Raw genomic sequence first — 144,179 nt, forward strand, 5'->3', positions numbered from 1 at the left:
TGCATGGACCACCGTGGGCTTCACAGCCAAAATGCTACTCGTGAACATTGTTTGTTCCTCTATACAGCTTCCTCTCGCTGCAACCAAGGAAGTATGGAGAAAGTATGCTGCAAATCTATGCTCCACCGCCCATGTGCATAGGGGGACTCTGAAGGGGAGATCACCTACGAGCATGAGAATTTCTTCTAGCAAATGAGAGCTGCAGTGTTTCTCCAGGCGAGTAAGGATTCCTTTTCAATATGGATTTGTGCCCGTTTGGATATCCAACAACACCAATATGGATCAAAAACAGCTGTAAAGCTGGTCCAACTCCCAAAAGGCAGCTGCACCGATTGCAGGCTCCCGACGCAGAGAATCTCAAAAATCAAGGGAATCTCAAAAGGATTCTTTCTCCTTTTCCTCATCCAAGGAAGTCTTCATTGGATAAGGAAAACCTCCTGAACAGTTTTGAGATTCCCTTGATGAAGAGGGTTTTCTTCTCTCAAAACAATTGGTGCAGTTGCCTTTTTTGGTTTAGCCCATTTGGAGTTCCCTTCATTCTCATGGCTAGTCCTAGGAAATTATTTAGGAATCAAATGTTTCGGCTGCAAATGATGCCTCTTTAACTCACATGGAGAGGCCACCTGTGTACATGGGCATCCATTGCGCATGTGCACCGGAACTCGCTACAGAACTGAATCGGGTAGCCCAGATATGCTTAGGAGGGGAATGTGTGCTCTGAATTGCATCATTGCTTTAATATTAGGAGTATTAGTCATCGGTTAGCCCGCAATTGGCATCCATTTGCTTGATCTTGGATTGGAAGTGGAAGTTGTGAAGAACTAAGATGCAGTATTCTTTAGAAACTTATACCTGGTTAAGTTTCTGAGGATATTCCCAGTCTTGTTTCTGAATCAAGGATAGACCCAGACACTATCAGCTCCTCTTGGGGAAGTTTTGCCTCTCGGACATTTCTGTGGCTATTTTGCTATGGTATTTTCAAAAGCTTAAAGAAACCCCCAAACAGAGTAAAATCTACTCATCTAAAAACAATGAATAATAATAATAATTAATAATAATAATTAATAATAATCTTTAGCGGTTCACATCCATCATCAGTCGTCTCATACCCATGGGAAATCCACATTGGGTTAAGCCATCACATTACCGGAAAGAAAGAAAGAAGGAAGGAAGGAAGGAAGGAAGGAAGGAAGGAAGGAAGAAAGAAAGAAAGAAAGAAAGAAAGAAAGAAAGAAAGAAAGAAAGAAAGAGAATTTCTACATGTCGGGCTACTGTAATCTCACTAATCAAATGGCACAACGTTTTCCCTTTTAATCAAAGGAAGCAGTGACAAATATTTGTTTACAATATCACAATAACATGATATTAAATTAAGAGCAGGTTCATACAGCCCTGGGGATTCGGAGCCGAAGCTAGTCTAAAAATCATGTATTTTGCTTTGGCAACAGTCCTTTATTTAAATCTGAGACTTCACATCACTTATGAAGAGAGACCCTATTAAAAACAAAACATCACGGCATGAGGACGCCCTGACAAAGATGCGCCCTATTGACGCCAGAACTGGACGTACAATCAAAATTAATGTACATTTTTCTCCTTTCCTTTCTCTTTTCTTTTTGTTTCTTTGCTATACAATGTAAACTAAGCAATAAACAGTCATGGGCAGGTGACAAGGGGGTTGAACATCCAAGACCCATTGGAACCTCGTTTTTGAGAGACGTCCACGCTCTCTTTTGAAAATGTGGGGCGCTTTAATGAGGTCACGGATTCCCCCACCACCTTCTGGATGTAGAAACTGGGCCTCCAGACAGTGGGAGAAGAGAGTGAAGTCAGCCATATTGGAAGGTGCTACTGACCCAAGTTACAGAGGAGGGAGGGCTGCCAAGAAACAGCCTTAACGTGGTTCAAGGGGCACGGCGTACTGTACTTCATTTCTGCAAGAGCACCGAGAGATTCTTATTTTCCATCCAAGGAATGTAGGGGGGCATATACAGATAGCCCACCCACATAAAAAGGGGTGGGCTATCTCACCAAGAAATGCTGATCAGACCAGGATCACGCAGCGACCTCCTTGGCTAAGCAAGGATTTTAACGTGGCTCGCCCTGGCCTATGCCCCACACTCTAGGCTCCAGTTACAGGAAGCCAGATTCCAGCTGGACATCAGGAAAACCTTCCTGACTGTTAGAGCAGTATGACAATGGAACCAGTTACCTAGGGAGGTTGTGGGCTCTCCCACCCTAGAGGCCTTCAAGAGGCAGCTGGACAGCCATCTCTCAGGGATGCCTTAGGGTGGATTCCTGCATTGAGCTGGGCCTTGGACTAGATGGCCTTGTAAGCCCCTTCCAACTCTGCTATTCTATGATTCTAGTCTAGCTTTCCCCAACCTCCAAATACGTTGGACTGCATCTCCCGCGGTTCCCAGCCAGTCCGACACACCTGGAGGTCTCTAAGTTGGAGACGGTTGCTCTCGTCTCAATGGGCCTGTTCAGACAACACGCTAAGCCATGATTAGGCTGCTAACCTTTTTGCAGTAAATGGCTAGTGAGCATGTTTAAACCATGCTTATATAGCCACCATGGTTAGAAATGGTTCACACGATGCGCTAAGACATGGTTCCCACGACATGCTGAGCCATAATGTTTAGCTCAAAAGGCTTAACCACTGTGGCTTAGTGTGTCATTTGAACAGGGTCCATGCCTCACTGGGGTGGGATCTCTGACAGCGAATTCCCAGCACACATCCCGCACTACAATTCCCAGGGTTCCTGAGGGGGGCATGGTACGACAGTTGGCATTAAAGATAAGCGGAAATAGGTGTCGGGGTATAGCTTCAGCACTGCAGTGGGCCTTGGAGTTTATAGCTAAGATTTAATTCAAAGTAGTCTGGAAGTAGGCCTAAAATGGGACTCCCCAAATGCGTGCCATTTCTTTGAATACAGCTTCCTTTCTTCTCTCTTTGCAGGGATACTTTTTACAGCTACTTCTGGCCTTGAGGCTAGACAGGCCCGCTGGGAGTTGAAAAAGGAAGAGCCCCCCGCCCAGGTTTTCCCACCCACCGCTGGCTCTCTCTCCTCACACAAGCTCCTGCCCCCACACCTAGTCGCCAATTGCCCCGCTCTGCTGCCACCGTCTTTTGGACGGCGGCCACGAAACAAGAGGTTTCTACATAGACTAACTTTTAACTTCCTCCTCTTCTTGCCGGGTGATATTTACACGCTGAATGTAGACACTCCACAAAACAAGCAAAATAGTTGACAAATAGGGAGGGGTCCACATCTCCTCATGCTGGTGCTGACGATGGAGAATTTAGGGAGCTTTTAATGAGCTTTCTTCAAAAAAGAAAGGAAGGAAGGAAGGAAGAAAGGCCATAATAGACTAGTTGACATTAAAAAAAAATTAAATTAGCTTCTCCCCCGCCCTCTTTGATTTCCCCCCCCCTTTGTCTTTTAACCAAAATTGAATTCATTTATTATTTTTAACCACCGTGTATAAAAATAGCTATTGGAATCCATCATTTTTTAAAAACAAACAAACAAACATGACCATGAAGCGCCCACGTTGCAGGCCGAGAAAGCAGTCCGCCTCGCTCCTACGTTCACGGGGAAGGGTCGGGGCACGTTTGCTCCTGCCATGGGCGAGACGCGGGGGAGCTCACCTAGCCCAGAGAGAGCGCCCCGTGCACATTTTGCAGAGTCCTTTTGCCTACATCAATGGAGGGGGAGAATCTTCTTTGTCTCCCGCCAGCGAACATGTCAGATAGGTGACTCATCCTTTTTCCGCTACCGTTCGGCTGCTTTGACTACTTGTACTGAGGTAGGTCACCAGCCTATCGAGAAAACACGCTACATTCTAAGGCTTCAAATATGAGGTCTATAACCAGCTGGGCTGCCACCGGTGACCTAAGGAGCAATGGCCACGGGGAACATCTCAACAGGGGGAGCGACCAAGTGTTGAGGCAGCTTCAAGTGCCACGAAATTCAAGTGTTTGGGAGATCTGCGGGAGGCACCGGCCCTTCGCAAACAGTTTTGTCTGCGGCCTCCTTCGCAGAGACCCGTGCCATCACTTTGATGGCCTAGATACTACAAGCTGGTCTGATACTGAGATGAGCCTGAGATGACCAAGGCTGACACGCAGCTTTGCATGGCATCCTGTACTTGGGGTGGGGAACGCCCAGTGGTAGAGCGCCAGCTTTGGATGCATCAAGCCCCACACCTGAGCACCTTCAGTTCAAAGACGTTCAGGCAAGAGGAATACAGAAGACACCTTCTTGGCCTGCTGCCCTAGCGAACTCCCACCAGATAGCACATGCAGCACTTGGTGAGATGGACCAACGTGCCCTCACCAGGGGAGAGGCTACGATTCGCCTTCAGGATGCTGAAGGGGGAGTAACCAAGAGGACCCTCTTCCGTATAAAATGGAGACGCCATCGCTCCGTTGCATGCAGGGGGTCCCAGGTTCAAGCCATGGCATTTCCTGTTAAAAAGGATCACTGGGATCAGAAATAGATCTTTCTGTGCCTGAGACCCTGGAGAGTCAAAGGAGATGAGCCTGGGCTAGACCAGAGGTCTGACCTGGTGGAAGGCATTTGATAACTGGAAGCTGAAATGCCCTGGGTGCAAAGTTCTATCGGGATGCCCATTCACACATGTGATTATCACTTGATACGGCAGTCATCAAGTAAACACGCATGTTGTGAAGCAGCTCTGAGTGATGTACTGGACAGAGAGCAGCTCTTCAGTAGTAACCCGTGACCAGTAGTAACCCATTACAGGCAAAAGTGATCTTTAGGTGACCGGTGGCCTGCCGTTTTGCTACAACCCTAACAGTCTTTAAAGTTTAAAAAAGACAAACATGATATAAAACAACTCTGGACACAGAAAAACGCTACACAAGTCAGCTAGCAACTTGCCTAAAAGTAAAGCTTATAACACTAGAGAGGAAAATGTCATCCACAATCACTACTGTACATGAATCCACGTTGCTCGTTGTCATTTCAATTTTGGAATACTGGAACCGAGCAGAAAACAGGGAGGTGAAGAGCAGGGGGCTCTGACGACATGACACAACGGTTCTTCTATAAAAAACGTCTTGAGGTAGAACATTGCTTTCAAGGTTTTGGAAGTGCTTTACATTGGAACGACGATGACAATAAAGGAATACTTAAGAGAGAGGGGGAAAATAAGAAACCGACAACCAACATGGTGGACATGGAGTGTGACTTCTGAGGTAGTACCAAAACATGTACTGACCAAGTGCTACGCTACTAGCTTTGAAAAGCGAAGGAAGACACAAGATATTTGCTTCTTCCCAGAAGACATTCAATTCCGGTTGAGGTAGGTTCTGGGTTTACTTGGGATATCGGTCCAAGTCTTTTCTTATTCTTTTATTTTTCCTTTTCTTTTTTTTTGACACGCTTGCTTTGCCTTTAAAATAGTTAATCGGCAACAAAACATCCTGAGAATTACAGAGAGCTGAATGCGAACGACGAAAACTTCAGTCAACCCATGGAAAAGTTTGGCCAACCAAGCACCTGAGCGGGTTTTTTTGGAGCCAAGTTGGAGGGATCCGTCGTACGTCAATTTCTCAGACAGGTTACAAAAGTGGATCCCCGGCGTAACTGTCCTAAAGCTGCCCACAAGGAAACACCATTGCATTTGGTATCCAGGTTGACTGAGGAGTCGGGCAAAGATCTCTTGAGAAGCCACCAACCCAGCGGCTGTAGAACGAACAGCTGAGATCCAGATGGGAAGGAATGTACTAAGAGCCCTGAGGCAGCTCAGAAAGACAAACTTCAGGAGATATATATATATATATACGAATCAGACTGTAGAAATCTTAAATTGACCTGAGATTGATGAGTCATTTTAAAGGCATCGCCAGACATGAAAAACGATGGCTGGTGCGTCCTCTAAGAAGCTTTAGAGTCTTGGCAATTATTCTTCATTGGCTGGAGCTGGCCCTTCTTGGCTGACGTTGAGCAGAAGTCTGCTGTGGGCGCCAGAGGGCAGGTTTTGAAACGGGGTGTCGCTTTGCTCTTCGATGATGCTGAATTCATCCGGCGGAAGCGTGGATATCTGCGTTTCATTCGGTGAGGTAGGAGGAATATGATCCAGCTGAGGAATGGAAGCGAAAAATGGCTCTTTCAATGCACAGGAGTCGTGAACTGCCCTCTTTAAAAAGTAGGTGCTGCCTGTCCTGGAACTAACAGACAACACCACAAATTCCCCTGGTCCCTTTGGCTGGAATTCCTCCTCAAAAGCCGCCTTTCCCACCAAACCTTTTGCTTAGACAGGGTGACCCTATGAAAAGGAGGACAGGGCTCCTTTATCTTTAACAGTTGTATTGAAAAGGGAATTTCAGCAGGTGTCATTTGTATATATGGGGATCCTGGGGAAATTCCCTCTTCATCACAACAGTTAAAGCTGCAGGTGCCCTGCCCTCTTTTAAATCTGGTCACTCTAGTAAAGCTCCTGCAGCTTTAACTGTTGTGATGAAGAGGGAATTTCACCAGGTTCTCCATATATACAAATGACACCTGCTGAAATTCCCTTTTCTATGCATTCTCCACTGGGAATGGAGACGCATAAACACACCTCCATGTAATTCGAAAATCACATGGGTTTCTAGTGAGGCCTGAGAGCTAAGCTAGGGTGACCATATGAAAAGGAGGACAGGGCTGTCACTACGTTCAACATCTAAGGTCGTCCTCCGGGTGCCTACTCCGAGAGAGGCTCGGAGTGTGGCAACGAGGGGCAGGGCCTTTTCGGTGGTGGCCCCCAGACTATGGAACGATCTCCCTGACGAGGCTCGCCCGGCGCCAACGCTGCTATCTTTCCTGCGCCAGGTTAAGACTTTCCTCTTTGCCCAGGCATATGGCGGCACATCCTAATTACCCACATGTTTAGTTTTTAATCGGTTTTTAATGCTTTATGTATGTATGTTCTGTGTTTTAGAGTTTTAAATTTTGTATACTTGTTTTTATCTCAATTTTAGAATTTCTGTAAACCGCTCAGAGAGCCCTGGCTATGGGAGCGGTATATAAGTGAAAGAAAGAAAGAAAGAAAGAAAGAAAGAAAGAAAGAAAGAAAGAAAGAAAGAAAGAAAGAAAGAAAGGCAGGCAGGCAGGCAGGCAGGCAGGCAGGCAGGCCTGGTCTAGCCATGGCCTGTGTCTCCCCCTTTCCTCCCCCTGCTGCCAAAATTCAGTCTGCCCATCTTTGTGGCCTCTCACAGGCCTGCCCTTCTTCTGTTTATGTTACTCTGAAAAGTGCCATGTGTACCTGAATCGTCATCAACATCGTCCTTGTCATCTTAGTCAGATGTCTTAACAGCCCAAAACTGATCCTTTCAAATGATAGGCAGTAAAGGGGACCCGTGCCAGACTAGACATGTTTGGACTTTGCAGAATTACAGTGCCACCCTGTACACATTTACTCAGAAGTAGATCCCACTTAGTTCAATGGGGCTTACGCCTAGTTAAGTGTGCATAGGACTGCTGTCTTAGTCTGATTCGTTGTTAGGAGCACAAGTAGTATTGCTGCTAGTACATTTCATGACCTTCTTATAGCACCATCAATGTCCACAGCGTTTTAGCGAGTAGTGCAAACTACAAAGATAGCTCCCTGCACCAAGGAGCTTACAGTTTGGACGACAGGAGGGGCAGGAGAAAGAAAGGGACAAAGCAACGGAACAAGCAAGCGAGAGGAATGAGGAATTGGAGGGGCGAAGGATGGCATCCCTCCCTATCCCAAAGATCCAAAACTGCTTTCTGGCTTAACCATCATGGTTAAAGCCATGGTTTAAGGTGTCTTCTGAACGGGCCCCTAGTGTTTACATTTTAAAACGAGAGAAACAAACAAAAGTCCCCATTCTCTTGCGCCATTTTCTTACCGCTATCCCCTTACTGCGTTGATCAGGAGGGGAAGCCGGCGCTGGGAACAGCCTTTCCAGTTCATTCATATCCCGCTGTTTCCCGTTTGTGCCTGGGTCGTCCCTGTCCCTCTGCGCGGATCCGTTCAGCGCCAGGCCCGTCATATTCCTCTGGCTTCTTGGGATCTGCGGAGTGGATAGCTGCTCCTGGACATTTTTACACATCAACAGTCTGTGGAAAGGAGAGACAGAACAAAAACCTCTCTGGCAGTGCACTTTCATGGGCATCGCAGGAATTACATACCCTGAAGTATATGAGAAGGTTGTGGCTCAGTGGCAGAGCACCTGTTTTGCACGCAGAAGGTCCCCGGTTGAACCTCCGGATTCTCCAGATAGGGTGAGGGAAGGATCCTGCTTGAAACGTTGGAGGGCCATCTCTGCCAGTCAGGCTCAAGTTACAGGAAGCCAGATTCTGGCTGGACGTCAGGAAAAACTTCCTTACTGTTTGACCATAGCTAGACCTAAGGTTTATCCCTGGATCGTCCAGGGGTCAAACCTGTTCATCTAGGTGACACACAGAGGATCCAGTGCTCAGGCAGGGGCGAACGCTGGATGATCCCAGGATAAACCTTAGGTCTAACTGTGGCCTAAGAGCAGTATGTCAATGGAACCCATGACCTAGGGAGGTGGTGGTCTCTCCCACACTAGAGGCCTTCAAGAGGCAGCTGGACAGCTCTCAGTCAGGGATGCTTTAAGGCGGATTCCTGCATTGAGCAGCGGGGTTGGACTTGATGGACTTCTATGAGTCAACACTACTGGGCTAGAGGGACCAAGGGCCTGGCTTAGTAGAAGGCAGCTTCCTATATTTCTAAGTCTATCAAAATGGCCCCATGATGGCTTAGAGAATGGGTATGGCTAATTCTCAGGGTCTAACTCACTGCCATGTTTGAGTTGGGAGGGAATCCACCAGTAGCAATCTGGCCAGTATCTCTGCTGGGTTTACATGACTTCATTTCCTAACATGAGTCCAGACCTGGTGCCATGGACACAAAGGTGCCCGCAGACCCCTGTCCCGATGCCCAAATGGCTCCCTTTATTTCTTAACATTCTTTTTTTAAAATGAATTGGGACACATCTTTATTTGGGTTTGAAAGTGTGTGTGTGTGTGTGTGTGTTTTGGAGCCTCCACTTGGTTCTAGCGGAGTGTGGGGAAGGCCAGAGGGATGGCAGGGGCTGCTACAGAGCTGTGACCCATCTCTCCCTTCAGACCTCATTTCTGAGGTTTCCTTCCAAATTTCTTGGCCCAAAAGCCAAGTACAGAAATGTAATACTTGGGAACTGGAAGCAACAGAAGCCTTGGCTATGGATTCTAAGGCAAGATACTCTATGCCTAGGGTGACCATATGGAAAGGAGGACCGGGCTCCTGTATCTTTAACAATTGTATAGAAAAGGGAATGTCAGCAGCTGTCATTATTATTATTATTATTATTATTGTTGTTGTTGTTGTTGTTGTTATATTTATTTGTATCTCGCCTTTTGCCCAATGCTGGGTCATTGGTATGCATGCAGCACCTGGTGAAATCCCCTCTTCATCACAACAGTTAAAGCTGCAGGATCCCTGCCCTCTTTTGTATCTGATCACTCTAGTATAGTTCCTGCAGCTTTAACTGTTGTGATGAAGAGGGGATTTCACCAGGTGCTGCCTGCGTACAAATGACCCCTGCTGAAATTCCCTTTTCTGTACGACTGTTAAAGTTGCAGGAGTCCTGTTCTGCTTTCCATAGGGTCACCCTATCTATGCCTAAAGCAGCCTCCCTGAACTATGTGCCCCCAAACCAGATGTGTTGGACTACAACTCCCGTTATCCCCAGCTATGTAGTCCGACGCGTTTGGAGGGCAGGCAGCTGGGGCAGCTGGGCCTAAAGTGTTCCTGATGAGGAGCCAGTCCAGCACCTCCTGAGAAATCTGAGGCAGAGCTTTCTGCCGCTGGCAGACGCGACGCACGCACGCCCCGCGAGCCGAGAGATCCGTACCGTCCTCTGTACCCAAACATGAGGAAGAGGACGCAGAAGATGATGCAGGTCACTCCGATGTGGATCCCGATGATGATCCCGGTAGCTGACGTCTTGTTCGTTTGTTCATCTTTCATGCAGTTGCACGGTGGGTTCAGCCCTGGTTAGGGGGGACGTAACGCGACACTGAGAGCCAGGCCAGAGCACCCTCATCTCTTTATTTCATGTGTGCCCTGCCTTTCAACGCAAAACACACACACACCCCGGCACTTGGGGCATAATTAAAATGGATTAAAACAATAACATACATCAAGATAATCATCAGAGAACAAAAAATCAACACCCCAAACTCACGCAGCGTGGCTTGTTAACCCACGCAGTGTGGCTTAGTTTTCTCGAACAAGCCACCTTGAGAAGCCATGGTTTGTTGTTGGGTTGTTCAGGGCGGTTCACAAGCCACACTGCGTGGTTATAACAAGCCAGCCTGCAGCCATTCAGACCATCTGCTAACTCACGGTTCCACAACCAATCCATGGTTCAACAACAACAGCCCACACCCGACCACTGAGAGTGGGTTAGCCCCAATAACTGTTACTGATGGATTGTAAAGACTCCAGGGGGCTTTTTGGGGGGCTGAGGAACAGCATTAACAATATTTTAAATGAACAAATACCATGCAATTATGTTGCCTTCTAGACCTGGAAACAGTACAGTTCCCTTTCTCTGTGGGTCAAGCAATGAGAAATGGAAGCTGGGCCCATTTCTCTACAGAGTTATGATAGCGCCACTAGGGATTCCCCAGGGGAATCTCCCTGTTATCAGTGATGGGAGTTAACAAGGGGATTCCCCTGTGCACAGCTCATGCGTTCAGTTGGGAAGGGGCCACGGGAGAGGGCTTTCTCCGTGGTGGCACCCCGGTTGTGGAATACCCTCCCCTTGGAGGCCCGACTGGCGCCGACGCTGGCTTCATTTTGGCGCCAAGTTAAGTCATGCCTCTTTATCAAAGCGTTTGAGGACTAAATTTTTCCTGGTTACACATCGTTTAAATTGTTTTTATTACTTTTTTTAAAAAAAAAAAATCTACTGGTTTTAATTTGTTAACGATTTAATACATTTTTAGCTGTGTATGTTATTTATGTTTCCATTGTTCCGATTTTATCTGTACGCTGCCGTGAGATCCCAGTGATCTAGGGCGGGGTACAAATGTTTTAATAAAATCAATCAATCCATCAATAAGGAGAGCGGCACGCAGGGGAATTCTTTTGTGAGTTAGGGGCCTGTAGACTGGGGAGGGTGACTATATGAAAAGGAGGACAGGGCTCCTGTATCTTTAACAGTTGTGCAAAATATAGGAAGTACGCATTGCGTCCGAAACGCATAGGCACTTGGCACTTTCATTAAACTTTTTTACAAATAATATTTTGCAGAAGATATCCTTGGTTCCGCCCCTGCCTTTGGCTTGTTTTTCACTCCCTCACGAGGTTTTCCTTCTTTTTCCGCACCTGTCTGTTGTATGCCTGCAGCACTTGGTGAAATTCCCTCTTCAAAGCTGCAGGAGCCCTGCCTAGTGTGACCAGATACAAAAGAGGACAGGGCTCCTGCAGCTTTAACTGTTGAGATGAAGAGGGGATTTCACCAGGTGCTGCATGCATACCAATGACCCCTGCTGAAATTTCCTTTTCTACGCAACTGTTAAAGACACAGGAGCCCTGTCCTCCTTTCCATATGGTCACCCTAAGACTGAGATCTCCCCGCCCTGAACTAAGCCAATTCAAAACGACAACAAAAGAGTGAAAAGATTTGCCAGGGATCTTCTGCAATTTCCAGCTCAGAGTAATATTTTAAAATTCTATTTCTTTAAAGCGTTTTTACCCTGCTCATCAACAGAAAAGTGTCTTAGGGTGGCTTACAGATCAATAAATAATAATAATAAAAAAAACAAGACCCTCCCTGCTTTTAGGATTACGCTTTGAAAAAAGGGGCGGGGGGAAAGATGCTGAGGAAGGCAGGGAGGGGAAACGCTATTTAAAAAACACACAAAAAGGAACACAACTGAAAGGGGATATTCTCACTCGGAGGATCGCGAGATCGATTCCTGAATATGCCTAGTTTTAAAAGATACATGCCTGTGCCAAAGCAAAGTTTGCTGGGGCAGAAAGTTTTTGCTTGGCCCGAAAGCAAGGCTTTGAGGGGGATCTGGAGGCTCCTTCAGTCCGCAACTTAAAGGGAAGCTTAAGGCGCAAACCTATACATGTTTAGACGGAAAGATGTCCTACAAACACCCAGCAATGCTGGGAGTTTGTAGGATGTTTTTCTGTCTAAACTTGCGTAGGATTGCGACCTTAATCTGTTGACAAGAGCAGCGACGTTTCCAAGGGACGTTCCAGATATACAGCTCCCTCATTTTTCTTTTCTTATCAATTTTCACGTCTAGTCACCCCCTATCCAATGCCTTGCCCCTGGCCCTCTCTGGTTTCCTCAGTTCGGGCCTTCACTCCCAAGGCTTGGATTACTGCAATGCGCTCTATGTGGGGCTGCCCTTGAAGCTGCTCCAGAAGCTGGAGCTAGTGCAGAACGCTGCAGCTCGGCTGTTGTCTGGAGCTGCCCCTTTCCAGCATGGAACTCCTCTGCTGAGGGAACTGCACTGGCTGCCTATTCGCTACCGGGCCAGGTTGAATCATAGAATCATAGAATCGTAGAGTTGGAAGGGGCCTAAACGGCCATCAAATCCAACCCCCTGCTCAATGCAGGAATCCACCCTACAGCATACTTGACAGATGGTTGTTCAGGTTGTTGTACTTGTGCACAAAGCCCTAAACAACTTGGGACCAGGACACCTGAGAGAGCGCCTTCTCCCCTACCAACCTGCCCGGTCACTGAGGTCATCCGAGGGCCTGCTCCCGGTGGTTCCACATAGATGCCCCTTACGCCTGGAACGCTCTTCCAGAACATCTGAGATCCACAAGTTCAATCGCAGCTTTTAAAGCTCAGCTAAAAACTTTTCTTTTTCCTAAAGCTTTTAAAACTTGATGTTGTTTGGACTTTACACTGTTAGTTTTACCCGACCCTGTGCCTGTTTACATTCTCTTCCCCTCCTTATTGCTTTACTATGATTTTATTAGATTGTAAGCCTATGCGGCAGGGTCTTGCGATTTACTGTTTTACTCTGTACAGCACCATGTACATCGATGGTGCTATATAAATAATAATAATAATAATAATAATAATAATAATAATAATAATCCATCCTCCGATTGGAATCCACCAGGGGAAGAGCCTTCAGCGTGGTGGCCCCCCCTCCGGTGGAATTCCCTGCCTCTGGAGGTCAGGTAGGCGCCAACTTCATATTCCTTTCGGCGCCTCCTGAAAACGTCATTATTCCAGGAAGCCTTTCCTTTATGACCAGCCATGGTTCACTCTACGTTTTGCTTCTTTTAAAACCTATTTAAAAGTGTGTTATTCTGTTTTAATTTTATCTGACCTTGTACACCGCTCTGAAATTTTGAATGGGGAGCGGTATATAAATACTGAAAATAAATAAATAAAATAAAGGCTTGCGCAGGAGAGCTTGTCCCCCTCACCCGTTCTTTCGACGTTCTCTCGGAGCGACACGAAACGGACGGTGGAGTTCCCGTCCCCATGCTGGTTGTACGCAAGCAACTTGACTTCATAGACGACTGATGGATCTGGAAGGAAGAGGGCAGGGGAGACGGCGGTGCCTTTTCAAATGCGGTTCATTCGTTTAAATCACTGGTTGCCGACCCTATCACCCAGGTGCTGCACTCTCTTGCATCTAAGGCAGAGGTGGGCAATGTACACTGCAGTCCCTTCCACCACCCGTAACCCACCCTCATTACCCCCCCCCCAAAAAAAACAGGTAAAAAAAAGAGAGAGAGAGAAACAGCAGTTTGCTGATGAAATTTGGCAGCAAACCGTTATGGAGACAACTAAGGACAAATTTAGCTGTTTTTGGCAGCTGCTACTGCTACAAGCCTGCTGTGGGAGGAGGCAGGGAGGAAAATTGCCCCCCAGACTGTCTGAAGTTGCCCACCCTTGATCTAAGGAAACACAGTAACAAGGGGTGTGCCATTGGCAGCCATGTGTGGGGGAGTGTGCAAACACAGTGCTGAGCAGGAGAGGAGGGGGGTGTAGGTGTGCACAAGGGGTGTGCCGGGTGTGCCCAGGCACACCCTAATGCCTCAAGCAATAAGCATCTCCTCAATTCTCCCCTCACCTGCAATGGCCCTCCCACAGTCAGACAAGCCGATCACGTAGAAGGGCATCGGTGTCTACAGTGTCTAATAAATAAATGAATTAAAAAATGTCCTTTATGATTGAGTATTCAATAAATGATCACCTTTGAAAAAAAAATCCCTGGGTGTACACCCTAATGAAATGTGCTGCACATTCCTGGGGGCGGGGGCGCATGGCCGCAATGGTGAGGCCAGTGGGCCTTCTGCTGATGAACAGGTCCTTCTCAATGGCACCAGGGACTAGCCACTTGTCCTCTGTTTTGTCTTTCCATGTTCTTCCTCCCTACTCACCAAGATGGGTAATATTGTAAGACGTGATGTTACTGGGCAAAAGCATGGGGCCGGTGAAGTGGGAGAGATGAACTTTGCGGTAGTAGAGCTTGAACCCTTCGTGCTGGCCCAGTTTGAGGGAGGGCTCCCACGTTGCCTGAATGGCGGTGCTGTTGAGAACCTTGATGAAGAGGGACGGCATTGCCGGCACTGGAACACAGCAGCGGAAAGAAAGAGAGAAGGGTTTTGCGGGCTGGGTTTCCTCCTGGTAATCTAGACTAGCCATTCCTGAAGACGCTCATACTTTGGTTCTAAACAGTGAGGGCTAGTGGGGCGGTGAATCCGCTCCAGGTTTTAGTCAGGACTCCAAAAGAGCTGTCCAAGGTGCTGACAGCTTCTTTAGAGTTGGAGAGCTCCTGTAACGTCCCGACTGGTTCTGCCTGAAATCCAGAGCGGGTTCACTGCCCCACTGACAACACAGTCAGGTATAAATCCATGGCTGTTATGATAAAACCGAGAAACACATTGATACTACATCTCTGAGTTCTTCCCATTTTAAGGAAGGTGGTCACCCAGTGGATGTTCACAACCAGCTGCCTGCAGTTAGAGTTCAGAGTGATCTGATGAAGAAACGAAACAGCTAAATATATACGGAGTCACTATCTTACGCCGTTTAGTACATCACTTGGACTGTTTGGCATTCATGATTGTATCTATATGTTCACAGTGATTGTTCAGTGTGTCATAAATAGTTGACGCTTACCACAACAGTTTTTTTCATGTATCATTGGTACCTTTTCATTCTTTTTTTCTGGTCAGTAACCCCTCTCTTTTTACATGTTATGATAAAATGCCACACTATAGTCAGTGCTTGTTTATTCTGGATAGCTGCAACTGGTATTTTGGATACACCATGAAGCCAAACATGTACAAATGCAGTGGTAGAGCCAAGAACAGAGATGAATCATAGAATAGTAGAGTTGGAAGGGACCCATGAGGGCATCAAGTCCAACCTACTGCTCAATGAAGGAATCCATCTTAAAAGCATCCCTAACAGATGGCTGTACAGCTGCCTCTTGAAGGCCTCCAGTGTGGGAGAGCCCACAACCCCCCTAGGTCATGGGTTCCATTGTCGTACTGCTCTAACAGTCAGGAAGTTTTTCCTGATGTCCAGCCAGAATCTGGCTTCCTGTAACTTGACCCCATTAGCCTGTGTCCTGCACTCTGAGATGATCAAGAAGAGGTTACAGTTAACCTACTCATGTATTATGGGATATGGAGCTTAATTTTTGTGAACCGCCCAGAGAGCTTCGGCTATTGGGCGGTATAAAAATGTAATAAATAAATAAATAAATCCGTAAACTTATGTTCTACAGGAACAGTTTTTCCAGAGCTTCAGGGACAGGGCGTGGGGGAGAGCTGCAAGCATCAAAGGCCTGTGTAATTTATTAGCATGTTACAAGATCTGCAGCCTTTAACGACGTCAGAAAAATGCAGTGCCCGGACTTCTCCAAGTTCACACAAAGAAAACACAGAATGTACAGGCTTTATGAGGCCGCTAGCTACTGCCCTGAACTCCGAGTCTTTGGGTCAAAGGTCTGAAGGGAGTTTTAAACCCTGTCAATCTCTCGGCCTCTATAATGGAAAAGAAAGAAGGCTGAGGAGGACAGAGGGTTCAATCCCAGAATGCTAAGCAAAGGGATCTAGGTTGTTGCCGACCCTGGATTCTCCTCGCCTCAAGGGCTGATGATTTGCCCTCTGTTTAAGCCAGGCACAGTAGGCACTGTGCACGGTCTGCATTAAAAAACAAATAAAGCCAAATTCTGTCAGCTAGTGTGGTGTAGTGCAAGGTTGGTCAAAATGTGGATTTGGATAGACAACTGAAATCTTGGGGAGTTGCAGATCAGCAAGGATTTCTGACTCCCAAGTGTTTCACAACAGCAGCAACAACACGATTTGACCCAGGCAAGGCAGAAATTGTACCTGTTGAAATGAAGGCTAACCAGGCATGGATTTTTGAGTGTGGAAGGACAGTGAGTTTGTGAACTTTTGAGGCCTACAGTAATAATGTCAGGCCTGGGGTTCTTCAGTTGGGAGGGGGTATTCGTGGGAGGGTGGAGTTTCATTTTTCCGGTTAATATTCATTTCCCTGGTTAAGTTTCATTTCTCCAGTTCAGTTTCTTTTCTTCAAGGTTGAAACAGTACTTTCTGTTTTGTGGGGAAAGGGTATAAAAAGAGAGGAGAGCGCCGGACCTCCAGAGAGAGCAGGAAAAGACCAGAGCATGGGGAAAGAGCAGGAAGAAGCAGCTTGAAGAAGTCTGGGTGCAGCTAGGGGAAAAGAATTCTCGTTTTTGCAACTTATATTTTATTTTAGTGCTTTTGTGTCACTCAGCTCTATTGACTAAATGCTGTTATTTGTAATGTAGCTGTTTTAATATACTAGTAAGCTGTTGTGTAAAACCTGAAGTGCCTGGTGTGCCAATCACTCCATGTCTTCACCCGAAACCCCATGTTACTGGGAAGGGGAAGGCAAAAGAAGGAAGGAGGGAGTCTTAAGGAGGCAAGAGATCCGTAAGGAGTTGCTCAGGTGGTCCAGGACACGGAAGGAATCTTGACGGAGCACCACTCAGTTCTGGTACTTAAAACAAATTCCTAGGCTCCGAATTACTTCTGCGTGCATGCCTTTTGCACAAGGTGGTTCTAGTAAAGAAGGAAGCGGATCTCTTAAGCCTGAAGACTGCCTACTCCTGGGGTAGTGCACTGAGGACTGAGCTTGGGCCAGGGTTTTGTTTAATTTTTGGAACTTTTAAGTCAGCCCCGAGAGCTTGGCAAACTGGCCATTGAGAAAGACCAAGGGTCGAAACGAGTCTGGCCAAATGGATCAAGTTTACTGAGCATTTTCTGTCTAGCATTCTGATTATCTTGTCGTATTACTGTACTTGTGAAATGCTCTGTGTATGTTATTTTTAATGTTATATTTTAGTATATAAAATTGCATTTTTTACCTGTTTCCTTCCTTGTTTTCATTTATACTGTGTTAGGTTAAGGTTATCACCTCTTTGTTGCATTTATTTCCTGTAACCTGAGCCCATTGTTCCGGGTCCTGCACTCTCGATCCTCTGGGAGGATCGAGAAGAGATCCTGGCCCTCCTCTGTGTGACAACCTTTCAAGTATTCGAAGAGTGCTACCATGTCTCCACCCAATCTTCTCTTCGAATGGACTTTACTTACAGACATATCTGGTGAAGACAAAGACCTGCTTGCCCAGACGGATAGGGTCAGAGAGACTAGTGTTTTTTTCTTTGTCTTCCCCTGTGAATGCTTGTGTGGTTTGGCTGACTTGCTTGAGCCACCTGGAGCTCTCCGCTCTGCACCTTGCTTTTCTCAGCAGTTCATGCCCCCCTGCTCTCTGTGGCTTTGTGCCTTCTGTGATTCCACGCAAACTCTGCATGTGGCGTCAGACAGAGCCTTTGTCAACCAGGGATTTGGGGCTATCGTTTGAAAGTCAACAGCAACTATCAGCAAACAAGTCCAGTATTTGAGGCAGTAAGCCTGTGAGCCCCAGTTGCTGGGGAACATGGGTGGGAGGGTGCTGTTGCACCATGTCCTGCTTGTTGGTCCTTGGTTGATGGCTGGTGGGCCTCTGTGTGAACAGAGTGCTGGACTAGATAGACCCTCGGTCTGATCCCACATCAGGGCTCTTCTGATGTTCTTAAGTCTCTAGGCCTTAATGGTTGCAAAGAGGGGCCAGAAAGTGTGTGTGTGTGAGCAAGGCTTGACGAAGTCCCCAAAGACGAGGAAGGAGCTGTGTACCGTTTCCAGGATCCGAGGGGCACAGCTTCAGCACCCTGGAGAGCTCTTTGCCTGCCAAGCACATGCAAGACATGCCCCTTTCAAGGTCCTTCCCTGCACATGTAAACGTCATGGAGAGAGGGGGGGGAGAATGACACAACACACTTACTGGCTCCGCCCATGACATCACAGGCCCTGCAGGCCCCACCCCCTCAACGTTTGTGCATTTGGTGGGTAGTCTTTAAAGGCGGACATATTGGCGTCCCGCTGTCCTTTCCAGATGTCCTACCAAACATGCAGGCGCTGGGGGAATCAGGTCTGCGGGGTGCACGATGGCGCGGTTTGGGCCAACTGGTACAGTCATGCTCCCCCTCTACGTTTTTAGTGTATGCTTGGAGGGGACCTTCTGGAAAGGGCTTATAGGATCTGCAAACCTAATTGACATAATAGATGTATATGGTTGCAGGATTATTCTTGGGGCGGAACATTCTTAGAGTAGTGAAGGAGACCCAGCAGGGCACTGGGGTGGGCAGGAGGGTTTGGTCTTGGATCATATAGGAATCCGCTTCATATCCAATGAGACCGATGAGAACATCAGAAGAGCCCTGCTGGATCAGACCAAAGGGTCCATCTAGTCCAGCACTCTGTTCACACAGTGGCCGGCCAGCTGTTGACAAGAACGACATGGTGCAACAGTACCCTCCCATCCATGTTCCCCAGCAACTGGTGCACACAGGCTTACTGTCTCAGATACTGGAGGTAGCACATAGACATCTGAGCTAGATAATCCACCGGTTCTTCTTGTCAATTATTGCCCAGCTCCTTGAGGACTCAGAGAGTTTCCCAGTCTGGTATCTCAGATGCTCAAGAGGAGATGCGTGCGATTAAACGTGGAACCTCGTAAGTAGCTGCTCTGCCTTTGAGCTGTACTCCCTCTTATAGTCCAGTAGAACACTGGAGGTGCCCTTTCTTCTCCTTACCTTCTCCCAGAGTGCTCACCAGCACGACTTCGGAGGACTTGCTGGCCCCTCGGGACGTATACGCCTTGATGTAGAAGCTGTAACTCGTGGAGGGCTCCAGGTCAGTCACCAGCTGCTGGAAGGTATTCTTGCTGACCGCTTCTTGGTACTCCATCTCCACAGGGTCTGAAATACGAGGGGAAACACATCGTCTCAAGATTCCCCTTAAGGAGAATGAAGCAAGATTCCAAGCGCAGCCTGCCATCCCAGGGCGTTGCAAGTTGGGGGGGGGGAATGGGTCGGGTGCCGCCCAGTTTGCACCCAAGAGTATGGGTGACCATACGGAAAAGAGGACAGGGCTCCTGTATCCTTAACAGTTGTATCGAAAAGGGCATTTCAGCAAGTGTCATTGGTATGCATGCAGCACCTGGTGAAATTTCCTCCATCACAACAGTAAAAGCTGCAGGAGCCCTGCCTTCTTGACCAGATACAAAAGAGGACAGGGCTCCTACAGCTTTTACTGTCCTCCTTTCCATACAGTCAACCTACCCAAGAGCCCTGTCAGTCTGGCTCTGATGCCCTACTTCCTGAGCCACCACGAAGGGCATCCCGGCAGTTCAGACGCAGAGACTTCCCAGCGACCCCTGTCAGTGCCAGGACCAGTGCCAGGAGCTGGGCAATTCACTGCAGAGGGGAGCTCTCCATCCCCACTCCCAGACTGCTCCTTCTACTTGGAGGGACTCGTTGTCTCACTAGCTGTGGGGCGCTGGACTTTGCCACTAGATGTCAGGACATGCCATCACTGCAACTTTCTGTCTTTCTTTCTTCTTACATTTATACCCCACTTTTCTTCCATCATGGAACTCAAGGCGGTTACACGGGATGCCCAGGTGGTCACTCCTCCAAGCACTGACCAGACCCAGACCTGCTTGAGCAAGATGGGTGCCTCTTGTGCCTTCAGACTATGCCCGGGGATACCTTCCTTCCTTCCTTCCTAGCTATCGATCGATCAATCATCAATGTCAACTCTCACTGTAGCTTACAAATGATCCAGAGTGATGTAATGGATTGTTTTAAGACTGGTGAGAGTCCCAAATCCCTACTTGTCCCCAAAGCTCAGCCAGATGTCCCAGGGCCAGTCATCCCTTGGCTTCCCATCCAAAAGCCCCACTCCTTGGCCTGGAGGCTATTGGGGTCCAGGGGAGAAGATGGGGAGAGGAATCCCCTTGTTATCTCCACTCGCAGATTGGCATTACCAAGGAGATCTCCCTTACCTAGTGTACCAACTGGGAAGGGGAGCAAAATGATGAGTGCTTTGCCCCCTCCCCATGTTGTTCCCCATGGACAACAGTGCTTCCGTTTGCATTGTTTGCACCGCCTCCATGGGGAAGCCTCCCAGCACCAGCTGAGGCTGTCGCGTTTCCCAAAACCTCCTGCCTTATTGGGAGACGATAAAGAGGTCTGCCTTGTAGTTCAGGCAGTAAACATCTCTTCCCACCTGAACAGAGTCTAACCCCATGGAACTTCCCTCTAGGCAAAACTAGGCAAACTAAGCGAGACCATTGTCCTTTCAAGAAAAGGGGGAAGCCTTTCCCCAGAACGCTTTAACTTCAAGGAGGCTGGTTCTGAAGGAGGCTTTGGCGAGAAGCTAGCCGGGCTGACTTTCTCTCGCCTTCCTTTAACTCCGCCTGTTTCGAGTCTGCGGCGGGCTCTAGGATCAGCTAGCCCTGAGGAGCCCTCCCCCTGTGAAGAATTGGGATTTCCCACAGACTGTGTGTTGTTAACATTTTCAGTGATAAGGTCTGGCGAAGGTTCATCCCCAGCTGGGGATGAACCCGTGAGAATCACCTCCCCCACTTCCCGTGTAGGCTGGTACATATCTGGTGCTGCCTCTTTTGCTTCAGAATCTGATTCTGATTAATCGCCTGAAACTCCTTCTCCCAGTCTAAGGGGAACAGGCCTAGTCACGACAGAGTCCCTTTCTCCGTGCTGAGAGAGACCAGGAACCCCATGCCTCTCTCTGCACAGGGAGAGGCAAAACAGGTGGGGCAATGATACCATGGAAGGCCCATTGGGGGAATTCAGCCCCCCAACTTAAACTCCTGCCTTAGAGGAAGAGTTAGTGGTACAGTGTAATAAATCAATCTAAACAGTCTAAAAGCAAGTCAGTACAAAACCACAGCCAACACCATAAGTAAGTGGTATACAGAGCTAACCAAATTACTCCCTCGTTGAAGCGGGGAAAGCCTTCTTTTCATTTTCTAAATAGCTGAAGCGCCTGCCGTCTCGTTCTGAGCACCACATTTTAAGAAGGGTATTGACAAACTGGAGCGTGTCCAGAGGAAGGTGACCGGGATAGTGAGGGACCCGTGACGAAAAGCTGAAAAAGCTGGGAATGTTTAGCCTGGAGAAGAGAAGGCTAAGGGGAGACACGATTGTGGTCTTTGACTATCGTGGTCTATGGATCTAGAGAAGAGTTGTCCTCTGTCGGGCTGGAGGGAAGGACTAGAACCAAAGGATGAGAATTGCAAGGAAGCATATTTTGACTAAACATTAGGAGAAATGTCAAGTCTGCCCAGCTGTGGGGCAGTCTTCCCTCGGGAGGTGATGAGCTCTCCTTTGCTGGAGGTATTTAAGCAGAGCTCAGGCATCCATCTGCCTGGGATACTGTAGCTGCATCCTGCACTACAGATCCTGCACTGAAAGGGCGTTGGACTACATGGCCACCAAAGTCCCTTCCAGCTCTTACGATTCTTTGAAGATCCATCTGGGCAGGGAGTTCCAGAGTTCCAGCGCCATTACAGAGAAAGGCCTAGCCCTAGCGTCCCCTGTCTGATGGCGATGCTAACCTTCAATTGGGCCTCCTCTGAAGATCCAAGGGCATGGGGGGATGTAGATCCAATTAACTGTTGAATCTATCCAAGAAGGAACCCAGCGAATGGCAATTCTGGGTAAGGGTAGAAATGTCTAAACAAAAGATTTGTGCCCCGCTCAGGCCTGGGTTCGTGGGTGATCAGCGTGGCTCGGTTGCTCTTCCCCCCCTGACAGGACGGCATGCTCTATCTCAACGGATTGGGCTCCTGGCCCCTGACTTCCACCGCCATTCTTACCTGCCGCCCGTCTGATGTGTAGGACGTAGCCAATGATCTCCTTGGTGTTCTGCAGCGGCTCGCTCCACAGCACTTGGATGGTTGTCGCCGAGACGGTGGCGGCTTTCACTTTCTGCGGCGGGCCGGGCAGCCCGTCAGCCCAGAGCACCGTCAGCCTGGCGCTGGCTTGGGTAGAGCCGGCGCTGTTCTCGGCGATGCACTGGTAGATGGCCTCGTCGGCTTGGCTGATGCTGTAGATCGTCAGCGTGCTGCAACGAAGTCGACGGCGCAGGGCAGGGTTAGCGCTTTCTAGCAATGAGCCTAGGAGTCACCGGCCGTTCCTCATGCCTCCCCCCCCCCCTGCTGCCGGCCACAACTAGGTTAATCCTCACGTGTCTGAAAAGCACGTCATGAGAGGCGGAGGCTGCCTAGCAGGGATTTCTCTACATCCCCCTCTGGCTTGGGCAGGGGCGGACAAAAAGCCTACGGGGCGGTCGCCTGGATCCCAATCGGGGAACAAGTCTGTGGATTATGTTAAAAGGCAAGAGAGAAAATGAGGAGGAGGAGGGAGGGAGGGAGGGAGGAAAGTGCTCGTGGTATTATCCTGGCTGATAATCAGACAGCTTAGCTCTGCCTTGTATTAAAGAGACTAGTCACCAGCAATTAAAATCACCAGGGGAAAAGGGCAAATTCCTAGAGAGACTGGGAAAATAAAGTCTAAGTGACTGTTCAGATGATTGGAAATGTAGGAATATTATATAACACACACACACACACACACACACACACACACACACACACACACACACACACGATAGCTACTGATGGTCAAATTACCCCAAGAGAATTTGTTATTTACTCAGAAAGAATGTGAGCTCGGATGAGAGATCTATACAAACTCTCATTTGGCGTATACCATTTTTTGTGCAAGCACAATATCACGGCGCATCTTGGGAGCTGCGGTTTGGAACTGCATAGATTCGTCTGGGCAGGGAGTTCCATAGTTCCAGCACCACTACAGAGAAAGGCCTATCCCTAGCCTCCCCTGTCGAAATACAGATGAATTTATTACGTACTCAGAAAGTGTGTGAACTCGGATGACAGATCTCCTTTAATACAAATGCTCATTCGGTGTATACCATTTTTTGTGCAAGCACAATATCACGGCGCATCTTGGGAGCTGCAGTTTGGACCTGCACGGCGTTTCGTACGTCACCACCTTATGCCCCCTTTCTGATTGGTTCTTTTCACAAGGCCCGCCGGCATGATAAGGTCATGTGGTGTTTACTCACCATTGGTATGAACAGAGACAGCACAGAATTGTCCGCCTCCACGTGGATCCTGAGCTACAGTTGTGGCGGCAATGAGGAAGCCGTGAAGAGACTACTTCAAGTAAGATTTGGGCAGGGTAGAGGTGGTAGGACAACTGAAAATGGGGAGGGGAAATCTGTGTACTACTTTACCGCGCGTGCTCTGAAGCTCACCATCAATTCCAAACTTAACAGATAATTCATAATCCATCGATCCAGGTTCATTACAAAGATGGGAATTACAAACAGATGAGTTCTGACCAACAAGTGGACGAATTCCGGAATTTGGCAGGTCCACTAAATGTAACATGTACATCGGGCATATCTACAAACACAGGTGATCCCCATGTTACATCGTTCAGGCACTGATGCGGTGAAGACCGCACCTCTCCGCACGTACAGAACGTACGCCGTCTCAGCCACGTGAGCTGATAATCACTGGAACAAGGACTGGAAAGGAATAAAACCTTCCATCCAACCCAACCCAACCTCTTGTGGCCCAGAAAGGACGTCCACATGACCTGGGGAAGACTTGAGGAGAAATTCCCGCCACCCACCCGCCTGAGGGAGGCATTCCAATGAGCAAATAAGGTGCAGGAGGGATCGTCAATCATAACGTTTTAGCACTGTCCTTAAGTGCTCAAAGCATTTTGCACAGATGACTTCGATAACCTTTTACGGCATCTCTGTAAGGGGCCGGGGGTGGTGGTGAGAGGACGGAGCGGGCAGGACAGCGAGCTCATGGCTGAGCTGGGCGTTCGGCGCCTTGCTGCTGCTCCCAAACACTCTGCTTTCACTCGTTGGGGAGGGTACACACCCCTCACGGAAGCTGGCCGCTCTTCTGCCGTTTAAATGGTAAAAATACCTTTTCGAGCACTGGTCCACTCTCGCGCATGGGAAGCGTGGCGCAGTTGAGAAGCTCCTGTGAGCTCTTATTCATTTCCCTCGGAAAATCAGGCTCTCAACGAAGAAGTTCAAACGATGATGATCAAACGCTTCGCAAGAAATCATAAGCGGCGGTCCAATACGTCGGGCCTCGAGGGCCGAGGGCCCACTATACTCAAACCACGATATTCCCTGTTTCTTGATTGCAAGGAGCAGACAGCTTTTGAAGCCAGAATTCAACAGTCTCAAGCTTGATCAAACATTACTGTGGCAGCTCACAAAACATTAGCTGCAATTAGGGATGTCGCAAGTGCCCGAATGAGTCCGAATGGGTCCAGAGGCTCCAGAAATTGTGCACTTCTGCAGGGTTAATGGCGGCCACTAATAACATAAGAACATCAGAAGAGCCCTGATGCTGGATCAGACCCAGGGTCCATCTAGTCCAGCACTCTGTTCACACAGTGGCCAACCAGCTGTCGGCCAGGGACCAACAATGCAGAACACGGTGCAACAGTACCCTCCCACCCATGTTCCCCAGCACACAGGCTTACTGCCTTTGCTACTGGAGGTAGCACATAGCCATCAGGGCTAGTAGCCATGGATAGCCTTCTCCTCCAGGAATTTTTCCAACCCCTTTTTAAAGCCATCCAAATTCGTGGCCATCACTACATCTTGTGGTAGTGAGTTCCATAGTTTAACTAACGCAGGGGGAAAGCGCGCGATTTCAGCAGCCAGGGCGGGCAGCTGCCCAGAGACTCATGTGGCTCGACGGGCAGGGGACAGAAAGTTAGAAAAATTCATGGCGAAGGCTCCCAACAGTGGTGATTATTAACCACAATAGCTGCATACAGCTTCCTTGTGAGGACTAGCACTTTCTCAAGTCCTGCTTGTGAGCTTTTGAGCATCCAGTGCAGGAAACAGAATGCTGGATGAGAAAAACATCGGGCCCAATACACTAGAGGGTCTTCTTCTGTTCCTATAGTCCTCCTTGTGTGGACAAAAGTAGGGAATAGGGGGAGGGGTGCGCGTGTGTGTGAACATTAAAAAAGAATCATCTCTCCCGAAAGAACCTGGCACCGTTAGCTTTGCTTCTGCAAAATGCCAGTGAAAGCCCCCTAGACGCAATTGCTTGACTACAGATTGTAAAACTAAAACAATCAATTGAATATAATTAGGGTTCGCTGAAAATGCAAACAGAATGTATACGGTGGGAAATATGGATTGCAAGAAAAGCACCACGTCCTGATCACACGCTTCCTTGTCACTGGGGTCAAATTCTGGACTTTTACGCCTGCCGCTAATTTCACGTCCGTGCTTTCCCGTTCCGCAAATGCCGGAATCATCGTGGCCGTTTTAACACATGCTTATTTTTTTTCTCGTCCCAGAGCCCACGTTTCCCTGGAAACATTGGCAAGAGGTACGGTGGGTCTTGGCTGACGGGGCGATTCCAGCAAACTGGCCATACGCTCTTCTTAGTGCTGCAAATTCAATATATCTGCTTAAATTACACCCCCGCCCCCAAGTCATCAAAGGTTGCGGGATGAATTTGAGGATGGCTGGGGGGGGGGGCGGGGGAATAGGCTCCTAAGCTGTGTCAATGCAGCCTTGAATTTAGCCAGAACAGATGGTAAAAAGGCAGGAATATGCAATTTTCCAAAGCTGCCCGTTCCATTTGGCATTAGCCTACTGGGAATGAGAGGACGGAGCACAGAGCCCTGGCAGCCGGAGAGCGTCATTAGGCATCTGGGGTCTGGCAAGAACCAGGTCACATCTGGGTCAGAAACCGAGGGCAGAATTGTTCAGTTTTCTGATCATGGACAAAGCGTCCCAGGAACAATGGGAGGTCTAGGGGAGAAGAGGCCATCTTGATCTGGAATACAGGCTCGATGATTCCATGCAGGGATTCCTGGCCAGGGAACATACACACACTCCAGTCATAGATTTGAGCATGGTCACCCATGGCCTGGCCCCGGAGTTCAAGTTCTCTCTGAGTTTTGTTGCTGCTACTCTTTAAAGCGCAGGTGCTCAGGTAGCTCTCTGGCGAGAAAAAAAGCCATCAAAATACATGCACAGGTATCAGAGCAGCCTCCCCCAACCCAGTGCCTTCAAGATGTTTGGGACGTCAGCTCCCATCAGCTCCAACCTGCAGGGCCATTGGCTGGGAATGATGGGAGTTACCATCCAGCACATCTGGAGGGCACCAGGTTGGGACAGGCTGGATCGGAGAAACCAAAGTTATGGGAGAAGAAATGCAAGTATTTTTGCCGCCGTGATCAGGCCAGCGGCCGCTGTGACTGCAAAACCCATGTGCTCAACACCCACATGCAGCTGGCAGCCGCAACACCAATTTACAGCCCGCCCTAGCCATAGGTCTCAGGGCAAGTACTAGCGACATTCTCCTTCCTCGATCATGTTGGAGAATAAATCTCAGCTTTGCGGGCAGCGCATTCCAGGGCTGGGTTTCCACCCCAGGAATAATATGAAGATTTTGTAGTGGGTGGGGGGTAGGGAATGAAGAGATCCCAGAGCTTTGAAGAGAAAACGAGGGGTCCGCTTGATCCCAGGGCACTTCCCAGACACAAGACGCTCTGCAAGGAACTGGTCTTGTCTTCCTATCCTTGTGGGGGTCTCCGGCCACTCCCCACAGCGGCAAATGCTCATTCTCTTCAGTGGGGGGGGGGAGCAGAATGCCCAAGGGGGAAGATGGAATTGCAGACATCACGCCAGGCCTTTTGCAATCAGTCAGGATCTAATTTATTCTCAGGCACCATCTGGCATGTGTGTGAAACTGTCTCCATGTAAAGACCACCAGCCTTCGCGGGGACCGGGCGGGCTAGGTGTGACAGACACCACAGAGCAACGAGGAGACCCTAAGGCTATGAGGGAAGGGGCCAGCCGTCCCTAGCACTGTCAGCTGTTGCCCTCCCCAAAGGACACCGGGCTGGCACTTAAAAGCCGCTTGACACGCTGCACGGAAGCAGATGCAAGGGCAGGACAAAGAGCTGGAAACTTGACACATTGCTCCCGCCCCGCCGGTCCGGAATCGCAGGATTCCGTCTTCCCAAAACTTGGGCTATGGACTCACGCCACTCCCGGCCAGCCTGGCCATTGGCCGGGGTTGATGGGAGTTGTAGTCTAGCATGCCAGGAGGTTGCGGAAAGCTTCGGAAAATGCTCAGAATGGCTTTGGGCCTCAAGCGTTGAAGGAGACCCATGAGCTGTAGGAGGGGCCCCTTCGTGGCTCTTGGCCAAGTGACGTCAAGTTATTGATCGACTGGATTCAGTTCACGCCCTGCCTTTCTACCAGGAAAATGGCACTCAAGGCCCCTTACAATCACAGGAACTAACGCGTTCTTTTAAAAAATAAAAACTTGATTAAAACAATAATAAATTCAAAACCCAAAGAGGTGGAAGCTATGTCATGGCCTGCTCAGAGAGGGTATACCTCTGAGTACCAGATATTGGGGTGGGGTGGGGTGGAGGGACAATATGGAAGGCTATTTATTATTTGTAAGATTTATATACCACTTAATAGCATAAGTTCCTTAAGCTGTTGTCTTAATGCCCGGCTCATGAATTTCCCAGAGGCTTTTGGCTTGCTGGTTGTTTCTTGAATGCTGGCCAAGACGGTTGTAACCCCCACAGCGAAACTTCGCTTGCCTTCTTATGCCCCATGAAGAGCCGCCGTGCCAGAAGGGCAAGGTGGCAACGTCCAGTAACCCACGTTTTCTGGATGCCTTCCAGGCCTTTCTGTAGGGTGACCCTATGGAAAGGGCTCCTGCAGCTTTAACTGTTGTCTAGAAAAGGGGATTTCAGCAGGTGTCATTTGCATGCATGCAGCTCTTGGTGAAATGCCCTCTTCGTCACAACAGTTAAAACTGCAGGAGCCCTGCCCTCTTTTGCATCTGGTCACTCAAGTATGGCTCCTGCAGCTTTAACTGTTGTGATGAAGAAGGAATTTCACCAGGTGCTGCATGCATACAAATGACACTTGCTGAAATCCCCTTTTCTAGACAACTGTTAAAAGATGCAGGAGGTCTGTCCTCCTTTTCATAGGGCCACCCTACCCTTGTGTGGAAGAAGGAGCCCTGACCATTGCGTGCCTCAGACCGGGGGCTCAGAAAAGGAAAGACAGCTGGATGCTGCGGGAAAAGTCACACACACCCTCGGCCCCCCCCCCCAAGCTTTTCATGTGGAAGAAAGATACGCGCCTCGTGTTACGGCCGTCCAAAATGAATCACTCTTTCCCTTTGAACGGAAATCCATCATGTTGGGACATCTGCTCTCTGGAAACTTTACTGCAATGGCCAGGCGGGTTGCGGCGTTCACAGCCAGCCGGTACAATACACCCTGGAGGATTCTCCCCTCCCCACAAGCCCACCGGTTCCTAAAGCTACATTCAGAAGGCCACGGTGAACTCAACCCAACCTTTGCACAATAATGCTGACAGGCACAGAATGGGGAGGGGAGGGAGGGTTTTTCTGAGGCTCTATGGAGTGCTTTTGTGAGGGTGGGGAACGGGGCATCGAGGGAGGGGGGCTTCAGCTATTCATTCATAGGGAGCCCCGTTCACATGCCGTCACTTTAGTCCATAGGCAATGAAGATGACCCATCTCAGCAAAGGACAGAGGTCAGGGCCACGGACTGGGGCTGAACTCTCCAAAGTGCCGTTAGGGAGAAAAATGAAAGGATGTCGGAAGCCGATCCCCTAACCCAAAGGGTTGCAGGATGGGGCAACAGGAGCACAGAGGAAGGGAAAGGGCCCAGCCGCCACACTGGGAAAGCGAAGGAAGGAAAAGTTGCCACAAACAGAGAGCCGGTGTACTAGAGAAGGCGGCCGGAGAGCAAATCGATCAAGCTGACTCAAGCAAGCCAGCCAAGTTACAGGCAAGGGGGAGTTGTGGATGGCACTGTGAGGATGCTGCCCCCTCCCCAAAAAAAGGAAAAGGAAAAAGATCTTCTGCATCCAAGAAAAGCTGACTTCTGCAACATGCGTGCATTATGCAAATTATTAACCACATTTGCATGGCCCCCTAATTTTGCATAACTGCGTCAGCTCTTCTGTTTGGCATAAATTATTTTGCAAGTCACGGAGAAGGGCAAGGAGTTGTGGGAGGCACCGTGGCCTCACCCCCCCCCCTGCCCCTGGAAACCCTATTCCCCCTCGCCCCCACTAGCATTTGAAAAGCCATGCCATGCCTTCAATCCTACCTTTGCAACCGATGAGGCCCGCCTGGAGCCAACATTGTTATCTTTCAGGCGCCAGGTCAAGACTTTCCTCTTCTCCCAGGCATTTAAAGGCATGGAACGCCGAGTTTGTTTTTTAACGGACCCCAGGATTGTTGTTTTAAATGGATGCTGCTGTTTTTAATACTGTTGTTTTTATGTCTCGGATGGTTTTTAAATTTTGTATATTTTTAGCGTTTACTGTTTTTAGCTTTTGTGAACTGCCCAGAGAGCTTCGGCTGTGGGGCGGTATATAAATGTAATTAAATAAAAATAATTAAATAAATAAATAAACCATAAGGACTAGAAATTTAATTTTTGTGAACTGCCCAGAGAGCTTCGGCTATTGGGCGGTATAAAGATGTAATAAAATAAATAAACAAATAAATAAATTCTGGTATTATTATTATTATTATTATTATTATTATTATTATTATTATTTTCAAAAGGAGATGCCAGATTTTCCGGGAGCTGCGTTCTGCAGCCCGCCGGCCAAATCCTAGAGCCTTTCTGCAGTCGTGTGCCTCTGCTTGCAAGGGAGCGTGGGCCTGACATGACCCAGGACGGCCTGGGGTACCCGAGATACCCCTCGTCACATAACGAGACGTGGGCTATGAAACAAAGGATTTGTAAGGCTGAATTCTCCAGGGAAGCTGCCTTGGAAAACGCACATTGCCATATCCGGCTGAGCCACAATGCCACGTCAGCAATGCGCTGAAAGCACAAAAAAGGAATCCTGGGACAAAACGGGTAACGATCCAGCGGCAGAATGAAAAGCATTGAGATGCTCCAGAAGGGATTGGGAAGCGGGGAAGCGAGGTGTATTTCAGCAGGTGTCCTTTGCCTAGGGTGACCCTATGGAAAGGAGGACAGGGCTCCTGTATCTTTAACAGTTGTATTGAAAAGGGAATTTCAGCAGGTGTCATTTGTATATATGGAGAACCTGGTGAAAGTTCCTCTTCATCACAACAGTTAAAGCTGCAGGTGCCCTGCCCTCTTTTGTATCTGGTCACTCTAGTATAGCTCCTGCACCTTTAACTGTTGTGATGAAGAGGGAATTTCACCAGGTTCTCCATATACACAAATGACACCTGCTGAAATTCCCTTTTCTATGCAACTGTTAAAGATACAGGAGCCCTGTCCTCCTTTCCATACGGTCACCCTATGCTGCTGCCAGTCATTGTGTCAATACTGGACTAGACAGATCACTATGTCTCAATGGGCCTGTTCAGACAACACGCTAAGCCACAGTTAGGCCACTAGCCCCTTTGCAGCAAATGATTAGTAAGCATGTTTAAACCATGGTTATGTTGCCACCATGGTTACGAATGGTTCACACAACACGCTAAGCCATGGGTCACATGATACATGAAGCCATAATATTTAGCTTAGATGCTTAACCACTGTGGCTTAGCGTGTCATCTGAACCGGCGGTCCGCCATGCCGCCATCCTTACAAGACTTTTAAGAAGGCCTTAAAAACATTCTATTTTCCTATGACCTCTGCATAAATGAATGTTGTTTTGCTGCTACTGCCCTTGTTGTTTTCATTGTTATTTTTTACCGTTAGCTTTTATTGTTTTTAACTGATTTTTTACTGTTTATGCTTTTATTGCTTTTAATGTTTATACTGTTTTATGGTTGCAAGCCGCCTTGGGGGGGGGGGTTCTGCCTTGAAAGGCGGCTAAGAAATGTTATAAATCAATCAATCAATCAATCAATCAATAAGTAAATAAAACGAAGTCTATATAAGGCAGTTTCTGATATTCCCAGTATGTTGTGTCCAGTACAAAGTGGTCCCACCGGAAGTAATTCAAGGAGCAATGACAGAATGGAAGAATTTGGGATACAGGGGATAAGCGGGCGGGGGGGGAATTAAGCGGGCGGGGGGCATATACACGAAACAAGGCGAGGGGTGTTCATAAGACGTAAGTGCATGGAGGAGAGGAAATGACACCTGAACCCTTGCCAAAGGCTCAGAACAGCTCTTTGGCAGAATTACTAAATGAAAACCCACTTCATTACCATTTTGTAAATACAATCTTCCTGCAAGAAACGGAAAAATCGATACGGGCGGCCTGCCTTCGCGCCTAGATGGCCGGCCTTTGCTACCTGCTGTTGCGGTAAATGCATTTCAGAAACACAAACCCTTTAACAAAATTTATTTTCTTGGCCTGCAAATGGCCTCCCCTGACACACACACGCACAGAGACACGGCCCCTGGTGCACCCAGAACAGGCCAGGGAAAGAGAAACGCTAAGCCTTTGTGGGTGGTAATTTTGTTGTTCCATTTTCTTGCCTGGTTCAAACCTCTGATACACAAACAAGCTTTTGTAGCCCTAGCCATGGGTTTGCGCCCAAAGGGAGAGGGGCGCTTAAGGATGTGGGGGTCTTCCTGATGAAGGGAAAGTCATGCTGCCGGAATATGGGATGGTCCAGGCTTTTAAATAGTAGCCATTCACCCGGAGCAACTACTGAACACACCCCAAGTAGGGAACTGGAAGGACGGGGATTTATGAGGAGAGACGGAAAGGACTGGGCATGTTTAGCCTGGAGAAGAGAAAATTGAGGGGCGACATGAGAGCACTCTTCAAATACTTAAAAGGTTGTCACACAGAGGAGGGCCAGGATCTCTTCTCGATCCTCCCAGAGTGCAGGACACGGAATAACGGGCTCAAGTTAAAGGAAGCCAGATTCCAGCTGGACATCAGGAAAAACTTCCTGTCTGTTAGAGCAGTACGACAATGGAACCAGTTACCTAGAGGGATTGTGGGCTCTCCCATACTAGAGGCCTTCAAGAGGCAGCTGGACAGCCATCTGTCAGGGATGCTTTAGGGTGGATTCCTGCACTGAGCAGGGGGTTGGTCTTGATGGCCTTAGAGGCCCCTTCCAACTCTACTATTCCATGATTCTATAATTCTATACTTCTTTTTAGGCTATGAATGACTCTCATTTGGCACCAGGGTGGCAGTCGCTAGGCTAGTAAATATTACTAGCCACCATTTTTAGCACTGCCATGTCTGGGTGGTCTAGGCTTCTGGATTTTACTCCCAAGAGATTCACACAGCCACTAATTTGGAACCTAGGCCTGCAAAGTGGGTGTCATAGAAACACAAGAGTGCCCTGCAAAGTATATCGCTGTTACTGCCCCCATGTTGGTGATGGGTGGGTGGGGGAAGTAAGGCAGAGACCAAGGCACTATGCCTCTAGTGGGATTTGAGCAGGGCCTTCCAGCTTTGAAATACCCCTGTCCACAGGCATGGATGTAGGAAGGCCAGCATTTTTTGCTGGATAATCCGTATCACACCAATCACGGAGACCTGGCACTTAGGGGAGGGGATGTAGCTCAGTGCCAGAGCCCTTGATTTGCGTGCAAAAGGCCTCCAGTTCAAGCCCCGTCTTCTCCAGGAAGGGCTAGGAAAGATTCCTGAAATCCTGGGCCCTTTCTACACCTAAGGATTATCCCTGGAAAATGGAGGGATTGTCCCTGCCTGCTCCCAGGATCCCCTGTGTGTCCTTTGCATGCACAGGGACGATCCCGGGACGATCCCTGGGGAAAAAGGCAGGTGTAGAAACGGCCTTGGAGAGCTGCTGCCGGTCAGAGTCGACAATGCTGAGCTAAATGGGCCAAGGGTCTGACTCAGTAGAAGGCAGTTTCCGACGTTCCTATTAGTGGTACTTGACCACTCCTGGGGTTTTGCAGTCCCAGACAAGCAGCAAAATTTGGAGTTTTGCCATGCCACCGTAGGTGGCTGCATCTGGCTTGGGAGGTCCGAAGTTGCACAGGGCTTAAAGCCAACCTAAAAAAGGAAGTCTTAGGGCTAAAGCACACACAGTATGGAGCTCAGGATCGGATTTCCTAACTTTGGGATATTAAAACAGCCACAGGACACTTTGGTTTTTTACCTGCATCATGCCTGTATTTCCCCCCCTCCTATGGTGCTAATAGTAACTTGGATGGGGCAGGCAATTTACATTGTTAAAATGGCACAGTGTGGGGTGGATGGGTGGGGGTGTTAAACACCCCCTCTATCGAAGCCACTGTTCTCAAAAGCACCAGAGTTCCTTCACTGCTGCATTACAGCAAAAACAAACCCGTTGGGAGATAAATCGGGGCTGGTCACGGCCGAGTCAAATGACGTACAGGGACTCCCAGGAGGAAGGAGGGACGAGAACGGGTTTTCCCAGGGATAAGCACACCCTGGGAAAACCCGATTCTTCCCGCGGTCTCGGGATCATCTCTCAGGAGGAGCAGTAGAGGGAAGGAACCGGGCCGGCAGGAATCGGGGATGGGGGAAGCAGGAATGGGTATTCTTTTTTTAAAAAAACCTGACATTTAGTTGGAGCGCACGTGCGCTCTGCTCCTTTTTTAAAAAAATAAATAAATGGCGGGCGCGGCACGCTCCTTCCTCCCGGGATGTCGTGCCCACAAGTGGACTAAGGGGAGGATCTCACAATCAGGATATTGCGAGATCCTCCTCTCTCCCTCCCTCTCCACCGGTATGGTATAGAAAGGGCCTCAGTCACGGATCTCCTGCATCAAGTGTAGTCAGCCATAATTGTGGGAAAAGCTCAGGCTGGGATTTTGGCAAACCTCCATGGAAAAAGAACTCTCTTGCTCCTGATCCTATGCTTTTTCTTTAGCTTCCCCCCACCCACCCTCTATAATGTGTCATTCCCAGAAAAATGATCACTGAGATAATATTGCAATCAATTAGCAAACGTTGTGACGTGGGATAGATCACTTTCTCCTCTTTCCTTTCCCTTTTTTTTTTTTTTTAATCAACAAAAAAGGCAAATCCTTTAGGGGCATTCAGTCTTTTTATTACTATATGATGAGTTTTAATCCAAATGAAATTTTCAGGGAGAAAAGCATGTAATCTAATTAAGAGGTTCACGCTGCAGTTTAGCTGGACTCATTACTGCAAGATAAGAGATCCCATCATTACATAGACAAATTTTTTTTTTTTCCCCAAGTGCAATTGGCAGATGCGTCCGAAGGCCACATTGCAAACCAATTCTGCCTGGAACTAAGTGGGTTACGGCATTTAGTCATGCAGGCAAGAATGAAACAAAGGGACGGGGAGAGCGTGAGGGAGCGAAAAGCACCTCAAAGGGAAACCCTGGCTTCATTTCTGCAACTCTTCCTTTCCAAGTTCATTCATTCTTCATCCCCAAAACTGTTAAAATGGCTTTGCTCGGTTTCATGGATTTAGAAATTACTGACAACATGGGATATATAGATTATAGGGAGCTTCGCAGCTCTGAATCACACGGTTCGTTCCTCTAGGACAGTTGTTTGAAAACAAGCGTGCGTTCTGCAAAACCCTGAGGTTCCCCGAAAGCTTATTAAAGGGTTCTTCATGAAAAGATCATTCATGGAGGACCAGCTTCCCTAGGGCTACTAAGCATTCCTGCAGGGGGATTCCTGGGTGGGTCCCAGGGTGTTCTCCCAGCTCAGCTCTGCGTGAACTTACTGGGTGTCCTAAGATGCCCTTCTCCAACCCGATGGTCTCTTTTAGGATGTATTGGAGTACAATTCCCATCATCCCCAGCCCTGCTGACTGGGGATGGGAGTTGTAGGCCAAAATTGTCTAACAGGGTCATCAGGTTGGGGAAAGCTGCTCTAGAACACGCTCTGGTGTTGTCTGTAAGAAAAAGAATGGCAGATGAGGTGTGGAAAACGTTCTTTCAAGGCTGAAAGTTCTAAAACAGAGCGGAGAGTAGTGGTTGGAAGTGTGGGATCAGAAGTGGGTAGGCGTGGGTTCAAATTCCCACCCACCCATGAAAGCCCAAAGTGTCCTTTCCAAGCCTAATCTACCTGGCAGGGCTGTTGTGAAGGCAAAATGGAGGGGGGGGGGTGTTGGGGTGGGGAGAGCAAAAACGCTGCCCTAAGCCCCTGGGAGGAACAATAGGATATAAATGAAATGAATAAACCACTGACTTAGCTCAATATTGTCTCCTCTGACTGGTGGCTGAAGATCTCAGGCCATGGAGTTTCTCTGGTCTCAATTATGGTCTCAGTTACACACACACACACACACACACACACACACACACACACACACACCAGCTCAGAGATAGACTCACAGGGGAGGGGGAGGGGGCAGGGTTAACAGCAGGTCCAAACCAACCAGCCTTCATAAGGCCTCTGCATATTGCTGAGACAACAGCTCTCCTTGGGTGAATTCCAGCCAGCGTGTGCTACAATGATCTGTCCAAGGTCCTGACAGGCCTAGCTGGCTTTGATCTGCAGAGTCCGATGTGATCTGCATAGCCTGCTCCATCAGATGTGACCCCAAGTGCAGCTACTTCACCTCAGCCTCCCCTGGGAAACTTGTGTTGAGCTAGGGCAGGACAGTGGGAGGCCTTTCTCAGCTATGCCGGCTGAGATCTTTCAGATAGGAGATGGCAAAGATTTGAGCCAACGCTTTTGTGCAGGCAGAGCGTGTCTTCCACCCCTGAGCTACGGCCCCTCCCCGACAATTCCTAGCATTTCCCCAAAGACAAGGAAGGCTGAATTAATTGAGAGAGCCGGTGTAGCCATAGTGACAAAGAGATGGAGCGACAAATCAAGGTTTGAATCTCGCCTCTGCCGTGAACTCACTAGCTGGCCTTAGGCGAGCTGCTCTCTCTCAGCCTCAGTATACCCCCCTCATCGCCACCTCGGCAATATGGGGGGGGGGATAATAAATGTCAGCTTCGTTCCAGAGACGTCTTGCATGGGTGGAAATGCACTCCACAAGACAGCCCAGCTGAATTCTCCTGATTTAAGTTTTGGTTTTAATGAATTTTACTGGCAATCATTAAATTGCTAATGAAATTGGTAGCGGGAGGGGGAAACGGATGTGGCCAGTGGGGGCGGGGGGGGGGGAAGGGGGAGACAAAGCCCTATGAAGAGAGACTGAAAGAACTGGGCATGTTGAGCCTGGAGAAGAGAAGATTGAGGGGAGACACAATAGCACTCTTCAAATACTAGAAAGGTTGTCACACAGAGGAGGGCCAGGATCTCTTCTCGATCCTCCCAGAGTGCAGGACACAGAATAATGGGCTTAAGTTAAAGGAAGCCAGATTCCAGCTGGACATCAGGAAAAACTTCCTGACTGTTAGAGCAGTACGACAATGGAATCAGTTACCTAGGGAGGTTGTGGGTTCTCCCACACTAGAGGCCTTCAAGAGGCAGCTGGACAAGCATCTGTCAGGGATGCTTTAGGGTGGATTCCTGCATTGAGCAGGGGGTTGGACTCGATGGCCTGGTAGGCCCCTTCCAACTCTGCTATTCTATGATTCTATGAAAAGCAGTGGTGACAATTGGTCAGGGGCAGTTCGGGGGCTCTCCTGCCTCAGGCCCTTTCCCCCCTAACGTCGTCTGTACTTCTGCAAACCTTCAGGCGCCTCCCAACCGACTGATACGTCCATCTTGTGTGTGAAGGGTGTCATTTTGGCTACAGAAAGATCCACTCAGAGAATGAATTTTCTATTAGCATGTAGGATACCGTTACTATTAATTCCAGGCAACACATTAATTGCACTATAAAACTTCCAGTCTTTACTCTGTTGCTTGATTAGTAATTTTACTTCTGGTTCCTCAATGTTTTCAATTTAAAAAAAAATGTTTTTAATGATTAATATTGTGGGGTTTTTTTGTTTGGCTTGCCTATGATTATAGTAAACTGTCCCAAAAGCATTTGCCAGTTGGGCAGTACACAGATACAATAAACAACTAAAATAAATGAATAATGGGGTGGTTAATATTTTAGAAAGAATGAGAGGCGCTTTGCCACTCCAACCTTACACCAGTGCTTTTCGGACTAAGATGCCCAACAAAGCCCTATGAAGAGAGACTGAAAGAACTGGGCATGTTTAGCCTGGAGAGGAGAAGATGGAGGGGAGACATGAGAGCACTCTTCAAATACTTAAAAGGTGGTCACACAGAGGAGGGCCAGGATCTCTTCTCGATCCTCCCAGAGTGCAGGACACGGAATAATGGGCTCAAGTTAAAGGAAGCCAGATTCCAGCTGGATATCAGGAAAAACCTCCTGACTGTACGACAATGGAACCCATGACCTAAGGAGGTTGTGGGCTCTCCCATACTAGAGGCCTTCAAGAGGCAGCCGGACAGCCACCTGTCAGGTATGCTTTAAAGTGGATTCCTGCATTGAGCAGGGGGTTGGACTTGATGGCCTTCTAGGCCCCTTCCAACTCTACCATTCTATGATTCGATGCCTTCTCTGCCAGTCCCATGGTGTGAGGGCTGGCTGTGGAGAAGCTGCAGGTGAGGGGAAGGAACACTACACATGCTCAAAAGCACTCTTATTCAGTGGCCTTTTGTCATACGGCCTGCAGAGGGTACACTTTCCAGCAATGGCTTCCCCATTCACCTCTACCCCCAGAGAAACCCCCACAGGCTGAAAAGCTTTGGTTGGTGACAAGGGGGGTGTTTATTTTCCGTTCACACCACACAGGCCCATTAATACACTTCACACCATTATATCACGTTAGGAGATTACATGGACCTACCGGCTCTGTTATTTCTCCCCATGTTGCCTGGTATTATTTCCATAGAAACCAAGCCCACTGGCCAGTAATTTTCACACTAGGCTTCCCCCAACTCCCCACTCTGCCAGTTCCACAACACAAATATTGCTCCTTTCTAGCATGAAAATGCGGTTGTTTGGTGAAAAACAGCATTATTCCCCGGCGAGATAAGAGGCCCAAGTTCAGAGAAAGTCAGCCACAAGGTCACTATTATCTCAGAGAGCACGGAGTGGAGGTCCATTTGCGCACAGCCGGGGGCCCAAGCAAATACTGGTGAAAACAGCAACCCCTGCTGGGAAATGACTAGTTCAAGTCAATGCCACTCACACGCCACCGTTGCGCCTCCAGCACGGGCTAACGTACAGGTGTTAAAAAAGAATAGCAGCACTGGGTCGGTCAGAACCACCCAAAATCCCAGTCTGGGCCCTGCTGCTTATTGCAGTAGAATCTGGATTCTCTGGTTTGTCGTGTCTTCTGCCTTCAGGAAATCTTTATATGAACATCAGAAGAGCCCTGCTGGATCAGACCAAGGGTCCGTCTAGTCCAGCACTCTGTTCACACAGTGGCCAACCAGCCGTCGGCCAGGGACCAACAAGCAGGACATGGTGCAAAAGCACCCTCCCACCCATGTTCCCCAGCAACTGGAGCACACAGCCTTACTGCCTCAAATACTGGAGGTAGCACACAACCATCTGGGTGAGTAGCCATGGAGAGCCTTCTCCTCCAGGAATTGATCCAACCCCCTTTTAAAGCCATCCAAATGGGTGGTCATCACTACATCTTGTGGTAGTGAGTTCCATAATTTAACTATGCGCTGTGTGAAGAAGTCCTTCCTTTTATTTGTCCTGGATCTCCCACCAATCAGCTTCATGGGATGACCCCGCTGGGTTCTTGTATTATGGGAGAGGGAGAAAAATGTCTCCCTCTCCATATTCTCCACCCCATGCATAATTTTGTACCCCTCTATCATGTCTCCCTTCAGCCTCCTCTTTTTCTTCTGCTGCCCCTTACGACTGGAACGCTCTTCCAGAACATTTGAGAACTACAAGTTCAATCGCAGCTTTTAAAGCTCAACTAAAAACTTTTCTTTTTCCTAAAGCTTTTAAAACTTGATGTTGTGCGGACTTTATACTGTTAGTTTTACCCTACCCAGTGCCTGTTTACCCTACCCTGTGCCTGTTTGCATTCTCTTCCCCTCCTTATTGTTTTACTATGATTTTATTAGATTGTAAGCCTATGCGGCAGGGCCTTGCTATTTACTGTTTTACTCTGTACAGCACCATGTACATTGATGGTGCTATATAAATAATTAATAATAATAATAATAATAATAATAATAATAATAATAATAATAATAATAATACAAGCTAAACAATCCCAGTTGATGTAACCTTCCCTCATAGGGGAGATGCTCCAGCCCCTTAATCGTTTTAATTGCCCTTTTATGCATCAACTTGGGTTGATGACCCCCTGGGAATCTTCCATGGAAACCCTGAATATTACAGAGGATTTGGGGGGGGGGGATTCTAGGGTGCACACGGTGCCCCTGAGGTATGACCTGTCAGGATCGCAACCTAGAACCACCACCACCCCCAAGACCTTCCTTCAGGCACATGCTACAAGGAGAGATGGTTAGTGCACTGGAAGTAACTTTCCACGGAAGCTCGTCCACCAATTGTCTCCTTGAAGAACCCCAGATGGCACCCTCAGAGCAGGTCCTAATGATGTGCCTTTGGTTCCTGTTGTAATGGATCCATTTCAACTTGTGGCAGCCGAAGGATGTGGCAGCCTACAATCCTTGGTGGGGTGTGATTGGTGGGGTTGCAATTGATTTGTGCCCTTCTTGGCTGATTAAGCCAGCCGTAAGAGGGGGTACAGAGAGTGGCAAAGGCTTCTTTAGGGGAAGGGGTAATGCTATCCAGCTGTAAGATGGTTGTTGTAAAACCTTTATTTGGGGTCGGGGAAACCCACTTCTCTGGATCCCATCATATTGGATAATTTCCAACCGGTCTCCAGTCTGCCATTTCTGGGCAAGATGCTTAAGATCTTAGCTCCAACAGGTTCTTGGATGAAGTGGACTATCCAGACACATTTTGTTGCAGCGTCAGGGCTGAGTTTAGGATTGAGACAGGTTTGGTTGCCTTGGTAGATGACCTGCATCGAGAGCAAGACAAGCAAAGTACATCCTTGTTGGTTCTGCTGGGCTTCTGTTCTGCTAGACCTTGGTAGGACTCTCATCATACCATTGACCACAGTATCCCTCTGGACCATCTGGAAGGGATAGGCTTAGGAGGCACCATCTTATGATGGTTCCAGCCATTCCTCAGGATCCATTTTAGAAGTTGGCGGACTCCTGTTTGATGCTTTGGCCATTGGCCCAACCTTGTCCCCTAGCCTGTTTAACATCTACGTAGAACCACCGGGAGAGATCATCTGTTTAGGGCGCAGTGCCATCAACGTGCAGGTCACACCAACTCTATTTCTTTTTTTCATGTGCTATCTGAGAAACTGTTGACCTTCTGAACTCATTTGTGGAGGTGGTAATGAAATATATACTCTTTAGGCAGATGTGCTCCTGATGGACTCCAGAATAGGGATTCAACGTGTTTTGGATGGGGCTGTTATCTTGAAAGAACAGGATGCTCCTGGTTTCAGCTTTGCCTGGTGGCCAGAAGTGCCTTTGCCCAGCATATATTGGTGTATCTGTGCCTAAAGAAGTCAGATCTGGCGACAGGAGTTATATCTAGGCTGTGTTATTATAACGTACATTATGTCTAGAATGTGGCTGCAAGGCTGTTAGTCGGATGACATTGCAGCTATCGTGTGACAGCTGAGCTGATTGCCAATTGCTTTCCAGGCACAATTAAAGAACCACCTCCTCCTGGACCGGACTGCCCACTGACTGAGATCAGGTGGAGAGGTCCTTCGCTGTGTACCATCTATGGTGGAAGCACAGATGTCTGTGACAAGAGACAGGGCCTTCTCAGTGGCTACACCCAGGAGACCTAGATCCACACACAGGGGATCTACACACAGGGGAACCAACTTCCTTCAGCTGGTAAAGACATTTTTGTTCTGGTAGGCTTTTGCCCTGCTAGGTTTTTATCTACAGGCAGCTAGTTCTCCACTGTATAAACAGAATGCTGGACTGGATGGACCCATGGCCCGATCCAGCAAGGCTCTTCTTATGTTCTCATCTGAACGTTACTGTTCTTCTCTGTTAAGCCATGGTTAACCCTTTTGCAGCAAGTGGCTAGTGAGTGTGTTTAAACCATGATTATGTAGTCACCGTGGTTAGGAATGGTTCACACGACACACTAAGCCATCATGTTTGGCTCAAAATGTTTAACTATCATGGTTTAGCGTGTTGTATGAACAGGGCTACAGAAAGGAGGAGGAGCCAAGTGGGAGCGATGGAACCACGTTAACAACAACCCAGGGTTTTCTAAAATCCTGGGTTGCTGTGAATGAGCCATTGTGCTGGTTCACACGGCTCCATCACTCCAACTTAGGTCCTCCTCCTGTCACTGAGAGTGACGAAACAAATCGAGGACGCTCATCCCTGGCTTAGTTAGGGTTATATGAGAACCCTGAACTCTGGCTTGTCTCTCTCCCGACAAAGCTTCCATTGGGTTCATGCCAGCACATTTGAACCTGCCGCGCTCAGTTTTTATGCCACACATTCTGTCCACGCCACCCTCCAGCTCCTCTTAACATCCACGTGGAACTGGGTGATTTACCTGTTGTTGTTCTTCAACTTAACGTGGTCCGTAGGTTCTAAAATTTGCCCATTCTTCAGCCACGTTATCTGTGGGGGAGGTTCCCCCTGTGCCAAGCAGGTAAAGATGGCGGTGGTCCCCACAGGCCTGGAAATGGACTGAGGGTGCTGTACAAATTCTGCAGGAGCTGCGAAAGAAAGTGGAAAGAATGAAAAAGTTGGTTCTGCTTCTTGGGGGAGGGGAGAAAGCAAACACAAGCCAAAGGGGACGTTTCCGGGGCAAAACCCAGTGAAATAAAGGGGAGCTGTCAGGCCCACCACCAGCGTGAGGCATGTTCGGGGAGATGTCAGGATCCTGGTGTCCTGGGAGGGCCCACAACTGATCCCTGCCCTGGGCCCACTTTTACAATAATTTTTAAAATAACATTCATGCCTTATTATTTATTATTGCATTTATATCCTGCCTTTTTTGCTCCAAGAAACCTGAGGCGGCGTACATAATCCTCCTCTGTGTCTGTGCCACGACACAGGCTCTTGACCACCGGCCTGTCCGCAGACACTCCCTGCTCAAGCTAAGCGCCACCATTTTATGAGCCTGAGGTGAGGGACAAACGCCCCCTTTCTACAAACTATGTGGAGAAAGGGGTTCAACAGGAATAATTTCAGGAATAAAATAATGCGCTGTGAATTTTATGTGCTGATGGTGAATTAAGGTCAGAACGGGTGTTCTATGTATATAGCTGCACATGATAAACGCCAAGGAGACACGTGGGATTTTGGTGGCAGTAAAACAAACTGAATAAAAATTTATTTCAATGTTCACAAACTTTGTTTCGTAATAAAACTTTTCAGACCCTTGTTAAGACCTCTCACCCAATCCTTTCTCTCTTCTCATACACGCTTTCCTTTCTCTCACACCTTCACTCTTGAACTTTCTTTATTATCAGGATTGTTCAATATACACCAACTATCTGCCCACTACACTCAAAAGACAACCCTCTTTACCCTGAGCCTCTAATTCTCCCTCGAACCCAAGTACTTTAAAAACACCCCTTTATCACCCTCAGTCATTCCCTTATATATCCTCCTCCCCACTCCTAAGATATTCAATCTCCACTAGGATGACCATGTGGAAAGGAGGACAGGGCTCCTGTATCTTTAACAGTTGCATTGAAAAGGGAATTTCAGCAGGTGTCATTTGTATATATGGAGAACCTGGTGAAATTTCCTCTTCATCACCACAGTTAAAGCTGCAGATGCCCTGCACTCTTTTAAATCTGGTCACAGTATAGCTCCTGCAGCTTTAATTGTTGTGATGAAGAAGAAATTTCACCAGGTTCCCCATATATACAAATGACACCTTCTGAAATTCCCTTTTCTATGCAACTGTTAAAGATACAGGAGCCCGGTCCTCCTTTTTATATGGTCACCCTGATCTCCACCCACTCAGTCAGCATTCTAAAACACAGTAGACTTACATTAGGGAACTGACTTGTGGAGTGTAACGCCACAGTGTCTTCTAAACAAACATTGCCTTCTCCTCTACCACCACCCAAAAAAGCTTCAGAATGATTCAATCTCTAAAGTACTGGGGGCCAAGACAGAAACAAGATGGAGGGTTGTTGTTTTTAAGGTACGAGATTTTTTTAGGGGCAAGTGTTAGCAGTAGGAGGGGTGCAACATCGAGTTGGGGCCCCTCAACCCTGGAGCCAGCCCAACGGGCCATTCCGGAGCAGAATACCTCCCTGCAGAATTGCATCCGTTGGAAACAGGCAGCCGAAATCTTTTCAACCTGTTCAGGCTTTTCATCCCGTTTTTGTAAACTGCCCTGGAAGCTGTACTGAAGGGATTGATTGATTGATTGCATTTCTATACCGCCCAACAGCCGAAGCTCCCTGGGCGGTTTACAAAATGCAATATAAAAGCACAACCAAGATAAAAACAGCAGCAATGCAAAAATACTAATTTAAAACACAAATTTAAAACAGCAAGTTCAAATTAATTTATAGACTGTTAAAATGCTGGGAGAAAGGTCTTCACCTGGCGTCTAAAAGCGTATAATGTAGGTGCCAAGCGAACCTCCTTAGGGAGATCATTCCACAGCTGGGGTGCCACAGCAGAGAAGGCCTTCCTTTGGCAGGGGCTCACAGAGAAGGACCACTGAGGATGACGTTAGGGTCCAGGCAGGTACATACAGGAGGAGGCGTTCCTTCAGATAGCCTGGCCCCAAGCCGTTTAGGGCTTTGAATGTTAATACCAGCACTTTGAATCGGGCCCGGACCTGGACATAACACTTTTAAACAAAATGTACACATTCAGGAGACACTCTGTTTACCTGCCATGGGGGGGGCCCTGAAATATATTATGCCAGAAACACTTCTGAGAAGGTTGGGCTCCGTTACGAACACTGCGTTCGGACAACACAATAGTCAATGGTGGGTTAATAGTCAACTCCATGGTGGGTTATCGAGGGGGCATTTCCCATATGACATGATTATGAACAACCATCATGTGGATTAAGACCAGCGTCGAGCTGACTATTAGTCAACGGTGTGTTCGACTGACACATGCCCTTTCTCCCCCCTGAGTCCTGCAGCTGGTATCCCATCAGCCATTGCTGAACTACACCGGCAGCCGCCACTTTGGTCACTCTTGCCAGGGGACTCTGTAGTTGCCAAAAATAACCAACTGTATGTGACAAAATAGTCAACGGTGCCCGACACACGACACGATAACCAACGGTCGCTCAAATAATCAACTCTGCACAGCGTTGGTTATTTACGTTAGTTATTTCGGTCGAAGAACCAAAGCGTGGTGTGAAAAAGTCCCAACGGACGACATAAATAAGCCACAGTTTAATATTTCACCCACTGTTGAGTATTTAACCCACCGTTGGTTATCATGTCATCCAAACCCAGTCAAAGTCTCTGCCAACCGGCAGTAAGAGCTGCAAAGCTACTGAACGTGTGTAGTCGGGCACAGCTGGTGCGTTACGTCCGAAAAAAGAAAGAGAGACACAACTCTGAAATTTATTTTTCTCCCTTAAGACTTGGGGAAATGATCTCTTTCTCTTAGGGTGCAATCCTGTCCTATGCAGAATGGGAGAAGGACAAGAGGCGAACGTGGTTTATATGTGGTTGAGTGCTGTGCACTCTTCGTGTCTTGTTGTTTCAACCACTGCCCCCCTTTTCTGTCTAAACATGCCTAGGGTTGCACCCTTTCAACCCCACAGTCTTCGCCATTCCCTAACTTGGTGCCCCCCCATGTGTAGAATTACAGGTCCCATCATCCCCAGACAGCATGACCAAAGGTGATGGGAGTTGTAGTCCACACACATCTGGAGGGCGCCAGGTTAGGGAAATCTGCCTTAGGCCTTACCTGCTATCTCAACCATATCCGAGGCAGCCTCTTCATCGGGGATAATTTTTTGCCCCGGGGAGGGCTGCACTCGCCTCCAGACGTCTCCCCTGCCTGCTCCTTAACGCAGTGGAATAAAAGGGAGGCGCGGAGGGGCGGGACTGTGAACAGAGAAGGAAACAGAAGCGGTTCCGCATCTAAAAAGCAAATTGGCGACTCCGGAATGAAGCACCGTTGACAGGGAAGGGAAGGAACGCCGCTGCCCCTTGTTTGGGCGCTGCGGCAAAAGCTTTCATTCTGAAGGATATAATGGGAAGAGGGAAGAGATGATAGGCCCCTAATGAACCTTGGAAGGCGTGACGCTCATCTCAAAAAGCTTAAAAGCCCTCTTCAGAAATATTTAAAATAAAATGCATCAATCATGGTTTCGAAAGAAACAACACAGACAAGGCTGTTGAGAGTGGAGGGGGCAAGGGGGCTGATTTGCATGAGGGCCAAGCGTTTGGGGGAGAGTAGTTCAAAGGGAGGCTGAATCTGGGAGTGGGGAGTGACACATCTAAACTAACGTGACCCGATGGAAAGGAGGACCGGGCTCCTGCACCTTTAACAGTTGTATTGAAAAGGGAATTTCAGCAGGCGTCCTTTGTAGGCATGCAACACCTGGCGGAATTCCCTCTTTATCGCAACAGTTACAGCTGCAGGAGCCCTGTCCTCTTTCGTATCTAGTCACTCGAGTATAGCTCCTGCAGCTTTAACAGCTGCGATGAAGAGGGAGTTTCAACAGGTGCTGCAGGCATACAAAGGACACCTGGCGGAATTCCCCTTTCAGTACAACTGTTAAAGATATAGGAGCCCTGTCCTCCTTTCCATATGGTCACCCTACTTTATATCAATGGCAGATGAGGACTAAGGGGTTAAACCAGGGGTGAGGGGTCAATGTTCAGGTTCCCCAGAAGGGCAAGTTCCCGTTCCCTGGCTCCAGCCCTTTTGCCGGAGAACTCCGGAGAACCCTTTAAGCCAAGAACTGCACAGAAATATTTTGAGGTGAGGTGTGAAAGGAGAGGGGTGAGTGAATGTTCGTGTAGAGTCCCAGGCACAAGGGGCAGGCCACGGGGAAGTGGCGGAACTGTTGAAGGTGGACTTGGAAAGCACCATTCAAAGAGTTGTGCCGCAAATGTACAGCTGGGATGACATTTCATCTGTTTTCCCCTGTATCTTTCAGAGTAAATAAGGTCAGAGAACGCCGACGCTCCTCTGGACCTTTGCAGCGCGTCCGTCGGTAATGACACTCAGGGTGCAATTCTCCGCATGTTTAGACAGAAAAAAGTCCTGTAACTCCTGGCATTCCCCGGTCAGCCATGTTTAGACAGGAAAAGTCCTACAAGTCCCAGAATTCCGCAGCCAGCATGGCTGGCTGGCAAATGCTGGGACTTATAAGACATTTTTCTGTCTAAACATGCATAGGATTGCGCCCCAAATGTATAATTTGAAGAAATAGGAAGACCAGAAGGAAGGGATGCGGGGTGGGGGTCGTTCTCTCTTTTTTGCCCTTGGAATCTCTTCTTCTTTCCTTCCTCCCCCAAAGAAACACCTTCTCCATTTTGCCTTCATAGGTCTTTGCCTGTTAATCACACACACACACACCCGGTCCTTCCCCCACTGGGAACTTTTGGGTTTACGACTGGGGCGATACGCCCAATGCCGGAGGTGATAAGACTCAAGCGGGGCCTAGGAAATGGTCTGCTGTGGGAATGAAACAAAGGAGATCAAAGGACCCTGCAAGGGTCGGAAAAGGCAGACAAAAGGGACAGCCATAAAATCTCAGCAAAGGGAGGAGGAAGGGGGACGGTCAGATGGTGTTAGTCGGCGTGAAAGTTCTCGATCGCTGGGATCGAATAAGCCTTCGGCTCCAGAGCGCAGATGTAAAAGGCAGCCTTCTTTGCACCCAAGCTCTAGACTATGCGACCGGGCAAGGGGGATGCAGCGTGGGAAGCGAAATACCTCCACGCTGCAATCACTCATTTAGCCAGGCCTGCTTTATGCTACCCTCCCCCACCCCCCCCACCCCCACCCCCAAAACCCTTTACGCTTCAGAAAAGGACGGCAGCTTTGCGAAAGGGAGCCCCTAAACTCCTTCAAAGCCTGGGAAGGGTCTGACATCATTTGACGTAGGAATGGGATGCATCTCGATCCTCCCAGAGTGCAGGACACGGAATAACGGGCTCAAGTTAAAGGAAGCCAGATTCCAGCTGGACATCAGGAAAAGCTTCCTGACGGTTAGAGCAGTACAACAATGGAATCAGTTACCTCACAACAGAAAAAATCCAGGCCTGAGTTTATAACCTTGCCTCTGCAGGCCTCAAACCGTCACATACTCCATGTTTGCAATCTCTGCAACCTCTAGGATGCTTTTGAGTAGTATTTAGAACATATCAGAGAAACTAATCAGAAATCGCAGAGGCAGAGGAAGCACACCACCATTTCGTTTCCCACCTTCGCCCACTTCCCTGCAGATCAGAGACTTTGCCTGGTGCAGCAGCACCTGGCCGCGTTCCAATCGCTTCCTGATTTACTGCTCCGAACCTTCAACCTGCTGGCTTGTGTTATGACTTATGAGCAAGCATTTTATTTAGCACCTTTTGCTTCCAAGATGTCATTTGTGTCTCTCTGACAGCGTGTGAGCTGAAGGAAACCAGCGTACAGATGTCTCAGACACGGTGGTGCCTCCAAATCAACACACGGCTAAAGAAATAAATTCTTCCGCACGTTTGGGGAGGGGGCGGTGTGGGGTGGAGGAGGAGGAGGAGGAAGGCGTCGTAACATCAGGGCTGCTGAATAGCTCATCCTCTGCACATGGCACAACAATGGAGAAACCGGGCCGGATAAACCACGATGCTATAGAAGGGCCAGACGGAACAGCTGCCCCACACGGGCCTGTAAACAGCCACTCACTCACTCACCTGGTCATCGTCAATGAGAAAGTTTTCCTAGGGTGACCCTATTGAAAGGAGGACAGGGCTTCTGTGTCTTTAACAGTTGTATAGAAAAGGGAATTTCAGCAGGAGTCATTCTTATGCATGCAGCCCCTGTTGAAATTCCCTCATCATCACAACACTTACAGCTGCAGGAGCCCTGCCTTTTTTAGCTAGATTGACCAGATACAAAAAATCCCTTTTCTACACAACTGTTAAAGATACAGGAGCCCTGTCCTCCTTTCCATATGGTCACCCTATTCATGCAGCACCTGGTTGAAATTCCTTCTTCATCACAACAGTTAAAGCTGCAGGAGCTATATTCGAGTGACCAGATACAAAAGAGAGCAGGGCTCCTGCAGCCTTAACTGTTGTGATGAAGATGGAATTTCGCCAGGTGCTGCATGCATACGAATGACACCTGCTGAAATTCCCTTTTCTGTGAAACAAAGACATAGGAGCCCGGTCCTCCTTTCTATATGGTCCCTATTAATTTGGGGAAATCAATTTGGGGGAATTAACATTCTTTTAAACAAAAACAGTTTTTTTAAACAAGAAAAATAAAGAATCCTTTCACCAGCACCAGAGCAGGACTCTCCCTCTTTTTGCTTACATTTTTGGTGCTCTTCCCTCCAACCTTCTTCCTCACACTCTATCATGGCCATTTTCTGACTCACTGCCATGACAACCATTTTGTGATGGTGCCCACAACAGTCTAAAAAATCCAGATGTGCCTGTCGGCCCAAAAATGTTGGCCATTGGTGGCAGCTTCCTGGATTTCGGACAGGATTTTCCCCCAACCCCCTTTGGAGATACCAGGGCCTTTTGCAAGCAATCCATGTGCTCAACCGGTAAGCTACTGCCCTTTTCCTAAGACAGGAAAGCTTGAAAAAAGTTTCAGCCACAACTGAGTAGGGATCAGGGCCGCCCCAAGTAATTTCATTGCCTGAGGCAAAGGACAAGATGGCACCCTCTCTATTCTATGGAACCAACCGGACTGGCACTTGAATCTTACCACAACACTGGTCATGGGGTAGCGTCTCCACCACACCCAAGGTCAGTAAGCTAGTTTAGTGAATGCAGGGTAGGCCGTGTGGCACACACAGCCCGGTACTCCAAGAGAAGGGAATGGCTGGATGGCTCAGGTCCAACTGCTGCCCCACGGTATCTGCTGCCAGAGGCTGTTGCCTCACTCTGCCTCATGGCATGGCCAGCCCTGGTAGGAACGAGTGGGCAGATGGGCCACTAACTTTGGTGAACTTATTTGCAAAGCTGAAGCAAAGAAAGAGGGGAAGAACCGGGCATGTTTAGCTTTGAGAGGAGAGGAGTGAGGGGAGACATGACAGCACTCCTCAAGGACTTGAAAGGTTGTCACACAGATTTGGGCCAGGATTTCTTCTCGATCCTCCCAGAGTACTGGGCACGGAAGAATGGACTCAAGTTACAGGAAGCCAGACTCCAGCTGGACAAACTTCCTGACTGTTAGAACAGTATGACAATGGCACCAGTTACCTGGGGAGGTTGTGGGCTCTCCCACCCTAGAGGCCTTCAAAAGGCAGCTGGACAGCCCTCTGTCAGCGATGCTTTAAGGTGGCTTCCTGCATGGAGCAGGGGGTTGGACTCGATGGCCTTATAGGCCTCTTCCAACTCTACTATTCTATGATTCTATGCATCTTTACCCCAGGAAGGGGACTTTCACACCAGCATTATCAGCTGGAAGAGAATCAAATAATGTCCCTTTTAGGAGGACGGTGGCAGAAAGGAGACATCTTCTACAGATCCCAGAGTAAATGGCAGGTAAGCCCAGCAAGTGAAATTAACTTCTTCTGTTGTCACCCCTGTGAAAATGTCCAATTAGGCTGCGCAGGTGGGAGAAATATAATTTTAGATTCAGGCGCTCATCAAGCCAGCAGTTAACGAGCCGAGCTGATGAGAATGTGAGGCTGCTTGAAATGGACTACTTCAAAGACAAAATGAGGGCTCGTAATCAGGAAAGGATTAGCACCATTCAGCTTGGTGCAGCTGGGTATGTCTCACACACACACACACACACACACACACACACACACACACACACACACTTTTTTTTTTTGCAAAAGGCATTCCCTTTGCAAAAACTTCACCATGGAGACTGGATGCTCAGCAAACATTTGAGAAACTCCTTTCTGGGTGTTGTTACCCAAGGTCATTAAAATTGGCTTTTCGGAACCGTTGTTAGGGGTTTGTGGGTGTGGAGGGGCGGGGGGGGGGGCGGCATTTTCCTGATGCACAGAACACACAAAGTTTCAAAGCACTTTCCTGGATGCCCAGCTCAGGGATTTAGTCCCACGGCTGTAGCTACGGGAGGGCACGGAGGGATTAATTTGAGCCCCCCACTACTACCACAAATTTGCAGCTCACTTTCCTTTCCTTTTCTTTTTTCAAAACAAAACCAAAAAAGTTAGCCCTCTGGCCCCTTTACTTCTGGAGAAAGAACCAAACAAGTACAGGACGAATCCCATCCAATGGACCAGTAAGAAGCCGACGGGCCCCCAGCGACCACCTCCATCTGGGATGGTTTTAGGCACGGTGAACGTTTCAGCCGCCATCTTGAAACAAAAAGTCAGCAAATCATTTACTGCTTCAATACTGAATTTGATAGATTTCAACCAAACTTCGCATCACAATCAGCACTGAAGCGAGCAGATTTTAACCCTATAACATTCATGTTTTTCATGTTTTGTAGACTTTTTTTTAAAAAAAATCAAGCTGCTAATATTGGGGGTGGGGAGGGGGGCACCATGTTAAAATAAGTTTCTTCTGTTCAATTTGCAGGTACAGGAAAAGCAAGACAACAGATCACCCGCCCCTTACCTTGCACTACCAGCCTTCCTTGCGCCGTCCTCCTCACTCTGGTGCCCGGCTTGTTGGCTGCACACACATATATCCCAGAATGCTGCACTGTGAGGTCAGAAATCATCAGGTTGCCCGTCCCAAGGACCTGAATTCCTTCAACGCCAATCGGTCGCCCATCTGGATTGTGGGGGAAAACAGAGTAAAATGATGCCCTGTGCCCAGCTTGCATGGTGAGGGTGAGTCTAGGACTTGCCAGCTCTTCATCCGGCATGGCTGTTTTCCTTGGTACAAGCAGCCCAAACAAGAAGAGGCGTGTCTCTCCCAGACCAAAGCCACGCCTCCTTTCGAGGCAGCCCTGCCTGGAGGTCAGTGGTGTAGTGGGGCTAGAGCTCTTGAGGAATGCATTGCCAGCACCATCTGCCACCGTCTCTGTGGCTTCCCTGTTCTCTTTGAGTTTGCAGAAATCCCCCTTGCGGGCAGAGGGAGATGAGTCCTCCCAGCAACAAGACATCGCTCTCGGATATAATGCAAAGTATTTCAGGATGGCTAGGTCTTGAGCGGGCAAATTAAGACCCATTGGCGTTACAAAAGACCTGCCTGCAACTTTGGAGGTGTGGCTAAGTGCACGGTTCTGATGGGTCCCTACACTTCAGAATTTACCACTACACCACTGGTGACCACTGTGACGAACCCCACCGCTACCACCAAGGGTAAGGCAGTGCCCCAATCCCACCCACCCCCAATTTCAAAGCTAGAAGTTTTCTTCAGAGAACTTTTGGCTAAGTGCTAGGGTGACCATATGGAAAGGAGGACAGGGCTCCTGTATCTTTAACCGTTGTATTGAGAAGGGAATTTCAGCAGGTGTCACTTGTAGGCACACAGCACCTGGCGAAATTCCCTCTTCATCAGAACAGTTAAAGCTGCAGGAGCCCTGCCCTCTTTTATATCTGGTCACTCTAGCTAAAGAGGACAGGCCTCCTGCAGCTTTAACTGTTGTGATGAAGAAGAAATTTCATCAGGTGTTGCATGCATACAAATGACACCGGCTGAAATTCCCTGTTCTACACAACTGTTAAAGATAAGAGTCCGGTCTTCCCTTCCATACAGTCACCCTATGCTAGGTTAGGGTGACCATATGAAAAGGAGGACAGGGCTCCTGTATCTTTAACAGTTGTATTGAAAAGGCAATTTCAGCAGGTGTCATTTGTATATATAGGAAATCTGGGGAAATTTCCTCTTCATCACAACAGTTACAGCTGCAGGTGCCCTGCCCTCTTTTAAATCTGGTCACTCTAGTATAGCTCCTGCAGCTTTAACTGTTGTGATGAAGAGGGAATTTCACCAGGTTCCCCATATATACAAATGACACCTGCTGAAATTCCCTTTTCTGTGCAACTGTTAAAGATACAGGAGCCCGGTCCTCCTTTTCATAGGGTCACCCTATGCTAGGTGGAACACAAGAAGAGCTTAAAAGTGTGATACTATGCATATTTAGACAAAAAAATGATCCTACAACTCCCAGCATTCCCCAGCTGGCTATGGAATTCTGGGAGTTGTGGGGCTATTTCTAAACATCGATACGATTGCAGCCGAAGTCTTTTAGATGGAGACAACCAGAGCCGTCAAATGGCTGGCTGTTGTTAACTAGCGGGCGAGGCTGCGCAGGGGGTTGAAAAAACAGCCGTGAAGCAAAAACCTCCCCGGCACTTAATGACCTAAGCTAGACCTTTATAAAAGAGAAAGGGACAAGTGAAAGAAACCAGATGATGGAGCAGGATGAAAATCCTGAAATTTACTCTCTTAGGCCATAGCTAGACGGGGCTTTATCCTGGGGTGAACCCCAGGATCGTCCCTGTGCGTCCACATGATGCACAGGGGATCCCAGTAACAGGGAGGGACGACCCCTTCCTTGCCCCAGGATCTCGCCCTCCACTTTGGCCCTGGTTTTTCCACGGGACCGCGGAACATGTGACCGGGTGCAGTGGGTTGACCCGGCTCCGTGCGATTCCTCGCGAGGAGCTGGGAGCTGCGCACGGGGCGTAGCGCTCCTCAGGTGGGTGGAGTGGGGAAAGTAATTTAAATTTTAAAAAATACTTACCTTTTGCGCACGAGCGTTCGTGCGCTGCTGCCCCTTTAATTAAAAAATAATGGTGGGCGCGACGCTTCTCCTTCTGAGGTCGTCGCGCGTAGACAGAGGAGGGATCTCACGTTAAACACAACACGAGATCTTCCCTCCTCTGCCGCGGGATAACAGGCAGGTCTAGCTAAGTAGTTTGAAAACATGCAAGGGAGCCATGTGCCTGTCAACTCAAAGCAGGCACTGTATGCTCCTGTGTCCAATAAGTTATCCAATTAATGGATTCTACCCCTGCCATGTAAGCTCTCACCACGAACGGCTCCTTCCATAGTTATTTACTTCTCGCTCTATCCCCCATTCTGACAGCTTTCCAATAATGCTGGGCTCTTTCTTTTTAGTCACACTTTCCTAACTCTCCAAATAATATACTTGTTCAGCCTCTGAGCCTTTTATGGAGTCCAGACTGAAAATGTGAGAGTTAAAGGGATGCATTTATATGCAATACTTCCAAATAAATAAACACAACCAGTTCCTATATATTCCAAACACTTTGGGGAAGGGGGCTGGTTGCTCATTAGAGTTTGAGTGTGTAATTCTAAAATGGAAAATTCTGGATTTATTTATTTATAGGGTGACCATATGGAGGGGAGGACAGGGCTCCTAAATCTTTAACAGCTGTATTGTATGCATGCAGCACCTGGTGAAATTCCCTCTTCATCACCGCAGTTAAAGCTGCAAGAGCTATACTGTAGTGACCAGATACAAAAGAGGGCAGGCGGAGACAGGCGGAGATGGAGTCTGCGTTACCTTTCCCTCGCCCAAAGTCAGAACGTGCATCCCGGCTTGGCTTCAGCTGGACGGGACGCTGGGGTGGACGGACGGCTCCACGTTCTGACGGCGTGCCGGAAGTCTGGCGCACTGGAAATCAGAACGTGGAGCTGTCCGCCCGCCCCCACCCCACCCCACCCCACCCCAGCGTCCCGTCCAGCTGAAGCCAAGCCGGGATGCACATTCTGACTTTGGGCAAGGGAAGGGTAACGCAACCTCCATCACCGCCTGTCTCCGCCTACCAGGGGTGGGGGTGGGGGGGGGCGGAAGGGCAGCTTCGGAACGGCGTGCCCGGAAGCTGCCCTCACTCACTCTGGGAGTGGGAGGGCGACTTCCAGGCGGGGCGTTCGGCGCCCCCCTTACCTTGGCGCTCTAGGATGCCGCCTGACTGGCCTCTATGGCAGCGCCAGCCCTGCCCTTATCCACTTACCGCACTAGCTCTTAGGAAGAAGAAACAACGCAATCCTCTGTACTCTACCCTCGCTGACACAATATCAAAACTCTCCTGCCTTAAGGGCAGGCCGTGGCGCTTTGGTTACTCACCAAGTCGACTCCAGGAGACGATGGGGCGAGGGTTTCCAGTTGCAATGCATTCCAGGACAGCGGTCTGGTGAACGGTTAAGGTCAGGTTCTCTGGCCCCACCAGGATCATGGGGTCCTTGTACACAGCAAAATGGGAACCTGTGCAGACAGACCAGTCGTCACCTGAGACGCACTGAAATTGAGAAGGCTCGTCTCGTATGCTTGATTCCACCCTGGGGCGGAGGCTCTTAGTAGAAGAATGGCCGTGTTTCCTCAAGGCCAGGCACCGTGTAAGCGGCCGTGCCAGAAACCTGGGCAGGATCTACACTACCGCTTTATAGTGAGACTGAAGTGCACTGACAACTGTCGGGACCCAGGACACATCTACACCAAGCAGGATAGAACGCCATGAAAGCGGCATATGGCATGTGTCAATGGGCCCCAACAGTTGTCAGAGCACTTCAATACCGCTATAAAGCAGTAGTGTAGATCCTGCCTCCATTTACCGCTTCCATACCACTTTCATAGTGCTATATCCTAGAATCATAGAATAGCAGAGTTGGAAGGGGCCTACAAGGCCATCGAGTCCAACCCCCTGCTCAATGCAGGAATCCACCCTAAAGCATCCCTGACAGATGGTTGTCCAGCGGCCTCTTGAATGCCTCTAGTGTGGGAGAGCCCACAACCTCCCTAGGTAACTGGTTCCATTGTCGTACTGCTCTAACAGTCAGGAAGTTTTTCCTGATGTCCAGCTGGAATCTTTAACTTGAGCCCGTTATTCCGTGTCCTGCACTCTGGGAGGATCGAGAAGAGATCCTGGCCCTCCTCTGTGTGGAAACCTTTGAAGTCCTTGAAGAGTACTATCATGTCTCCCCTCAATCTTCTCTTCTCCAGGCTAAACATGCCCAGTTCTTTCAGTCTCTCTTCATAGGGCTTTGTTTCCAGACCCCTGATCATCCTGGTTGCCCTCCTCTGAACACGCTCCAGCTTGTCTGCTTCCTGCTTGGTGTAGATCTGGTCCTGGCTGTCAGGATGTATCCTCCAACCTAGGGTCACTTAGTCCAGCGGTAGGGGACTGAAAAGCTGACCAGGCTACAGCAGAAGGACCAGTCTCCTTGTATTTATATCAGGCCCAGCCAATCAGGAGGCTTCATACTGCCAGCCAGTCACAAGAACCAATGCTAAACATCCCCATTCCTTTGTGCCACGGCAGCTCACCATGCTTGGCACCCATTCTCAGATCATGAATCTCCTAGTTCAAGCCACTGAACTCGTAACGCTTCTGCATCTTCTCCTTCGGACAACATTTTTGCTCTTTGATGCGAGCAATCTGAACTCTGCTAGCCACCCTATGCTAGGGGTGGGCAACCTCTTTATAGGCCAAGGGCCAAATTCAATTTCAGAGAAGCTCTCAGGGGATGCGATTGAGTGGTGGGTGGGACAAAAGGCAAAAGTAGGGCCGAAAATACAAAAAAGTACACACACAAAATACCAGCATATTGTAGTTTACAAGTTCTTACTGCCAGTAACTAAGCCTCAGGCCTTAGCTAGACCAGGCTATATCCCGGGGCGAACCCCGGGATCATAGAATCATAGAATAGTAGAGTTGGAAGGGGCCTACAAGGCCATCGAGTCCATCCCCCTGCTCAATGCAGGAATCCACCTTAAAGCATCCCTGACAGATGGCTGTCCAGTTGACACACAGGGGATCCCGGGATCATCCCTCCCTTGCCCCGGGATATAGCCCTCCCCTTTGGGCCCACTTTGAGCCCGAGACCGTGGAACGTCTGGCCTGTTTCTGCGGCTTGACCCCGCTCCACGCGAGTGTTGGTGCGCTACATCCTCTTTAAAAAAAAATTAAAATGGCGGGCGTGACGCCTCTCTTCCTGAGGTCGTCACGCCTTACGTGTAAACAGGGCAGAGATCTCCCCTCCTCTGCCCTGGAACAAAAGGTAGGTCTAGGAGAGGATTTTCAATCTTTTAAAAGACTGCATGAAAGCTAGGAAACTATGAAACGACTGGTGGATGGGAGAAAGGGGGCGGGGCCATCCGGGGAACCCAGAATGGCTGGATTTGGCCCAAGAGCTGGAGGTTCCCCACCCTTGTATCCTGCCATTCCCCTAAATTCCATGTCTTCATCCTTCTTTCCTGCCACCAGTTAGGCCATCCTGGAGAGCGCTGCCTGGGGTATCTCATCCCTCAGTTTCTCCATTTTGGGAACTGCCATCTCAGTCAATTTCTGCTCACCCCCAAAAGCCTCGGCCGCAAAGGCATGAAAGGAATGCAGTTTCGGCGGAAGGTCGGCATTGTGACGAACAAGAGATGAAGTCCAATTTATAAGCGGCCTAAGAGGCTGGTTTCCAGTTACACGCTGGTGAGCAGATGTGAGCTGTCATTTGCTAAGTGGGTGCCGGGGCTGGAGGAGGTGACACTAAAAAGGGGAATCAGCTATCAAGAAGTGGAGGAGGAGGAGGAGGAGGAGGAGGAGGAGGAGGAGGAGGAGAAGAAGAAGAAGAAGAAGAAGAAGAAGAAGAAGAAGAAGAAGAAGAAGAAGAAGAAGAAGAAAGAGGAGGAGGAGGAGGAGGAGGAGGAGGAGGAGGAGGAGGAGGAGAAGAAGAAGAAGAAGAAGAAGAAGAAGAAGAAGAAGAAGAAGAAGAAGAAGAAGAAGAAGAAGAAGAAGAAAGAGGAGGAGGAGGAGGAGGAGGAGGAGGAGGAGGAGGAGGAGGAGGAGGAGAAGAAGAAGAAGAAGAAGAAGAAGAAGAAGAAGAAGAAGAAGAAGAAGAAGAAAGAGGAGGAGGAGGAGGAGGAGGAGGAGGAGGAGGAGGAGGAGGAGGAGGAGGAGAAGAAGAAGAAGAAGAAGAAGAAGAAGAAGAAGAAGAAGAAGAAGAAGAAGAAGAAGAAGAAGAAGAAATAATAATGATGTTGCTCGAAGAAGGAGGAAAAGGAGAAGGAGAAATGATGTTGCTCTAAGAACACAGCATCTGCTTTGCTAGGTCAAGCTAAGCCTAGTGCAATTCAGTACCCCTTTCCTGGGAGCAGACAGACACGTGCCACCCTTGGGAGCTCCCTCTCTTTGGTCCAACCAATGAAGTCTTCCCCTACTTGGCCTAACCAGCCATTGCATGGCATTTATGAAGCACTGCAACCCCAAGGAGGTAATGGCCTGTCCCTATCCTTTAGCCACAGCGGGTGGTACTTAGTGGTACTCTGAACATGGACCTATCGTGATTACGAGACTGAACCTGTCACGAACCTGCCTAGTTCAAAGATGGTGGCCATCACCACAACCGGCGGCTGTGAGTCTGACTCAGAAGCCCGTAGGCACTTACAAAGGTGCCTGGTAGTGAGTCAGGCCGTCCGTCTAGCTCTATATTGCCAGCACTGACTGGCAGTGGCTCTCCAGGATTTCAGGCAGGAGTTCTTCCCACCCTACCTGGAGATGCTGGAGACAGCACCTGAAATCTTTTGAGTGCAAAGCTGGGACTCCAGCTCTGAGTTAACGCCCTTCCCTAAATTGGAAGCTGCCTCACGCCATGTCGGACCACAGGTACATCTGGCTCAATACTGTCTACACTGACTGGCAGCAATGGCGCTCCAGGGTTTCAGGCAGAAGATTAGACCTGGGGCCTTCTCCATGCAAAGCATCTACTCCACCACTGCACTATGGTCCTTCTCTTTATGAAGGCAAGAACGAAGAAAGGCAGGCAACACAAACACTTACTCCGGAAGCAATAAACCTTCTTCTTTGCTGGCCTGGGCACCGATGTTTTGCCGAAGCCCACATTTGCTGGCACGGATCTCCAGTGAGTCTGAAGCCCTACCAACATATGTCCCAGTAAGCTGGGTGGAAGGAAGGTTTCCGTTCCGGTGGTGCCTCCAGGTACCAGTTTAGGCAGTTTAGGTATGAGAAAAGATGCCTCTTCCCAGCCGTTATGCTGCCTTCTGCACTACGCTCTGCTCCTCTAAAGGAAAGGGGCTCTTAATTGCCCCACTGCACTGGGCGCAAACGCTGGGCCTGGTGTGCGCATACGTGGGGGGCTGCAGAACTCCAGAACCCCTGCTGAGAGGCAACCGGCAAAGCGGAGCAAAGTGTGTATGGAATTTCAACCATCTCCCACTTGCCCCTGGCAAAACAGTTCAGTGCACCTGCACGGATAGAGCCCGGATTGTCGTGGTTGTTTTAAACCTTTGATAGGTTGACACGGGCCGTGGGCACATAGGGCAGAGAAGGGAAGGGTCTTTGCAAAGATAAGCTGCAACCGATGAGCTCAGAGCTTCCAGAAATGTTATTATGGCGTCTTCCTGAGCCCTGTGAAGAAGGTGGCACGGTTTTCCCTTCTCTTTGTCCAGCTCAGCACCCGAATAGAAGGTAGGTGGTACAGCATGAGAGTAACGAAATCTCTAAAGCCAGCAGGAAGCTCGTTAGGATTTCCACTGATTAGGTGACGGAGTTTTATGTCCTCTGCAGCTCCTCGCCTTACCCCAGGACTTGATGCAGCAGAATCAATTAGACGTGATTTGTTTCATGCGCACAATTTACGCACGTCAGAGCATTCCCGTTCCTAGCTCACTCGAATTTCCACCGCTTGGAGAGCTGAGCTTCCGTGTCCTGCAGGACGGGCTTCCCCGTTTTTGCAGTAATTCGCATAAGCGGAGTAAATGATGCAGACGAAGGAAATGCATGTGAAACGATCTTGACTTGCATATTTTACGCAGGTCACAGGACTTGACTTTCCCCGGTGCAGAACACAGCACCAGAGTGCTCCCGCTGTGCTCGCCACGATGTCCCACAGGGAGAGGGAAAGAAAGAAAAGCCCAAACCTAAGTTATTTACACAGGCACTTGACGGAAACCTCTCTGTTCACGAGAAGGCCGCCTGTTTTATGGCGGGCGGAGATAAGCGAGCAAGATGGTTCTGGTGGCTCACCACGGCAATCGTTAATCCAGGCATATTATTTGTATATTTTGTACAGCACCAAGTACATTGTTAAATAAATAAATAAATAAATAAATAAATAAATAAATAATAAAATGCTTCTGTCCTCCTTGGTACCCAAAATGGGCGGAAATGGGATGGTCTGGCCAGACACAATGGGCGCTGTTCAGAAGACACCTTAAACCACAGTGGTTAAGGCCGTTTCATTAACAAAAAGAGCTACACCACTGTGGTTTGAGGTGTCTTCTGAACAGGAAGTGCGAGAAGAAGGAAAACCCCGTAGGGGAGTAAAAAATAAGCCAAAGGCAAGGGCGGAACTAAGGAATCTTCTACAATAATATTATTAGTAAAAGACTTATTAAAGTGCCAGGTGCCTACGTGTTTCGAACACGGTTGCGTTCTTCCTCAGGGCTTTAGAACGTTAGAAGCCTAGCAGCTTCCGCAGACATTTGCACTAACATTATAAAGCCCTGAGGAAGAATGCAACCGAGCTCGAAACGTGTAGGCGCCTGGCACTTTAATAAACCTTTTGCTAATAATGTTATTGTAGAAGATTCCTTGGTTCTGCCCTTGCCTTTGGCTTCTGAACAGGGCCATTGGTGTCTGCTTGAAAGGAAGTAGAATGGTGATAGGAGCATGTGAGAAGAAGCCAGAGGGCATCCGCCTGTCCCACCCAAGGAGCTCCATGAATAGTTTCGGCTGTCAGGAAATAGGTGGGATGAGCAGTGAGGAACAGGACAGGCCCAAGAGGATGGGATGTCAGGGATGCTGTAGGGTGGATTCCTGCATTGAGCAGGGGGTTGGACTCAATGGCCTTGTAGGCCCCTTCCAACTCTGCTATTCTATGATTCTATGATTCCATGAGGCCCAAGATATTTTGCTGCCTGAAGCAAAGCTCACAATGGCACCCACCCACTCCATGCACACATTCCACATACATGTGGCATAGCGGCTAGAGTATCGGACCGGGAGTCGGAAGATCTGGGTTCTAGTCCCCACTCGGCCACGAAGCTCACTGGGGGACCTTGGCCCAGTCGCAGACCCTCAGCCCAGCCTACCTCACTGGGTTGTTGTTGTGAGGATTAAATGGAAAGGAGGAGGATTATGTACATGGCCTTGGCTTCTTTGGAGGAAAAAAGGTGGGGTCTAAATGCAATAAATAAATAAGACGGAAGTTGACTGGACTGGCAACACAGGGCACGTGGCAAGGGGTTGCTGATGGCAGCAGGCTCACTTACGGGATGTGGGACAGGCCCTTTGGCAAACAGAGCTGTGTCTTCCAACGCCTTGCTGTGTTTCCCCACCTCCCAGCTGACTGCTGACTGAGATGGCTGTCTGACTGTACCTAATGGTAGGGCCAGCCCGGAGGACAACGTGTGGTCTCCCCGCCGCCACACATACCCCCGCACACCCCCTGTCCCTTTGACCAACCTGACACGGTGAGCCTGGCTCCCCTGCTGAACTTCACACTGGCAATGTTGGTGGCGACACAGTGGAAGATCCCGGCGTCTTCGGCGCGGAGTCCAGTGATCTGCAAGACTCCCTTGGGCAAGAGCGTGTACCTAAAGGAGCCAGGAAACACAACGGAAATGGGGAGGGGGAAACTCAGCAAAGTGTATGAATCAACATTTGAGGCCCTCCTCAGAGCCCCTCCTGAAGGATGGCAGCAGCAAGCGACAGGGCCTTCTCAGTGGTGTCCCCCCCCCCTGCGACGGATTGTGGAACACTCCATCTAGTGGGGTTCATCTGGCGCTGACATTGTCATTTTAAGGTTAAGACTTTCCTTTACTCCCAGGCCTTTGATGGCATATGATGGGGCTTCTCAGCTGTTTTGGCGGGTCTTGGCATTTTTGGGTTGTTTTTAGCTGTTTTAAATAGTTTTAACTATTGGTTGTTTAAACCTCCGATGCAAGACTCCTTCAGACTTTTTCTAGAGAAAGGAGTTTAATAAATATAATAATAATGATCCCCTTTACAACAGGGGTATTCAAAAAAGAGAGAGAGAGAGAGAGAAAAGGCCTGCACCAGAATGTAGTGGCAGAGTTTACAGCTTCAAATGGCACGGAGGGCATGACATTCTTGAATGCTCCCCGATGTAGAAAAAAAATGAAATAATGAAAAGCTCCCTGCGACAACAGTTAAAGCGGCAGGATACTAGAATGACCAGAAGAGGGCAGGGCTCCTGCAGCTGTAACTGTGGTGATGAAGAGGGGATTTGACCAGGTGCTGCATGCATACAAAGGACACCTGCCGAAATTCCTTTTTCTAGACAACTGTTAAAGATCCAGGAGCCCTGTCTTGCTTTTCATATGGTCACCCAAACCAGTGCAGCCCCTGGTGAAATTCTCTCTTCATCCCAACAGTTAAAGTTGCAGGAGTCCTGCCCTAGAGGGCAGGGCTCCTGCAACATTAACTGTTGGGATGAAGAGAGAATGGCATTTAACAACTGTTAAAGATCCAGGAGCCCTGTCCTCCTTTCCATATGGTCACCCTAGCGCTGTCGCACTCATGTCCTGCTTGTGGCTTCCTGGTCATCACCTCGTTGGCCACTGTGTGAACAGAGTACTGAACAAGATGGACTCTTGGGCCACAGCTAGACCTAAGGCTTATCCTGGGATCATCCAGGGTTCGCCCCTGCCTTGTGTGTCACCTAGATGAACAGGTTTGACCCCTGGACGATCCAGGGATAAACCTTAGGTCTAGCTATGGCCTTGGTCTGACCCAGCCTCGCTCTTCTGATGTTCTTACCAAGACAACAAATACCACCTGCGTTTTTAAATCTGTTTTGTCAATGGTCTGATGTGCATTGAATGACCATATCTGGTCCCAGCAAAAGTCCTGTGCAGAGACGTCCTTGGCATATTATGGGATGGCTCTTTTCGCTTGCCAGTTTAATTGCCTCTGTAATTGCTTGGGAGTCAAGTGCGTGGGTGGCTGGCTGGCTGTGTGCATGCAATTTTGAATGGCCACATTTTCTTGTTTAATATTAAGTCACGCTCAGTGCTGTTGTTATTATAGAGCAGTGGTTTTCAAACCCTGGAGTTCCTCAGACATTTAAGAGATTAGTAATATCAGACCAGATTCTCCAAAAGACAGCTTGCTGGCTGCTATGTCCTTTGGAAATGTGCACATGCAAGAGAACGCTGAGCATGATTCAGGGCGTGCATCTTAGTTCGTGTGGAGCAATGGCGAGGCTCAACAGCCAAGCATGATGACGCTCCCTTCCACACTTCCCAGAATCCTTTGCATCATGCATGGCACATGCACAGACATGTTGTTGCGAGAAGGGTTCCCAAAAGATGTAAGCTTTGAAAAGCACGGCTCTGCGGCACATAGAGCCCTGCTTATAGCTCCTCGGGGCCAGGGGCGTTACCTGTCGTTATCTGTATTGATGGGGAGGTGATTCTTCTGCCACATGATCATGGGCTCCGGCAAGCCATGGATTTGGCACTGGAACCTGGCGACGCCCCCTTCTTCCACCACTGCACTCTGGGGGTGAATGTGGAAGTCAGACATAGCTAAAGAAAGAAAGAAAATGAAAGAGTGTTGTAGGATTCATTCTGCATTGGGAAGGTGAGTGACTGACGAGAGGATCCCAGCCTCCCAAAAACCACTGGGTAAGCTAAGGAAAAAACCCCAAAGAGCTGTCCTTAGTCAGGACAGATAATACTGAGCTTGACGACCTAATTCAGTATAAGGCAGTTTCCTCTATGTCCCTCTTTGTCTAGACTGCACACCTCTGGAACTCCCTGCCCAGGGAGTTTTTTTTTTTTCTAACTGGACCAGGTTAATGCCAACTAAAACTGAAGATACCCTGGCGCCTCACCAAATCTTCACATGCTCTCATTCTGCAGCCTAAGGTAATAAATGTACACTCTGCCCTTCCTCTAAAGTGCTCAGAGGGGATTGCCCAGCATCAGTGCCATCTCCAGGTTTTGGCGGATCCTTGGGCGCCACCCCCGCCACTGACCCTTCCGTCCGTGAGCCTGCCTTCTCCCCGCCATCGTCTTCAGCTGTTCTTGCTCCTCATCCTCTCTCTCTCTCTCTCTCTCCATTGCTCCCGCTCGCTCGCTTGGTGAGCAGAGAGCCAGTGAGCGAGCAGGCAGCACCTGCTGCTTCTCTTCTCAGCACCACCGTGGTCTGATCCAGAGCAAGAGGCGGGCGAGCAAACAGGTTTGCAATGGCGAAGAGCAGAAGGCGCTCCAGGGGGGTTGTCAATGGGGCCCTGCTGGGCGGTGGACCCTCGACAAGGGCCTGGCCATACCTGCCCTTGACACAGGCCCTACCCGCTGTGATTGACAGGCAGCGGGACGTTGCCAGGTTGGCTGGGCCTGAATGGTGGCATCATCATCATCATCATCATCATCATCATCATCATCATCATCATTTTATTTCTTGCCCGCCTCTCCATGTTGTTGCCTGCAACAACAGCAAATAACAACTTGGCTGGATGTACGGCCAGCTCCAGCAATTGATTTCAGGGACCCTGGGTTGGAGCCATGCTTGGATTTGGGTATGGTTGTCCGCCGTCCAGTGGAGGCTGGTGGCTTCGATTTCATGGGGGTTGTGAATCCATTCTGGGTTTCAGTCCGAACCAGCCAGCGCTCTAAAGGAGCTCTCCAAGGCACCAAACTTAGTTTTTCTGCTACAGTTCAGCACCTTGGAGAGCTCCTTTAGAATGCCGACTGGTTCGGACTGCACCCCAGAATGGATTCACAGCCCCTTTGAAATGGGAGACGCCAACCTCCGCCGCCCCAGGCCCTGGCACTTCCTAAAGCGTACCACACTGCATTTAATCGCGTTGCATGTATTAAAAGGGTGCAGCTGGAGGAACTGACTAACGCAAACTAAAGAACAGCACCTCCCACCCAACCAGCCCCCAACTCAAGACGAAGGCATAATCGGCCCAACGTTCGAGAAATCATCCAAGCTTCAAACTCCCGGGGGGGGGGGGGAAGCATCTTTTAGCTGAGTCTCCCCCTCCCCCTCCCTCTCCCCCTCCCAAAATGCCTTCTGGCTGCACATTAACATACACACCCAGACTCACACACCTCAATCTCCTTCCTTCAACATACATCAAAGATAATACATGTGCATCTCTTTAAGGGAAGGAGCCCCGGACATGTCAGGAAGGGTCCATCATTCATCTTCAGTCTCCCATTGGGCCCCGACAGATGGGAGACTGCTTATGCTGTTTCATACATTAAACATGGGCCACGTCCCCCCTCCTCTCACGCCCCTCTGTCATAAGCTTCAGCTCACTAAATAGAGAGGGTTTAGGAAGTACAACGTGCCGATTGTGCTTTTGAGGGGTCCACTGCTGCTCCCCTTTCCTCTGCCTCCTTCAAAAAGAAAATCTGGTTTGAACCGGATTTTAATGTAATTTGAGAACATTTTATTAAATTATGTGAGCCGCTTGAGCACTAATTGCATTTTATTGTGTTAAGAAAAGTGCGCTGAGCACCAGCCCACTGGAGCGTAAGTGCAATAGAAATATAATGTTTATGGCTATAACATTGTCAAGTTTGATATAAACATTGTTACATTTTTAGTAGTTTGCATCATCATCATCATCATCATCATCATCATCATCATTATTATTATTATTATTATTATTATTATTATTATATGGCAGGACATTATCGAAGTTTTATCCTGAAGCTTAATTCCATTCAACTTTTGAGTAAGTATTTTAAGGGTCAGGGCCCTAGCTCTCATCTTTGAACCATGGGGTGGCTTGGATGATTAATAGGTGTCCTTCACTGAGAGGTTCTGTAATCGCCAACAGCTTATCCATCCACTATCCCATCTTCCCCTTCAATATGGAGCTTTAGGGCCAGGTATATTTTTGGTCACTCTCTCCAGTCAGAGTAACAGGAAGTCCTATCAAGATGCCCCATTTCGCAACTACAAGGATTCCTCGACAGACGGGTTGGTCTCAAAAGGGTATCCCAGAGGATGGAAATCTCCACGGCTTTGACCAAGAGACATGAATAACATCAGCTGGCCATTGAGATCACTGAGTTTAAGGACACTCAGCTTCTAACTGGAATGGCCCACAAAACAAGCAGGCGAGAAATGTGGGCCTCAAAACCAACAATTTACAGGGTCCAAATCGGGAAGAGAAACTCAGACTGAAGTGTGCAACACTGCTCTTTAGGGATCACCGGAATGGAGGCTCTCCAGGGTTAACTGGAAGGCGTGTTTGCCAATGAAAACAGCCCCAAGTGAAGAACTGCTTTGCCTGTCGCTTTATTTCAATAAGATCATCTCTTCCAGGTAAAATTGCAGCAATAACCTCTCCTCTTAAAGACACCGGTATTAATATTGATCATGAATAAAACATGGGGAAGGCATAAATAATTCAATGATGAGGAGTTAAGTAAAATATGGCTCTACAGTGACCCTATAACGTGGCTTTAAAGCGCAATTTGATGTCAGATGCCAGGGAAATGCCACAACCCTTGCCAAAGCAGCTGGTTTTTATAATTTGCATTAAACATTCATGTCCGGTGTTATAAAATGCCGCCGAGGTTTTTGCAAACGTTATTTACAGTTGCAAAAGCATCTGTTCTAAGCATCTATCCTAGGGTGACCACATGAAAAGGAGGACAGGGCTCCTGGATCTTTAACAGTTGCATAGAAAAGGGAATTTCAGCAGGTGTCATTTGTATATATGGAGAACCTGGTGAAATTCCCTCTTCATCACAACAGTTAAAGGTGCAGGAGCTATACTAGAGTGACCAGATTTAAAAGAGGGCAGGGCACCTGCAACTTTAACTGGTGTGATGAAGAGGGAATTTCACCAGGTTCCCCATATAAACAAATGACACCTGCTGAAATTCCCTTTTCTATGCAACTGTTAAAGATACAGGAGCCCTGTCCTCCTCTCCATAGGGTCACCCTAATCTAGCCTGCAAACAGCCCAGTGGTCCAGCAGCAAGCAGTCACCTGGCAGTGGGGGGGGGGGGGGTTCTCTAAAACCAGCCAGCAGCAGGTGTGAGACGGCTCGACAGTCACCGTTACGGCTAGTTTTCCAGGAGGGCGGCACCAGAACTGTACCAGATCCAAACCAAAATAAACAAGTATGCATATGATTCACATCTCTGCCCACTAACGGGGCAGAGATTAAATCTTTAGCTAAGATTAAATCGATTCAAGCTCACTGCTTGGGAAACACTACCTTGGGGGTCATCCTGTTTTAATGCTAGAATAGCCGCACACTGGAATAGTGTGCGACTGGCGAACTGGACAGAACTGATTGCTGTCAGTGCAAGGAAGTCCAGTGCTGCCTGATCACTAAGTGACTGGCCGGGTTCGGACGACACGATAATCAATGGTCGGGGTGGGTGGGTGAGGAAGTAGACAACTGTTGGTTGGTTTGATTATTGTGTTGTTTGTGGGGGAGAAACACAATGCACACACAAAGCACAATGTGTTTTTTTTTTTAGTTAAGCAGCACAGAAAAACACAGGCTGCTCCGTTGCTTATCAAATAACCAATCGATTAAAATGTTGGGGGGGGCTCTGCCCCTCCGTCGAGTGCACTATTTCAATGGCCATAGAGTTCTCCGGCAGGAGTGGCTGAAAACACACCGGCTGCTCCTATACAGACAGCAGAACTTGCAATGGCTGATGGGATGCAACCGGGAGGACTGAGGGAGGAGGGCGGGAGGAGTACCAGCAGCCCAGAAGGACGCTGGGAATTTCAGCCGCGCGACAGGGGGCGGGGGCAATATGTTGTGTGAGGAGTATCAGGAGAATAATGCACGGTGAGTGTGCTATTCCCCGCTCCGTTGCCTAATATGTCGTCCGAACTCAGCCACTGTGTTCAGACAACACAATAGTCAATGGTGGGTTAATAGTCACGGTTGATTATTGAAGGGGTACTCCCCACACAACGTGATTATAATCAACCAGGGTGTGGATTAAGGCCAGCATTGAGTTGACTATTAGTCAACGGTGTGTTTGATTGACACATCTCCCACCTTTTCTTCCCCCTGAGTTCTCCCGCTGGTATCCCATCAGCCATTGCTGGAATAGAGCGGCAGCTGCCACTTTGGTCACTCTTGCCAGGGGACTCTATAGTCGCCAAAAATAACCAACTGTATGTGAAAAAATAGTCAATGGTGCCCGACACACGACACGATAACCAACGGTTGTTCAAACAATCAACTCTGCATAGCGTTGGTTATTTACATTGGTTATTTCGGCCGAATAACCAACCGTGGTGTGAAAAAGTCCAGTCAGATGATGACACAATAACCAACTGATGACTATTTAACCCACCGTTGGTTATCGTGTCGTCTGAACCCAGTCAGTGTTTCACTGGTGCCCTCTGGTCTCCATCACCACCGAGGCAAAGTCTTACAAACAGAGCAAGGAGCATCCCTCCGTTCCCATCCAAGGGGCAGATCACAACCTCATCCATATTCATGAGAAGTTTATTATGGCAAACAGCTTGGTCGGATCTCCTCTAATCGAATGGCAAGCCAGCTCGCTAGCCTGACAGTAAGAGCAGCAAATCTGATGTAATAAAGATGAAAAGAGGTATTGAATAAAATTTTCTTTACTCCCTGAAAAACGAAATTGAAGCCATTAGCCGGCAATCCGTTTTCGTTCAGCGGAGCATTAGCGATAAGGAGGAGACTGACCTAGATTTGGTGTGGGAAGAGCGAAACATTAACTCAATATGTCACGGCAAATCCAAGGCCTGTTAGGGTCATTAAAGCTCAAACATTAGGATCAGCAGCATGTCAAGGCAAGTTGTGGGGGGGGGGAGGATGGAGAAGGAAGAGACACGGCAGGGAGGTCTTGCACCAGGTTTCAGGGGTCCCCATGGCAGTGGTCCCTCACCTCCAGAGGTTGGGAGCTCACTGGACAGTGCGGAGTGACCATGCGGAGTACCACCAGTGCGTGCACCATTTCAATTTCCCCACATATGCTTTGAGGGTGTTGCTTTGTGGGAAAATGTGGACAGCGCTGGCAAAACCAGCTACTCGGGTTCACTGCTCCGGTAAGCACCAGTCCCCCCCCCCATCACTGTTTTGTTGTTCCTGTTATTTATTAAACAAGAGACAGGGCCCCCAGGACTTGCATTGAGCAAGATCATCTTCTTGGCTCGCCGCTCCGACCATGTTACTCCGCTTCTGAAATCTCTTCATTGGCTTCCAATTCACTTCAGAATCCAATATAAACTTCTCCTGTTAACCTTCAAAGCTTTTCACGGTCTAGCTCCTTCCTATCTCTCCTCTCTCATCTCACACTATTGCCCCACTCGTGCTCTTCGCTCCTCTGATGCCATGTTTCTCGCCTGCCCAAGGGCCTCTACTTCCCTTGCTCGGCTCCGTCCATTTTCTTCTGCTGCCCCTTACGCCTGGAACGCTCTTCCAGAACATTTGAGAACTACAAGTTCAACCACAGCTTTTAAAGCTCAACTAAAAACTTTTCTTTTTCCTAAAGCTTTTAAAACTTGATGTTGTGCAGACTTCTACTGTTACTTTCTACTGTTAGTTTTACCCTACCCTGTGCCTGCTTACCCTACCCTGTGCCTGTTTGCATTCTCTTCCCCTTCTTATTGTTTTATTATGATTTTATTAGATTGTAAGCCTATGCGGCAGGGTCTTGCTATTTACTGTTTTACTCTGTACAGCACCATGTACATTGATGGTGCTATATAAATAAATAAATAATAATAATAATAATAATAATAATAATAATAATAATAATAATAATAATAATAAGGGCTTGGACTCGATGGCCTTGTAGGCCTCTTCCAACTCTGCTATTCTATGATTCTATGACTCTATGACTTGCCTATGGCTGTTGTGTGCTGTCTCCATATGAAAATATGGATTCCCATATTTCAAGGGTTTCCCCAAATACCACAGACTAAGAAGACCTCCATAGTTACACATTATTTCCAAATGCTGCAAAGGTGTTTGGGGCATGACCTGAGGTTCACAGTCAGTCCACACAGACCACTAACCCAGGGGTGTTGGCTGTCACTATTGCTTTGCCAGAATCGAGTCTGAAACCTGGGCCTCATCTACACCAAGCAGGATATTGCACTATGAAATCAGTATATAAAAGGCAGGAGCCACACCAAGTAGGATATAGCGGTATGAAAGCAGTACATGGTATGTGTCAATGGGACCCAACAGTGGTCAGTGCACTTCAATACTTCTATAAAAAAAGCAGTGTGGCACCTGCCTTTCATATTCCACTTTCATACTGGAATATCTTGCTTGGTGTAGATGAGGCCCTAGAGTTCTCCCTTGCAGCTGCCTAATGAAGAGCAATGGGTCTTTCAGGGAATCTGGTCCAATCCTTACTCAACTTCCTACCAAGGGACCCCAGGGTTCTCCGGGACACAGTTTGTAAACTATGGATATCAAATGTAAGAATTGCCTTACTGGCCCAGAACAAAGGTCTATCTAGTCTTATGCTTGAGTTCACTTAAATGTTTGTTTCAATTTAACAAACTCTTGACATACTTTGGCCTGCTTAGCACATAATGACAACCAAGAGTTGTTGCTTTCTAAACCTGGGTTGTCGTGAACAAGTGAGTTTGCACTCGATCACTCCCGCTCTGATTATCCTGCTGATGGGAGTGGCTAAACAACCAGGAATGGTTGTTTAGCATGACACCTAAGCCCCGAACTCTGGCTTGTCTCTCCTCTGAGAAGCCAGAGTTTAACCTCAGGTTCCAACCCTTGCTTGTCAGAGGAATGACAAGCCAGAATTCTGGGTTTGGATGTCACACTAAACAACTACGGAATAGAGTGTCCCTAGGGTAAAGCAGCAGTTTCTGCAGCCGAAACTCTCCCCACGGCCTGAGTTCGATCCCAGCGGAAGCTGGTTTCAGGCAGCCGGCTCGGGTCGACTCAGCCTTCCATCCTCCCGAGGTCGGTAAAATGAGTACCCAGCTAGCTGGGGGGAAGGGAATCACGGCCGGGGAAGGCAACGGCAAACCACCCCGCTATAAGGCCTGCCAAGAAAACGTCAGCGAAAGCTGGCGTCCCTCCAAGAGTCAGTAATGACTCAGTGCTTGCACGAGAGGTTCCTTTCTTTTTTATATATATATGCAAACGGGTCCTTTATCTCCTGTGTGGTGCTCACAAAAGGTCACTTAAACCATTACCATTGTGGACCTGCTCTGGGTCTCTTTCTACAGGTCACACATTGGCCCGACCGGTATGTTTCTTTCACATGAACTGGCCTACCCCGAATAAGCACCGCTTACCCAAGTGGCTAAGGACACTCAAGTGACCGGTTCCTCTCCAGGAAGCAGAGCATTCTGGGAAATTCCCGCATTATTTCCTCGAGTATGCTCCTCCTTGTGAGAAGACAAGCATCAAAGTTAAATCAAGTGTATGCGTGTATCTATATTCAAAGGCGCCGAAACAGTACAGGCTGAAATGCGTCGGGCTTCGTGAAAATACGTATTTTGCATCCTGAGGACCCTTTTCTCTTTTTTCTGACCTGTTTTGGATGTTCTCCTCATTTTGTTTTTGGAGTATCTATATATCAGCTTTTCCCAACCTTGTGTCCTCCAGATGTGCTAGACTAAGCTCCCATCATGCTGGCTGGGGATGATAGCAACTGTAGTCCAGCACCTCTGGAGGGCACCAGGTTGGGGAAGGCTGATATATATTTTGCCACAAAATATAGCTGTTATGAAGGTTTCACTATGAAGATGGGTTGGAAAACTAGCATTATTATGAACTTTGTAAGAATAACCGTACTTGTATGACTAGATGACTCTTGGGACTGAAGTCTGTAATGTCTAAGGTCCTCCTCCGGGTGCCTACTCCAAGAGAGGCTCGGAGTGTGGCAACGAGGGACAGGGCCTTTTCGGTGGTGGCCCCCAGACTATGGAATGATATCCCTGGCTATGGGAGCAGTATATAAGTGTTATTAATAAATAAATAAATAATGAACCATGAAATTTGTAACGAAGTAAATATAATGGATTGGATCCAGAGTTTGTCATACTTAGAATCATAGAATAGTAGAGTTGGAAGGGGCCTACAAGGCCATGGAGTCCAACCTCCCCCCCCCACACTCAATGCAGGAATCCACCCTAAAGTATCCCTGCCTCTTGAAGGCCTCTAGTGTAGGAAAGCCCACCACCTCCCTAGGTCATGGGTTCCATTGTCGTACTGCTCTAACAGTGAGGAAGTTTTTCCTGATGTCCAGCTGGAATCTGGCTTCCTGTAACTTGAACCCATTATTCCGTGTCCTGCACTCTGGCAAGATGCATTGAATCAATGAGTCTAGCTAGCTATGGCTAACTGAAGTCCCATTAATTTCAATGGATTTACTCTAAGAATGACTTAAGTCTGGATGCAACTTGGTGTTTAAGAAGTGTGTGTGTGTGTACAGCAGAGAAGAAAGGTACATCCGGCTGAATACTCTTGGAGGAATACCCATTGGCTATTGTTCATGAGAAGGCAGCCTTCTTGTTTGGAGTGAGGTTGGGTGAACAGAGCGAAACTTTGACTACAATTGTATTAAACGAGCAGCATTATAGATCCGAGGCTGATCAGTAGTCACTCTGGAATCCATCCAGATGGTGAAACTGGCTGGGGTGGGAAGGCTTTCTCTCTGTAAAAGGCATCATTCTACAGAGTGCCAATTAAACAGACATGGGCGTCTTTCAAACGGCTGCAAAAACGATCTTCCGCATCCATCGGGCTCTTTACATCAGTGGCATTCTCCCGCTCACTGACGCAGCTTCAGCTCGCCTGGGTTTCAATAGCAAAACACACCTCCTTGTTTTTTTAACAGCCTCGGGGACGCCACCCCGGACCGAGCTGGCCCACAAATGACGAGGTGAAGACTCAACCGAGTCCCACCAAGAACCTGCTCTCTGTGACAAAGAGAATTCCTTACGAGAAAGGAAGGCAGAAAGCGGTTTTATGTGGTTTCTTCTTCACACATTCAGCAACCCAAAAAATATGAAAGGAGCTCAGGGATGAAAGGCACAGAGAGAGAGACAGAGAGAGGGAGAGAGAATGAATTCCTCTGCTTTGTCCTCTTCTGTGACTCGCTGCTTTGACCATCCTAATGGTTTTATAAGGCTTTAAGGACATTCAGAAAAATACATTGTATCGTCCAGACCCTTCTGTCTCTCCCCCCACCCCACCCCACCCCACCCCACACCGCCAAAAGGGTCTCGTCCTGGAACAAGGGTCCGCCGGCTATTCACAGCACCTCAGCATCCTTGCCGTGAACGGGAGGTTCGCTCTCCATGTCTAATGATGCTATTGTCCAAAGCTGCCACAGACTGGCCCCGGAGCCCAGTTTTGAATACGCGCTTCTTTCTGCGTAGCCAAGTGTGAACGACAGCACCGCCCATTTATTCTCTGGGAGCACTGGGGGGGGGGCGAAGGAGGGGGGCACAGACCCGGCACGTATAGCTGAGTGAAGGGAAACGCTGGATTTAAACGTGATAAAATGGCGGGAAATATTAAAGCGCCTGGGTTCCTTTTCTTTCCTTTGTCCTCCCATGCGAGGAAAATCTGCTTCATCCAATAAATGGGTTGTAAAGCTAGCGTTCTTTTTATTATTATTCAGGCAAGACCTGAACAAAGCAGGCTCAAAGTCCCTTGAGCTGAGCATCAATCTCCCACCTCACCTTCTCTTTGCTTGTGCCATTTTGATCCTAATCACTTTCTAACATTTACTTGCATATTACTGTGGCAGGCTCTGGGAGAAGGCTTGGAACAGAGCAAAATATTTTGGAGAAACGGAACTTCATCTTTAAGAATAACACGATCACTGCGTATATTTCCGTCTTCCGTCGTTTGCCCGCACTAAACACCTGGCATGGTCTACGCTCTTGTCCTCTGGGAAGGGGGCACGGGTACGTCAGAGAAGCCCCACAGGAGAAAAGGACAGGAAAAAGAAAATGTTGTGTGTGAAGTAGCTCCTGGTGGCACACCTTCGGACGAAATGATGGGGGAGGTTGTTACTTTTTCCAGAGAGAGAGAGAGATGCAAGCATTCAAATGCTTCTCACTAGTCCCAGATCTTGGGTGGGTCAGGCTATGGTTACCAAATGGAGAAGGATGTGTGTTACCCTTCCCATATTGTCACATGGTAGATTCCACTCTTCCGTACCTTGGAAACGTCGAAATATCTTGGATTTCGACTCCCATCAACCTTCCTCGTGTCTTGTCTTGCTTATAGGCTTGGTGGGGGGCTGTCATTCCGTGGTATAGCACCCCTTTTACATGCCAAATGTCCCAGGTTCAGTCCTTGGTATCTCTAGGTAGGACTGCAAAGGACTGCGATTTGCCAGTTGGAGCCATTGCCAGTCAGAAGAGACCGTAATGGACTGGATGGGCCAATGGTCTAAAGCAGCTTTCCAGAGTTCCTGGGGCAGGAACTGCATCATTTTTTGACAGATGTGAACTACTTTGGGAGGCAATGAACAAAACAGGTGCCCTGCAGTGTGTGTCAGGCAGGATTTGAATATTCAGCACCTGGCTGTGGTTTGTCGTATCATCTGAACCCTGGCAGCTGGGGGGGGGGTTTGAGGCTTAAACAACCCTTGCATAACACATGATGTGTTGCTGGGTTGTGAGAGGGTTGTTTAACACTTGCACAAGACTCGCCGCCTGAGTTCACAAGATACGACAAGCCATGGCTGGGCAATGAATATTCAAAATGGCTGCCCCCCACATTATATAGTATCACAACCCACCGTGGCTTAAATAAGTCACGGTGGGCTGTTTGATCATGCAAACCAGCCCTATATCTCCCCCAAACTGCAGAATAAAAATAAGTTAAATAAAACAAATTAAGACAGAGGGCCAGGCCTGGCCTGGCGCAAGCCTGATATTGGTCGTCTCTTTATTGCCATAGAGTGGGCAGGAAGGAGATCTGGAGACGTTTGGGACTTCCACCTCTCAGCATTCCTGACCATTGGCCATGGCTGGGAACGGAAGTCTGAAACATCTGGAGATGTACCTTCTGCCCACCCTTGCCATAGAGGACTCGGACACCTGAGAACTCGACCACTCATATTCCTCATTCAAGCACTTAATGCCCTGACAGTCCCTCCACCACTCCTCATGAATTCATGTTCACAGGATAAGTGGACTTCATCCCACCACTACCAGTGTGGTGGGATGAAGGCCATGGTTCACTAAGTTTTGGGCATCACACGTCAGCAAGTCCCTTTCACCTCTGTAGATGGTTTGTGTGATCCTCATCAAGTTTAAGCTTCTCATCCTTTGTAGGATGTTTGGGGTGTTTATGTTTCTGAAAATGATGGTTGACATGATTCTACATACTGTTTGAACACCAAAAAGGCTACAAGGCTTCGCACCACGTGGGGAAAGGCCCATGTCATTTATTCCATGCCCAATAATAACCCACCAAACCCTTCCTGATTTCCAATCAAGGCTAATGAATTTTAAGTGAAAGTGAAACAACAACTTTACATCGTGGGTCTTCACGTTCTGTAAAGCCATCATCTTCCAACAACAGCCTATAAGCTTTTGGAAATGCGTTTTCAATGGCAGGCTTGCAATTAGCTCACTAAAATGTCTTCGAGCCCGGCTTTGTTATTTTCAGAGAACTACTTAATTCCCCCACTATCAGAGATAGCCGCGCGCTCTGGTCTATAAGGAATTCGCCCTTTGTTCTTTGGTGGTTATCTGCGAAAGAGGAAGATGACACAGAGATGAATGACAAGCCAGTCTATCACCACACACTCTGCATTTAATGTCTTCATACTGGCTCATTAATTACCACGGAAAGCTCCTTTCCAAATGGAACCCGTGATTTATAGAATGCTTGGGCAAGGCGCCACTTTCATCAGAGAAGCGGCCAATGGCATTGCCGGAGTTAATTGCCTCCTTCTTCCTTGACAATCACACACAGACGTCATCTTTGCTCCGTTCTGCCTCCATAAGAACTGAGGCTTGGTTGGACCGTATTTCCCAGGAGCTGTGTGCTGTCACATAGTGACAGGGTCATGTGGCAACCCATGGGGTCAGAGTCAATGAGCAAGAGGCTGTGGGTCAGGAACTTTTCAGGGGGCAGTATGGCTTTTGCAAAGAACTGGTCGGGCTGAAACATCTGACCAAGGGAAGGGCTGGAGCATCAGTAGGAGACACAAGCTGAAGTCCGTTCCGAAAGGGAAAGCCCGGGCAGATGTGGAGAGAAAATCAGGCAGAGGGCCTGGCAGGACTGAGGAACCAGAGAAAGACTTACAGGGTAAGGAGGCAGAGGGGGAACAGGCAGGGGCAGAGAGAGGAGGAAAATTTGTGAACTATGTGCAGGTAGGTACCGAGCTGCTCAAACAAATGGGTAAAGCAAAGGGCAACATCTAGTCAGTGGGGAGGTGCAGAGCTGAGATAGGCAAATTGTGCCCTCCAGATGTTTTGGACTACAACTCCCATAAGACCTAGCCAGCATGGCTAATGGTCAGGGATTTGGGGAATTGTAGTCCAAAATAACTAGAAGGAACTCGGTTGCCTGCTCTTGAGTAACATAACAAGAGCTCTATTGGATCAGACCAAAGGCCTATCTAGTCCGGCATTCTGTTCCCACAGAGGGCAACCAGCATCGTGAGGGCTCACACAATATGGCTGCCACAGTGGTCGGCTTGCTCATTCATAAAATGGCTGCCGCGGAGGGCACAGCCGGTCACAAAACACTCATCGCTCAGAAGGAAAACTGGTGAGACTTTTCCAAGAACTTGATCACAAGGCAGAGGTGGGGTCTGAGCCCCAAAACACAAAACGACTCTTTTGAGTCCAAATAAAGATGGCGCTGGGGTGGGTGGCCGGCACTTCGCTTTGCCTCCTGATCAAAATAAATACATAAATACATAAATCTGAAGAAATAAAATAAAAATTGGGTCTGGCAGAGAGGAGGCGGGTACCAAGAGAAGTTTCCCACTGGCATCCCATTGGAGACCCTAGCCCTACAATTATAGCTCTGGCCCAATCTATAAATTATATTAAAGGGATGCAGGGCTAACAGCTTGGTATGCAATCCAAATATCAGCGTATAACATCTCCTCTTCTTGCTATTCTCAATTGCACAGGTTTCTTCCTATACAAAGAGCTGCAATTTCTCTCTTGTAGCCAAGCTGTGCGCCTTCGCTCCATCGGCACCTGTAACAGTTTCTGTGTTTTGCTGGCAGGGACTCAGAAAAAGGCATGTTGAATCAGCTGTTTCTCAGAATATACGGCAAATCCCTGGAAATGGGTCACATGACTGCCTACACAGGGCCACCCCCGTTCTATTTATTCACTCGGAAAAGCCCTGTTGGCTGAAAATAGCTTATCACTGGAAGTTCCCTCTTCCGCCTCCGCCTTCTGCTCCTGTTGGCTGCCGTCCAAACTCCGGCTGCCTGAACGAGAAAGTTCGTAGCTATCTCGAGCATGCCGCCTCGGCTGTCGCACCTATTCTGATGCTTTCGCTGCACTGTCATTGTGAATCAGCAGGAATTGGCCCGTGTTCCTGCGAAATACGTCTTTGGGCACCCAACCATTTCTGCAGAAGTTACAAAGTTCGGAAGGAGATACGTAGAACGCTACTACTATTATTTTCTGTTACTTCCACTAACAACGACACTTTGGTGAAAGGCTAGTAAAAGCCAAGTTCAGCCAGACCGCGTATATTTTAAGCCCGCTATTAAATACCATAAACCTGCTGAAAGCGATAATAATTAGTGGTCTTCGAGCCAGGAACACGTCACATTTCCACCCTCTATTAATGTAGCAATCTCCTCCAAGCAAGACAGACTTCCCCAAAAAGTAGGCAGGTGAATTTCGCTGTAATTTCTATATGGGTGGGTTTACTGGGGGAAGCCAAGGTCGTTTGAGCCAATCTGAAGGGAACCTCTGAAACTAATTGTGCTCCTCCTTTGGCCTCATGCTTATGGAAACTGGCTACCTCATTGGGGGCTTAAACTTTAGGGTGACCATATGGAAAGGAGGACTGGGCTGCTGTATCTTTAACAGTTGTGTAAAGGGAATTTCAGCAGGTGTCATTTGCATACATGCAGCCCCTGGTGAAATTCCCTCTTCATCACAACAGTAAAAGCTGCAGGAGCCCTGCCCTCTTTTGTATCTGGTCACTCTCTAACATAGCTATATGAAAGAGGGCAGGGCTCCTGCAGCTTTAAATGTTGTGATGAGGAGGAAAATTCACCAGGTGCTGCATGCATACAAATGACACCTGCTGAAATTCTCTTTTCTGCACAACTGTTAAATATATCGGAGCCCTGTCCTCCTTTCCATATGGTCACCCTACTTAAACACATCTGTGTTGTTGGGGAGGGGTTCCTCCAGATTGGGTGGGTGGGGAACTACAGAGTTAACGAATGCATTGCCTGGGAAATCCATGCAGGCACCCAAAAATATCCAGTATTGTGATGGAGTCTATATTAAACAAAACCTACTTGCACATAATGACTCCCTCGGAGACCTGCTATGACACCTTAATGACTTGTTTATGCCACCACACTCATTGTGGGGGGTAGTCTATGTGTTTAAAGCAAGTCCGCGTCTAAGCCAGGAAAACAACTTCAGCTCCCATATCAGACACACACGGAGAAAACCCAACAGCATGGTTTCAGAGGAATTAAGACATTCCATCACCACAACTGTGCTCAAAACTAGAAAAAGGGGATGGAGCCGGGCGTCCCCTCTCTTCTTTGTAATGAAGCACAATGCTCGCATCAACAAAAGGCAAGCCAACTTTGCAATCCACCATCTGGCTGGCCAGCTAATGCACGTTCACGGCTATTCAGCTCGCTAAGGAAGTCACTGGGGAAATCAAGCCCAGCCAAGACCTAGGCTTTGAGCCATATATAAATTAATGCAGATTGATTAAATGCAGACGGATCGCTGCTTGGATGGGTCCAACTTTGGAGGCCTGCTTAACAAGAGGTCTCTAAAAGAGTGAGTAGAAGAGACAAGCAGGGTCATCGCAGCTTCCCACTAACAGCATTATAGCCCCAGTTGGGCAGTCTAGGGGGCGGGGAGGGCAAAAGGGGCTGTGTTCTTTTCTGGAGGAGGCATCTGGTAAAATAGGCTGACCATACGGAAAGGAGGACAAGGCTCCTGTATCTTTAACAGTTGTATTTAAAAGGGAATTTCTGCAGGTGTCATTTGTATATATGGAGAACCTGGTGAAATTCCCTCTTCATCGCCACAGTTAAAGCTGCAGGAGCCTTGCCCTCTTGACCAGATACAAAACAGGGCAGGGCTCCTGCAGCTTTAACTGTGGTGATGAAGAGGGAATTTCACCAGGTTCTCCATATATACAAATGACACCTGCTGAAATTCCCTTTTCAATACAACTGTTAAAGATACAGGAGCCCTGTCCTCCTTTTCATATGGTCAGCCTAGGTAAAAGGCAGCCCATTCCAAACAAGCATGGGAAAACTATTCATTTACTAGGGAACATCTAAAAATTCTGCAGCTACAGGGTCAGACACACACCTCCTTCCAAACATAGATCCACACTTAAACTTCTGGGGCTGTGGACTCCAACATGGAGACCTGGGGCCATCAATCTACCCACGGACACCTCCCTGGCCCTCTTGAATTTATTTTACTTACTTCATTTTAAAAAAAAAACTGCTCAGAGAGCTTTGGCTATGGGGTGATATATTAATGTAATAAATAATAAATAAATATAAATAAACTGGGAGGTTGGCATGCTACAAAATGCAGAGTCACCCTCCAGAAGGGTGACCCTATGGAAAGGAGGACAGGGCTCCCGTATCTTTTTTAACAGTTGTGTAGAAAAGTGAATTTCAACAGGTGTCATTCTTATGCATGCAGCCCGCGGTGGAATTCCCTCCTCATCACAACACTTACGGCTGCAGGAGCCCTGCCCTCTTTTGTATCTCCTCACTCTAGCTATACAAAAGACACCTGCTGAAATTCTCTTTTCTACACAACTGCTAAAGACACAGGAGCCCTGGTCACCCTACCCACCAGGGCTATTTTTCTTTGGGATGGAAAGAGTGGTTTTGTGTTGCACAGCTCAGACCCCATCTCCACTTTGGACAAGTAAAGCTTCTTTTTAGTCTCACGAGTTTGCCTTCTGGGAAATAAGTGTTTTGTCACCAGCCACGGCCACCATGGCAGCCATTTTATGAATGAGCATGCCCATCATGGTAGCCATTTTGTGAGAAGACCCACAATGCTCGCTCTAAATTCCAAATGTGCTCATTGACCCAAAAAGGTTGAGGCCCCTGCTCTGGGACACTAAATAGGTGAAGGAATGACTGAACCAAGGGACACAGAAGTTGGCTGCTGGTGGGGTGAGGTGGGGGAGAGAGAGATTTGTCCCACAAAACATGAAAGCTCATAATGCACATGAGGTGATACTTTTGAATTAGATCACAGGGCTATTCAGAAGAATACCATCACACACTGAGGGGGAAAGCTAAATTGTTCACGCAAGCCAAGTCCAACCGATGTGTCCACTGGCCATCCTCACCAGCAGCTGTGCACTGGGCAGCAGAGTATGGACAAACATACATTTGTCCTGCTGTGGAGTACCAGTGGGTGCTTCAGCAGTGGAAAGGCATGATCCCACTTCACACACACACCACACACACACACACACACACACACACACACACACACGTTCATTGAATGTTTGAGGGCATGTGTCTTAACAGTCTTCAGCTCATGTTCATAATGCTACACAACGCAAACATCCCGTGAGATCCTATGGTGCCAGAGATGGACAGATGGCTTTACAGGTTAAGATTTCCCAACTGAAAATTCTTGCTGAAAAAATGCAACTTTAATAAAACGATTGTTTCAACAAAAGCCAGATAATCTGTAACCCAATTAAGAATTTAGTTGTTCAACTTTCTTTCTCATTTCCACTGGACAAAACCTCAGCTTGATTCTATAACAGCGCAATATACTGCAGACACCTATGTTTGAAGAAAAGTTCTGTGTGACTCAAAAGCTCGCTTCCTGCATTTTAATCATTAGTTAATCCCATAATAACGTTTGCTCTGTGTGCGCACGTGCGTTATAAATTCCCTGTATGGTTTTCATTTCTCTTCGTTTCGCATGTTGAGTAATGGCAGGAACTCCGGAGGCTCATCCTTTTGAGCCTTAGCGAAACGGAGCCGTAAGATGGATGTTGTCCTATTCCCACAATTGCACACAATCACGTTTCAGTCTCCGCCACCATTCATGTTCCTAAAAGGCCCTGGCAGGAGAGCGCCCCCGCCACCGCCCACAGCAATCATCCTGCAAGTAAAGGAAGAAAGCAATCAGAGCGCAGGAAATGGCTACAGCTCCGAGCGCACAAAAATGAAAGAAAACAAAGAGCGAGAACGAGACCCATAAGTCAAATCCGAGGAGAGGAGGGGTAGGGGGTAGCGTTATGCCACAGGAAAGTGAGGCCTGAGTCAAAGGTACGCTCAGTCAGGAACTGCAGGAAGGAGAAGGCTTTCCTTTCTTTCGGCAGGATGCTTTTAAACGTCAGGCATGGTTTTCATTAGCAGGGCCGGGATGAGGATTGTAGCTGCCCTTGCCGGCTGGAGGAAAAGCTGAAACAAAGCTCCAATCCTCATGGGCCTTGGATGGAAAGTCCAGATTCCAAACTTCCACGTTCTGGGCGGCAACGTTAGCGCTTTCATCCTGAAACAGATGAATGGCTTTGCTCTCCGACATCCGTCGATGTATGAATTGCCCATGCGTCGGAGATGGGGCAGAAAGGGGCCGGTTTCAAGAGCGCCAGGCTCCAGAGTTACAGTGAGCAATTCCGATCCTCCGATCTGTTCACTGGAGAAAAAGAGCCTCTTCTGGCATTTCTCCATGTCGGAAACCTTGCTAAAGGTGAAGGCTGCATTCCCTCGGAGGAAAGTAGCTGGGGGCCACAAATTGGGTATGGTCACTCGCAAAGCCAGAAATGGACAGGGCCTAGAGCTAGGAGTGGGTAGGTCACACCCTTTTTTGCTTGCTCTCTCTCTCTCTCTCTCTCTGCCACCCCATTCTCTCTTTCTCTCTCACTCTTTCTCCCCTTCACCATCAACTGACCCATTTATTCTCTTTCTCATGCACAACCTTCACACACCTCCATCCATTCATTTGTCTTTTTCACACACACTCCTCCATCCACCCCCCCAACACCCACATATGCACACACCTCTCCAACATTTCTGCCTCTGTTCCTCTCCTGTTCACCCAGAAAGCCTTCCTGACTGGCGGGAGACAGGCAGGCACACACAAAAGCATGGGGGGCCGACTACGGAGCACAGCAGCTAGAGTGTCTTTCTGAAAAAAATGGTATACCTCTCTCTAGCCTCCACACTCCATGGCTATGCCTCTGGACTCTCTTGCACATGCGCCTGCCAGCTGCACCCCAATCTCTCTGTCATTCTCAAAACAGTAGTGACTGCTTTTGCTGAGGAGGGAGCGAGAAATTGGCAGGAAAACAAACATAGGCTGTCCCTATGGAAAGGAGGACCGGGCTCCTGTAGCTTTAACAGTTGTGTAGAAAAGGGAATTTTAGCAGGTGTCTTTTGTATGCATGCAGCACCTGGTGAAATTCCCTCTTCATTACAAGAGTAAAAGCTGCAGGAGCCCTGCCCTCTTTTGCATCTGGTCACTGTAGTATACCTCCTGCAACTTAACTGTTATGATGAAGAGGGAATTTCACCAGGTGCTGCATGCATACAAATGGCACCTGCTGAAATTCCCTTTTCTATACAACTGTTAAAAGATACAGGAGTCCTGTCCTCCTTTCCAGTTGGTCACCCTACTTCTACTTCCCTTGCTTATCATTGCTACCGCTGGCTTGCTTGAGAGGTACAGAGAGCAAGTAGGCTGTGGCCTCTTTTGTATCTGGTCACTCTAGCTAAAGAGGGCAGGGCTCCTGCAGCTTTCACTGTGGTGATGAAGAGGGAATTTCACCAGGCGCTGCATGCATACAAATGCCACCTGCTGAAATTCCCTTTTCTATGCAACTATTAAAAATACAGGAGCCCTGTCCTCCTTTTCATAGGGTCACCCTAACAAACATATTGCAAATATTGGTTTTCCATCGAAAAGGAAAGAGCGGTGGTGGAGAGGAACAGGCCAGAGCAAAGATCACAGGGCAGAACAGAAGGGTCCACAGATCGGGTCCATCCAGGAGGCTGACGGTTCTCCATCCCTGCTCTATACCCATCAAGTGGACTCCCTTCATATATACACTTATATATCAGCAGTAACACAAACAAACAAACCTTTGGTTTAAGAGAAGTGCTAAGCCACTTACAAGTCACATACGCATCAAAGAGCATAGAAATTGTAGGTACCCAATGTTATGCTATTCAAGTTACGCTACCTTGAAGGGTCCTACCCTTGAGAGGCAGCCTACAATCATTTTCAATAAATGAAATAAAGAACTCAAATGAAGTCAGGGGGGAGGGTCCAGTGTGCAGCTAAGGGGCTGCTACCCTCATAGGGTCCTGAGCTGGGGAACATGGATGGGGGTGTGTGTTTCTGTTGCACTCAAGTCCTGCTTGTGGGATTCCCGTGGTTGGCTATTGTGTGAACACAATTCTGGATTAGATGGACCCTTGGTCTGACCCAGCAGGTCAGCTCTTCTGATGCTCTTACATTCTTGTGTACCATTGACTACAAAGGCCCACAGTCTTAAAAAATTAGGAATGGGATGCCAACTACCTTTCACTGATGCACCTACGGCTACAGTAGCGGTAGTCCTTTGCAGATAACCAGACCCAAGCTGGTAAGAAATACACAAAAATTAACACAACAGAGATACAAATGCACATGGTTCAAAGAAACCCCTGACCTCAATAAAATCTAGAACAATTAACTTCCTAATGAGTCAACAAATTGTTGTTTCACCAAAGTATATATTATGTTGTTTGAGAAACTATTAGCAGTTCTAGTGCAATTTCACGCTTTGCTGATGATGGATAAAATGAGGCTGAGAAGGACCCGCTCACATCCCAATGGCGCTGCTGGATAGATCCACGACAACTAGCGGGGATCTTCATCAAAGGGGACAAATGCTGAGTTTTGGGCCCCAAGTTGTTCCATGAGGCCAGTAAAATGAAGCAAGGAAGCATAAGACTAAAGGTTTAAGATTTTGCGACTAGTGTACAAAGCCCTAAACAACTTGGGACCAGGATACATGAGAGAGCGCCTCCCTTACCAACCTACCCAGTCACTGAGGTCATTAGAGGGCATACTCCCAGTAGTTCCACATCGACCTATGGCCCAGCTGGGGACCACCAGGAGAAGAGCCTTTACTGTAGTGGCCCCATCTCTTTGGAACTCCCTGCCCCTGGAAGTCAGGCAGGCGCCGACACTAGGGGCCTTGCTAGACCTACCTTTGAATCCGGCCTTCAGGCACGGCGAGCCCGTGCTACAATTAGCACAGGCCGTCGTGCCTATCCAGATGTCAGACGCGATGGGGAAAGGAAAGCCCCGTCGCGTCCTCCATTTTTTTTAAAAAAGTTAAAGGGGCCATGTGCGCAGGAGCGCACCAACGAAAAGGTAGGTCTTTTTTTTTTATAAAAAAGGGGTTGTTGTTTTTATAAAAAAGGCACCTGGCACTTTAATAAACCTTTTACTAATAATATTATTGTAGAAGATTCCTTGGTTCCGCCCTTGCCTTTGGCTTATTTTTTACTCCCATATCAACCAACCAGTTCTAGAGGTTTTCATTTCCACCGGATAAGATCTTTCGTAAGTGACTGGGTCTTAATTCACGCCCAAGCCACCGCAGAAGACTTAGCATTACAACACAGAACAATATATGGTTGCTGAGGAAATTGGTTTCTTCCCTAGCTACTGTGAGGATTGCAGCTTGGCTGAGAGGGCGCGGGGATGTTTGAGATGACCGCAGCATCCCTGAAGATGAAAAAGTCCCTGAGAGCTTCGGCTCCATCACGCCATCGCGCCATCCAAGTGTCCATCTAGTCCAGCACTCTGTTCACGCAGCGGCCAACCCGGTCTTCTCCTCTTCGTCAAAATCGCTAAAAGCAAACCAGCAGCAAACAGAGATGGCTTCCTCTCTTTGCAAAGGGATCCTCCCGTGTTGTGTGGAGACACAGTCCAAACCTGACTGGACTATGACAGCGGCAGCGAGATGGGAGCCTTGCATTTTAACAGTCTATAAATAAATTTCAGTGTGGTGTTTTAAATTTGTAATTTTGCACTGCTGCTTTTATCTGATTGAGCTTTTGTATTGTATTTTATATCATGGCTTTATACTGTTGTTTTATACTTTGAATGGTTTTAATTTTTGTGAACCGCCCAGAGACCTCCAGCTATTGGGCGGTATAGAAATGTAATAAATAAATAAATAAATTTGGCCTCTTTTGTATCTGGTCACTCTAGTATAGCTCCTGCAGCTTTAACTGTTGTGATGAAGAGGGAATTTCATCAGGGGCTGCGTGCATAAAAATGACACCTGCTGAAATTCCCTTTCCTATACAACTGTTAAAGCTACAGGAACCCTGTCCTCCTTTCCATATGGTCACCCTAAATAATTATTCTGTATTAACACCTTCTCTGTTCCATCTTAAATCTACTACAGACTATAGCAGCTTTCCCCAATGTGTTGCTGTCTAGAGGTGTTGGACTACAACTTCTATCATCCCCAGCCAGCACGGATAACGGTATAGGGCTTTTCACTATGCCCAACGATACTTTATTCTCTTTTCACTACCTGTCTTGACAACGTTCTGGTGAACTTGGAAGGCTGGTTCACTACTACTTCGTTAGTCCTGTTATGCTACTGTTCCTTTAGCAACAACTGGGGTTTTCTTTCAGCTTGGATTTGTGGATCTCTGAGTTTCTTGTCACAGAACAGTTTCTTCACCTGTCTGCATTTGTGGGCAAATAAGGAGGAATTGCCCCCTACTTACTATGAGGACCTCAAACCGCTTTCCAGCCTACCTTTTAACTAAACACACCCCTGCTATTAAAAAGAAAAAGAAGGATTTTCAAAGTAGAACAATCCGTCACAACACGTTACAGCCTTTATCTCCGTCCTCCGCTACGACCAGATTTGCAGCGCACGCAGATAATGAGTTCCCCAAACCCGCCAGCAGCAGGAATATAAATCGCATGCTGCAATTTGGTGCTTTTTAATGGCAGGACGGGCATCTATCTCTCTACCTCTCTGTTTTAAGAGACTTGGATAAATATGCTGCTCATATTAAGAAATCGAATCGTGCTGCCGGGGAGCTCAATTTATCCCATAAAATTTCTGAAAAGCTTGTAAACTCCTTGTGTTATTAGCACAGATTTATTATATGTATTTGAAATAATACTCAGAGGTATTGTTAAGCTAGTGCTGGTGCAGGCCGTGGCTTTTTCTTTTTAAATGTATTTTTCCTTTTCGTAATAACAGAAGCTGTGGCCATGATGGCCATGTGCAAACTGGACTGAAAATTCCACTGCCCTCTATCAAAAGCGGAAAGTTGCAGACATTCCTTTGCCGGACCATTACTATGGTCCTTCTCCTTCAAAACAGTCCCTGTCCAACTACAGTCACACTCCGATTTCAGCTAAAGGCTACACCCTTCCAGGGAGAGGAAAGGGATGCTACTTGAATGTGCTGTTGAGTGATTTAGTCCTTCTTACTTCTGAGTAGAGAGAGGCTCATCCTGCTTATTTGTGAGTAGACGTAGTTCTCATCCTTACTTGTGACTAGTCATGTTTCCTATATATATTGGTAACAATGGAATTTAGGGTGTGTGGATTTTTAGTGTATGAAAAGGAGTACAGGGCTCCTGAATCTTTAACAGGTGTATTGAAAAAGGGAATTTCAACAGGTGTCATTTTTATGCACGCAGCACCTGGTGAAATTCCCTCTTCATCATAACAGATAAAACTGCACGAGCCCTGCTCTCTTTTGCATCTGGTCACACTAGGCCCTGGCCTCCATATGATCACCCTACCATTGACCATGTTGGCTGGGGCTGATGGGAGTTGAAGTCTAAAACATCTGGAGGGAATTAGGTTGGGGAAGGCCGGTGTAGCCAAGACTGAGCTAAATGGACCGAAGGCCTGGTTCAGTGAGAGGCAGCTTTCCCAGATTCCACCAGAGGGGCCGTAACTCAGTATTGCATGCAAAACGTCCCAGGCTTCAATGTCCAGGTAGGGCTGAGAAAGCCCTCTGATAGAAGCAGTCAGTGTAGGCAATACTAGGGTGACCATATGGAAAGGAGGACAGGGCTCCTGTATCTTTAACAGTTGTATAGGAAAGGGAATTTCAGCAGGTGTCAGGTGGCATGCAGCACCAGGTGAAATCCCCTCTTCATCACAACAGTTAAAGCTGCAGGAGACCTGCCCGCTTGACCAGATACAAAAGAGGGCAGGGCTCCTGTTCCTGCTGCATCCAGATCCCCGTCTGGATACCTACTCAAAGCCCCCCTCAATTTGGCACTTATTGCTTGAGACATTAGGGTGTGCCTGGGCTAAGGTGACCATATGAAAAGGAGGACAGGGCTCCTGTATGTTGTATAGAAAAGGGAAGTTCAGCAGGTGTCATTTGTATATATGGGCAACCTGGTGAAATTTCCTCTTCATCACAACAGTTAAAGCTGCAGGTGCCCTGCCCTCTTGTAAATCTGGTCACTCTAGTATAGCTCCTGCACCTTTAACTGTTGTGATGAAGAGGGAATTTCACCAAGTTTTCCATATATACAAATGACACCTGCTGCCTTTTCTATGCAACTGTTAAAGATACAGGAGCCCTGTCCTCCTCTTCATATGGTCACCCTAGCCTGAGCACACCCAGCACAACCCTTGCACACGCCTATGGGCTCCTGTACCTTTAACACAGTTGTATTGAAAAGGGAATTTCACCAGGTGCTGCATGCATACAAATGACACCTGCTGAAATTCCCTTTTCTATGCAACTGTTAAAGATACAGGAGCCCTGTCCTCTTTTCCATATGGTCACCCTAGGCAATACGGAGCCAGATGGACCAATTGCCTGACTTGACATAAGGCAGCATTCCATGGTGCAATGGTGCTTGATCAAATAGTGGGCTATTTTGCACGTATGCCACGTCAACCAGCTACAAGCGATGGCTGGGAATCTTGCAAACACCCCACCAAGGAAGCTGATCCATAGAGTTTTTTGGGGGGGGTTCGTACTCTCCCCACACCACAAAGCTACATGCCGGAATGCATTATATCCTACAACACACATACAATAACCAGCCATTTCCAATTCCATTACAAGTGTTATTGCATCCATTTGGCACAGCGAAGTGGTCTGCCCCAGGTAGCAGCTTATGAGGAACCCCATAAAGAGCAGAAAATAGACAATTATTTCATTCATTATTATATTTTTATTACCTCCACGTAGGGAGCTGTTCGGATTCTCTGCCTCAGGCACCAAAGAGTCCTGGGCCGTCTCTGGAGCAGCTCTCTGTATGCCGGGGAAGGGGAATCACCGTTACAAAGGACGGCGCTGCACCGAGCATCCTCATGGAAAACACAATCTGAAGTCTGAAGAATCACATACTGATATGAAACGTCCTTTCCTCTCCCCCCCCCCACCAAAGAAACCCCACTTTTCTTTGTCTACCTATTCAGTAAACGTGCGACTGTTGGAGTTTGAAGACAATACTGTGAACTTTTTGTCGTTGTGTTATTTTTATTATTTTGATAAACAGAAAGGGAGGCCATCGCCGGGTCTGGATTTTGTCAACTGAATGGGCTAGGAGAGAAATTGCGGGCGTCCCCTTTTTGGCCCCCCACCCCACCCCCGTGGAAGCTTCCTTTCACTGCCCTGCCTGCCCCCCACCGAGGCAGCTGCGTGCCAGGTGAAAGAAATCAGTGGGTCTGAGCTACCCCTGGCCGGTTCTAATTGGCTCCCGGCTTCCCCCTCCCTCCAGCCTAGCGCCCCTTTCCCTTTGAAGCTCAGCTAATGACAAAATGACATCCTGCGTTCCCTCCCCAGACCCCTCCTTCCCCGTTGCCCATTAAGAGGGGCCCCTTGGCCTGACCTTAAGGTGTTGCTGTTTCCCAACTCGAGAGGGAGAGAGAGAGAGAGCCGAGAGGGGAGGGGGGCACATTCCAGTTGTAATTATGACTTACAGCAGAGGGGTGGGCAGAAAGTAGATCTCCAGATGATTTTGGACTTCAGCCCCCAGCATTCCTGACCATTGACCACGATGGCAAGGGCTTATGGGAGTCAAAGTCCAAAACATCTGGAGATCGACCTTCTGTCCACCTCTGACTTAAAGCACCAGCTGAGATACTTGTCTGCTCAGAAGTAAGCCCCGCCGAGTTCAGTGGGACTTACTCCCAAGTAAGTGTGCCTAGGATTTCAAGCTTAGCCCCACTGAAAGCAATGGATCGGGACTAACTAAAGTCCTATTTATTTCAATGGGGCTTTAGGTGTGCCTAATTGCACTCGTAATGTCTGCAACTCCTGCCTCTGGGGTCTCACGCTTGGCCACTGGAGAACATTCATGGGTTATCAGGGAAGGAGATGGGGAGAGCCACAGTAGCTGAATGGACACCAGCCGAGGAAAACAACGCACTTTCCCTGTGCCCATGTGGAAAGGAAGCCCAGTCTCCCTCCGGATGTTCCCAACACAGCAGGAAATACAGGATAGAGATCAGAAATTACTGAAGGATAGGGCCCGCCAAGGCTACTGTCCATGCCAAATTTGTACACTCACCCATCTCCTGGTCAGCATGAACACTGAATCTAAGCTTTGTGCGTTTGTGTGTATATGCCTTTGTGTATTTGATTAAGCTGCAAAATTCAGCTTCCTGAGAAGCTACACATTGTTAAAAGCAAGTTTCTAGTTCTTATAGTTGCAACGATAGGCAAGAAAACATAAACTGAGATTTCAGAAGTGTGAACTGTTCAGATTTACATTGGATGGGGCACGGGGGCGGGAGTGACACCACACTGTCCTAAATGGCCTCTTACTCCTCCCCCTGCCCAGAAGAAGCAGAATAAAGTAGCCCAATACGCATAATTTATGCATGTTACAGAATACACTTTTGACAGTGTTTGAGTTTGGGCGAAAAGCTACATTTCTAATCATATTTAGCAGGAAGTTACTTTTGTCTAAACCTGTTTAGCATCAGGATGCACCTCTGTTTGAACTGGTGTGTGGGTGGGTGTGAAAGAGAGAGAGACATTGATGGTGCTATATAAATAAATAATAATAATAATAAAGAGAGAGATCTGTGTGTTTTTAATTTGCCTACTATCTATTCTACTTCCACGAAAACAACACGTATTATTTCCTAGGGGATTAAAAAAAGAAAGAAAGAAATATTCTCCATCACTGAGAATTGCAATAGTCAGAAAGGGTTCTAAAGGGAGCAGATCAGCCCAAATGCATATAATCAGCAAATTTATGGTCTGCTTATTCTATTCTTTGGCAGGGATAAAAGGTGGAAAGGCAGGAGGATGGGGAAGGGGCAGGGGAAGTGTTTAATCTGGAATTATTAAAATATGAGCTGGCAGGCCATCTTACAAAACTACTGTTTCTGTTTAATTTTTCTTCAAGGAGCAGTTCGGTGTGCTAGCTTGCACGGACATTTCTGTGGTTTTACAAAGCACATGTAGATACACAGTGGGGGATTTCCCCCGCCCCAACACACAATTTAACTGATTGCCCCCACGGGGCCTGGTATAAATTTTATAGGGCATAACTAATACCGATAAGGAGGCTTGATAAGGAGGTGTTATTAACCAACTGATGGGCCAATTCATTTGCAAGTGCTTCCTTTTTGAAAGAGGGGAAGGAAACGGATTAAGGACAGTCCTTCACGAACTTCATCTTGCGCAAGAACGTTGTGGGGATTGGGTTTAAAGCATCCCCTTGGCGAATAAAAGCGAAACCCGGGTAAGCGAACAATCCCTTTACTGGGAACAGCTTGCTACAGTCTTGTAAACCAACCCTCAGTGATTCGCTTGCTCTTCCCCTCCTCAGGGTTGACCCAAATGCCTCATCCAGAGTGGTTGTGAATGTAGGTTTCTGTGCTCCAATTTTGGGGCTCTGCACTGCCCTCCTCCCAACCAGAAAGCCAATGTGGTGTAGTGGTTAGAGCAATCTTGGCCATGCTAGACTGGGGATGATGAGAAATGCAGTCCAACACATCTGAAGAGAAACAGCTTGGGAGAAGCTGGGTTAGATCATCAGCTAGGAGTCAGACTAGCGAGATCCGGGATCAAATCCCTGCTCAGCCATAGGGTGGCTACTGACTCATTGCCCCAAAGGAAAGATTGCATCACCAGAAAAGAGGCCCAAAGAGCACACAGATTTACATAAAATTCGCATATGGTGACTGCATATGGGAGATCCGGGTTCTAGTCCCCACTCCGCCATGGAAGCCCGCTGGGTGACTTTGGGCCAGGTACAGACTCTCAGCCTCACAGCGTTGTTGTTGTAAGGATAAACATGGAGAGGGCGAGAATTATGTACTCTGCCTTGGGGGGGAAAGGCAGGATATAAATGTAATTAATAATACACACACACACACACACACACACACACACACACACACACACACTGTAAGAAATAATTTCTATAATTTAAAGAGGGATAATTTAAAATAAGGGGTTGACAACTTTGAGGATCTGGGGCCATCCCCCCCCCTCGTGGCCCATCCTCCCCGTTGGCCCACATTCTGCAACTGCCAGGTGGAGGGAGATAAATTGGCAGTTTTCCATCGAAATTCGACAGGAAAACTCTTTGAAGAGGTAGGTAGTGGGCAACCAATCTGTAGTGAAAACTAGTTGGGTTTTTTGCTGCCACTGTGAATTTTAGCAGCACAACGATGGCAGGGGGGCACCAGAGATCAGGACAGGCTGATCAGGACAGGGGCCACGTGTTGCCCCCCCCCCCCTGTGGTTGAAGCAGAAATAAAATCCATCTTACCATAGTGAGGAAGCCAAGGGCTCTGATGCCCAGGATCTAACTGTCCACAGGGAACCTCAAGCTTCTCTCACTTCTCAACCAGACCGCCCTTGGAATAGGACACATCATGGCCGCTTTACTCAGTCATGAGGTTCAGGGGATCACCTTGAGCCATTCACACTCTCTCAGCCTCGCCTAACTTACTTCACAGGGTTATTATAAAGATAAAAGGGTGCAGGGAGAGAAACATGTAAGCCCTTTTCAGTTCCTCGGTGGAAGGTCGTATTTACCTTCCTCAGAGGGAGGCTCGGAGGATGGCAACACGTGAGAGGGCCTTTTCGGTGGTGGCCTCCCAATTGTGGAATGATCTCCCCGACAAGGCCTACCTGGCACCAACATCGATATCTTTTCAACCGCAGGTTAAAACTGCCTTCTTTTCTCAAGCATGTGGCACTGTAACATGAGTCTTTTAGTAGGTCCTGGATTGCCCTTGGCTGATCGTTTAAAAACTGTTTTTCAATATATGCGGTCTGTGTTATTTGTTTATATGTTTTTACATAAATGGTTTTTCCTTTCTGGGAACCACCCAGAGAGCTTCGGTTAGGGGGCAGGAGAGAAATATAATAAATGAAATGAAATGTAAACATAGTAAGTTTCCCTAGGCCCTGAAACCCTTTTCTCCCCCAGCCCTGCCACTTTCTGAAAAGCCCCCAGAGGATACACTGCGTCCAGCCTTAAGTGACAACAGTTTCAAGCACAGCCACCCAAGGGAGTCTGGTCCAGAATTGAGCGAGGAGGTAGGATGGGAGAAGCAGGCCTGGTTTTCCCGCCCCCCCCTCCCCCATGTCCATGCAGCTCACGCAGAAGACATTCCTGATGGACTGTGCCCCTGGGAGGTACTTCTTGCCAGTGTCTCTCTCCAGCAATTAAGGGCCGAATCGGGTCATGGCCTATTGCGGGGGATTGTGGGTAGGAACATAGGAAGTGCCATGTTGGATCAGACCATGGGTCCATCTGGTCCAGCACTCTGTTCACACAATGGCCAACCAAACATCAGCCAGGGATCAACAAGCAAGACAAGGTGCAACAGCCATCGAACTTGGTGGCCATCACCACATCTTGTGGTAGTGAGTTCCATAATTTAACTATGGGCTGTGTGAAGAAGTTCTTCCTTTTATTTGTCCTGGATCTCCCACCCATCAGCTTCATGGGATGACCCCACTGGGTTCTAGTATTTTGAGAGAGGGAGAAAAAGGTCTCCCTATCCACATTCTCCATACCATGCATAATTCTCTACACCTCTAGCATGTCTCATAGAATCATAGAATAGCAGAGTTGGAAGGGGCCTACAAGGCCATCGAGTCCAACCCCCTGCTCAATGCAGGAATCCACCCTAAAGCATCCCTTACAGATGCTTGTCCAGCTGCCTCTTGAAGGCCTCTAGTGTGGGAGAGCCCACAACCTCCCTAGGTAACTGATTCCATTGTTGTACTGCTCTAACAGTCAAGAAGTTTTTCCTGATGTCCCGCTGGAATCTGGCTTCCTTTAACGTCTCCCCTTAGCCTCCTTTTTTCCAAGCTAAACAATCCCACATAACCTTCCCTCATAGGGGAGATGCTCCAGCCCCTTAACCATTTTAGTTGCCCCTTTATGCACTTTTTCCAGCTCCATAATATCCTTTTTTTAGGTGTGGTGACCAGAACTGTACACAGTATTCTAAGTGTGGTCGCACCACAGATTTGCATAAGGGCAGTATGATACTGGCCATTTCATTCTCAATTCCTTTTCTTATAATGCCTAACATGGAGTTTGCCTTCTTTGCAGTGGCCGCACACCGGGTGGACATTTTTATCGAGCTGTCCACCACGACCCCAAGGTCTCTTTCTTGCTCGGTCAACGCCAGCTCAGATCCCATTAGGTTATACTTAAGTTGGGTTTTTTTGCCCCAACGTGCATCACCTTACACTTGCTTACATTGGACCGCATCTGCCATTTGGATGCCCCCTCTCCCAGCTTGGAGAGATCCCTTTGGAGCTCTTCACAATCCCTTTGTCTTTTAACAACCGTAATCACTAGGACTGCCTGCACATGTGAACGCATAACCCTGTTGCAACCTTCCCCAACCCACCGTCCTCCAGAAGTGCTGGACTACCATTCCCAGCATCCCCATGCTCAGGAAGGTTGTCCTATGAGAAACCTTGACCCATGGACCTCACATGCAGCCAGAACCACCCTCTGAATTTCGTTCACATAAACGATAGTGGGTGAGTGGCCATCTTCTGAGCAAGGCGCTTAGAAGCGCAAGTCATTCCTGCATCTGTAACCACTGTTGTTATGGAACATCTTTGAATCGGTCCTTGAATCAAAAGGGGATCTGGACTGAAAAGCCGACAACTCGGAGAGTCTGGAGAGTCAAAATCGGACTCCCCTGGGCACCATTCCTGGATGAGTGCAACCAGCTTCCTCTCCGGTCCCAATCCTGATCCAGCAAAAAAACAAAACACAGCTCAGGACGCCTACTAGCTTTCCACACAGTGCAGAATTTTTCAGAACGCAGACTTAACATCTTATACACATGGACTCCAAACTGGCCCATTACGTCCCAGAGGCAATAAATGGCTGCAGGCTTGTTCACCTAAAACAGAGGTGCGGAACTAGTGGCCCCTGAGATGGTGTTGGACTCCAATTCCCACCATCCACAGCCAACGGTCAGGGGTGATGGGAGCTGGAGCCCGACCACACGTGGACAGACACACGCTCCCCCCACACACCCCAGTCTAAACGATCTTCAGCCCCGGGCCCCGCGCGTGTTTTCCGGCCATTTTGTTCCCGGCACCTCCGAGGGGGATCCCTGTGACGAATTCCCGCCCCCTTGACTTGAAGGGAAACGGCGCTCGCTGTGCCTTTTCGAGATGGAGGGATAATGTCTGCCTGTTCCCCAGCATACCAGAGTCCCATTTGCAGCGCTCCGGCATTCTGCCGAAGCAGAGGTCACGGGCCCGGGCCCGCAGGGGCCATGAGAGAAAAGCACGGAGGGAGGAGGAGGGGCCATCTGCTCGGCTACTTATGCAGAGGTCACTGCTCCCTGTCACACAGCCCGCCAGCCTTTGGCTCCGAGGGCCTCTGAAGGGAGGGGGGCAGGGGAGGGGTGTGTGTGGAAGATAGGCATGATGAAAGCTGAGCCCTGATGCAGAGAGACAGCCCGGCCAAAGGCGGCTAAGTGAAAACAGCCCATGTGCACGGCAGAGTTAAAGGAGCAACGTCGCTTTCCCCAGCCCCTTTCCGTCCTTTTAACAGCATTCCATCCCATCTGCTGGATCCGATCCCATTTCCCCTGTTCTTTCTGTGAATGAAACAAAGGCCTTGCCGGATCAGACCCAGGGGCTACCTAGTCTAAAATTCTGTTTCCAAAAAGTAGCCACCCAGCCGGAGGCCACTGGGTGTTCAGAAACATCGCGTTATTATATTTCATTCATTTATTTATTTGGTTTTGATTTCTGTCCCACCTTTTGATCCAGAAAGATACACATAATTTTTGTGAACCGCCCAGAGAGCTTCGGCTATTGGGCGGTATAAAAATGTAATAAATAAATAAATAAATAAATAAATAAATAAAGATCCCCTAGATTTTGATTAAATATAAGGGAAAACTTCCTGACGGTATGATCTGCACAACAGTGGAACAGCCTGCCTACAGAAGTTGTGGGTTCTCCATCTCTTGGGGTGGGTGGGTTAAGAAGGGGCTGGACGGCCACCTCTCATGGACGGTTGAACTGGTTTTCCTGCACTTTACAGAGGGTTGGACTTGATGATCCTTGAGGTCCCTTCCAACTCCACAATTCTAGGATTCTCGGATTCTCCCTGGAGATGCTGGGGTTGAACCTGGGACCTTCTGCATGCTGAGCGTGTATTCTACTGAATGGTGACAAATTCCCTAAGCCAACTCTGAGCTCTCGTTCTCTCTCTCTCGCTCTGGGCCCAGTAGGTCGGCTGTAAGCATCTGAGGTCTTTGAATGGGAGACCACTCAGAGGCCTGCAAAGGATGGGGGGAAATTACAACCGATTTGTGGTATATTTGTTTAAAATATGTAGGAAGATATGTAGGAAGGGCACTTGCAGCTTTAACTGTTGTGATGAAGAGGAAATTTCACCAGCTTCTCCATATATACAAATGACACCTGCAGAAATTCCCTTTTAAATACAACTGTTAAAGATACAGGAGCCCTGTCCTCCTTTTCATATGGTCACCCTACTATACATAACTTTTAATTAATTCAGTCATTACAGAGAGCAACCCTGAATAAATGGCAAAACATTCTAGTACCACTTTATTCAGAACTGTTTTCTTTATACCATGTTAAAAGGCTGAGAAATGTAACTTGAAGCCAAATGATAACTTTCTGATGGCATCAATGTGTGAGATGTAATTGATTAAAATGGGAACTTTTAACACCTCATAACTCTATTAATACACAACAGATTTTTATCAAACCCAGAAGGCTAACACTTCTGCAGTGTCCCTGAGTTCTGACAGCATCTAAACTAGGAAAATTTGGAAGTAGGTTCTGGGTTCACAAAACATGTCTGCAAACAAGTGAAAACTTTGCTTCAAGGGACAATCTTCGAAATATATTTCTTATCCATGCTTTTTGAAATGTGTTTTCCTTCGCCCATTTTTTTTGCCACCCTTCTAAGGTACCAAAGAGTTGTCTGACCAATCCCTCCGTAACACAGTTACAGAATCTCATTCTTTTGATTCTACAAATAGCGGCTGGAATAATAAAAAGCGATGCACCATGCAAAATGCCAGGCTTTCAGGTGCACCTCTTCGCAAGTTCTGGAGGCTGCATATTTTGAAGAAGATGAGCTGCCCTTAAACAATGCCACAAATTCACTGCCTCAGGCAGGACCTCCAACTCTCCTCTTGACAGGACTGGTAGCTAAGACTTTACTAACATATTCTCTATTGCTCCAGAAGACAGGACTAGAACCAACCGGTGGAAATGGCAAGGAAGCAGATTTAGTCTGAACATTAGAAGAAGCGTCCTAACAGGCAGAGGGGTTCAAAATTTGAACAGGCTGTCTCAGATGGTGGTAGGATCTCCAATGGAGGTGCTTAAGCAGAGGCCAGATGGCCATCCTTCAGGGATGCTGTAGTTGCATCCTGGATTGAGCTGGGGGGGTGGTTGGACTAGATGGTCTCAAAGTTCCCTTCCAGCTCTACGAGTCTATGTACCTGGAGCTGGCATGACACCAGCTCATTCACAGACATGCAAAGGTGGCTTTGCAACATCTCTATAGTCCGTTTTTTAAAATATATATATATAGTTGTTTTATTTCAATGTCTATCGCCACCCTGCCTCTCTGGCTACACCACATGGACTTCTGGTTCCCTGGTCTTAAAAAGAATATCGGAGATCTAGAAAAGATACATAAAAGAGCAACCAAAATGGAAGAATAAACCATGAGAGGCTTTTAGTTAGAAAAAAGATGAGTAAGTAGGAACATGATAAGATAGAGGTCTATAATAATACCAGCATAAAGCCCACGTCGCCACGGGCACTAGTAGTCTGAGGGAGAAGCATACTGTGCCTTGACTCCCGCTATTTCAGTCCTACAGAAGTTGCACGGAGGTTACTTTCCTTCAAGGCCACCGAGGACTTCTGGCCCTCGCTTCCTGGCACCCGTCACCACTGAATGACATTCGCTCCTTCCCCTCAGGCCTCAAGCCCACCTCCTTCTCTCTTCCCCCACACATTATAAACACTGGCTTTTCCTCCTCCTCCTCCTTCTCTTCCTCTTCCGAGCGTCTGCCATCACTGCCTCCACCACCATCCCTGCTGTCAGTATGGCTACTCCAAGAGTGGGTTCGACTGGCAGAGCCCAAGGCCCTATCTCCATCCCTGCCTTTGTGTTTTGCTCCCTGCCCAGCGTGGAGGACGTGGGAGCTTTAGGCCTTAGCTAGACCTAAGGTTTATCCCGGGATCGTCCCGGGGTCGTCCCTCCCTGGATCCCCGGATCCCCTGTGTGTCATTTACATGAACAGGGATGATCCCAGGACCATCCCAGGACCATCCCAGGATAAACCCAGGACCATCCCAGGATAAACCTTAGGTCTAGCTAAGGCAGCCTTCCTCAACCTGGGACGCTCCAGATGTGTTGGACTACAACTCCCAGAATGCCCCAGCTGCTGGCTGGGGCATTCTGGGAGATGCAGTCCAACACATCTGGAGCGCCCCAGGTTGAGGAAGGCTGAGCTAAGGCCTTAGTTACCCAATCGCCTCAGACTCCTGACCAGGGCACGGAAACATACTGTTTGGCTATTAAAGCTTGAGCTTTTAACTTTGTCAAACTTTCAGGAAAAAATTGCGCATCTACACTGCTCGAGCTTCAGTTTTAAACAAAAATGAGCAAAACTGCTCTGATAGACTTAAGTAATAAGCCTTATACTACTGCTTCTTTTATAAGACTAGTGTAACGCCTAGTAGTCCTGCTCCTTTTCTGCTTTTCTGCCCCTCGGTCCCCTCATCTCACAGGGGCTCATGAATAATGCAAATATGGCTCAGGCATAGCGAATCCCCCCCTCTGAAATTTGCATGCGGTGTGACTCCACCCCTCCCTCGTGCACTGATTGGCTGCATCTGTCGCCTCCCCCCACCCTGCTGGCGGCAACAACCTAACCACATGACTGGACTGGCTTCCGCCTTCACACATCATCATCATCACACCACACTGATTGGCCGAGCAGGGTTGTCTGTCATCCTGCTGGAGGAATGGCTGCCCTGCCTGTTTGGCACAGAAGAAATGAATTGCTATGAAAGCTCGACCTTGAAGTTTTTCAAAGTTCCAAATTTTTCTGAACGTCTAACACTGCTCAAGCTTCAATTTAGCCCCCCCAAAATTAGCAAAAAAGGTCTGGTAAATCAGAAGTAATGAGCCTTACACTCCCATATTCTTATATAAGAAGGTGCAAGTAGGAACAGAGAGGTTTTCTCCTTCTGCTCAAACTGAAATTTAGGGGGTCACCCAATCAAATTAACAAGCAGTAGATTCGGGCAAAGAGAAGAAAGTACTTCTTCACACAAGACGTAACTAATGTATAAAAATCATTGCCGCAAGATGTGCTGAAGATTTAGGGAAAGGAAAGGAAAGGAACCTCTCGTGCAAAGCACTTGAGTCATTGCTGACTCTTGGAGGGATGCCAGCTTTCGCTGACGTTTTCTTGGCAGCCCTTATAGCGGGGTGGTTTGCCGTTGCCTTCCCCGGCCGTTATTACCTTTCCGCCAGCTAACTGGGTACTCATTTTACCGACCTCGGGAGGATGGAAGGCTGAGTCGACCCGAGCCGGCTGCCTGAAACCAGCTTCCGCTGGGATCGAACTCAGGCCGTGGGGAGAGTTTCAGCTGCAGAAACTGCTGCTTTAAAGGGTTAGGCAGATATACAGACAGGATAGCCCAGACAGGGGGGACAGCAATGGGGGAGAACCAGCGAAGCTCGATGGCTTCCCAGAAGCATCTCGTTGGCCATTTTGGAAAACAGGACGTTGCGCTGGGTGGGCCTTTTCGTGCGTTGCAGGTGGGCCTTTCCGCGTCCGCATGGCCAAGAATGGGTGTGGAATCTCCAATACCCATGTTTTGTTCAAAACAGGAGAGGTACATTAAAGATAGGCTGACCATATGAGAAGGAGGACAGGGCTCCTGTATCTTTAACAGTTGCATAGAAAAGGGGATTTCAGCAGGTGTCATTTGTATATATGGAGAACCTGGTGAAATTCCCTCTTCATCACAGCAGTTAAAGCTGCAGGAGCTATACTAGAGTGACCAGATTTAAAAGAGGGCACCTTTAAGTGTTGTGATGAAGAGGGAATTTCACCTGGTTCTCCATATATACAAATGACACCTGCTGAAATTTGCTTTTCAATACAACTGTTAAAGATACAGGAGCCTTGTCCTCCTTTTCATATGGTCACCCTAATTAAAGAGGTAGCAGCTCTTTGCTTTCTGATTCATTCATTCAGCGTTCTTCTGAGCTACGCCCAAAGACCTTCTACCTCTGCTGGCCTGTCGTCTCCCGCTCTGCTATAAAGGCAGATGATTCTCATGCCATCCTCAATTCCAACACTGGAGCTTTATTAAAGGTCTTCTCTTGGCCCCTCGTTGCCTGACGGGTATTGTTGAAGTCACAATGCTGATGTACACGTTCCTTCATCAGATGTCAAGGGAAAATGAGACCAAGGACTTGGGAAATATTAAATTGCATCCATCAGCCAGCAAATATAAGAAAGGGCAAAGGAAGGGGCAGGGGGGGGGGAAGAATGCAACCTGCATCACCTTTGAGGCTGAGCGCTTTATAATACACACTGTGGCTAAAAACAGTGTAAATTCTGCATTGAGGCGCAAACGAGAGTTGAATTCTTCAAGCTGTATAACTCATAGCACCAATCTGAATATTTTACATGATTTATGGCTTTGCAGCTAGTCAGGCAAACACCATCACCTGGTGGCTGCTGATCTGGCTTTTGACATTTCACTTGCGTGCTGTGTGTTTTCTTGAGATTTCCAATGAGATGAATTTTGCAACGAATGCTGAACGGGCAACTTTAGTGGTAGGCATACTTACACAAAAGTGGAGGCACCCTGGAAGAGAACGTGCCAGAAATAAAGAGCAACGACTAACAGAAAGCCTATGGCAAACAGAGAAATGAATGAATGGCATGAAAAGGGCTCCTCCCAAAGTGCCCACCCAAACAAGAGTCTGCCCACTGTGTCTCTGTATGTTTCACAGCTTAAGCCTTCTGGCATCAGAAGTAACAGGGTCACTTAATCACTCCTGACCCCCATCCTCAGGAAAGGCTTCTGTTGTGTCCTTGTGTGAGTCACGGGTCTGGCTGGCCCCTTTTCCAATCAGGAGAGGAGCCATGTACAATAATATTCATGTACAATATTGTGTAATATCATGTACAATCAGGAGAGGAGCCATGTACAATATTCAAGAAGGACGCAGACAAGCTGGAGCGTGTTCAGAAGAGGGCAACCAGGATGATCAGAGGTCTAGAAACAAAGCCCTATGAAGAGAGACTGAAAGAACTGGGCATGTTTAGCCTGGAGAAGAGAAGATTGAGGGGAGACATGACAGCACTCTTCAAATACTTAAAAGGTTGTCACACAGAGGAGGGCCAGGATCTCTTCTCGATCCTCCCAGAGTGCAGGACACGGAATAACGGGCTCAAGTTAAAGGAAGCCAGATTCCGGCTGGATATCAGGAAAAACTTCCTGACTGTTAGAGCAGTGCGACGGTGGAATCAGCTACCTAGGGAGGTTGTGGGCTCTCCCACACTAGAGGCATTCAAGAGGCAGCTGGACAACCATCTGTCAGGGATGCTTTAGGGTGGATTCCTGCATTGAGCAGGGGTTGGACTTGATGGCCTTGTAGGCCCCTTCCAACTCTGCTATTCTATGATTCTATGATTCTATGATAATACAGCAGGTTTTCCTCACTCTTACATGCTGTAAAAGTAAAACTTTTAGAATACAGGAGTGAAGTATGTTTTAAATCAGAAACAAAAGTGTGCCACAGCTACCATTAAAACTGGGAAACAGCTGCTCTGTATCAACACAGCTAACAAGCCATTTTCTGATGCAGAATTCCAGATTTTCTCCAAGATTGCAATGTGTAATATTTCCAACGCCTTTGGTATATGTGTGGTTGTTTTTTTAATCCACTTTAATCAAGCTTCACAAGAAAACCGGAATGGAAGGAAATGGGTTTAATTCATCTGCAAATATAATTAAACTATGCACTGCTAAGATTTCATCGTTAATTTGCTCACATTCACCCTGTCATCCAGGCAACAAATCACAAGGCAGCTCAGCAACATCCTTTTGCAACTTTATGTATAATGCATTTGACAAATAATAGGAATAGGGAAGATTACATTCTGAACCCCGCAGTGAGTAAATTAAATGTAGTTGCTGCAAAGTAAATTGAAATACGTATCTGACTTATTACACTGTCGACTTTAATAGTCACCCGTGAGCTGGATTTCACCCATTGAATATAATCTGCCTGCAATGAAATCAGACATGGGTTGAAGGTTAAAAAAAACAACAACTCCTCTGATCAGAGATATCATAGTTTCTTCTGAGACTATTTACCAATCACAGATATTTCAGCTTCCCATCACTAATGAATATCCCCTAGCTCTTATCACCACACTCTTCCAGACCTGTATCTTCAGAATTATTTAGTATGGAAAGCGTTGTGAAAAAGATTGTGTGAGCCCACAAATGAGTTTATTTTCCTCCAGCGGCTTTGCAAAGTTTGACGCTTGAAAGATTTTCCAAGACTTGTAACCATATGTATTTTCTTGTGCGCTACGATCTGCAAATGAGACTTTGCTTCAAGATTCTTTCAACAACGGAAGCTCCACTGACTTCCCAGAAGCAGGGCCTTTTTAGTTGTGGCACCTGTTCTGCGAAACACCCAGACTCAATCTATTGGAACACTGAGGATGCAGGGAATGCTTTTATTCTCCCAGACCGCTGCAACGTAGAATCTGCTTATGTCAGTTGTAGATTTAACATCGGTTTGGTTCGGGTGTAACTCCAAACCACGACATGCAGCACCCCCCTACGCATAATCATTTGGAAGTGCATCCCACTGTCTTCAATGGAGCATCTTCCCCAGTAAATGTGTTAAGGATTGCAACTGCTGTATTACATGAATAGTCCTTGGGACTCATGTATTCTCTGCTCTTCCCCTTCCTCTGCACACTCAGATCCCCTCCCTAATTTCCTCTTCCACGGCAAAGCATCGCTGGTCATTACATCCAAACCAAGCAATCTCTGGTTTGTGCATGCCACCATTTGCCTGGTTCTGCCGGAAGAGCAAATGATGGTTAACTCCAAATCAGGAATGCAGGGGAGGAGGGCGGAAGGCACAACCCTGAGCATAGTTGAAGGTTTAGCATTACATCGGAACGGAGCCATGGTGGAAGTTGCTTGAACAGCTATTTTGGCTGTCACCAGGTTTATGAACTTTTGTGAACCGCCCAGAGAGCTTTGGCTATGGGGCGGTATAGAAATGTAATAAATAAATAAATAAATAAATAAATAAATATGGCAGCAGAACTGGATTTTGTCATAAACAGCTGGGAGAGCCCTTTGTCGTTGAACTGGGGGTGGGAGCGATGTACAAATCTAAGGCCATAGTTAGACTATCCCTTTTTTCTTGGTTTTTCCACGGTCTCAGGAAAGTGTGGCGGTCTAGCGGAAAGTGTGGCCCGCCGTCGTGGTTTGTCCCAGCTTCTTGCGAGTAAACGCGAGGAACTGGGAGCCAGGCATGGAGCACAGAGCCTTTCAGGAGCTCTGTGCCCATCGGGGGGGGGGGGGGAAGTATTTTTTTAAAAAAACACTACCCTTCTGCACATGAGAGCTCATGCGCTCCGTCCCCTTTAACAAAAAAAAAATGGCGGCCGCGATGTAAACCAGAGTGACGATCTCGCGATCATAAAATCACGAGATCGTTGCCCTCCACCACCACCCCCTCGTCTAGCTGAGGCCTAAGAAAGGCAGTCCAGTCTGGATACTTACATGGTCAGCTTGACCATGAGCCCAAATCTTCAGGATCTCCTGCCCTTTCCTCACCTCTTACCGCCCTGTTAACTTAGATTGCCTGGTTTAGGGGGTTGACTCATTAGCTTCAAAAACCACAAAAGGTCAGTAGACTCTTCCTTCAAACCACCATTTATTTATTTTATTTTGCCTCCCGTCCTCAGATTCTCAGATAGTGACGTTGACGCTTTACATGGAGCTAGTCCAGGGCCTGTTATTTATTCTGCAGGCTTGTGTTATGTATAGGGAGGGTAGCAGCTTTGGTATTGTTCCAAAGCTGCCCCTTGCACAAAATAAATCCTTTATGCATGGCTTTAAAAGGGGGAGAGAGACTTAGTGCTTTCCGATTTATTCTCTGGTGCTCTCCGGTGACCTTGTGCGACCTCCATTACTCAGGAATCCTCTAGAGGAATCCTTAAAAGGCAGGCTTGCAATTATGGACCTTCAAACTCATTTGTTTGCTCAGGGCAGGGTGGTCCGATACATCCGGACCCTCCCCCCCCCCGAAAGCAATTCATTTGTGCGGAAAGGAGCCTTTTTCACCCCCTTCCTAAAATTATGATTATCATCATTATCCCCTCTCCGCTTAAAATTGCAAATCCCCCTCTTGTCCAAAGCTTTGTGAATTTGCTGGCTTAGCGTTCCCAGCCCTGGATTTGATGGCAGCAGAAGACTGGGAAAAGGAGGCTCATCTACATTAGAAAACTGAAGCCTACCCCTCTTGAGAAGGTTTCTAGTGGTGTGAGAACTTGGGGAGAAGAAAAAGAAGAAAAAAATGCTCTTTTTTGGACATCTGCTTCCTGGCATTTTAGCAGCAAAGCGGAGTAGTGAAAGAAGCAGGAAGGAGGGCGAGTGAGCAGCCAGGCCTGGGAGGCTGGAAAAGATTTCATTCTGGGAGAACTACAAGTTGTAGGTGGTGGGGGGAGAGATATTGAAAACGTTGGGGAGGAGCAGAGTGTGTATATTTTCAACTTTCAACGGAGTCACAATAATTACGCTATGACAGCATATCTGAATGCTCCACCGTGGTGGTTGTTTTTCTAAACTCCTTGTACATGGAAAGCTACCATGTCAGGGAGAAGGATTTTAGCCGAGTTTTCTCTGCCAAGTGCTATCTTTCTATATGCTGAGAGATGGGTTCTGTTCTGTTCTCTTTTTTTATGCACTGAGAAGTGTTCAAACATGCAATTTCGCCTTCTTAAATTTATTTATTTGTGGGATTTATACACCGCTGAATATAATGAAATCTCTATATCAATATAATAAAATCTCTGCACCAATTTGAAGTGGTACAGCCCAAGAAGGGCTGTACTACACTTAGAATACTGTGTACAGTTCTGGTCACACCTAAAAATAATATTGTAAGACTAGGGAAAAGTGCAAAAAAGGGGCAACTAAAATGATCAACGGGCTAGAGCATCTTCCTTTGGAGCAGCCTTCCTCAACCTGGGGCGCTCCAGATGTGTTGGACTGCATCTCCCAGAATGCCCCAGCTGGGGCATTCTGGGAGATGCAGTCCAACACATCTGGAGCGCCCCAGGTTGAGGAAGGCTGCTTTGGAGGGAAGTCGACAACAGCTGGGGTTGTTTAGCTTGGGGGGAAAGGAGGCTAAGGGGAGACATGATAGAGGGGTACAGAATTATGCAGGGTGTGGAGAGAGTGGATGGGGAAATACTAGAACCCATAAAACTAGAACCCAGGGTCATCCCATGAAGATGATTGGTGGGAGATTCAGGACAGATAAAAGGAAGGACTTCTTCACTCAGTGCATAGTCAAACTCTGGAATTCGCAACCACAAGATGTGGTGATGGCCACCAATTTGGATGGCTTTAAAAGGGAGTTAGATAAATTCCTGGAGAAGAAGGCTATCCATGGCTACTAGCCCTGATGGTTGTGTGCTATCTCCAGTATTCGAGGCAGTAAGCCTGTGTGCACTAGTTGCTGGGGAACATGGGTGGGAGGGTGCTGTTGCACCATGTCCTGCTCCTTGGTTCCTAGTCGACAGCTGGTTGGCCACTGTGAGAAAAGAATGCTGGACTAGATGGACCCTTGGTCTGATCCGGTAGGGCTCTTCTAATGTTCTTAAGGGGTGCAATGCAGCAGTGTTGCGTGTTCTCTCTCACATCTGGCAGTGAGGGAGTTTGTGCCGGAGCTGGACCTTGTTCTGTTTTTAAAAGCATGTGCTTCATTCAACCAGCCACTTCTACTTGAAGAAAAAGCAACCAAGAGCCCCCAAAATAGAACGTGCTCTTCGTACAGTTTGGGGTCCTGCAATAGTTTCCTGTCAACCCCCAGCCACCCACTGCTGCGTTGCAAAAAGCACCTGTGAATGCAAATAGCCACGGAGGAGACCGTTTTGGGCAGGAAACCGCTGCTGGTCCTCTGTGTGAAATGGGAGCATGTTCTGGATCAAGTCCCTGTGGCTGCTTTTTCTTCATAAGCAAAACCAGGCTCTTAAGAAACAAGGAAAGGATGCTGCACTCTTGGGTGAACCCTAAGGTAGGCTGAAAGTACAAAATGTCTTAAATAATATTCCCCCCAAATGGGGCAGCCCTAAAAACACAAAACCCACGAGAACCGTGAATCTATAATCTTGTGGACGGAAGGAGCGAACACACCTACAGCCTGGGATGCAACCATCAGTGAGAAAAGTAACACTCCAGAGCCCAAGATGTTGTTGGACAAGCACAGCTTAGCAGGAACAGGAAGTCCTTTTATACTCTTTCCTGCCCTGGGTGGGCAGAGTCAATCCAGAGCCTGAGCAGTGGAGGCTGGTGGCTCCGACGTCAGTGGGGCAGTGAATCCGCTCCGAATTTCAGTCAGAGCCAGCTTGAGCTCTAAAGGAGCAGAGCTGGTTCTGACTGAAACTTGTGAAAACATGAAGTGCCCCCGCCCCCGCTCCCCCGCCAAAAAGGGGGCCACCATAATTCACAAAATCCATCTCCAACATTTTATTTCAACACTGCTGAAAGGCAATGTAATTTTTGCAAACGTGAGTTCTGGCCCAAAGAAAGAGGGCATTTCAAATGACTTTTTAAAAAACAAAAAACAAGCCAAGTTTTAGGAGAGGAACGACGGATTTTGTCAGCTGCCTGTTAGGCACAGTGGTGAACAACTGTCGCTTTTTAATGGAGCATTTGAACTTCACGGAAGCAACTTGCTTGTAGGTGGTGGGAAGAGACACACAATGAGTGTTTGGAACTGCAAGGCTGAGAACCACTTCAGACCTCACAATAGCAACGAAGTTTCGGGTAAACCCTATTTTTTAAAGTCACCATTAAGCAGTCCCCTATTTATTCCCTATTGTACGTGGTAAAGTTGGATTCAAATGAAGCATTTTACATTTGCAGCAAGTACCTGCACTCACACTGTCAAAATGTCACTCATGTTTTTCATAACACAACGCACACTTCCCCCCCCCAACACTCACACACACACACACTTAGTAGTTGTTTGCTGGGGGGGGGGGGCGCTCTGGTGAGCAGAGTGGAGTTGCAAAAGAAAAGAACTGCAGTAAAAGAGCGTCCCGTAATTATGCAGTAATGGTGGTTAAGAAAGCGTCATTTGTCTGTTAATTCCACCACCAGGACCATGATTGTCACTGGCAGAAGGCCAAGCAGTAATTTTGTGTTCGCTGACACACTGCTGCCAGATTCATTCCGTTTTTCATACCTAAATGCAAGGTGTCGTGAAATAATATGTCTATTTTCTGCTTAAATGCCTTTGTTCCTGGCGGTGTATGTTCCAGTGCGGGTTGGTGGCTCCAATTTCGGTGGGGCTGTGCATCCATTCTGGGCTTTAGGCAGAACCAGTCATGACTCTAAAGGGGATAGCTCCTTCGAAGTTCTGGCTGGTTCTGATTGAAACCCAGAATGGATTGGCAGCCCCACCAAAATCAGAGCCACCAGCCTCCGTTGATATGGACCCCATCTCCATCCTTATTTTGCATCGTAATGGATGGTCAGCCAAGAACATCAAAGTCTCACCAACGGAGTCTATGTTTGAAAGACATGAATATATAGCTCTGAGCTCACAGCAGTTGCCTAGCCTTCCCCAACATGGTGCCCTCCAGATGTTTTTGACTACACCTCCTATCAGCCCCAGCTAGCACGGCCAATGGTTAGAAAAACTAGGTGTTTTACTGCAGAACATCTGGCGGACACCAGGCTGGGGACAGCTGTGCGAAGGGGAGGAAATCAGAAACAAACAGCTCAAAACAGAGAAGTCATCTGAGAGAATGAAAAAGCCTGGAAAGACCACAGCATGGATGCCAGATGAGCATCTGGAGAGACGGTGCTTCAAGCAGGAGGCCACAACTGGAAATTACCTTTCCCCGATTATCACCCACCGCCGCTCAGGCAGTGGAGGTGGGGAGCATGACTTGATGCAGCAGCATCTTCCCTCCACATACCTGCGGCCCAAGTCATGTCGGGCTTTGTAGGAAAACACCAGCACCTTGACTTGTGCTCTGAAATGGGCGTTCCTGCAACACCAGCGAGACGAATTCCCCCAAACCAGGGGCCAGTCTGTGCCCTGGCAGCTGTATTCTGTACGAACTGCAGTTCCAAGCCATCTCCAAGGGCAGCTCCACATTATTATTTATTTTATTATTTATTCATTACACTTACATCCCACCTTTTTCTCTCCAAGAAACCCAAGGCGGCGTACGTAACCCTCTTCCTCCGCTCTCCATTTTATCCTCACAACAACAACCACCCTGTGAGGTGGGTTGGGCTGTGACTGGCCCAAAGTCAGCCAGTGGGTTTCCATGGGCGAGTGGGGACTAGAACCCGGATCTCCCGACTCCCAGTCCAACACTTTCGCCACTGCACCACACTGGCTCTCCACCCATGTGTCTAACTGGTGCGAGTGCTCTTCACCAAGCGCTTGTCTGGGCCGGCCGCCAGAACAGGCCCAGCCAAGCGGTGGTTGGCGAACTCACAAGGAGCGTGCCCCACGAATCCTCTAGCCCAGCGGTCCCCAACCTTTTTGGCACCAGGGACCGGTTTCGTGGAAGACATTTTTTCCACGGGACAGGACGGAGAGTTGAGGGGTTAGGGAGGCACCAAGGGGTGGGCCGCCCCTTTCCTTACCAGCCGCAGCCACCCTCCCTCCCTCCCTCCCTCCTCCCACCAAGCATCAGCCCAAGCTGCAACCTACTCCATGTTCAGCGTGCCGACGGCACCGTGCACCTCCAGCTCATCTACGCGCAAAGCCCGCTCCCGCCTGCAAGCGGCGGCCAGGGTCGTGCCCGCCTGGTCCCCAAGAGGGAGGAGCGGAGCTGCGGCAGCCTCCCCACCCCCGCTGCCACACCCGGAAGCCGCTCTCCCACAGCAGCTCCGAGAGATGCTGGAGTGGGGTCGGTCGGTCGTGGCTTTGCTTCAGCTGGGTGGGCGCCCAGCTGAAGCAAAGCCAAGATGCTGGGGTGGAGGTGGGCAGCTTTGGAACAGCGCGCCCGGAAGTCGCTCTCCCAGAGTCGCTTCCGGCCAGGCGCGCTGTTCCAAAGCCGCCCACCCCCCACCCCAGCGTCCTGGCTTTGCTTCGGCTGGGCAGGCAAGATGGCGCCCCGCCCCCAGGTACGCTGGGGTGGGGGTGGGTAAGTGAAAGCAGCTCACCTGTGCGGCCCAGTTCCTAACAGGCCACAGAGCAGGACCGGTCTGCGGACCGGGGGTTGGGGACCCCTGCTCTAGCCCCTAGCTGTGGTGCTATGAAAGAGCAACTACTCTGCATGCAGGTTCGATCCCCGGCAACTGCAGGTAGGGCTGGAAAAACTCCTGCCTGAAACCCTGGAGGGCTGCTGCTGCCAGTCAGTGTCGGCAATATTGGGCTAGATGGACCAAGGGCCTGACTCAGTTTAAGGCAGCTTCTAGTGTTCCACCCCTTTTTGCCTTTTGCCTGTGGAATTCCCTTCCACAGGCAAGGGCAGGAGCGAGAAGGCCGAGAGCCCTGCTCCTGTCCGGTCTCCAGCAGAACAGAGCTTAGACAGGCATCTTAAACAGCCAGGGTGGTGTACAGGCTAAAGTGTTGGACTGGGAGTCAGGAGATCCAGGTTCGAGTCCACCCACCGGGCCATGGAAACCCACTGGGTGACTTTGGGCCAGTCGCAGACTCTCAGCCCAACCTACCTCACAGGGTTGTTGTTGTGAGGATAAAAACGGAGAGGAGGAGGAGGATTATGTACACTGCTTTGGGTTCCTTGGAGGGAAAAAGGCAGGATATAAATGCAATCTTCTTCTTCTTCTTCTTCTTCTTCTTCTTCTTCTTCTTCTTCTTCTTCAAGCCCAAATGGGAGAAGGCAACACCTTGAAGGGGGAAAGGGGCTCGTCCTTTTTAGGGGGAGGGGGCTTGGGGGCACTGCAAGCACTACCATTCCACTGTACGCTATGGGGCCGCCTCCCCACATGCCTCCGTCACCACCCCATCGTTCTTTTCCCACCCCCTCGGCAGCAAAACCCGGCCCTCGCTCTTCTTCGGGGCTCCGGGCCGAAGCCACGTTCCGTCTGTTCCTTCCCGATGTGGCCTCTGCAGCCATTGTTCTCTGCCTGTGATCTGTGAAAACGGAGCCATTGAGCCCAGTGACAGCGGTGGGCGCAACAGACAGCATCAAAGGGACGTTCACAGGGGAGGGGGAGGGGGCACGCTCTTGGCCTTGACAAAGAGCTGCCTTTAATCAAGAGAATGCTGAAGAGGCGCGGGTTTATTTACTCCATCGTCCACAGCGCGGCAGCTCCTCTTCGGAGCGAGGAGGGGGGGGAGAAGAAGCGCCCCAACATAGGCAGGGAGCCTGCGAAGGGGAGAAGACGTCGTAAGAATGCCAGCAGTAGGCCTGTGGGCACCAGTTGCTGGGGAACATGGGTGGGAGGGTGCTGTTACACCATGTCCTGCTTTGAACACCTGTGAACAGAGCACTGGACTAGAAAGACCCTCGGTCTGATCCAGCAGGGCTCTTCGTATGTAAGCAAAACTCCTGAAGGTTCAAGACGATTCGGACATAACATCCCAGCTTCGTAAACCCCAAATTTATTGACCCAAGAACGAGCATCAAGTTGCGCGTGCACACACACACACACACACCTCTCCCTGCCACTGCTGTCTTCAACCCTGCAGTTCCTTGTTACATCCAAAACAGGGAACTGTGGTTTAATGTTGGTTTACTAAGCACAGTTTTAAACCAGGATCAAACTGAGATTAAACCACAGTTTCAGGCATAACAAGGATGTGGGGTAATGTAATCAGGATCACAGGGCCAAAGTTGTGCATGGGTGAAGAGGGGAAGAACACGCAAATCTGTCCCTCTTTCCCAGCTTATTAAGCCATGACGAGCCCAGCATCCAATAGCAGCCAGTGAGATACCACCAGGGAGTTCCCAACCCCGCTCGTGCTCTTCGCTCCTCTGATGCCATGTTTCTCGCCTGCCCAAGGGTCTCTACTTCCCTTGCTCGGCTCCGTCCATTTCCTTCTGCTGCCCCTTACGCCTGGAACGCTCTTCCAGAACATTTGAGAACTACAAGTTCAATCGCAGCTTTTAAAGCTCAACTAAAAACTTTTCTTTTTCCTAAAGCTTTTAAAACTTGATGTTGTGCGGACTTTATACTGTTAGTTTTACCCTACCCTGTGCCTGCTTACCCTACCCTGTGCCTGTTGGCATTCTCTTCCCCTCCTTATTGTTTTACTATGATTTTATTAGATTGTAAGCCTATGTGGCAGAGTCTTGCTATTTACTGTTTTACTCTGTACAGCACCATGTACATTGATGGTGCTATATAAATAATAATAATAATAATAATAATAATAATAATAATAATAATATGGAGTTAGAATTCTGCAAGTGGAGTTTACCAGTCTTGACACAGAACCATTGACAGAGCTCTCCTCCACCAGCCCGTTCGCTAAGCCTGCATGGGATCCCCCATCTCCTGTGATTACCAGACTGGTGCTGAAATCCAAACCTGGCCGCAGGGACACATTTGTTAGTTACATCCCATTTGAAAAACTGGGTCTGCCTTTGAAAACTGTTCAGAAACTTCAGCTGGTCCAGAATGCTGCAGGAGGAGGCCTGGTCCGCTCCATCTCCCAAAACTAAGCAGGCTGCTAGAGGAGGGAAAGCACTCCTCTGTTCCCAGTAAAGAAATGCAGTTCTGTGTCCCTCTTCCAACAGCTCTCAGCAGGCTAGCACTGTTTTTGGCAGCCTAGTAAGATTGGGGGGCTTTTTTAACCACGCTAAGATAACAACGCTATCTTAAACATCTTTACTAAGCGGGATTTTTAAACCAGGATCCAACTACCATGAAACTGCAGTCCCCCTGTTTCGGATGTAATGAGGAACTGGGATTTAATATAATCAGCTACACAGAGCCAAAGCTGTACATGGGAAGTAGAGGGCACAAGGCGGCCACAGCTCCGTGGTAGAGCACACATTTCGCATGCAGACGGTCCCAGGTTCAATCCCCGGCGTCTTCAAGTAGTGCTGGATGAACTCCTACCTGAATTACTGGAGAGCCACTGCTGCCAGTCAGTGCCGACTATACTGGGCTAGATGGACCATGGATTTGACTCAGTCTCGGGCAGCTTCCTGTGTTCCTATCTTTTTTTCTAAACGAAAAAGCCCCACCTATTCTAGCCATTTGAAAATGACATTTGAAAAGCCGTTTGTGCTACAGGGAGCCACACCGCATAATCACAGCTTATTGGGGGTGCGTAGACGCTTGAAGTTTGCTGGGTTACACAGCTGCCACCTCTTCATGTTTTCCATGAGCTGCTCCTGCTGTTACTACAATTGGATTTTGTTCCTTCCAGCATAAGGGACAGCGCTGCCTGTATTCCAGTTTGCATCAGAACATTCCTGCACCCCGTCTTGTCGAAGTATTTGATGCCCAGGGAAAGAGCAAAAGGGCTGATTGCCCACCCTCTCTAAGCAGGAAAAGCTATTGATACGACAGAAGGAAAAGAGGGAAAGAGCCTCTTCCCCTCCCCAAATCTGAGAGGTGAAGTGAAAGATGCTGCCAGTTGTGTGTGTGTGTGTGTGCCTATGTGTGCATGCTCTGAGACTATTTTCCGCTCCTCTTAAGGATGCAACCCCAGCAAGCACCGAGGCCTCTTTTTCAATCCCTCTTGAGAATCCACATCGTTTCAGCAGCATCTCCCAGGCTCCGCAAAGCAAGCAGACTTTCGCTTTCAGCCACGCTCCATTCAGCTCCAAACAATGGGGGACAATGGAAGAAGGGGAAAGGGTGCCCGCCTTTGAGCCGCATTCAAGAGGCCATCTGCTCCTGCCGTCACTGCCAAGGCTGGGAACCGGGAAGATCCCAGGTTCAGACTTAATCTGAGCCACTTAGCAAGTGATCCTTAGGCAGAACCAGCTGACCCCCCCTCTTTGCTACGGCCAACCCAACTGTTAAAAATCAAGTTGAAAGCGGGAGCCCCCTTAAAACCAGATGCCGCAGAAGAGAAGCACGGATCCGAACCTGCCTGGTTGCAGGGATGGTCTTCAGTAGCCGTTCAAGTGCCGCCAGCGTCAGAATTTAGGCAGGGTGTGACCAGAGGCAGGGCCTTTCCTAAAAAGGCACCCTGGGTTTAGAGCACCCGTCCCAAAGATGCCTGCCTGGCGCCCATCCTGTTGAGCTTTAGTTGCAGCGTTAAAACAGAGGGATATCGTTTGTTGCAGCTTCTGATGTTTTAGTGCTACTAGTAGCTTCACTTCTGTTTTATTACTGTTTATATTTTGTGTCTCTGTTACTTTATTGCCTACGTCTCATATGTTATTATGACGTCGTGATCTTAAAAAGTATTCTTGTGTTTTCTGATAAAAGCCGCCTTGTGGATTTTTCAAAATTGAAAAAATGGCATATACATGCCTGAAACAGAACAAATCATAGAATCATAGAATAGCAGAGTTGGAAGGGGCCTATAAGGCCATCCAGTCCAACCCCCTGCTCAATGCAGGAATCCACCCTAAAGCATCCCTGACAGATGGTTGTCCAGCTGTCTCTTGAATGCCTCTAGTGTGGGAGAGCCAACAACCTCCCCAGGCAACTGGTTCCATTGTCGTACTGCTCTAACAGTCAGGAAATTTTTCCTGATGCCAGCCGGAATCTGGCTTCCTTTAACTTGAGCCCGTTATTCCTTGTCCTGCACTCTGGGAGGATCAAGAAGAGATCCTTGCCCTCCTCTGTGTGACAACCTTTCAAGTCCTTGAAGAGTGCTATCATGTCTCCCCTCAATCTTCTCTTCTCCAGACTAAACATGCCCGGTTCTTTCAGTCTCACCTCATAGGGCTTTTTTTCCTTCTAAAACTGTACCTAAAGGAGCCGTCACAATAAAGGGGGGAGAGGCCCCCACACACACACCTGTAATACAGACACTGTGTCAAAACATGGGAAATGTACAGCCGGCAGTGGCCCAAGACATGCGTTGGTCCAAGATGATGCCCTACACAATTTGAAAGTTGCACTTCTTGCCATGACACACAGAGGGAGTTGGTGTAATTTTTAGGCTGCACTCTGTACATGCTCAGGGGCTTTGCAGTCATCCTTCCAGCATGGCAGGAAAGGTCCAGATAACACAAAAAGCTTCTAGCGCAGTCTTCCTCAACCTGGGGCGCTCCAGATGTGTTGGACTACAACTCCCAGAATGCCCCAGCTGGCTGGGGCATTCTGGGAGATGCAGTCCAACACATCTGGAGCGCCCCAGGTTGAGGAAGGCTGCTCTAGCGGGATGAGAGATACAAACCTCACTACTGAAAACAAGTTCCAGGCCTGAGCAGTCCCTGTTTGCCAGGCATACACACACACACACACATCTATCATCTTGTATGGCTTTACTGCAATCCATTATATCCTCCCAGGTTCTTTAGCCCTTCAATTTTAAAAACGTCGTGCGTTTTTCAATCTTCATACGTTTTTGTATTTTATAGTTTTAAATTTTGTTTTGTGAACCACCCAGAGAGCTTCAGCTATTGGGCGGTATAGAAATGTCACCAACTGTCCGCTGAGTGTCCTGTGTAACAAGCCAGGAGCAGCCTGCCAGCGGAGCAGAGATGCTTCCAACAAACACCCATCCGGACCGTAACATCCAGACCTTTGAGAGTTAATGCTTCGAAATCCAGAGAAAGGGCTTAACAGAAATTTCTAGCCGGACAGCCGGCTCTTCCTTTAGCAGCCTGTTATCAAGCAATAGAATCAGATGGTGATTTACAGCAGAAGGTGCAAAGAAGCACCCTGGAGCAAATTCCAGGGGGCCTGATAAGACCCAGATAAACAAAGGACGGTCTTGGGAGGGACGGAGGGGGCTTCAAGGTGCCGTGGTATTTCATAGCAGGATTCCAAGCTAAAGGCAATAACCCTTCGCCGTAGAAATTCATCTCTAGGTGAATTTATAAGGAACAGCAGATTATGGATAACTCAGACAAGAACCTTTGCAGGTGCACTTTGCAGCTGGCAGCCCAGGGGCTCTTATCCAGATCCCAAAGGTTCCACAGCCGACTCTCAGCACATCACTCTGCTAAAATATGGCACCTCTTCTGCTTCCTTACACACAAGCCCCAGACAATGGGCTCTTTAGCTAGGGTGACCATATGGAAAGGAGGACCGGGCTCCTGTATCTTTAATAGCTGTATAGAGAAGGGAATTTCAGCAGGTGTCATTTGTATATATGGGGAACCTGGTGAAATTCCCTCTTCATCACAGCAGTTAAAGCTGCAGGAGCTATACTAGGGTGACCAGATTTAAAAGAGGGCAGCTTTAACTGCTGTGTTGAAGAGGGAATTTCACCAGGTTCCCCATATATACAAATGACACCTGCTGAAATTCCCTTCTCTATACAGCTATTGAAGGAGCTATACTAGAGTGACCAGATATTATTATTATTATTATTATCATCATCATCATCATCATCATCATCATCATCATCTCACCTTTTCCCCAATGGTGGGCCTCAAGTTTAAAACATACATGGGGGGGGAGGGAAACAAAACCATAAACGTTTAAAATACACAACAAAATTATAAGACATTAACATAGATGGAGGGCCAGATTATTCTCCAAAGGCCTGCTGGAACAAAAAGGTTTTAGCCTGCTTCCGAAAGCCCATCAAGGAGAGAGCCAGCCAAGCTTCCCCGGGAAGAGAGTTCCAGAGCACCGGAGCAGCCACCGAGAAGGCCCTCTCCCATGTTCTCACCAAGCGCACCTGTGAAGATGGTGGGACTGAAAGAAGGGCTTCCCCAGAAGATCTCAAAGCATGGGCAGGCTCATAAGGGAAAACACGTTCCTTCAAATAACCTGGACCCGAGCCATATAGGGATACAAAAGAGGGCAGGGCGCCTGCAGTTTTTACTGTTGTGACGAAGAGGGAATTTCACCAGGTGCTGCGTGCCTACAAATGACACCTGCTGAAATTCCCTTGTCTCTACAACTGTTAAAGGTACAGAAGCCCTGTCCTCCTTTCCATATGGTCACCCTAACTGCAGTAGCCATTAAGCGCCAGCCAGGAAGCTAGTAGATGGGGATAAAGCTAGAGTGACCATATGGAAAGGAGGACTGGGCTCCTGCATTAACAGTTGCCTAGAAAAGGTCTGAAAAGGTTGCTCACACCTGGTGCAAACCCTTTGCTAAATTTTAAAAAATAAAACAAGATGCTGCACCTAAGCGACCCCAACTCTGTACCCAGAATACACTTATGCAAACTGAGCAGACCTGCATAATTTGTCTTATTTTGCATACTTTGTTCTCGTTTTGCTCTTCAAGGAGAGGCGCCAGGAGCTATGCGGAGCTCCCTCGCCCCAGCCCCATCTACTAGAAAGCTTACTCCGACACCAAGTTGCAGCTGCTTTGCAGTCATGAACGTTAGAAACCTGTGCGGTTTGTTTTTCTTTTTAACAACAGCTGAGATGCCGAATTCGGCACCGAATACGACATTCTACCATTTTTGCGTGCGCGGCCACAGAATCACGGAAGGCCCACGACCCTGTCAATAACATTCCACGAGACCGGCCTTTCCCTCCTACGCTACGGCTCCCTTGAAGCTGCTATTAGCCGAGGGGGAAAAGCACAGGCTTAAAAGGCTACATCGTCTGCCATCCCGAACCTGGTCCCCTCCATATGTGTGTGTGGGGGGGGGCTAATGGCTGTGCTGGTTGGAGATGATGGGAGATGTAGTCAAAGACATACAGAGGATACAACTAGATGAAGGCTGGCTTACATCCACATTTCTCTTTCTGCACTTAATAGCGGTTCAGGGACAGAGAGCATGTAAGGTGCAGTAAGAGTTAACCCCCTGTCCCCCACTGTCCCTCTGCACTGCAGCCCCAATACCAGCCAGGGTGCCCGACTACAGCTCTTTGAGAAAGAAAAAGGACACCCAAACATGACACCCACAGCACCTCCAGTTTGACTCTAATATTTAGGGATCTGAGGGTCACAGTCTTCCATTTATGGACAGCCAGTTCACAGCTGATAAGTCCTTATCATTTGCACCCCATCATAATGCGCGAGCGCAGCGGCACACAGCCAACCTTGCAGCTCATCCATTAATGCCAGCAGCCGGCCAGCGCTATTGCAACGCCCCACCAAGTGAAGAAGCGAAAACCTACTTGCTGCTTGAATCCTCGCCTTGCGGCTCACCACCAACCCAAAGCGATTCCGAGCCATGCAGTCGTACTCGCCCTCATCGGAGGAGCCGTCGCCCTTCAGTTTCTGGAAGTGGGAGAAGTACAGCGAGCCGTTGGCGAGCGTGAAAGAGTCCTCGTTGTCGGCCACCAGGACCCCATTCTTTCGCCACGTGATGCTGATGGGTAGGATCCCTTCCACCTGGCAATACAATACCAGCGGCTGTTCCTGCACAGCTATGTGGTCACTGGGTTCTATGGTGAAGGCTAGCTCTGTGGAACGGCTAACATCTGGAAGAGAAGGGATAGAAAGAACCGGGGTTATTTCAAAGGCCACCCGGTTAGTCTCCCCGCTATGTGATGTGACACAGAGATATGAGATAATTCAATTTAGCCATGGGATCAACTTTACATCATCATCAACATCATCATCATCGTTATTTCATTTCATTTCTATACCACCCCATAGCCGAAGCTCTCTGAGTGACTGACAACCATTCATTCAGGGTGACCATATGGAAAGGAGGACAGGGCTTGATGGCCTTATAGGCCCCTTCCAACTCTACTATTCTATGGTTATTACTATTATTATTTATTTATTTATATAGCACCATCAATGTACATGGTGCTGTACAGAGTAAAACAGTAAATAGCAAGACCCTGCCGCATAGGCTTACATTCTAATAAAATCATACTAAAACAATAAGGAGGGGAAGAGAATGCAAACAGGCACAGGGTAGGGTAAACAGGCACTGAGTAGGGTAAAACTAACAGTATAAAGTCAGAACAAAATCAAGTTTTAAAAGCTTTAGGAAAAAGAAAAGTTTTTAGTTGAGCTTTAAAAGCTGCAGTTGAACTTGTAGTTCTCAAATGTTCTGGAAGAGCGTTCCAGGCGTAAGGGGCAGCAGAAGAAAATGGACGAAGCCGAGCAAGGGAAGTAGAGACCCTTGGGCAGGCGAGAAACATGGCATCAGAGGAGCGAAGAGCACGAGCGGGGCAATAGTGTGAGATGACAGAGGAGAGATAGGAAGGGTTCTATCTTTATCAGTTGTACGGAAAGATTCATTTCAGTAGGTGTCATTTGTATGCATGCAGCACCTGGTGAAATTCCCTCTTCATCACAATAACTAAAGCTGCAGGAGCTATACTAGAATGACCAGATGCAAAAGAGGGCAGGGCTCCTGCAGCTTTAACTGCTGTGATGAAGAGGGAATTTCACCAGGGGCTGCATCTATACAAATGACACCTGCTGAAATTCCCATTTCAATACAACTATGAAAGACATAGGAGCCCTGCCCTCCTTTTCATATGGTCACCTATTTTAAAAAATACAACAGCATTACAAAATACAACATAATAAAAACAGTCATTATTGGAGATAGGTGTTTGGAAGAGAGCTGAATTCATAGAATCATTGAATAGTAGAGTTGGAAGGGGGCCTATAAGGCCATCGAGTCCAACCCCCTGCTCAATGCAGGAATCCACCCGAAAGCATAATCCAAGGTACTTCTTATCCTCTTGTTTTCACACAATGTGAATCTGGAATTGTGGAACAGAAAAACGAAAACCATGCAAACAGCTGTAAGCAACTTTAGCAAACAAATATATTCCCTAACAGACCTGTTCAAAAAACAGCAGACAGAGATGCCCCATTGTATACCATTAAAAGCCAGGGAGTAGAGGATGGTCTTTAACTGGTGCCGAAAAGATGCCAGTGCCGGCACCAGGCAGGCCTCAGTGGGGAGCTTATTCCATAGTCAGGAGGCCACCACTGAGAAGGCCCTCTCCCTTGTGAATTTCCAAGCCTCCCTTGGAGGTGGCACTTGGAGGGAGGCCCCAGAGGCTTATCCTAGTGTCTGGGTATGTTCACGCTATTTCTCAAAAGAACACCAACCCACACAATGAGTTCCCAGGGTTGTACCTAGGAATGCAAAAAATCTGTGCACAAAATGCAGAGCATAAGGCATAAGATATAGCACACAAGTGGAAACCTTAGGATCTCAGCATTCTGACGCTACAAGAGAATAATATTTCTAGTCCTCACTGTCAGAGAAGAAAACCTGGAACTGCTTGGACAGTTTTGCAAACTCCTTGAAGCCGGAGTGGGTCTAGCTAGAGCTTCTCAGAAAAGCAATAGCTCCCTATAAAGCCCAAAGTTCTGCCATGAAGAGCAGGGAGGTCCCAGGTGAAAGAATCAATTTGGGGAGAACCAGTGTTGGGTTTTAGGCACCAGCCCGGACCATAAAAGAGTCTGCCCAATTCACACTGCAAGTAAAAAAAAGAAGCTTTGGATTAATTCAGCTCTCTTCCACAACACCCATCTCCCTCTATGTTTAGAAGTCTGCTCCTCAACTCCCTGTTTAAAACACGGGCATCTCTTTAAAGACAGAGTGGGGGGAGGGAGATTCTGCAAGGGTCCTAGCAGGACAGGATGAAGCCCTGATGTTTTAAGATGCTTAATGGGTTAATAAAAACCACGGACAAAAGCCATGTTTATTCTCAGACTCGGCCACTAAATGGAGCCTCTCCATTTGGGAAAGTTCTGGCAGCCTCACCTTTGACATGCAGCTCGGTAACCCAGCCTTCCTTTGTCTCCCCCGTCCATCTGCCTCATCTCAGGTTACACTTCAGGCTGATCCTCTCATAATCCAATTTAAGTTGCCATATAAAGTGAGAGGGAGGATTTTGAAAGCACCCAAGCCCAGGTCTCCAAGAGGAGACGGATTCTCTTGCCCAAAGATATTTTTTTTCCCTTAGTGTGTTCTTAAAAAAAAAAAGTGTGTATGTATGTTGGGGGTGGGTGGGGGTAAGGAATTCAATCCCTCATCAAGCAGGCTCAACGGGATGCCTGGCAGCGATTACCGCCCCTGCCGCCATCACGGCCGGGCCGCCAAAACCATAGAGAAGACAAGCCAGAGTGTCTTAGCCACCACTGGCCAAGGAATATGGTCCGGCTGTAGCAAAGGGAACTGTTTAGTTTAGGGAACAGGGGAATCATAGAATCATAGAATAGCAGAGTTGGAAGGGGCCTACAAGGCCATAGAGTCCAACCACCTGCTCAATGCAGGAATCCACCCTAAAGCATCCCTGACAGATGGTTGTCCAGCTGCCTCTTGAAGGCCTCTCGTGTGGGAGAGCCCACAACCTCCCTAGGTAGCTGATTCCACTGTCGCACTGCTCTAACAGTCAGGAAGTTTTTCCTGATGTCCAGCCGGAATCTGGCTTCCTTTAACTTGAGCCCGTTATTCCGTGTCCTGCACTCTGGGAGAATCGAGAAGAGATCCTGGCCCTCCTCTGTGTGACAACCTTTGAAGTCTTTGAAGAGTGCTATCATGTCTCCCCTCAATCTTCTCTTCTCCAGGCTAAACATGCCCAGTTCTTTCAGTCTCTCTTCATAGGGCTTTGTTTCTAGACCTCTGATCATCCTGGTTGCCCTCCTCTGAACACGCTCCAGTCAGAGGAAACGTAATAGAGGTGTACCAAATGATGCCTGGTGTGGAGAATGTGGATAGGGAGCTTCAGCTGTTGGACGTTATAAAAATGCAATAAATAAAATAAATAAAATAAATAGGAAGACATTTTTCTCCCTCTCTCATAATACTAGAACCCAATGGGGTCATCCCATGAAGCTAGTTGGTGGAAGATTCAGGACAGATCAAAGGAAGGCCGTCTTCACACAGCACATAGTTAAACTATGGAACTCACTACCACAAGATGTAGTGACGGCCACCACTTTTGATGGCTTTAAAAGGGGAATGGATAAATTCCTGGAGGAGAAGGCTATCAATGGCTACTAGTCCTGATGGCTATGTGCTACCTCCAGTATCAGAGGCACTAAGCCTATATACACGAAATGCTGGGGAACATGGACGGAAGGGTGCTGTTGTACTGTGTCCTGCTTGTGGATTTTCCACAGGTAAGGCTACTGAACAGAATGCTGGACTACATGGACCTTGGTTTGTTCCAGCATGGCTCTTCTTAAGTTCTTATGTTCTTATAATGATGGCGGCATGTTTCACAATTCAACTGAGTCAGGTTACTGCTTCATCCTCCAGATTTGGGGGCGGCGGTTCTTGGCAAGACGTCCTCAGTCCCCACCCACCCCTCCTCACTGTCCCAGTTTGTTTCTACTCCCGCTCTCTACCGAGGACTCAGACATTGGCTTGATGCAGGGACCTCAGCAGTTGCCCAGACAATGCCAAACTTTGAGCACCTCCTCAGGTGCTGTTCACACATTCACACATACATGGAATGCAGGAAGCTGTCTTATACGGAGTCAAAGCACTGATCCATCTAGCCCAGTACTGATGACACTGGCCCTGTTCAGACAACATACTAAGCCATGATGAGTAAGCATTTTGAGCTAACCGTGATGGCTTAGTATATCGTGTGAACAGCGTTTTTCCGAACCATGGTGGCTACATAGCCACCGTTGAACCATGCTCACTAAACACTTGCTGCAAAACAGTTAGAGGCCCTAACCATGGCTTAGTGTGTTGTCTGAACAGGCCCACTGACTGGCAGCAAGGGCTCTCCAGGGTTTCAGGCAGTTTTTCCAGCCGGAGATCGAACCTGGAACCTTGGACATGCAAAGCATCTGCTCTATCACTTTGGGTGTAGGACAGCACAAATACATACATACATACATACATACATACACACACACACACACACACACACACACACACACACACACCATAACATTTCAGCAGCATGGAGATCCCACAGCCAAGCAGTGCTCAGGCAAAGGAACTGTTTGCTAGAACAAGCACAGCACAACGGAGTCTGTGTCACCACCATCCTTAATTATATTTACACCTCGCCTTCCCCCCCCCCCCCAAAGGAGCTCAAGGTGGCATACATGAGCCTCCTCCTCTCCATTTTATCCTCACAGCAACCCTGTGAGGTAGCTTAGGATCACAGCAACCCTGTGAGGTAGCTTAGGATGAGTCAATGACTGGCTCAAAGTGACCCAGTGAATTTTTTGGGCAAATGGGGACTAGAACCCGGGTCTCTGTCAAACTCCTAGCCCAACAGCCTAACCACTACAGCAACGCAATTGCCAACGGTCCAGAGAAGGGCACAATTTGTCAGAATGATGATCTTATTCTTGCCGTTTCTTGCTTTCACAGACCTTCTTGCCACCATCTGAATTCTATCCAACTTCAAACTCACCGAGAAATGCGAGTCTGCTGGGATTTAGCGTATCCGGAAGGGATTTCTCACATTCATCCATCTGATGAAGTGGACAGCAGTCCACGAAAGCTTGCGCCATAATAAACGTGTTAGTCTCTAAGGGGCTGCAAGGCTCTGGTGTGCTCACATGAAAGGTGGCCTAGAGCAGGCCTCCATGGCATGACTTCCCACTAGGCTGAACCCACCCCTTCCAGCCTAGTGTGGCTTCCCAGGTATCTGACATACGCACATTTGGGCAGTGCAGCAAAACCAGGGATTTTATCAAGCCACTGGTGGTAGGCCACCAGCCACGGCTGGTGGGCAATGACTGGCAGGCTGGATCTAATCAGTGGAACCAAACTGGGTCCCCCAGATGAAGAGCGGCAAAGCTCTTGACTCGACACAATTATTTTTGCCTTATCAGGTTTTAGATCTTAAAACGCCCCAGCCTCCTGCCTGACATTCAAAATTATAGGAAAAGGAATGTCAACCGTAGAGCAAGCATTCCCAGCCGGACCCCCTCTCTCCAGCCCCTGCCCTTCCTCCTCTCCCCCCAAGTGGAGAGCAGCAGCGTCCTTTTAAGACAAAGGAATGTTTGCTTTAGAGGTCAGCTCAGACTGACTAGCAGAGAGTTGCATCACGAAAAAGAAGGTGATTCTGGATAAGGAGAGGTTTTTATTTTATAGGCATCATCCTCAAACGAAACGGATTGCAGCTTTAGGCTAAGGCAAAAGGTAGAGTGCGCGGGCTCAACTTTCTAGGCAAATGGAAACAATAAAATCACACGATTAATTGAGAAGGAAGAAAGGGGCTCCATTCACTTCACTGGAGGAAAAAAATAATTGCAACTAATTTCTTAATGTACCCACCCACGTTAGCTGCATATCAAATCTCACATCAACCAAGCCCTGGGGAAAAGACACACGATTTACCAAAAAGGAGTCTTCGCCATTAAAATTATGTGGTGCTGCAAAACAAATGATCCGAAGTATGTTTACTCAGAAGTAAGTCCATCTGGGTTCAGTGGGGCCTATTGCAAAGTAGGAGCACATAGGATTGCAGCCTGATATGCCAAGTTAGCTTCTTAAATAACTGGGTGATTCTTCGTAAGTCAATTAAGTGCACGCTTGTCTTGGCTCCAGCTGGGGTTTTGTCAAGTTTTTTTTTAAATAAAAAAATCGCTTTATCTTTTATTAACAGCAAAAGAAGAAAGGGTGGAAGAGAAATATAATTGACAATGACACAATGGAAGAGGAAGAACCTCACAACAAAATCTCCCCCTTTCTGACAGCCCCCCCCCAAGAAACATTTCATATCTTCCTCAGTGATATGACGTGTGACAACACAAATGGTTATTTAACCAAAAATATCACCCAATATTTGATCATAGCGCAAACAATTAGCCTTGGCAAGGTTGGACTCAGAGCTTTACCTTGCAGAGAGAGGAGGAAGGAAAAAAAGGGCCTAAGATGAAGGAATGGCGTTCAAGGCACTTTGAAGTGGATTTAATTATTATTTCACCACCCCCTCCTCCCAACCATCTCTTTCAACTGAACATTGCATCTGCTATTCCTTTTAACAACTTGAACCATGTTTACAAATCACAGTTTGCCCAGTTTGGACATAAGAACCTAAGAAGAGCCATGCTGGATCAGACCAAGGGTCTGTCTAGTCCAGTACTGTGTTCACACAGCGGCCAACCAGCCACTGGCCAGGGATGAACAAGCAAGACGTGGTGCAACAGCACCCTCCCGCCCATGTTCCCCAGCAACTGGTGCACACAGGCTTATTGCCTCGAATACTGGAGACAGCACACAACCATCAAGACTAGTAGCCATTGATAGCCTTCGCCTCCAGGAATTTCTCCAACCCCCTTTTGAAGCCATCCAGATTGGTGGCCATCACTACATCTTGTGGTAGTGAGTTCCATAATTTATCTAGGCGCTGTTATGACAAACTTTTCCATTAAGTCGAAAGTGAGGGGAAATCAGAGCACATGAAGGGGGAACAGGGAAGAGAAAGGTGAGTGCAAGTAAGCCCCACGTACACCAGTTGCTGAGGATTATGGGTGGCAGGGTGCTGTTGCAACCATGTCCTGCTTGATTAGGGTGACCATATGAAAAGGAGGACAGGGCTCCTGTATCTTTAACTGTAATGTAGAAAAGGGAATTTCAGCAAGTGTCAATTGAAGAGGGTGGAATTCTCTCTTCATCAACACAGTTAAAGCTGCAGAAGCCCTGCCCTCTTTTGTATCTGGCCACTCTACTATAGCTAGTGTAGCTTTAACTGTTGTGATGAAGAGGGCATTTCACCCACTTCAATTGACACCTGCTGCAATTCCCTTTTCTACATTACTGTTAAAGATACAGGAGCCCTGTTCTCCTTTTCATAGGGTCAGCCTATGCTTGATGGTCCCTGGTTGACAGCTGGTTGGCCACCGAGTGAACAGAGTGCTGGACTAGACAGAGCCCTGGACTGATCCACCATGGCTCTTCTTAGGTTCTTAAGTCTCATCCGTGCAGCACCAAATCACAGTTTGCTGTTACGCCCCTATCTGGACAGGGATAACCTAGCTTCAGTTGTCCATACTCTGGTAACTTCCAAATTAGATTACTGCAATGCCCTCTACATGGGGCTGCCTTTGAAGACGGTCCGGAAGCTGCAGCTTGTACAAAATGCAGCGGCCAGATTGATAGCTGGAACAGGGAGCTTTGAGCATGTAACACCGATTCTGGCCCGCTTGCATTGGCTGCCTATATGTTTCTGAGCCCAATTCAAGGTGCTGGTCTTAACCTATAAAGCCCTACATGGCTTGGGACCACAATACCTGATGGAACGCCTCTCCCGACATGAACCTACCCGTACACTGCGCTCAACATCTAAGGTCCTCCTCCGAGTGCCTACTCCAAGGGAAGCTCAGAGGATGGCAACAAGGGAGAGGGCCTTTTCAGTGGTGGCCCCCCGACTGTGGAATGATCTCCCCGATGAGGCTCGCCTGGCGCCAACATTGTTATCTTTTCGGCGCCAGGTCAAGACTTTTCTCTTCTCCCAGGCATTTTAACAGCATTTTAACAGCATTTAACAACGTTAAGTTTGTTTTTAATGGACCCCACAATTGTTGTTTTTAAATGGATACTGTTGTTTTTATACTGTTTTTATGTGTGTGTGTGTGTGTGTGTGTGTGTGTTTAAATTGTATACTTTTAATGTTTACTATTTTTAAATGTTGTAAACCGCCCAGAGAGCTTTGGCTGTGGGGCGGTATATAAATGTAATTAAATAAATAAATAAATAAATAAATACTTCTAAACCACCAATGCCAGACTGAAGCCATGGTGCAGTCGTTTTTGCTAAGCCACTGGCGCTCCTGAAAAATGTTGTATGCCACCATCAGACAGCAAGCGGGGTGGCTTGAGAGACATTGTCCATGGCAGCCCCGCCTTGGGCCAATATATTTCTAGATTGTCTGTGCATATCCATGGTAGTCCTTTGTGGCACAAGGTCAAGTGGAAGAACAGAGAAAACTCTTTTTCCACTTCATAGTAGATTCTCTGCCTGTCCACATCACAGGCAACTAGGCAAGGGACTTTAATTAATTTTATTAATTTCCTTCGAAGATAACAGTGTGGTGCACATGGTTCTACCACTGCCACCACCAATAATAATAATAATAATAATAATAATAATAATAATAATAATAATAATGACTTAAGTAAGTAATACATTTGTGTAAAAGCTAACATACCCCACTCTTCTATCAGAAAGGCATGCAGAGCAGCTATTAATAAGCAGAAAAACAATAAAATTGCAATAAAAACTTATCTTCGCAACAACCCCATTAGGCTAGGCTGAGAGATAGGGACCCAGTTCACACGTAATGACAATTCCTGGGTTGCTTAACCCAGAAATTGTAGGGCTAAGCAGCAACAAGCAAGTGCGCTGCCTCCCGCACTTTTTGTTTCTGCTTTCAATCAACAACCCAGGATTGTCCCATTCCTGGGTTGTTATTGTGAGGTCCGAACCCAGAACTCTAGGTTGTTTACAGGTTAAACAATCCAGAATTTACCGAACAGTCGGGCATGGTTTGTTGTTGCCTGAAAGCAGAAACAACTAGCACGTGGGCGGTAGTGTGCTTGCTTGCTACCGCTAAACCATTATGTGCAAACCAGGTCAATGACAAGTAGCAAACTTCTTGACTGGGTGGGAATTTGAAGCTGGGCCTCCCCAGTCCGATATGCTAATTGCTACACTGTCCAGACGCTCTACATTTACGGGCCTGCCTCATAACATACCCCATTTCTGAATGCTTAGCTCTCTTTCCATTTTGGAGAAAATATAATCCCAAGGGTGTTTTATCTTCCTTTATTCCTCAAACCTACATTAAAGGATTCTTGTCCGTACCAATCTGAAACATAAAGGCTGCAATCCTATCGTACACTCACCTGGGAGTCAGCCCCTCTGCACACAGTAGGACTTACTTCTGAATGAGTTAGCAGGCTCTGGAATCTTATACCCCTGATAACAGGGGGAATTTTGCTTCTGGACAGAACAAGTTGTAAATGCACAATCCCAATCACATTTGAACAAAACACCCCTCCTAATATTTTTCAGATGTTCTAAAACCCGGCTGAAACCTTCCCAGGTGTTAGCACTCCAAATACAATTGCGAAAAGGAAACAGGAAGGAAACATTTTTAAAAAGGAAAAAACTCTAAGGAGACCGCCAGAAGGAGATCAAACTAGATCTGACCCTTTTTCCCTTTCTTTTGCAAAATGACAGGAGGCTCAATCAGGGATTCCAGGAGGGGGCACTGAAGGAGGTTTTGTCATGTGAAATCTGCTTACAGCTACAGTAAGGTAGGGTGACCATATGGAAAGGAGGACAGGGCCCCTGTATCCTTAACAGTTGCATTGGAAAAGGAATTTCAGCAGGTGTCATTTGTATGCATGCAGAACCTGGTGAAATGCCCTCTTCATCACAACAATTAAAGCTGCAGGAGCTTCATAAGTCCAAAATGCATTGCCAAAAACAAATAAATACTTTCTAAGATATATCTCTGTTTCCACCCCTTGCCCTTGGCTTTTTTTCACTTGCTACTTGGGGATTTCTTTATTTTTGGCGGCTTCTGTGTTGCCTGACCCATGTTCTGGGATCCCAGTTGTGGGTCTTCTGGGTTGGGTTTTAGGCCTGCAGCCATAGACACAGCCTTTTGGCTTACAGGTAATGGTTGTGGTAATGGTGACATGGTTGGCTCTTGCCCACCCCCACGGCCCCCACCTTGTTTCCCACATAAAGCCCTCTTCAAAAAGACACTACAGGGGTCTCTTAAAGTTCTGTACACCAGACTTCCCCAATGGCAGATTAAGTTGGGTTCTACTATGTGGGCTCAGATCTGGAAGATTCTGGAATACGCAGGGCCGGTTTAAGACATGCTGAAGTCCTAAACTGTGTCAAGTTTCATGGACCCCAAACCATAAAAATGAAGAGAAAAAAGTATATTACATTATTGTAGAAAGGTTAAGGAAAGGTTAATGCACCCAGCATTAGCAGGTGCTTCTAGTGTTAGACAGCCTTCTCTGAAGATGTATATAAAAGCACTAATAAAGTAAGTTGATCTGAATGTCTTTTAAACTGGCTTTCATTTGCGCTTATTACCTCCAATACAAAATGCTGCGTTGCCACACTTTCTCTCTATATAAAGCAACTCTGCTGTGAGTCACACCAGCCTTTCTAACATATTTAAACCAAAGTGATTTCATCTTAGTTATTCCATGATATTTAGAGGCTCCTCACAACATGACGCCCTAAGCCATGGCTTACTTAGCTTGTTCCTAAATCCAGCACTAGAAACACAGAGCCCTTTCCAACTTGCCCCAAATCCTCCATGGCACTGAGAACGGAACACACACCACCCTAAACAAGGTCTTACAAGCACTTAAGTAGCGTGGTATTATTTCTTCCCACGGTAATCCGTTGGAAATGTTGCAGCAAAATCAGCTCCGAGCCCTCTCAAGCTGAGGTTGCACTGGGACCACGACCACAACTCAGCCAGGCCGGGCCATTGGCAGGCCTCCTCTGCCTCTCGTCCTTTCAAAGAGCAATTACGGGCATGTTCACTTCCTTCGCTGTTGCTTTTACGGGGTCGCTAAACACGTGAAAACAATTATTTTTATTCTCCTGCAAAACCAAAACTTTCCATATTGTTTTGGGTCGACTGGCCAAGAACAGCCTTTTTCACGAGCTCTGTTACATAATTTATTGGTTTTTTTAAAAACTCTGTAAAACTAAAAAGAGCTCCAGTAAAGTTCAGACTAGTCGGGAGACTGAAGTCACTCTAAATTGACTCCCTGACGCACAAACCCTCTAACTATTTGGTCTTGGCAGATGCTTGCAGTCTACAGATATGCTACTGATTTACTGACAGAATAGAAAAGTATTGAGGATTCAGAAACTTAGGAAAATAGACACAGGGACTGCAGTGACTAAACTTTTCTATCGCCTCCAAACTAAACGGCAGATCGGGCTAATAAATCTGTACAGATTTAGCCCTTCACTCGCCATAATGTCAAGTTGAACTTCTCTCGTCTTGCGGGAAACACAGAACGCTGCGGCGTCGCACCGTGAAGTGATGTTCTACGGCAGGTCACAGAGAGGGAAAGCCGGCCGTGCGGGTAGCCCAGGCTTCTTCGCTCAAGGAAAGCCAGGCGTGGGGCTCTATCCTGCCATGCTGTTCCTCAAGCACACAAACGGCACGTTGGGAGACCCGGCGGTAAAGAAGAGGCGGTGGATACCATGGGAACGGGAGCAAGGCCTTCCAAACAGCAGCCACTGCACCATGGCGATAAAGCCAGGCTCCCTTGATCTCTCCAGGCCACACAAAGGAGCTGCTGGTGTGGGAGAGGGAGGGGAGGGGAGGGAGGGGACGCTCCGGCGGGGCTGGGATAAAAGAGCCCTCTCTGGATGGAGAGCCACTTCCAAAGGCGGTGTGGCGCGCAGCTGGGCTGGTGGGGTGACTCTGGGCCCCTTCCGAGGAGAGTGAGGGACGCCCGAGAACAATAGGAGACAAGCAAAGCGAGAAAGGCCGAATGGGATTTAGTACTTGGAAGATGTACCACAAAACGACCGTACAAGGCAGCGATTTTACTCCCTCACTACGGCCATAGCTAGACGGGGCGATATCCCGGGGATCGCCCCAGGATCGTCCCTGTGTGTCCACATGATGTACAGGGCATCCCGGAAGCAGGGAGGGATGATCCCTTCCTTTCCACGGGATAGCACCCTACCCTTTAGGCGCATTTTTTTCCATGGTCTCAGGATGATCCCGAGACCGCAGAAAGTGTGGCCCACTGCCGCGGTTTGTCCCGGCTCCTCGCGGTTACTCGTGAAGAGCCGGGAACTGTGCATGGGACGCAAAGCTCCTCAGGAGCTGTGCGCCCATCGAGGGTGGGGGGGAGCGGGAAAAATTGCTTTTAAACAAAAAACCACTTACCATTTCCGCTCTTGTTCTTTAAGGAAAAAAACCAAACAAAATGGCAGGCGCAACGCCCTGTTCCTCAAAGGATGTTATGCGCCATGTGTAAACCAGGGGGACAATCTCATGATAACAATATCATGAGATCCTCACCCCTCTGTCACGCTAGACCCATAGGTCTAGCTGAGGCCTATATGTATATGTGTTAGGGACATAGATCAGGCCATTGGCCCATCTAGCTATTAAAGCAGACACTGACTGGCAGCAATGGCTCTCCATCTTCCCCAGCCCTAGCTGGAGAAACCTGGGACCTTCTTCGTGCAAACCACATGCTAAGTTACAGCCCCTCCCTACATGTGTACGTGCATTGGGCACCCATGAGCCCCGTTCAGGAATTATGCCTGACTAGGGCGCGTGGACACCCAGGTGGGAGGGAATGGGTCCTCCTCTCACACCAGGCCTGTCCCCAACGTCCCTGGCCTCCCTGTGTGGAGCAGAGGGGTGAACAGGGGGCTTCCAGGCACGTTCACTGGAGTGTGAGTAGATGGCTCTATGGAGCCAGGAACCCTGCATTATCACAGGAAGGTGAGAGACTTAAAGAGTGGATAGGCACACACGATTGGAAAGCACGATGAGGAAGGATGCACTAGATCCAGGGTGAAAAAACCCAAAACCACCCCTTAAATCCATCAAATTTTTAGTGAATGTGCATAAATTCCCAAGTTATGTCTTGGAAACATTGTGGATTCAATCTACAGCGATTCCATGAAGACTAATTATATCTACTCAATATGCAAAACAGTCTTATTCCAGAATGGGATGGCACAGTGGGAGAGGAGAGGGAGGAGGAGGAGGAGGAGGAGGAAGAGGAAGAGGAGGACCCACAGTTCCCCACCTCCAAAGCCTTTATACACTCCCAGTCTGTAAGCTCCTCTGTTTCTTTCTTTGAAAATGCAACATGGGGGCAAGTCTCATGCATCCCAGAACTATCTGTACATTGGGTTCCCTTGTTCTCTAAATTTTCAAATTGCTTCTTTTTTTTTTTACTGGATATACTCAAGACAATATTCACACTACCGATTTAAACTGCTGCAGCCATTTCCCCCCCCCCTTTGCCCCCAAAGACACCGTAGGAATTCTAGTCCTAGCGTTGGTTGGGGGCGGGGTTGGTAGATTTGTGGCTCCAGGAGGAACATGAATGCGTAAATAATCAGCCAGAGCCATGGGGAAACGGCTGAACCCTTGACACCTTTTCCATCAACTGTTCATTCAACTTCCCGCGCGATTCTGTTCACACACTGGAGAACCAATCTGCTCTTTCCTTTTGTTAAGCTGCCTGTTTTGATTAGAAAGGAGTGGATCCAATCTCAGCGCTTTCAAATGCATTTCTACGCTGAACGCCAGCTTGAATTTCATATATCATGTCGACGTTTTTTTTTATTAGTGAAATGATACCCAGCATGTATTTTAAGCGGGAGAGAGAGAGAGAAGATGGGGGTATTACACCAATTTAGGCAAAAGCAATCCCATTCAACATCAAAAAACAAAACTAAACCCATGTAGGCAGAGGAATTAATGAAAGCTTAGACCCTTGAATAATTCAAAATCGTCAAGCCCTAGTTAAATATAAATGACAAGCTTTAATTCCAGGATTGTAACCGAGTAGACCTGGGCCCACATACACCTGTTCTTGACCCTGAAAGGCGGACTTCCCAACAGCACACAAATGCTGTCCATCATCCAAAACAAAGAGGAATGTTTGGATATTTAGAAGAAAAAAAACTCCGCAATATTAGCAAGACTTTCCGAGGAGGCATACTTGGGGGACTGAGCTCTTGCCTTTTGGGCTGTGCCTAAACCTAGCGCCAGGGTGGCCCTTTTATTCTCTTTTACAGAGGACAGTTTTCTAACCGAAGGGTTGACGGAGGAGTGCCCTTGTTTTGAAGGCATCCTCAGTTCGGGGGGCTGTCCAGTCCATGTCCAGTTTAAAGACAAAGAACCATCACAAGGGAACACTGCGCCTTGAACTGGCCCATCAACCACACCTGTACAGCAGGTGTTGTCCCGCAAGGCTGAGCACCTGGTCATGGCCTACCACACTATGATGAGATGCACTACATTTCTGTTTAAATTATAATAATACTTTTTAAATTTGCACCTATACATATAAATTAGCATGCTCAAGCTTTATGCAAGTCAGTGTCCTCTTTTTCCTCTTTCTCTCCAATGCATTTCCTCTTCTTGAGTGATTCATAAGTGGACACCCTCTCCTATGGTGACCATATGGAAAGGAGGACAGGGTTCCTGTACCTTTAACAGTTCTCTATCAAAGGGAATTTCAGAAAGTGTCATTTGTATGGATGCAGCACCTGGTGAAATTCCCTCTTCATCACAACAGTTAAAGCTTGCTCCATGCCCCCTAAACTACACAGCTGCCTTCAGGTCCAGTGGAGGAAGGTGTTCCATCCCGAGAATTGAAGTAAGATTCATCTGCTAGTCAACCTGGCCTTTATACTAGGGTGACCATATGGAAAGGAGGACAGAGCTCCTGTATCTTTAACAAGCAAAGGGGATTTCAGCAGGTGTCATTTGTATGCATGCAGCACCTGGTAAAATATCTTGACTTCAGCAAAGCTTTTGACAAAGTGCCCCATGATATTCTGATTAACAAACTAGCTAAAAGTGGGCTAGATGGGACAACTATTAGGTGGATTCACAGCTGGCTACAGAATCGGACTAAAAGAGTACTTATCAATGGAACGTTCTCAAACTGGGGAGAGGCAACGAGTGGGGTGCCGCAGGGCTCAGTCCTGGGCCCAGTGCTCTTCAACATTTTTATTAATGATTTGGACAAGGAGGTGCAGGGAATGCTTATCAAATTTGCAGATGACACAAAATTGGGTGGGATAGCTAATACCCTGGAAGACAGAAACAAACTTCAAAGTGATCTTGATAGGCTGGAGTGCTGGGCTGAAAACAACAGAATGAAATTTAATAGGGATAAATGCCAAGTTCTACATTTAGGAATACATGCACCAGTTCAGTGCTGCAGCCACAAATATATGAGTGTAACAGTCAGAGCCAGATGTCGCCATGGGACTCCGAGGTTCCAGTGGTAGTCTTGGGTGTCAATGGGCAGGTGAATGCAGTTCAGCCTCAGTTCCTTTTCTGTGAAGTGGGAATATGAAAGACCTGCTTTTGCGCAGACGTTGCAAAGACGCGTGAGAAAAGTGCACGCTATATTTTTAACTTCTGCACCAAGAATGAAGAATACTTTTATACAAAAAGGAACGTAACGTGAAATCAACCCCAGACATGCAATATTCCATGCCTTCCCTCCAAAAGTCAGAATTGTTTATAGTCCCCCCACCCTTCCTAATACCAGTCTAGCTGTCTGGTGGCTTGCATTTATGAAGGGTTCAGCTTTCAAGAGATTACCAGAGAGAGAGAGTGAGAGAGAGAGAAATCAACATTATTTCAATCATCTTAATTGCATACTATTATCTACCCTGACATCATGACAGGCGCATGCTAATAAGCAGAGCTGCCTAATTGCATTTAGTTAATCAGCACTTTGTACTTCACAAGGGCCACATATATGCACTCCTTTCACCTTTGCCTGCTAGAGGTACAAGCGTCAGGGACTTTATTTTTCTGAAATCAACATCCCAGTCCCTCTAATTATTTCTTTCCTAAGAGGCATCTGATCTCTGATTAACAAAATGCACTATATTCCCTCTCGTCTTATTTAGGCAATGCATCCCTTGTTACCAGTGATGTGGGGTGGAAAATAATCTACTTTATTTTTCATGGAAATAAATTCCATTTCAGGAGTAAATATACAATATAACGCATGCTTGTTTCAAAGTTGTAGATGAACCATTGTCAGCCTGTCATGCACAGTCCTTCGGGTTGCTAAAATGTATTAGTTGTAGGTGAGGGATTTTTAGTACCTTTTGCGGGGGGTTCTCTCTGGAATTTAAACAATGTAAGGAAAGTACCTCTATTCACTTTAAGGTGTTTTTTTTAACAAATACTCTAATAAGAAAATCCACATTATATAACAATTGCATTAATCAGAGTGCAATGCACGTTTAGACAGAAAAAGTCCTAAATCCAAGTATTCCCCAGCCAGTGTGTTTTAATTTTCCTACTCAAACATTTCAAGTCAAATACGTTGGACAAAAACTTAAAATGGGGCACTCTTTATTTATATATATATATATATATATATATATATATATATCTTTGTTGTTTATTAAATACAAGTAAATTGAATTGTGGGGTTGGATTTCAACTCCCAACAGTGCCAGCAAGCGTGGCCATGAGTCAGAGATACTGGGAGTTGTAGTCCAAAACATCTGGAGGGCACCAGATGGGGGAAAGCTGCCCTGGGGCATCAGAAAATTTTCCGATGCAAATTACCCTATGCAAATTCACATGTTTTGCATAGATTGAACCTGGTCCTTCTGCATGCAAAGTATGTGCTCTAGCACTAAGCAATAGTTCCACCATGCGCACTAATGATGCTCGTATGAATAATACAGCATCATAATAACAACAATGAAATATGCGATTTTATTGAAGGAGCTCCCAAAGGAAGTGATGGCGAGAAAGCGGCCTACTACTCTTCTACTACTTCACTGCCCCCTTTCCCCTGTCTATTTATTTCCCATAAATCTGGAGCCCGAACAGCAAAGGTGAAGGCCAACAGGACAAGAAAATGCTTGCAATTTATCAGCAAAGCTTTAAGCTCAGTAGATGGAGAGGGAAATCCCTGTCATGTTTTTGCTGTTCTGCTTCAGGCCAGTGGGTGGTGTTGACGGTTGAGTTCTCAAAACTGCACATTGCAATAAAGCATATTACTTTCGAGGATCAGGAGAAAGAGAAGAAAACCCTCATCCTCCCAACAACTTTCCATTCCACTTTCCCTGGGAATCTCTAAACCATCATTTCTCCCAATTACGTTTGTGCCATTACTTGTGATCTCACCACCTTCTATTTCGACGCTCAACCCGGCTCAGAGTTATGCCTGTTTAGTCAGAATGAAGTCCCGCTGAGTTCAATGGTTTTGCTCCCATGTAAATGTGCATAGAACTGCAGGCTTCGTGTTACTTCTCGTCGCTGGCACGTGTCAAGTAATAATGCAGAACAAAAGTGCCTCTGCGCATGTGAAGTGTGCATTTGCCATTCGCGTGAACATCTTGCCATCATCACAGGGAAATGTAAAATAAACGTCGACTTCTCTACATCCTTTTGCCAATTCTGTGGCAGAAAATGTTTAAAAGCAGCCCCTGTTGCCTGTCTCTAAGATACACTGTCTCTCCATCAGTGTATTTTCCAACTCTACCAAGTTCAAGCAGCCAGACCAAAGGCCTCCACGGCCCCTACCTCCTGTTTCCAACTGCATCTCATCCACGCAACTGCTCTGCTCCAAACATGCCTTCCAGATGATCTTTGACCATCTCAAAGATCCCTGCGGTCCAGCCATCTCTCCCCAGCAGTGCCAACCACATGCCTCTGAGGAGCTCACAAACAAGGCAAGACCAAGACAGCCATTCCCTCTTGAGGGACCCCAGGATCTTGAGGCGACCAGAGTATCCTGCCTCTGATGATCAGAGGAACAAACTATCCTGCCTCCCAAGAGCACAGCTGGCACCAAAGGGCGGTTGACCAGAAAAACAAAATCTCACCCTCTCCTTCATAAGCCAAATGCAAGGAGCGCAAGCGATTTGCAAAACAAAACCGCATGCAGCCCTGCACGATAAACATTCCGAACCCCCCAGCACAAGGATGTGGTGATGGCTGCTCTCACAGGCAGCTTTTAAAGGATAAATTCCCGGAGGATGGTTCCATCGATCTCGGCCATGGTGAGCCTCCATGTGCAGATGCAGTATACCTCTGGGGACCACAGGGAAAGACCAGCCCCTTCGTGTCCTGCCTGGGAGCCGCCACGGGGGGTGGGGGATGGAATATCTGAATGGCCGGGGTTAGAATGGGGGCCTCGCCTTTGCTCTGGTCCAGCGAGACCGTCCTGGCGATGTTCTCCGCAGGGCGAGGGCGAGAGCGGCTGCGTTTTGTGCCGAAGCCCCCGAAGGCAGCGAGCAAGCAGGGAGCGCCACGCACAGGACCCGCGAGTGCTGCCACAGGAGCCGGCGGCGCGCCCGCCCCGCTCTGCCTCCCGCTCTCCCTCGGCTGCGCCTTCGCGGACTGGAGGCGGCCGGAGCAGCAGGCGGATCGCGGCGCGGGGTGTATTTATTTCCTGCGCCTTGGCACGCTTCCCTGCTCGCGAGAGGGCTTGTTGACAGAACCATGTGCTTTCTCGCAAAGGGGTGGAAAAGCAGGAGGCAGCCAGCGGGGGACGGGAGGAGAAGCCCGGGGGAGCCCGGGGAAAAAGCGGGCAGGATCAGCGCCTGGGGCTCCTGGGTGCGATCCCCCCACCCCCACCCCAAGAAAGGAGCTCCCAACCTGAACCGAAAGCAAGGGGAAAGGAGGCGCGTCCGGGGGGGGGGGGGCAGTCCAGAAGTTGAAATCAAAGATGCTGAGGAAGAGCCGGAGGACGGGGCGGCGGGCGGTGGGGGGGGGGGCGTCCGTCCCCGGCCTTCCCCGGGAATCCACCCTCCGCCCCCGCGCGCCCCGGCCGCCCGCCTCTCCATCCCCCCTCCGAAGGGATCCCCGCTGCTTACCTACGGCCAGGGCGATGAGCAGGAAGCCGAGCGAGCAGAGGGGCACCAGTGGGCAGCCTCGGGAAGCCATTGGCTCCTGGGGGAGACTTTGCTCTGCGGGTCCTTCTCTGGCCGAGTGGGAGACCCCCAATAGGATCGGGGCGGGGGGAGGGGTCTCTCCCTCTCTCTCTCTCTCTCTCCCCGTCCCGATTTCTCTGCCTGTGGCTCTCCAAGCCCAGGCAGGGGCGGCGGCGAGGGTCGCCGAGGCTCGCACAAAGCGCACGTGCGCCCTTCTGGGCCCCGAGCAAGCCCAAGGCGAGGGCGGGCGAGCGGGCGAGGGGCGGTCCGGAAAGGCCACGCTAGATCCTCATCGTCAAGCAGGAGCCGCGGCGGCGGCGGCGGCGGCGGCAACGGCCGGGAAGGAGGTGGCGCCGGCTTGCGCCATCTTGTTGGACCGGCGGCGGCGGCGGCGGCAGCATCTCCGGCGGAGGCGGCTCTCCCCGCGGCCGGCTCGCCTCTCGCTCGGGCGAGCACAACGGAGCCAGGCGGCAGCAGCAGCAGCAGGAGCAGCGCCGCCTCCTCCGCCCGCCCCCCCCCCCAAGCTCCGCGCACTGGCCGGCGGCGAGGCGCTCCCCCTCGCGCCCCCGCCCCCCCTCTCCCTCTCCCTCTCTCTCTCTCTCTCGGGAGGCCCCAGCCGAGGGGGCAGAACAAAAGCCGGGCCAACGGCCGGCGCGCTCCCCGCCTCCCTCCCTCCCTCCCTCCCCGGCTCGCGGCGGGGCAAGTGGACGGACGGACGGGGCGGGCTCCCCCGGCAAGCGTGGCTCGCGGCGCCCCGCGCAGGGCAGCCCCCGCCGGGCAGGCAGCGTGCGACGCGGCACCGGAGCGGCCCAGGCGCTTTGGCGGGGCCGGCGGCGGGACACGCGCGGCGCCTTCCTCGCCCCGCGCGGCTTCACGACCTTCGCAAAGAAAAGCCACCGCCAGCCACGCGGAGGGGGGGGAGGGGGGAGGCCCGACTTGAACGGGGATCCCCTTGTTTGTTGGTTGGTTTGTCTTTCTGTCTTTCGCTGCCAAGGCCCTTGTCTTGGATCTCGGGAAATGCCCGACACGCTTTCCCCGCCAAGAGTCGTGGGAATGCCCGGGCCCGCAAACGCAAGACAAGCGCGCGGGAGGGTTAAAAGGGGAGGCGGGGGGGGGGGGGGTTGAACACCTCGCAGCGGTGACTGGGGGGCGCGAGGGTTGCTGTGGAGGAGGAGGAGGAGGAGAGGGGAGAGTCCTCCGGGCTTGCAGCGAGCGCCGAGCAGCCGCCTCGGCTGGGGGTCGCCAAAATCCACAGCGTTGAAGAGCCGCTGGAGAGGGGAGGGTGGATAAAAGAAAACTCCCCAGCAGGCGACCTTTCCGCCGCGCGCCCCCTCCCGGGACGGAACCCGGGGCCAAGCGGAGGCCGGGGGGGTGGGGGTCGGGCAGGCCGCCGCCGCCGGGCCTGGTGCCAGACAAATAAAAGAGTTTGGATTAGCGGAGCCGGTGGGGGTTAGCGGAGAGCCGCTGTGCCGCGCGCGAACCGGCCAACGCGAAGAGGATGGACGGGCGAAAGATGCCCGCCTGCTTCTCACACCTTGGGCGCCCCCGCACCTCTTTGCCGAAGAAGAAATGCTGCTGTTGACGGCGGTGGGGTGGGAGAGCGGTCGAGGATCCCGTTAACTGGGGTCACGTGGAATCCTTTTATCGGGGTGTAAATGGAGGGCTTGCATTTTATTTATGCATTCGGTTTCGTCCTGACTTTTCCTCCAACTGGTGTAAATGGGGCTCGTCCTCCTCTCCATTTTATCATCACAACAACCCTGCGAGGTAGGCTGGGCTGAGAGCCTGTGACTGGCCCAAAGTCACCCAGTGGGTTTCCATGGCCGAGTGGGGACTAGAACCCGGATCTCCTGACACCCAGTCCCACACTCTAGCCACTACACCACACTTAATCTCATGGAGGATTCTTCTCCTAAACTACACACTCAGAAACCCTCCTTTAACAGCAACCCTTTAGCACAGACATTACTTTAAAAAAAAGAACTTTCCATCCATGTGACCAGGACACAGGGATCCAGGCCCGTCCAGCAAGAAACCCAGTTCCAGCCTTTGCCTGAGATAGGGGTCCAGATGCATAAGGTGGTGGGGCGGGGTAAAGGCTGAAAATCTTCCTTGTCACACATTCATTGATTAATTTGGTTTATTCCCCACCATTCTATCCAGAAATGGCACTCAAGGTGGTGCATTGACAGGCCTTTGGGCTAGTTCTGTCATTTATAATCAGGATCTCTTCTCGATCCTCCCAGAGTGCAGGACACGGAATAACGGGCTCAAGTTAAAGAAAGCCAGATTCCAGCTGGACATCAGGAAAAGCTTCCTGACTGTTAGAGCAGTACGACAATGGAATCAGTTACCTAGGGAAGTGGTGGGCTCTCCCACAGTGGAGGCATTCAAGAGGCAGCTGGACAAGCATCTGTCGGGGATGCTTTAGGGTGGATTCCTGCATTGAGCAGGGGGTTGGACTCGATGGCCTTGTAGGCCCCCTCCAACTCTGCTATTCTATGATCTCTTCTGAGCATGTACGTAGTGCCTGTAGCGCTGCACAATTGCAGCAGGACTCCTGAGCGCAGGAGATTTTCTTCAAAGATTCGGTATAGCCTCCCTTCCGTTGTCAGTATCCTAGGCACGCCATCCACCATTCAGAAACAAAAGAAGCCACCTGTGTGTGGCTTAGGGTTGTACCTTGTACCAAAGGTGCTGGCAGGTTTCCCTGGCTCACTTTCGCAATGGACCAGGAAGCCAGGAGAGGAGGTCACAAGACTCACTGTCGGAAACAGGTCAGCTCGTGTCTGCCATGTTGAAAGGCCACCTTACATGGAAGGGGCTCGTGCACACGTACACCTTGAGCTCATCCCTGGAAGGCTAGTAGCCGCATGTGTGGGCTCACTACATGCAAACGCTCTGCGTGGGAAGTTCTCTTTGAGCTTCACAAGGCCAAGTGACCCCTAGAAGTAGGCATGATGTGGGGAACGGGGATCTCCCTCCCCCACAATACTAGAACCCCCATGGTGTCATCCCATGAATCTGATTGGGAGATTCAGTGCAGATAAAAGGAAGGACTTCTTCACACCGCACATATTTAAAGTACAGAATTCAGTTCCACAGCTTGCAGTGACGGCCACCAATTTTGGATGACTTTAAAAGCAGGCTGCATAAGTTCTGGAGGAGAAGGCCATCCATGGCTACTAGTCTTGATGACTATGTGCTACCTCCAGTATCAGAAGCAGTATGCCTATGTACACCAGTTGCTGGGGAACATGGGCAGGAGAGTGCTGTTGCACCGTGTCCTGCTTGGCTTCCAATTCACTTCAGAATCCAATATAAACTTCTCCTGTTGACCTACAAAGCTTTTCACGGTCTAGCTCCTTCCTATCTTTCCTCTCTCATCTCACACTATTGCCCCGCTCGTGCTCTTCGCTCCTCAGATGCCATGTTTCTCACCTGCCCAAGGGTCTCTACTTCCCTTGCTCGGCTTCGTCCATTTTCTTCTGCTGCCCCTCACGCCTGGAACGCTCTTCCAGAACATTTGAGAACTACAAGTTCAATCGCAGCTTTTAAAGCTCAGCTAAAAACTTTTCTTTTTCCTAAAGCTTTTAAAACTTGATTTTGCTCTGACTTTTATACTGCCTGTTTGGTGCATTCTCTTCCCCTCCTTATTGTTTTATTATGATTTTATTAGAATGTAAGCCTATGCGGCAGGGTCTTGCTATTTTATTGTTTTACTCTGTACAGCACCATGTACATTGATGGTGCTATATAAATAAATAAATAAATAAATAATAATAATAATAACTGAATGATGGATCAAGGGTCCATCTAGAATGCTAGATGGATCCTTGATCTGATCCAGCGTGGCTCTTACATTCTTAGCCTTCAACCTTTTCTGACCTGAGACCCACCTTTTGGCCAAAAATGCTTTTGGGGACCCACTTCTTGTTTATTTGTTTACCAGACGTTTGCCTGAGGGTAGTGCTGCTGATAGAACAACCCACCCAAGGTCAGGCTGCAATCCAGGAATGGATCCTGTCCTGCCAACTGACCAATATAAGTTGCAGCCATGAAGAGAGAGACACGCGTGTCAAAGTGCACAGGCAGAAGCTTTTGTTTTGCTCTGTCTGGTGGGGGGGGGGCAGTTTCTACCATGAATTATTTTTTTGTTTTGCTTCTGCCTGTTCAGGACATGTCACTTGCTGCTTCTCATCCTTAGCTGTGCCTTCTCCCAAAGTTCGATACCTCTGCCACAAACATGGCCAAGAGCGTTTAATATACACTAACTGTGTCCCTGTGATGGAAGCTGCTGAGGTTCCTAGCAATAATGCCAGACCACAGGGAGGAAGCGGTGAATGCAGGAGATGCTACAGGTAGGTTTGGGAGAGGGGAGAAAAGAAGGTTGTGTGTTTCCTTTTCCAGGGACTTCACCAGCCAACCTAGAGCAACTGGGTTAACCCTGGCAGCCGGACCAAGGCTTTCAGGAAACACTGTTAAAAAAAACAATAGCAGGGCTAAAGGCCAGCCAAAGTGTTGCTGGACTCATTCAGATGAAATCTTTGAGAGGCAAAACAGCACTGGAGGGAGAGAGAGAGAAACACATTTTCCTGCATATGATACACATCTTATGTCATCTTTGGGGACCATTTCAGAGAAACACATCTTCCAAACCTAGGGATTACATTTAGATCTTAATATCGATTAAACATATGCTCTTCCCAATCCTGTACATGTTTACTCAGCAATAAGTCCCACTTTGTTTGATGGGACTTATTTCCAAGTAAACATGGCTAGGAGGTGCAGCCTTAATCTGCGGTTAGTCTAACCAGTCCATGAAACGATTACGTTTGAAAATATTAACCAATTGTACTTCATACTGTACTTACAGGTATGAAAGGCCTTGTGTGGAAGCCTTCTTTTTGCATGCTCAGTTTAAATGGTCAATTTGAGTTTTAGTCTAAAGAGATGGAGTCAAGTTGCTTTCAGTCCACTTCCTTCCCCTTGTTTCTACCACATCTCTCCTTTGTCACCTTTTCTCTGAACCACAAAGCCCAAATCTTTTCAACTTTCATCTTTGGGAATCTGCTCCATCTCCTTGGTTATTTTAGTTGCTATTTTGGGAGGATCTCTCTCTCTCTCTCTCTCTCTCTCTCTCTCTCTCTCTCTCTCTCTGTGTGTGTGCGTGTGTGTGTGTGTGTGTCTCTCTCACACACACACACTGCACTGCCATTTTGTACTATAGATGTTGAGCTTAAACTCCACACACATGTCCCCCACCCTCCTTTCCTGCTCAAATTTATCTGAGCCACCTCTAGCCGGACTAGATTATATTACAAAACACTGAAGCCATATTCAGTCTCTTGCCAGGGAGAACTCAGCCTGGCAGCTCATTTCACGGAACAGCTACCGAATTCCACAGCCGTTGCTAACAGATTAGACGCGGGCTTGTAATAACAATTCCAGCTGCATCAGTAGCAATTGCACTTTCTTGGATAATTAGAAAAAAGAGGGAGGAAGAGAACATGTGGAAAATGAGGCATTCACTGCTTGGGAAAATATCTGTGTTTTGGGATATATATATTTTAAGGACAACATTACGTGATGCTGAAATGTATATAGATCAGCATTGCCCAATGTGGCACCTTCTAAATGTGTTAGACTGCAACTCCCATCATCCCCATGCTGGCTAGTGATAGGAGTTGTAGTCAAACACATCTTGAAGGCACTAGGTGGGGGAATTCCGATATAAACTATATTTTTAATTGAAATGGGCAGAACCACACAGTGTCCTGGACTAAAATATGAGCTGGCCCTGAGTTCTTCATGCAGATAACTATTGACCTAGGGCTATTGTAACCCTACTGGACTTTTATTTTCAGATTCCAGGGCGTCTTGGAGCCTTCCAGAATTGAGTGCATGAACTGAGGTGTCTTGCATTGACATTGCAAATTGCACCAACATCCCATGCCTGTACAAATGTCAGATGACAGATTCTGGGAGCCATTAGCAGACCCAGGGATGTTTTGTTTGCTAATGAAATTCTGCTCCATGTCTAGTTTCCAAGTGATGGCCATAGGGGAGACTGGAGCCCATTTCCTTGCTCATTACATCTTAAACCCCCTGTTTCTGTTACTGCCATCTGCGGGGGGGGGGGAGGGCTGCTTAACCTCCCCAGACCCATCAAATCTCCCCTACAGGTGCTCTTCTGAAGGTCTTCCCAGCTAGGAAAGCACAGCTCTTATACAGATTTGCAGGGGAGAAGTGTCTGGGAGGGGAAGGGTTAAGCCCCACTCATGCCTGCTAATTCTCCCCTGCAATTCCTACCCCTTCATCGGGCGTGACTGGGGATGGACGGACGTGGAATTGGGAACCTCGCGCTTCCTTCGTCTAGTTCAGCCGAGCAATGGTACCCAACCATCACCAAGGGTTGAACATCCAGTCAACTCCTCCGCTAACTCTCAGTATTCTGCGCTCCCTCTTCCCTTTCCATAATTAAGCCCAACATCTGGTTTGCTTTCCTTGCTAGCTGTTGCTGCACACAGAGCAGATGTTTTCATCCCGATGGCCACACCGGCATGTAAACCTATTTCCTGAATGGTTACAGTTCATTTAAAACCTATCAACATGTATGTAAATAACCATAGGCATGATGGAGTCCATGAATCTATGACTGGCAGGTCCAGTGACAGGAAAGCATGAATAAATTGACCTGATTTATTCCCCAAATATATTGAAAACCTCAAATCTCTGCTTTTTATTTCTCTCTATATATAACTCTCTCGCGTGCACACTCGCGCACACATTAATTCTGGGTCCATCAATCTAACCATGGCACCACACTGATTCTATGTAATATTTTTATAGTTGCATCTTTTAATGTTGTGCTTCCTCCCTTTCCCCCCCTAAATAATTCCCAACTAAGAATGTAAGAAGAGCCTACTGAATCTGACCAAGGGTTTATCCAGTCCAGCATTCTGTTCACATAACGGCCAACCAGCTGTCTTAGGATTAAACCCTCACAAGTCCAGGAGTACACACCCACCCACCCCAAGACAAGTCCAGGAGCATCCCCCAAGACCAAGAGAAGTCCAGGACCATGTGATATGTGGATGTATGTACCTTTAAGAGGCCTGTAGCTACTAGTCTCAAAGTCCTCATCGAAGGCCTCTGTTTCATCCACTTGGTGGTGTGGGCCTTGCTGCAGGGAGTTTGGGGTGTCACTGTTCCAGGAGGTTTCAATAATAAAGTAGGGTGACCATATGAAAAGGAGGACAGGGCTCTTGTATCTTTAACAGTTGCATAGAAAAGGGAATTTCAGCAGGTGTCATTTGTATATATGGAGAACCTGGTGAAATTCCCTCTCCATCACAACAGTTAAAGCTGTAGGAGCTACACTAGAGTGACCAGATAAAAAAGAGGGCAGGGCTCCTGCAGCTTTAACTGTTGTGATGAAGAGGAAATTTCACCAGGTTCCCCATATATACAAATGACACCTGCTGTAATTCCATGTTCAATACAACTGTTAAAGATACAGGAGCCCTGTCCTCCTTTTCATATGGTCACCCTAAATAAAGGAATCCAGCAAGGAAAAGGCTCTGAAGTTATTGCCTGGTAGTCTGGGGGCAAGCGGTAGGCTGAGCAGGTAAGCTCACCCGTATGGTCCCTATGCCTGAGGGATACTACATGGTGTTAGCAGTGGGATATCCCCTTCAGAAAACCACTTGAAGAGGGTATTTTAGTGCCCGCTGCCATATTGGAAGCAAATATGGAGCATTTTAAACCTTCTTCTGAGCTGTATGGTCCCTATGCCTGAGGGATACTACAAGTTTCGCACCACTGTCCAAATCTGCTGATTTCCATGCTCACAGAACCTCCATCTTTCCCAGATCAAGTCTCATCTTGAAACTCATCCATTGCAGAACTGAATCCAGATATTTGCTCCAGAATCCCAACGACTCTCTGGGATTTGTAGGTGGAAAACAGAGGTGGAGCTATGGGTGGTTCTGCATATTGGTGACATCGAAGACCAGCCCTCTCGGTGAATTCTCCCAGCAGGTTCATATAGCTATTGAGGAGCAAAGGGGGATCAAATGGCGCCCGTGACACCCTTATGCCACCTTCTCCACCACCATACCCAGAAGGGTGAGACTGTAAGATAGCTTTCAAGATTGTTACGACTGTCTGTCTCGTTGTTATTATTATTGTTTTTTCAATTACACTTATGCCCTGATCTACCTCCAGAGAACTACAAGTGGTTTTCATAATTTGGTT

General features: G+C 48.2%; 1 protein-coding gene across 1 annotated transcript; it reads right to left on the minus strand.

The window, feature by feature from the left end:
• Nucleotides 1–5,909: 5,909 nt before the first annotated feature.
• On the minus strand, nucleotides 5,910–116,590 carry IGDCC3 (immunoglobulin superfamily DCC subclass member 3). Its single transcript, XM_063142662.1, is given in 14 exon segments — nucleotides 5,910–5,987; nucleotides 5,989–6,114; nucleotides 7,889–8,099; nucleotides 9,902–10,040; nucleotides 13,462–13,566; nucleotides 14,425–14,613; nucleotides 19,176–19,340; nucleotides 22,265–22,512; nucleotides 41,941–42,106; nucleotides 51,101–51,259; nucleotides 54,531–54,668; nucleotides 60,877–61,007; nucleotides 62,819–62,963; nucleotides 116,518–116,590. Coding segments are annotated over 14 exon segments (2,058 nt in total). The 5' UTR covers nucleotides 116,576–116,590.
• Between the last annotated feature and the right edge of the window lie 27,589 nt (nucleotides 116,591–144,179).

The sequence above is a fragment of the Elgaria multicarinata genome, chromosome 16 (genome assembly GCF_023053635.1).
Source record: "Elgaria multicarinata webbii isolate HBS135686 ecotype San Diego chromosome 16, rElgMul1.1.pri, whole genome shotgun sequence".
NCBI classification, from domain to species: Eukaryota; Metazoa; Chordata; class Lepidosauria; order Squamata; family Anguidae; genus Elgaria; species Elgaria multicarinata.